Consider the following 135,822-nt stretch of genomic DNA (forward strand, 5'->3'; position numbering starts at 1 on the left):
GGTTGCTACAGACAGATGCTCAGGCACTACTTCTGAGGATTGTGCCTCAGTAGATCTTCTTTGAGCTAAGAAACCTGAATTTTTAACAAACATCCCAGATGGCTCTGAAGCAATTCTTCCACATTCCAATTAAGACTCGACTACACCTGCTTCCTCTTGTCTGCCTCTAAAAATGAAGCAAGAACATACATACACACAGTCTCATCTCTACCACCAATTATGTAGTATAAACCAGAGTAAACCACTTTTCCTGTTTGGATCCTCATTTATTTAGCCTGTTAAATGGGAATAATTATATTTTCTTTACCTCGAAGAATGGATACAAAGATCAAATGACATGGTAGATGCCACAATGTTTATAACAGTGGAAAGTGCTATTTAAAAGCAGAGTATTAAAGTGTATATTTCAATGACAAAAAACCCCATAAAACACAAAGCTTATTTGGATGCTTTGACATAGGGTTATCTAATCACAATATAGCAAAGAATAGTTGTACATTCAGTCCACATCCATAAGCACTTCAACCGACTTAGCCTTAACCAAAATGACTATGTAGTGTAGAAAATCCTTTATTAAAGTGCACACACGTGCATGTGGACCTGTGTGCACACACACACACACATACATGCATATACACACATTGTTGCCACTGCTAAGTTAGTGGGCAGATTTTCCACTGTCTCCTGTCTAGACATCACCAAACGATAAAAGATAACAACTCCTTTTAAAACAATGCAGATGGGTTAACACCCAAGTACCCATGACTGTTACTGACACTCCCACCAACCCACATGGGCATCCCCAGACCCCATGGTGGCTCCTTTCTCAGGTATATGGACTTCTACTACCCTCTTCAGAGGGAAAAAGTTTCTGAAACAATTGGTATGACAAAAGAGACTGGCACCAAACAGTCACAGCTTGACTTCATGGCACACCACATGGAGTTTTTCTAAAACTGAAGAAACTTTAGCATTTCCTTGTTATTTGAGGGTGTAATGCCATAAGCCTCCCACCTATCCTTTGTCGGCTTTGAAATGAGCAGACCGGCTGGAAAACAAGAGGCAATTTGCAGGTGAAAAATAAACAAACAGAAGTCTGTTGCATACCATGTAAAAAAAATTAACGTCTTTGTTTAGAAAAGAGGAGCAGCACAGTTTAAGAGAGGGAGATAGCAGGTTAGTAACACAGCATCTTTCCCTTTCTGCCTCCTAATACATATTTTAAATAGCCTGACTTGACCTCAATACATCTTCAGTAGCCTTCTCCCAGGCCTCCGTGATGCAAAGTTTTTCCCCACTCCAGTGCATCAGGCACACAGCTTCAACTTTCTTCAATAATGTTCTCACCATCACCCTGCACTCATTGATTAAATCGTTTTATAGTCGATAGCATTGAGTCTATATTCCTTGCCTGGTATACATTGCCTTCCATAAAACATTTTCCTCTGTCAAATTTCCAGTTATTCTTCCATTTGTATCTCACCTCCCCCTCATCCCCCAACCTACACGCATTCATACACATCCACCCATTTCAATGAGGTCAATATCTTCATTATCTCCCAATTCAGGTATTCTCATCTCTGCTTCCTTTTTTCCACTGATTTTCAGATCAGTCTAAAGATATTTAGCGAGACTGTGTGCTCAAGTGACTTACAAAGCCCAGTAGGGAAATTCTCAAAAATGTTAAGATTTAAAGAGGTGGTATCTAACACAGGTAACAAAACATTTATTCACACACACACACACACACACACACACAAATACATGCAGAAAAGACAGCCTATGTGATCGCTAAAATCTATTTTCTATTTCTCTTGAGAACACACTCATCTTCATGTCCCAGCCCTCCTTCAGAAAAGTGAGGTCACATGTCTCAGTTCTGGCCATGGGATTGGGACAGAAGTGATATATGTCTCTTGAAGGTCTGGCTCATAAAAGCTTACAAACATCTGCACTCTTTTTCTTCCTCTGTCTTTCACCAGCTACAGAAGATCAAAGGGAACTCTGGAACAGTGCAATCTAGTAGAAATGCAATATGGTTACATGTGAAATTTTAAATTTTCTAGTAATCATACACACACACAAAAGAAAAAGTAAAATTAATTTTAATACTGTATTTTATATAATCTAATACATACTAGATATTGTCATTTCCACATGTAATCAATTAAAAATTATTAATTTGATTTTTTACATTTTTTTATCACACTGTTTTCAAAATCCATGTGTATTCCACACTTGCAATCCATCTCAGTTTACGCGTAGATCACATTTCAAATGCTCGATAGCCACATGCAGGCTCGTGATGACAATTTTGGACAGCATGGCTCTAGGGGATGGTGGAGTCCCAAGATGGAAGGAGTGGGGACTCTGAATCACTACATGAAAGGCCACCTCCAAAGTACTCTCTATGAATTGCTACATGAGCAAGACCTAAACTTCTGCTTTGTAAAGCTACTGGGATTTTGAGGTTGCTTATTACAACCTTAATTAATACATTCCTATTATATAAATGCATGACAAAACACTTACAGATACTTTTACCATCAAATCATTGGTACAGACAGAGGGCACTATAGGAATCTAGAGGAGATAAGATCTCTGTAGGCTGGAGTAGCCCTGGGTGACTTCACAAAGGAAAATTGTATTGGAAAGAAGAAAAACTAAAATAAACAAAAAAGAACAAGGAAGACATTCCAGGGATGAGTCAAAGGCCAAAAAACTCTGTGTATATAGAATTTAATTTCACAACAAATTAGTCTATCATAGTAAACTGTTCTTTTAGGAGAAGGGTGAAATTATGGCAGAAGACATAATTTGAGACCTTATTGGGGCCATTTTAACTGACAGAGTGGATTTGAACTTTAAATTTTCTAAAGTACACCTCATAATATTACTTTTTTACTCAAGAAGTATTTTTTTAATCCTATACAGAATAGTCTAGTAGAACTGTTTAAATGAATTAAACTAGAATGACTTAAAACAGAGAAGTCAGTTTGGAGACAATTGCAGTAATTTTGGCAAAAGAAAATAAGGTCTGAAGTAGGGAGTCTGAAAAACGAAAGGGAGAATGAAGAAAGGAAAAAAGCATTTAGGTAGTACCTATTATTCACCAAGTTCATTCACATTTAATCCCCCTTAAAATGTTATGAGTAATATCACCATTTTTACTAAGTAAAAGTAAGCTTAGCGAAGTGAACTAACACATTCAAGTTTTCACACTAGTAGGTGCTAGACCTAGGATTTAAACTTAATTTCACTATTCTTTCCATCTTAGAAAGAGAGTCATTGTGGACTAATAAACTGGCTTTAAAGCGTATCCATTTGGCGGCACTTAGAAGAGTAGTACAAAGTCAAACGGGAGAAGGAACCATTAAAAGTTTAAGAATATAGGAGAGCAAAGCTCTCAAATTATGTCTTCTGCCATAATTTCACCATTCTCCTAAAAGAACAGTTTACTATGATAGACTACTTTGTTGTGAAATTAAATTCTATATGCACAGACATTTTTGGCCCTTGACTCATCCCTGGAATGTCATCCTTGTTCTTTTTTGTTTATTTTAGTTTTTCTTCTTTCCAATACAAGGGGAGAATGGAAGCAAAAAAAAATTATAAGACTTTAGTTAGTGGAGGCAAGAGGACAGAGCATAGTTTTCTTTGAATAGAGAGAAAATAGTGCTTATCTGTAGACCAAGGAGAATCAAGCAGAGATCTGGACTGATGATGTTCGGGAGAAGAGGGATAATCAAGGAAAACCTCTCTTGCCTTGTTTAGTTTTTATTGCTCTTGTTCTCCTGTAAACCCACAAAGTACTTCATAGTTTATTCCAGACTCAATATTCAACTATTGTATAGTGGAAAGAGCAGAGAGGGAACATAGACCTTTATATAAGACCAGGACTGCTGAGTGAGCTTGGTCACGTTTCTTAACTGTGACAGTTTTTAGGGCTTATCATAAATATACCAACTCTTTCTGGGTACAGGATAGGACTTTACTTTCCTGCTCCCTTTGAAGTGAGGCAAGCCCATGTGACATACTTTAACCAACGAGATCTGAGCAAAGATGACAAAAATGCTTTAAGGGACTGCGTGTGATTTACCACATTTCCTTCCTCTGACAAATAAATCCTAAAAGTGTGTGTTAAGATAAAGCTTCAATTAACTTTGGTTCTTGAGTAGCAATTTTTTTAAATTTATTTAATTAATTTATTTATGGCTGTGCTGGGTCTTTGTTTCTGTGTGAGGGCTTTCTCTAGTTGTGGCAAGCGGGGGCCACTCTTCATTGCCGTGCGTGGGCCTCTCACTATTTTGGCCCCTCTTGTGGCGGAGCACAGGCTCCAGACGCGCAGGCTCAGTAATTGTGGCTCACGGGCCCAGTTGCTCCGCGGCATGTGGGATCCTCCCAGACCAGGGCTCGAACCCGTGTCTCCTGCATTGGCAGGCAGATTCTCAACCACTGCGCCACCAGGGAAGCCCCTTGAGTAGCAATTTTTAAAATATCCTTCCTGCTAATCTAGGAGAGCAACAAGCATGAGCAAAAAACAAATCTTTACTCTGTTAAACCATTGAGATTGGGATTTGTTTGTTGTTACAGCATAACCAAAACTATACTGACTGATACAGTAAACATTCTCATGTTCCGTTTATGTTTTATCTGTAAGTGAGATGGTTGGATAAGTTCAGTTTTTGTTTTCTATTTGTAAAGCCAAGTGAGCCTTTTAAAATGAAATATTACTCACTATGTATGATATGTAATAGTAGAGGCACATTGTTTAAAGTAGAGGAGGGTGCACAATCTGTTTTTCTTCCATTTTTTTCTCTTTTTCTGGATTATGTGATTTTTTAAAAATAATTCTATTTTATCTTCTTTCTTGGTTTATTGACTACAATGTCTTTTTAATCATTTTATAGGTTACTTTAAGTATTTACATCGTTAACTTGTTGCATCTTTATAAATCTTTAATTTATCATAATCTACTCTCAGGTGAGAGTACACCATATGTAATATAAGAACTTTAGAATATCAAATTTCCATTTATCCACTCCCAACTCTTATGCTACTGCTGTCATAGCACGTTATATTCACAACATTGTGATTATTTAGCTTAAATAGCCAGTTATCTTTTAAAATGAGTTGAATAACAAGAGAAAAATGTATTTATCTGTATTGTTACCATTTCTTCATCCCTTTATGTAGATCCATGTTTCCATTTGATATCATTTCTCTTCTACCTAAAGAACTTGCTACAGGGACTTCACTGGCAGTCCAGTGGTTAGGACTCTGTGCTTCCACTGCAGTGGGCATGCATGAGTTCAATCCCTGGTCAGGGCACTGACATACCACATGCCACTCAGCCAAAAAAAAAAAAAAAAAAAAGAACTTGCTACAATATTGTGAGTATCTATTTGTGATGAATTGTTCAACTTTTGTGTGTTTGATATATTCAGATACTCTGAATAATACAGTACTCTCAAATGTAACTTTGTAAAAGTTCCTTCATGATTTTTTTGTCTATAATTCTAAGATTGATTGATGATTTTTCTATTATAAATATTGCTCTTACATATCAAATCATGATCCCCATTATCATCACAACCATTTACTGAGCACTTACTGTTTTCTAAGAGTTACATGAGTACTGTAACATACAGTGTCTCACTGCATTCTTGTAAATAGAAGGAAGTGTTATTATCCTCATTTTGCCTTCAGGGAAACTGAACTCAGGTAGGTTGTCATTGCACAAGGTTACTAAATCATCAAAACTCTTGATGACACAAAGAACAGTATTGTTTAGAAAAATACTGACATTGAAAAACCTAAGTTTAAGTGATCCCAAGTAGACTAGATTCTGAGCGTGATAAAAACTTTATAAATATCTTGAACAATTCATTTTATTTATATACTTTTATGTGCATATCCAAGTGTGATAAAATATAAAATTTATGTCTAAATAGATATCAAAACCTATCTTCCATATGTAGAAAATCAGAATTTTCTTTCTTTTAAAGTCACATAATATTTTTCTGTTATTTATTTGTTTATTTATTTAGTTAGTTTTGGCTGCGTTGGGTCTTCATTGCTGCATGGGGGGCTTTCTCTAGTTGCGGCAAGTGGGGCTACTCTTCATTGTGGTGTGCGGGCTTCTCATTGCAGTGGCTTCTCTTGTTGTGGAGCATGGGCTCTAGATGCACGGACTTCAGTAGTTGTGGCGCACAGGCTTAGTTGCTCTGTGGCATGTGGGATCTTCCCGGACCAGGGCTCGAACCCATGTCCCCTGCATTGGCAGGTGGATTCTTTACCATTGTGCCACCAGGGAAGTCCTGTCAGCATCTTAGTGATAAGAAACCATTGTATCATATATAATTCTCATCATTTTTTTCTTTCTTTACCAACAAGCCACTTAACCATGAAATTTTGGGGAAAAAAAAGAATGAGCCAAGGGGGTGGGGGGAGGAAACAGCTAAATGCAATTCCCTAAATAATATACATAACATGGAGAGCTATTGAGAGGTCTTTCTCTTCTTCTTATCAAAATAGTCATCTTCTCATTATGGAATTGACCTCCCAATGATATATTTCAATATCTCTTGAGAAATTCACTGTGTTAAGCTATCAGTAGCGTGTCAAGGAAGGGTAGGAAGTATGAGAGGTCCACCCTGGGTGCCAGCAATAAGAGATTATGTTGTCTATAGAAAATCTTATAACAATGATAAAACCAACTAAAAGTTGATCTGCTTTTTTTTGGTCACCATGTACAAGATTTTGAACAATGTCAGTCATTCTCCTCCCTGCCAGATTGGGCTACTCTCATGTATCATTTCCCCTTGGTTCCCAACTGGATCATCAGATGCAAAAAAGAAAATGAGGTTAATGTGGAGAAGTATGGGACAGTAAATGCTGTTTGGAGGAGAAGCTTGTCAATCATTCCAGGTGCAGCTACAGAAGGGTTAACTGATTCCCAGTATACAGAAATTCAAATATTCACAGGGTTAAGAGCTTCACACAGAAGGTTTCTTTAAAGGTTTTCCTACTCACTCCCAATACACAGATAAGAAAATTATAACATCAAGCATTTGTGTAATTAACAAATCAGATTAAAATTGGCAATAACACACTTCCTTCTTGTTCTTTTCTGTCATACACCACACCCTAAGGCAGAAGCAGATCTCACAGAACAGCTTTCTCTGCAGCCTGGAGGACTGCTTGGCACCTGGATAATGAGGCAAAAGCCTTAAACCCAAGGTTTTTGAAGCTATACAAATTGAAGAGTAGCAAAATCATTGGTCAGGAACCAAGAAAAGTGGAAAAATTGTGAGTTTTTTTTATACATAACATTTGTGTTCTTCTGGTCCCTGTGGTTACATTCACAGTAGACAATCCATGTTGACAAACTATCTTTTATAGACTTTGTGGACTAGTTGCATAGGGCTTTTTTTTTTTTTTTAATTTACCCCTCTGGAACCATGTGGGTAGACAGGTGTTAGGGTTAAAAATTCATATGGTATGTGATAGGATTTTGGTGAGGAAATGGAGCAGAAGGGATGGACATTTTAACAGCTTGTGAGGTTTTAGAAGTGAAAAGGGAAGGGGGAGAAGTATTTTGCCTATTGAAAAAATAACTGAAATATACAATTGTGCATGCTGAGGAATCAAAAGTTCTGGCTCTAAACTTAGAAAAGAAATAAGTCAAAGATATTCTGTAAGGACTAAGAGTCCATGTAAAATAGGGATTGTTTTTCTTCTCTAGAGATTTTTCTACTTAGCCCAAAGACACATTAATTCCATTATTAATCAATAAATCAACATGAGACACACAGAGAAAGAAGTAGGCAGACTCCTGCTGTAATTTTAGTTCTTAAGAGCCTGTCTGCATCTATTCATTTATTCAGCAAGCATTTGTTGTACTCTTAATATATGCAAAAATCCTACTAGCAACTTTGCAGGAGGTAAAGAGATTTTTTTAAAAATCAGTGATATTCCATTTAGTTTATAAATAGGAAACAATATAATACTAAAAATCGTTATAGTTTTTGCAAGCCTCTATATACATCTTTGGGAAGGTGTTTTACTTGAGTTATTTATAATACTAACAATAATGACACCGTAAGGCTGGCATTTTTTATTCCCATTTTATAGGAAATTGAGGCTCAGAGAGTCTCAAAGATCACAGAAATGGTACATAGAAGTAAATATTTCAACTCAAATCTTTCTGTACTTTGCTATATGAAGAACAATGAAAGCACATGTAGGAAGCAGCAGTATCACAGTACAAAATAATTCAAAGGAAAAAGAGAAGTGTAATTTTCAGCCCTCTTCTCTCTGCATCTTCATGAGTTTCAACATCATTAACAACAATTTCTATTTTTCCATTTATTCAGTAATTCATTTAACAAATATTGATTGAATCCCTAATGATATCTGGTGCTATTTTACTGTTGGGAGGCAGAGGTAAATAAAACAAAGTCCCTGGGGCTTCTCTGGTGGCTCAGTGGTTGAGAATCTGCCTGCTAATGCAGGGGACACGGGTTCGAGCCCTGGGCTGGGAGGATCCCACATGCTGTGGAGCAGCTAGGCCCATGAGCCACAACGACTGAGCCTGCGCGTCTGGAGCCTGTGCTCCGCAACAAGAGAGGCCGCGATAGTGAGAGGCCCGCACACTGCGATGAAGAGTGGCCCCCACTTGCCACAACTAGAGAAAACCCTCGCACAGAAACGAAGACCCAACACAGCAAAAATAAATTAATTAATTAATAAACTCCTACCCCCAACATCTTCTTTAAAAAAAAAAAACAAAAAACCAAAGTCCCTGCCCTTATGGAGTTTACCTTCTAATGTGGAAGTTGGACAGGCAATAAACAAATAAACAACTATAATGTCAGGTAGTGGGAATTCCCTGGTGGTCCAGTGGTTAGGACCAGGCACCTTCACTGCTGGGGGCCCGGGTTCAATCCCTGGTTGGGGAACAAAGATCCTGCAAGCCGCGTGGCATGAACAAAATATTAAAAAATAAAAATAAATACATAAAAAATTTTAAATAATAGTGTCAGGTAGTGAAATGTGCCATGAAGAAAAATAAAGCAGCATAGGAATAGAGAAATGGTTCTACTATAGACCATTGACAACAATCTTTCAAAAGAGGCCACTCTGGGGAAATGACATTGGAGGTACTGCAGTAGAGTGAGCTATGCAAATACCTAGAGATGGACACTCTGAGTAGAGGGAAACACTATTAAACTGGAACATAGTCAAAGAGGTCAAGGGACAGCAAGGCTCCAGTGTGTGTGGGGCTACAGCAGAACGGGTGATGGAAAGATTGGCGGAGCTTCAGGTCAAAGGTGGAGTCAGGTTATGTATAAACCAGATACTGTGGATTCTTCGGGGTCATGAGATTCTTTAATTTTATTTAAAGTGTGATAGGAAGCTATCAGAGAGTTTTGAGCATGGAAATCATATCGTACAATGCACAATTTTTAAGAAATCACCCTGATTGCTACCTGGAGAACAGACTCTAGAGGAAGCAAAACTGGAAGCAAGAAAACCAATTAGGAGATTGTTTCAGTTCTGTAAGGAAAGGATGATCTTTTAAATACATGGCACTGAGACGTGGGTATCTATATGGGAATGAAAAGTGAATCCTACCCACTCTCTCCTTTTTTTTTTTTTAATTTTTTGGCGATGCCACTTGGCATGTAGGATTTTACTTCCCCAACCAGAGATCAAACCCTCACCCCCTGAGGTGGAAACTCAGAGTCTGAACCAGTTAATGCCAGCTAAGTCCAAATCTTGATCTCTAATTCACATTATACACAAAACTTAGTCTGAGAAGGCCTATAAGCCTAAATGTAATTGATTGTGTACTTTTAATACTATTAACTACTAAATTTTGTCAAATGCCTTTTTTCTTATCAAATGATAATATATTTATTCTCCTTAGCTCTATTAATATTTTGAATTATATTAATGGTTTTCCTCTTGTTGAACTACCCATACAATCCTGAAGTAAACCCCACTGGGTCATAATGAATTTTTAAGTGTCCTTGTAATCTGTTTGCTAACATCTGATTTACAAGTTTGGCATTGATAAGCTATAGTTTTCTTTTTGGTATAATTTTTTCAGGTTTTTATACTATTTTATACTTGTTTCTTCATAAGAATTAGGAAGTTTTTCTTCTTTTACTATGCCCATAAAAAAGTATAATTAGCTTCATGATAGCCTTATCTTTACCTATTTTGTAGAATTTTGTATCTTGCAACTCATACCTAGACTGGAAATTTGAAAGATATGATAGAAAAATATCATAAAATTAGATTTTGCTGGCTATTCAGTGAGGGGTTACAAATATGTATTTGAAGGGAGGCTCTTCAGACTGATATATCCCTTGAAAAGAAAGAAGGTAACTTCAAGAGTTTTTGTTGCAAGAGATCTTATTTTGCCAGGAGCAAGAAACCTAAGAGTGCTAAGGGTTATATTAATCATGCATTTTTCAGAATTTGCAAAAGCCCATTAGGTAGCTTCGAGTCAAAGTATAAGCAAAAATTAGGTGTGGGAGGGTAGAACTTGGGGAAAATTGAGTTGTGATATGGGAAGAGCTAGAGAAAGGGGGAGCATGATCTGACCGGCCTCCCCAAAACCCCTCCTGCAATGTGCTCTAGCCTGACAAAATAGAGATGCAGACATAGAGAATGGACATATGGACATGTGGGTAGGGGAGGTAAGGGTGGAGGGAGAGTGGGACGAATTGTGAGATTAGGATAGACATATATGCACTACCATGTGTGAAAGAGATAGCTAGTGGGAACCTGCTGTATAGCACAGGGAGCTCATCTCAGTGCTCTGTGATGACCTAGATGGGTGGGATGGGGGTGGGGAGGTGGGAGGGAGGTCCAAGAGGGAGGGAATATATGTATACATATAGCTGATTCACTTCATTGTACAGCAGAAACTAACACAACATTGTAAAGCAACTATACTCCAATAAAAAAAAAAAACACACCCTATTAACCGTCAATAAATAAAATAATTTCACTACTGTGAGGTTTAAAAAAAAGTAATAATTATCTATATTATACACACCATCCACATGGACAAAAGAAAACTATTGCATGATATCACTTATATGTGGAATTCTAAAAAGCCAAATTCATAAAAACAGAGAGTAAAATAGTGGTTACCAGGGGTGAGGGTAGGGACAGGAGGCTAGGAATAGGAGAGATGTTGTTTAAGGGTACAAACTTGCAACTAGCGAAGCCAAGCAGGACACTGGGGGGCTCCTGGGCATGGAAGCCTTTCTGTGTTCCCCATTTCTTGTTTGAAAATGGGCTTCAGCCTCCACGACCTTCCCCGAGTTCCAAAGGGCAGGTTCAAACAGTGGCTAATCAGGGAAGGGAGGGGATGCAGAGACAAGGGAGGAGCAGCCAAGAAACAAGAGTGCAGCCGTGGGACAGGATCCTGGTTCTGCTTCAAGGGATACACATAACAATATCTTTGAGCTCTTCTGCAGAACTAAAACCCCCAACAAATGGAAGATGTTAACTACCTGATGAAGCATTCTTCATTCCAAAGAGAAGGTCACTGTTTGATAACCTCAAGAACCACAGAAGCTCATCAGGAGACCTCCTGAGGCCAGATTAAAGGAGTGCAGACCCTGCACACACCCTGGTCCCTATCAGCCATCCTGCCCTTGAACCATTGCTATAAAACTCCTCACCAAATCCCCCCCAGGTTGGGACACACAGTTTTGAGCTCATGAGCCTCCTGTGTCCTCCTTTGCCTGGTAAAGCAATAAAGCTATTCTTTTCTACTTCACCCAAAACTCTATGTCCAAGATCCAATTCAGCACCGGTACACAAAGCTGGAGTTTTTGGCATCACTAGAAGATAAGGAGGTCCTAGAGATCCAATGCACAGTATAGTGAATATAGACAACAGTATTCTGTGACAATAATCATCACACTTGCTAAGAGTCTAGATATTAATTTTTCCAACCACCATTATTTCCACAAAAAAGAAATGATCATTATGTGACATGATAGAGTTGCTATTGCTACAATGGCAATCATAGTACAACATATAAATGTATCAAATCAACACACTATACACCTTAAATTTACACAGTGTTATATTTTAAATATATTTCATTTTGATAGATAAATAGATAATAGATAGATAAATGATGGGTGATAGATGGATAGATAGATGATAGATGGATAGATCGATCGATAGATAGATCGATAGATAGCTAGATTAAACACCACCATCCACATACAACAAACCTGGGGGAAACTCGTCCTTTCCTGTTGATCTAAGGAGCAAGCAAAGACTAAAGCCAGTGTTAGGAGGATGAGAGAAATGGGCAGAGTTCTGAAGCCAATTGCTAAGGAGCGGGAATTACAAAGGGAGGCAAGGCTGAGGATTTTATAGCAGTCTGTATTCAAGGACCGTGACTACATAAGAACATCCTGAATAGCTGGCAATGTGGAAAAGAATTTCAATAAAGTAGCAACTGATTAGACTCTTACAGCATTTGCATTGCCAAAAAAAAAAAAAAAGTCCAAGGCTGACAAACAGAGGCTTGTCCTTCATTGCTTATTCCCTGGGCTTAGGTAACTCATGCTCTACCTGTCACCCCACCCCCCAACAAACAACTCCTGATAGAGCTGAGAGGCTAAAGTGGTGCAGCTCCTACAAGAGAAATCCCTCTCTATCTCCTTCCGCTGTGGTCCTGGGAAACAAGGAGCCAGGCAGAGTCTTCTGGTGAGCTAACCAAGTAGCCATCTCTCCTGCCAAGACAGAGATTCCTTGTTCTTCCTGCCCAAGAGAGTGCTAGGGACAGTTAAATGTGTAATTTATTCATTGTCAAACCATGTGGAGCCACACCTGGACCGAACCTCAAGGAAAACATATCATCTGGAATGGGCACTAGATGCAGTAGCTAGAAGTCAAAATGCATGTCTCCCACTGGCGAGGAGTGAGTGGTTTTCTAGTTGCAGCTGATACTGCTCTTAAAATCATCAACAGGAACAAAAACACACATGTGAGACTGTATGTGCGTCCCCACACGAGGGGTTAGGAAACCATAAGTCAAATACAGTAGACTGTTACGTTTTCTGTCTAGCAACTCTTACCTCCTGGAAAAATTCCTCTTGTCCAATGGATAATCTATTATGTATTGTTCAGACAGGGCCAACCTCACCTCCTCCCTGGCCTCTCTTCTATGTACTGCTCAGATACAGCAGTCAACAAAATAGACCAAATCCCTGGCCTCTAGGACTTCTCATTCTAGCCATTAGAGAAAGTCAGAAACACAAAAATTAATGCATATAAAATATGTCCAAAAATCATAAATGCTAAAAAAACCCAAGAAGTGGAAGGGGGATGAAAGTACATTATTTAATAAGTCCATAATTATTTTCAAAATAAGATTGATTAGATTTTTATGCACAATATGTTCCATAATTTTGGAATACAGAGAAACTCAGATAGAAAATAATAATCACCTATGAGTAACTTTTGAAAATTTGTTTCCTTCTTCTTTATCAAAAAAGTTATTAAAGTTTTCTCCTACATCTGAAGCTTATCTAGTCAATACTGAAAATATTTTCAAGCTGATGTAAAATAACCACCAAAATATACCTTTTCTTTCATTTTATGAGATGGTGAAGAAATCTGCAAATATTCCAAAATTCACTTTTCTTTGTGTAGAACTGTCAAAGCAGAATCAGTGACTTGTAAGTGTTTTAAATCCACCTGTACAGACTCTTTCTACTTTTTCAGAAATATACCATTCATGTGTAATCATTTGGCTTTAAACCATGTGCAGAGGAAACAATAGAAGGAAAGGTTAGTCACATAATCATTTTTAAAGAACATATATTAAGCCATATTCCCAGAAATTCATGAAGCTTTAAGAAGAAAAGATTGTATGCCATCAGCTTAGCCATACCGAATAAGAAAACTCATGCATTAAACATCGCAAAAGGAAGTAATACAGCTTTAGTTCAATCTGTAATTTGTGAGCTATCACAGAGATTCTGGCTTGGCACGACTCAGAAATGTTCACTGAATGTCATTGTAAAGGTTTGAGAGGACTCTCTAAGGACCAATTAAAGGATGGAGAACTAGGGAAGATTGTTCACCAGTAGGAAAAGCAAGACTAATGGTGCAAGATGGATGTGGTTTTCCAATTTTCTTGTTTTGTCTGTAACTAGGGAAATACAAACCTAAAATTAATAATAATAAAAATAATAGTAAACATCACATTCAGCTGTTTATGATCATTCAAAAGGGATTTTCATGTACTTCATTCTGGACTTGTCCCTTTAATTTTCAACAGCCTCCACCCCCAAACACCAGATGAAGTCATCGACTGCATTGTCACTACTCCTTTGCCATGTGTGTGTGTGTGTGTGTATACATCTATATATATATACACATATATATTTCCAACTTGAGTTCACCTTATTATGACTCAAAAATAGAAATCATATATTCTTATTTAAGTATAGAAACAGAAATTTTTTTTTTTTTTTTTTTTTTTTTTTTTTTTTTTTGTGGTACGCGGGCCTCTCACTGCTGTGGCCTCTCCAGTCGCAGAGCACAGGCTCCGGACGCGCAGGCTCAGCGGCCATGGCTCACGGGCCCAGCTGCTCCGCAGCATGTGGGATCTTCCCGGACCGGGCCACGAACCTGTGTCTCCTGCATCGGCAGGCAGACTTTCAACCACTGCGCCACCAGGGAAACCCAGAAACAGAAAATTTTAAGAAATATTCTTTATCAACTTAGACTCATTATCAACCATCAATTTTCATGTTTATATATTACACATTATGCATGGATAATTGATACATATCTTTTAGCTTCTAAAACAGTTGAGAGCATGTAATGGACACTCAAGTGTTGATTTAATTGTTAAACATATGTTGATTTAATTGTTTAATAATTAACAGAGTAATTGGGCTGGCTAGACTATGTGTCTTTACTATGACTTTTAGGTAAAAAAAAAAAGACTTTCCTCTCTTCTATGATGTATTGTTAACCTAAACCTAGCTGATATTTTTGGAGATTTAAGGAGAAAGTTACTGGGTTCACTACAGATAATGCTTCATTTCACTTAGGAGTGTCTGTAAGTCTGGACTATGAATGGAGGAGTCTACAAAAGGAAGGGGACGGAATGAAGGGATAAGCAGGTTTTCTCCCTGAGCCCATGGATTTTAATTTTCTCAAACGTGAGGATCTTCTTCTATATTTTTTATATGCTCACAATGCCTGATGATAAATAATAAATCCTCAAATAATATGTGTTATGGAAGATATGTGTAAGGAAGAACAGAAATTTAGAGAAAATTTAAATCCCTTGTAGTGACTCTGTCCTGAAGAGTTTCCTACTTTCTCTTTTGTCTCTTTTTCACTTCTGGGTTGCTTTCATGGTTTCAAGTTTAACTTCTGAAATAAACCAGAGCAATTTCTGTTCTCAAACTACGGAAGAGTGGAAAGCCTTACAAAATAGAAAAGTCCAGTACCAGGTCCAGTTAGAATAACAAGTAAAAACTATCTTAGAGTCTTGGGTTGAGTGAAGTCCTGGTCCAGAGGTAGTGGGTGGTGAAACAGGAAGAACTCTGGGTTGAGAGTCACCAGGCTTGTCCTTTTAACCAGTTTGCCTTCCCCTCTGAGACCCAGCTTCTTCATTTGCAGAAATAAGAGACTGAATCATATGTTGCATTCCAGCTCTGATTTTTTGTAATTCTAACAATTTCCCTAAAGCATGTATTTCACAACCATTTACAAATACCACAGGTACATTTCACACAGACATGCCAAATATCAAAGTGAATAAGTATTCCCTGAAGATTTTTTGTTATTCACTTTGCTGTGACCGATTGGTACATAAAAGGCCGAGTTCCATTCAGTGTAAAGTAAGTCATGAGCACATTTTGTACAACTACTATAGAAATTGTCACAATACTTTTTTTCTGCTATTAGTTTAAAGGTCCTTCAAATTCAGTAGACTGTGCGCTCCTCCAGGGCAGGTACTCTTCCCTAGTCATATTTATGTCACCACTGCATGACATATAGCATGAAAAAATATTAACATTTTTAATAATTGACCTGGACGGTTTATCCAGGCTGGAGAAAAGCATGCTGACTTGATCTCACTTCTAATGTATGACCATGAACCTCTAGAGGGTCCTCAAAGCTGCCTGGCAATCATACTGTATTTCCCTGGTTCGTTCAAGCAACACTTGTAGATGTTATTTCAGAATTCATGTTCTGTCCTCAATCTTCCAACACCCCCTGCTTCATACTTGCTTCAAAAGTAAACAGCCACAAGCTCCCATATGCTTCCTATCAGCACCTGTACCCATATGATATTTCTTCCTGCTACTATTAAGGATGAACTGTCCATGCTCCTGAGCAAGTCAACCCACCCATGTGTACAATAGATCCTATCCTCTCACACCAACGCAAGGATAATCATTCCTTCAGTAATTTTCCTCGTTCTCTATAGAATCATCATGTTCTCCGTCTCTACTGGATCTTTTCCATCAGTGTACAAACATGTTACTATATCTCTCATCCTGAAAAGAAAACTCTCACTTGACTCCACTTCTGCCTCTTCCTGCTGCTCTATTTCATTTTGGAATCCAATCAGACCTCTCACTTTTTTTTTTTTTTTAACTGACTCTACACTTATCAAAGTCAACCAATGACCTCCACCTGCTGTTAAGGTTGGCAATTCTCAGTATGCATCCTACTGAATCTCTCAGCAGCAAGGAGCTTCCTTAAAACACTTTTCTTATTTATCTTCCAAGACACATACTCCACTGGTTCTCCTAGAGGCTCACTGCATTCCTTCTCAACCTCTTTTGCTGGTTTCCCCTCATTTTCCAAAATGGTGGACACCAAGGCGCAAGCTTTGACCTTCTTTTTGTCTATCTTTGTATTTATCAGAGCCATGCCCATGGGTTTTAAAATTACTAAAATGTTGAGCACTCCAAAATTTATACCAAGTGTATACCTTGAGGACCAACTTACCTCCGAATAACAAAACTTGTATATCCAGTTGCCTCCTTAACACCTCCCCTCTGAAGTCTGATAGGCTTCTCAAACCCAGTCACTGCTCAAATCAAAGTCATAAACTTCTCCCTCAAACTGTTTCTCTCTCAAGCTTTCCGTCATAATTATCACTCAGCAATTCCAGTAGCTCAAGCCAAAAACTTTGGAGACATTCTTGATTTCTCTCTTTCTCTCATATTGCAATCTGTCATCAAATCCTGTGAGATACGGCTTTAAAATATGTCCTCAACTACATCATTTTTTACCACTTTCACCATTCTGGCTCAAGACACCATCATCACTCACCTGAATCATTACAATAGCTCACTTCTTTTCGTGTGCTTTCCTTGAGAAAATGCTCGGCACAGCAGCCAGAGTGATTCCACTATGTCAAAGAGGTCAGAATTCTGCAATCTTTTCATACCTCACTCAAAGTAAAAGCACAAGGGGGTGGGGGGGAGGGAGGACGTGGAGCCTCATCAAAATTATCAAAGCCCGGGCTTCCCTGGTGGCGCAGTGGTTGACAGTCCGCCTGCCGATGCAGGGGACACGGGATCGTGCCCCAGTCCGGGAAGATCCCACATGCCGTGGAGCGGCTGGTCCCGTGAGCCATGGCCACTGGGCCTGCGCGTCCGGAGCCTGTGCTCCGCAACAGGAGAGGCCACAGCAGTGAGAGGCCCGCGTACCGCAAAAAAAAAAAAAAAAAAATTATCAAGCCCCTGAAAACTTCTCTGATCTCCTCCATTCCCCCTTGCTATCTCCCCACCAGCCACAGTGGTCCCCTTACTGTCCCTTGGACACTCCAGGTACACTCCTATTCAGATCTTTTTCTTGCTTCCCTCTGCCCACAACATTCCTCTCCCAGGTGGCTTGCTCCCTCACTCCCTTCAGGTCTTACTCAAATGTCAACTCAATGAAATTGTCTCAGTCCTTCCTTTTTTTTTTGGCTGCATTTTTTGCGGGATCTTAGTTCCCCGAACAGGGATCGAACCCATGCCGCCTGCAGTGGAAGCACGGAGCCCTAACCACTGGACCACCAGGGGAGTCCTTCAGCCCTCCCTATCTAACATTTCAACCCTTTCTCACCAGCTTCAGTAGTCTCTAGCCCCCTTTTCTGCACTATTTTGGAACATAGTAAGAGCCTGTTAAATATATATTTAATGAGTGAACCAAAAGAAAGTGAGCAACAAAAAGTCTGTACTAGACACTTTTCCATTTTATCAAATGTCTCAGATTCATGAAGCATTGCCTAAGAAAGTCCTCTAAAGTCTTTCTAGAATTAATAGATAGGAGTTATTGGTAGTTAGCATATAAACCTTTTGGAAACAATTGTTTTCCAAAGGTAACACCTTACTTAAAATAGTTTGAAAGATAGTTTGAAGAAAATGCTCCTTGTGAATGAGAAATATTAACAGGTGAAAATTACCCAGAAGTAATTATAGTTCATCTTTGCTACAGACTTAAGCTGGATTCACTTTTTTTTCTCTAAGAAGACCTAGAAAGAGGACAAAATTTAAACGTAATTTGAATTAGATCTTCAACCACTAAAGAAAAAAAATTAGATAGGGCTTCCCTGGTGGTGCAGTGGTTGAGAGTCCGCCTGCCGATGCAGGGGACACAGGTTCGTGCCCCGGTCCAGGAAGATCCCACATGCCGCGGAGCGGCTGGGCCCGTGAGCCATGGCCGCTGAGCCTGCGCATCCGGAGCCTGTGCTCCGCAACGAGAGAGGCCACAGCAGTGAGAGGCCCGCGTACCGCAAAAAAAAAAAATTAGATTTCACACCAAAATATACAGTACCTACCTAGTACATACACAGTAGGGAAAGAACACATGGAAATTCCCTTCCTCTAGTACATTATATATATTATTATTTTGTAAAATATTTTCATAATTTACCATGGAAACCATTTGTCATATCATAACCACAGTATTTTACAAAGCAATTTAAAATATCTATCCCTGGGGAACTTCCCTGGTGGGGCAGTGGTTAGGAATCCGCCTGCCAATACAGGGGACACTGGTTCAAGCCCTGTTCCGGGAAGATCCCACATGCTGCGGAGCAACTAATCCTGCGCGCCACAACTACTGAGCCCGAGCTCTAGAGCTCATGTGCCACAACTACTGAGCCTGTGTGTCACAACTACTGAAGCCTGCACGCCCAGAGCCGGTGCTCCATAACAGGAGAAGCCACCCCAATGAGAAGCCTGCGCACTGCAACAAAGAGCAGCCCTCGCTCGCCACAACTAGAGAAAGCCCGTGCGAAGCAAGGAAGACCCAATGCAGCCAAAAATAAATAAACTAATTAATTAATTAAAAAATTCTATCCCTGGGACTTCACTGGTGGTCCAGGGGTTAAGAATCCGCCTTCCAATGCAGGGGATGTGGGTTCGGTCCCTGGTCGGGGAACTAGGATCCCGCATGCCACGGGGCAACTAAGACCATGTGCCACAACGAGAAAGCTCGCATGCTCTGGAGCCCTTGTGCCACAACTAGAGAGAAGCCTGTGCGCCACAACGAAAGATCCCACGTGCCACAACTAAGACCCAATGCACCCATAAATAAATAAATGTATATATTTTTAAAAATAGATCTATCCCAATTATATAGCTTTCTACAAGAAAGAGATTTGGTTACTAAGTAGAATAAAACTTAAGACTTTCTTTTTTGCTGATTTTACTATTTTTTTAAGGAAAGACATGACTACTTTGGCATTGCCTTCATGAATTACCTTATTTAATTACTATTGCAGATGTTTCAAATATTTACTATTGCAAATATTTCAGATATTGAAAAATAAAAGCCATGAACACAGTTGAATTTAAATTTTATATTTCATCCCGGATATTAAAGGGTAAAAGGGTGGTAACTTGGTTAGTAACTTCTTATCATATAATGTAAGTGAACATTAAATGAAAAGAAATACAATCATTATTTTTTTGAGGAAAGAAGATGTTTGGCCACCTTCTGATGATTTCTTAGCCTGGAGGGAAGCTTCTGAATATAAGCTGTTAGAATGACAGTGGAGAATTGAAGTTCAACAAAGTCTGGAGAGATTTAGGAAAACAAAGAAAGAGGGTTTAAAAAGAGAAGAAGAACTATGAAATTAGTTCTTAATCCGGAGGGCCACGCTCTCCTGGTTTCAAATGAGCTCTTGAACTGCAATCAAGCTGCTCAAAAACGGGGGTTGCTGATTGAAATTTTGAGGAAGTGACTTGCTACTTCTGTTTGTTAGTGATTTACCCTTCCTCCAGACATTCTATTACCTTCTTTCAAACCTGCTGCTGAGTCTATTGTTTAGTGGATGGTTTTCATTTACCCATCAAAGCACCCTCTGCCCTCCTTTTCAGAGTATTGTCCAGGGGTGCATACAGGAAGATGAAAGGAAGGATATAATGTCGATGGTCACAGGCAGAAATTAGCTACAGTTATAAAAATAAGTAGTAAATATCCAGTGGTTTTGACTTTCTTCTCTTTAAACATCTCCCTGGAGAGTTGGGGCAGGGAGAAGAATGTCCCTTCAGTTCCTACAGAGTTTTCCTCTCTAGTTAGCCATAAACCTGAGTGACAGAGAAAAGATGATCCAAGGCCCCTGCTGCTCCTAGAAAAAGAAACCTGTTTAAGAATGCTTTTACATAATCTTGTACAGAAACCATCATTATATGTGTGCAACTTCTAGCTCCACCCCAAACCACTGCCAATTACAATGACAACAGTCCTAAAAATCATGCTGAGGATCGTTTCTCCAACCTCTGCAGCCCTTCCTTTTTTGGATAGAAGGCATATAATTTCTCCTTTCTTTCTTTTGGTTATATCCCTGTGCATTTCCACTGGTGGATGAGGTAAAAACCTTGAACTCTTGTACCAGCCTCCATTCCATGGCAAATTGCCATATAATGGCAGTCGCATCCCCTGTATTTTCATATAAGGCCATCAGCCTTTCTTAAGATGATAAGATATTAAATGTAAACATTATATTAGCCATTAAGATGGATGAAAACTGATTTTTCAAACTTATTAGTCTGTTCTGCTTGTACTTGTGATAAGCCAAGAAAAGAGATGAAAGTAAAAGCTACCTAGAGTGATGATATTGCCACACGACTAGTCTTAAGCTCTCAGACCCCAAATCACAAGCTCGTGAAAAGTTAGCCAAAGGGAATAAACATCTATATTAGTAGTCTAGTTGGCAGGGAACACAAGCCAGGTATGTATATGCACATGTGTGAGTGTGTATGTGTCTTGCTACTTTCTACTGATACACTTTGGAAGGCCTACTTCATCCCTATGTAAACTATGCAATACATTCCCACTTGAAGCAATGGGAAACCAAATAAATCATAATTAACAGATTCTATCCTGAACCACATCCCAGCCTCAACCCAATCTCTATGCTGGATTTTGCTCTGCTGTAGACTGTACATAACTGCTTTAATTGGCCTGAGTAAACAGGAATCCCACCTGCCTACTGGCATGATATTTGTGTGTCTTCCCTTGTCTCTGTTGTGGCTGAAAGATCATAGCCAAGCAGAAACACAACACACTTTTCACTTTCACTCTACAGCTCACTGTCCCCACCAAACATATACTCTGGCGAGGACGTGCTTACGGTCCTCTTATGACATGGCATTTGTCAGAGGTGTTTCAAAAGTAGCTATAATATGTATGAATACTCCCACAATATTTGCATTATCCAGCCAACAAGCCATTCAATCTGGGCATCCTTACCAGAAAGAACCTCAAACTTGACTCACTATAACTTGACAGAAAACTTATTTGAGGAAAAGTAAAGTATCATTGGTGAAATGTGGCCCAAGTGCGGTTGAGTGTTCTGGAAGGTCTAAAAAGTACACATTCCTAGGGCTTCCCTGGTGGCGCAGTGGTTGAGAGTCCGCCTGCTGATGCAGGGGACACGGGTTCGGGCCCCGGTCCGGGAGGAGCCCACATGCCGCGGAGTGGCTGGGCCCGTGAGCCATGGCCGCTGAGCCTGCGGGTTTGGAGCCTGTGCTCCGCGACGGGAGAGGCCACAGCAGTGAGAGGCCCGCGTGCTGCAGGAAAAAAAAAAAAAAAAAAAAGTTTAAAAGTACACATTCCTAAAGACTAGAAGGCCAAGGCCTGAAGGTTTAGAATCATTCTGGAGATTTTCCAGAAGATAGTGGGAAACAAAAGTGAAAGTGGCAGTTAACGCTGGCGCAAAACAAGGACTACTCCCTGAAGAAAGGGTCTGGAGGAAATTTAATACAAGTAACTGAAGTAACTAGAGAGATGGGAGAATCTCAGGAAAGTAGAATTTGAAAAGTTGTCAAGGTTTGTAATTTATATAAAAGCTACGAATAGGGGCTTCCCTGGTGGCGCAGTGGTTGAGAGTCCGCCTGCTGATGCAGGGGACACAGGTTTGTGTCCCGGTCCGGGAGGATCCCACATGCCGCGGAGCGGCTGGGCCCATGAGCCATGGCCACTGAGCCTGTGTGTCCGGAGCCTGTGCTCCGCAATGGGAGAGGCCACAGCGGTGAGAGGCCTGCATGCTGCAAAAATAAATAAATAAATAAAACTACGAATAAGGTCAATTAGACTTTGTCACCAAATCAAAAAATTTCAAAACCAGGACCTAAGCCATGAAATTTGAAGGAGATGTTATTAGGATAAACCAATCACCTTTGTGAGTAGTAAATTTATGATACAGATTTCATCAAGGAGTGGCATAAACTAGAAGTTATATATGTTGGAAAGAGATCAAAATGATAAACCTATAGAGAAAGGAAATCAGGTTATATGTCTCTGAGGTTTTTTGTTTGCTTGCTTGCTTTGCTTTTGTTTGGTTCTAAGTAAAAGTAAATGAAGACCATGATGTTTTCACACAAAACACCATTTTATGTTCTTATTAGTCTGTCAGCACTGGACACAGTGGACTGTTTGTCTCATCTAAAGAGGTGTTTCCTTATTATGTCAATGTCAGGAGTATGGTCTTACGCCCACTTGCCGGTTTGAATCCTGGATCCACCACTTACCAGCTAATGATTGTGGTAAAGTTACTGAACCTCTCTATGCCTTCATTTCCTTCGTTCTAAAATAGTAATGACCTGGCCCACCTCTGAGAGTTATTGTGAAGATTAAATAAGATACTCCACGTAAAGCATCTAGCACAGTGCAGGATATATAGCAAGTGCTCAATTGGTTTTAAATATCATCCATAATAAATAAAATAAGCCATTTACTCTCAAAATAATAAAGTGACAGGCCCAGTGTCTTAACAATTCACCTATGCTCTGGGAATCCTTTCTCCTTGTCTTGATGTATCTATCACAAAATGTTAAATCAATGAATTTACCCATCTGTATAATCAGCTATTGCCACCAAAATACTGCATAACAAATAATCTCATACTCTTGGTGTCTTAGATCAACAAATACTTATTTTTCTTGTTCATGGGTGTTCAAGTTTTGCTGATCTCAGCCAGACTCAACTGGGCTTGGGTCTAGGGCAAGAGCTATTTCAGACCTGTTCCGTGGGTCTGATTCTGGGGTCAGACTGAGGGTCAGCAGCCACTGGGACAGATTCTCATGGCCATGGCAGAAGTGCAGGAGCAAAGCAAAACGGTGAACGTGTATTTTAGACTTCTAGAACACTCCATGGGCCAAAGCAAGTCACATGGCCAAAGCCGATATTAAACGGGGCAGTAAAGCATCCTCTACCCTCAGTGAGAGGAGAAGGGAGTGAATGTGTGCTGAACAATTATCCTATCGCCAACTGATAGAGAAGGTGGGAATTTTAAAAGAAGGAATAGCGTGGGGAGGAAATCCTGCCATCTGTGACAACACGGATGGACCTCGAGGGCGTTATGCTAAGGGAGATAAGTCAGACAAAGACAAACATTTATCCATGGAATCTGAAAAAGCCAAAGTTGAAAAAAAGGGTGGGTGGTGGTTACCAGAGGCTGTGGGGGGCAGGGGTTGGAGAATTAGGGAGCTGTTGTTTAAGGGTGCAAAGTGGCAACTAGTAGCTAAATAAGTTCTGAAGATCCAAAGCACAGCGCAGTGATTATAATCAACAATACTATTAGATACTTCAGAGTTGCTGAGAGACTAGACCTGAAGTGTCCTCACCACAAAAAGAGGATGATAATTAGGTGATGTGATAGGCGTGTTAGCTGCCACTATCGTGGTATCAAATTCCACTATATCGAAGTATCATACCAACAGATTGTGAAGCCGAATCCAGCCTCTGCACCCGGACATTGAACTACATCTCAGAGACAGGGTTTTGGGTGAAGTAGAAAAGAATAGCTTTATTGCTCTGCCAGGCAAAGAGGGCCACAGAGGGCTGATGACCTCAAAACTGTGTGTCCCAACCTGGAGGGGGTAGTGAGGAGTTTTATAGTGATGGTTCAAAGAGAGTGTGGACATTCTACTGATTGTCCAAGGTGAAGAGGTAAACGGGAGTCGGCATCATCAACCTTCTGGCTCCAGCCTGTAGGCAGCATACTGTTAATTTCTCCCACCTAGTAGAGGTTTCAGTAGCAGCAAAACAGCTGAGATATTGTTATGTATATCCCTTGAGGAGGAATCAGGACCCTGCCCAAGGCTGCACTATTGTTTCTTTCGACTGCTCCTCCCTTGCCTCTGCATCCCCTCCCTTCCCTAATCAGCAACTGTTTGAACCTGCTCATTGGAATTCAGGGAAGGTCACTGGAGGCTGAATGAAGCCTATTTCCTGTTATCAAGAAACAGGAGAGGGGACTTCCCTGGTGGTGCAGTGGTAAAGAATCTGCCTGTCAATGCAGGAGACATGGGTTCGAGCCCTGGTCCGGGAAGATCCCACATGCCTCGGAGCAACTAAGCGCGTGCGCCACAACTACAGAGCCTGCTCTCTAGAGCCCGCGAGCCACAACTACTGAAGTCCACATGCCTATAGAGCCCATGCTCCGCAACAAGAGAAGCCACGGCAATGAGAAGCCCACGTACCACAATGAAGAGTAGCCTCCACTTGCCGCAACTAAAGTCTGTGCACAGCAACGAAAACCCAACGCAGCCAAAAATTAATTAATTAATCAATTTAAAAAAAATGGGGACACAGGAAGGCGTTTGCTCCCAGGAGCCCCACAGGGTCCTGCTCAGTATCAATCGTACACCTTAAACTTAAACAATGTTATATTTCAGTTTTATCTCAATTAAAAATAAGAAGAGGGCTTCCCTGGTGGCGCAGTGGTTGGGAGTCTGCCTGCCGATGCAGGGGACACGGGTTCGTGCCCCGGTCGGGGAGGATCCCACATGCCGCGGAGCGGCTGGGCCCGTAGGACATGGCCGCTGAGCCTGCGCGTCCGGAGCCTGTGCTCCACAGTGGGAGAGGCCACAGCAGTGAGAGGCCCACATACCGTAAAAAAAAAAAAAAAAAAAAAAAAAAAAAAAAAAAAAGAAGAAAAGGAATGTGGGGAAAGATCCTCATTGTAAAGCAGATAGCCAGAAATCACACTCAGGATGTATTTTTCACTTTAAAATGAACAGAGTCAAATTTGACACATACAGAGGGAAAATATAATGGGAACATTAGGCTATTCCCTAGGAAATCCAATAGACCCCAGCACCCAGAGCTTCTAGAAGGAGAGCAGCATGATCTCAAAAGTACTCATTGCATTGACAACATGAAAATGGTAACATTATTACTCACTCAAGAAATATGCTCCATTCAACAGTGTGCTTATGTCTTTCAGTTAATATTTCTTAACGGAAGGATCTATGCTGTTCAAGAAATGTCATGGAGCCCGTGGAACCATGGTATGGCCTCATTTGTCTTAACTATAAAATACCTTGTTAGAATTTGCATATCAATAACAGCAGCAACACAAAACAACAATACATCTTTAGCCTTATGTTAGGAAAAAATATTAGAAAGAAGGAAAGTCCTGAAGGAGATAAAAAGATGCTGGGTCCGTATGTCCAGAAGCAAATGCACTGCGAGGGTTCTGGTCAAGGACATCAGTTACTTTTAAGTGAATTGGAAGTCCTCATTCTGCTGTAGCTTAGAAATCTGATTATCCCAGAGCTTGTAAGAAATCAGCTTTAATCCTCTTTTAAATGTCATTCAACACGTTCTCTGCTGCACATGGGATGCAAATGGATTTCCTTATCAGATCCTTTCTAATTCATTTTCTTTCCACAGGACATTCTCAGAAATTATTTAAGACTGGACTCTGAAAATTGTTCCAATCTTAAATAACATGTGTTTGAAGCATACTGTGTCTCCAACCAGCAAATCACTCTTGAGTCATTATTCAAAAGCAGAGTTTCTTGTTACTCCACATAAAAATTACACATGAAATTTTTCTGACATATCATGTCCACATCTAAGCTTCTCTCTGTATATTTCAGAGTTGGCTCAAAATAAAATTTAAAAATCTCAGCATTGTCTACCTTATTTGAAAGAAACCAGATTTTCTTAGTATTGTGAGATCATAGCCAAGATTGCAAGTTTTGCTTTCTTCAGATAGAAAAAAAATAGTACTGGTAATTTCCCCTCAAGCAGACCAAAAGGAAAATGAGCATCAAAATGGAGTCCAAGTCCTTGGTTTTTAAACAGGAGGGAAGGAGGCAGGGCACAACTTTTGAAAGAATGACAGAGCCCGAGGACACGACATAAATTGATTCGAACAAATGAGCCCAAGATGGCGGACAAGTCGACTTCCACTAGACCTTGAGCCTCAGTATACCCTCACTGTTAACACATCAGCAAGCTAAATGACACACCCACAGGTGCCATGACAGTTCAAAGACTGAAGGTAAGGATCAAAAGTGGGTGGTGACCCAATTCCTGGAAATCCCCGACCCTTCCTAAAATAGCTGAAATACTCCTCCCACTCATTAGACTATGAAATTACCCACTCCTACAAAAACTGACAACCCCATACCCTGGGGCCTTCTCACCTTCTGAGATGGCCCACAGTCTGTCTGTGGAGTATGTTTCTCTCTAAATAAATCCATTTCTTACCTATCACTTTGTCTCTCACTGAATTCTTTCTGTGATGAGACATCAAGAACCTGAGCTTCATTAAGTCCTGAAACCAGGTGTGTGATCTCAGTTGGAAGACTGTGAGTTTTGACCAGGTTCAAGTCCCGGCCACGTGGGTTCATGTCCCCATCTGAGGGGCACGGTTTCAGCTTCAATCCCAAATCCATAGGATAACATAGGGAAAACTACATTTTCATAAATTATTTTCAGTTGGGAAACAAAAATTTGCTGTTGTACTGATAATTAGGCCCTTTCAAGAGGCATAGCTGTCGAAATGTGCCTTTAAACAGTATAAGATACCTAGTGTGTATTATCTAAAACTAAAGCTACACAGTTAGTTAAATCCATGATTTGGAGATTTAAGATGAAATGTATAAAGCTTTATTAACCATGTGCGGACCACCTAAGGAAGACTTGGGATGCATGATTTATATTTCTCTTTTTGCTTGGATCTTGATGCTCGTGTAAGTATTAAGTGATTTCATTTACTCTACACCAGTATTATGTTTTTGGTCTTCTTAAAATTTATCTTGTTATTGAAGATCAGTATTAGGTTTAGAGCTGGGAGAACATCAGTCTGTAATTTCCCTAAGATACAGCATTTTTTTTCGTATCACCTGGACATTTTATATATATGATATAGATGAAAATGGATACCTATGTGAAGTTAACATGTATGACTCCCAGTATCTGAATCCCATTCCCATGTTTCTGAAACCGAGCAGGACCCTCGGGGTCCTGGGCACAAAAGCCTTTCAGTGTCCCCTTCTCTGAGTTCCAAAGGGCAAGTTCAAACAGCTGTTAATCAGAGAAGGGAGGGGTTGCAAAAACAAGGGAGGAGCGGTCAAGAAACAATAGTGCAGCCTTAGGGGCAGGGTCCTGGTTCTGCTTCAAGGGATACACAGAACAATATCTTTGAGCTCTTCTGCAGAACTAAAACCCCACCAAATGGAAGAGGTTAACTACTTGATGAAGCATTCTTCATTCCAGAGGTCACAGTTTGCCCATCATCACCTGACACCAGATGATCTCTGGATTCAAGGGATGCAGACCCTGCATGGCACCCTGATCCTTATCTGCAACACGCCCCTGGACTATAAGACTCCTCACAGGTACCCCCCCATCCCTCCCACACCCCACCGGGTTGGGACACACAGTTTGAGGGCATTAGCCCTCTGTTGTCCCCTTAGCCTGACAAAGCAATAAAGCTACTCTTTTCTACTTCACCCAAAACTCTGTCTCCGAGATTTAATTCGGTGTCGGAGCACAGAGGCCAGATTTGGCTTTATTTTGAGAATTCCTCACTGAATGGGTTTTGGTAGAAGGAAAAACCTGTCTCCCAGGGTGGGGAGCAGGGACAGGGTGGGGGAATTAAACATTTAGATACTTGTTTATTTGGCCTCTTTTACAGCTAAGCAGTACACATGAACTGGGATTGGTCAATCAGCCATAGCTGCTGCAGGTTTGATTCCCTGAGCTAACAGAACAAAACTCAAGAGTGTGGAGGATCCATGTTGGAGGTGGTAAAAAAGGTTCAAGATAGACTCCAGTGTTCCACAAGCAGAGGCAGTCTTGCCCTCACTGGGATGATAAGGGCTCCTGACCTGACGAATATGGGTCACCTTGGGCAAGTGACTTAACTTCTTTAAGCCAGTTTCCTCATCTGTAAATTGTGGACAACAATAATGAATACTTCCTAGAATTTTGGTGATGAATAGAAAAGACAATATACATAGTTAGCGTAGTATCTGGCACATAGTATGTGCCAAATCAATCGTTATTAAGAAATACAGGCTCTTCCCTTGTGGTCCCATGGTTAAGACTTCACTCTTCCACTGCAGGGGGTTCCAGTTGGATCCCTGGTTGGGGAACTAAGATCCCGCATGCCTCACGGCAGGTGCAGCCAAAATAATAATATTTTTAAAAAGAAAAGAAATACATTTCTGTGGGGTCTGAGTAAGGCAAAGATATGTCTATTTATTTCCCAAGCATGATGGTTGGAGTGGGACACCATGGTAGGCACCCACCATGGTCAGCCATTGGCCTGAGTCAGTTAAACTAGTATTTAACCTCATGGAGACAGCCATTTCTTTTGTTCACCTTCACCTAGACCAAGGGTGATATAAGGACCTTAATATATCTAGTGGAGGGTATTAAAGGAAAGGCAGAGATGAGAATTCCCTGGTGGTTAGGACTCCGTGTTTCCACCGCAAGGGGCACGGGTTCAATCCCTTGTCAGGGAACTAAGATCCCGCATGCCTTAAGGCACAGCCAAAAAAAAAAAAAAAAAAAAAAAAGGAAAGGCAGAGACACAAATATATAACAATAGGAAGAAACAGAAGAGAAATGATCGTCTTAAACCACTTTAGAATGTTGCCTGGAGAATATTACAAAATTCTAGCAATCATTCTTCCCAGCTTTAACATTTTGGGGATACAGTAGGAATTCTTGGTCTGAACAAGAAAATATTAATAAAAAGTCCCAAAACAAGTGTCCTAGCCCACAGAGTGAACGTTTTCCCAGTTTTGAAAGTCAGGCAGTATCACTCCCACAGCATTCTATTAGTTAAAAAGAATCACTAAAGTTAGCCTAGATTCAAAAATAAGCAAAACACACGCATACACACACACAAACACTTCTTGATGGAAAGAGTGTAAAAATTTTTGCAGACAAACTTTTAAAACTCCATATGATATATTATTATATTTATTATATTTTTGACTCAGGTTCTAGGTTTTTACATATGTATTCTGGGTCTGGGATACTGAACATACCACATATTTTGAGATCTAAGACTATAGCTCAAACATTATTTAAACAAAACTATTATACAGCATGTAGTAGGTTTTTTTTTTTTTTTTTTTTTTTTGCCGTACGTGGGTCCTCTCATTGTTGTGGCCTCTCCCGTTGCAGAGCACAGGCTCCGGACGCGCAGGCTCAGCGGCCATGGCTCACGGGCCCAGCCGCTCCGCGGCATGTGGGATCTTCCCGGACCGGGGCACGAACCCGTGCCTCCTGCATCAGCAGGCGGACTCTCAACCACTGCGCCACCAGGGAAGCCCGATATTTTTAATTAAGGAATCTTTTACCCTAAATTCGCTTTTCAGAGTTTGGAAATATGTAGCAAATATAACAGACAGAATATATTAGCAAAAAGTGTTTGTAATAGCGGGAACTTTCTCAAAATAATTGTTAAAAATACAAATTAGATGTAAATGCTATGTATTTTTGTAGGCAACAGATGATATTAAATAGTCTTGTAGATAAGGTTCCCACAAACTTCCCTCCCTAGAATTACCAGTGCATTAGAAATGACACATTTGATAAAAAGTGATGTCCTTAGCTTAAAAGTTTGTATAATCAATTCTATGGTTCACATATTTTGTCATTATTTTTTTAAATAAATTTATTTATTTTATTTATTTTTATTTTGGGCTGTGTTGTGTCTTCGTTGCTGCGCTCAGGCTTTCTCTAGTTGCAGTGAGCGGGGTCTACTCTTCGTTGCGATGCACAGGCTCCTCATTGCGGTGGCTTCTCTTGTTGCGGAGCATGAGTTCTAGACATGCGGGCTTCAATAGATGTGGCACGTGGGCTCAATAGTTGTGGCTTGCAGTCTCTAGAGTGCAGGCTCAGTAGTTGTGGCACAGAGGCTTAGTTGCTCCGTGGCATGTGGGATCTTCCTGGACCAGGGCTCAAACCCGTGTCCCCTGCATTGGCAAGTGGGTTCTTAACCACTGTGCGCCACCAGGGAAGCCCTTTTGTCATTATTTTAATTAGGAATTATTCATCGCAATTTGTTCCAGATCAAGTCTAATGTCTGAGTCTGTGACCCTCTGCTAGTTCATTACTTTAAAAGAAACTCAATTTAATATTCATTGACAAGTATATTATCCTTATTTAGGGAAGACAAATTGTAGAGCTGACCTAAAAATGATCAGATACAAACAAAATTCACTAAAATTGACTCTCACCTCATGCTTTTGGTTTGATATGGTATGACCTGCACTTCTGCCCTAATGTAATTCTCTTATCCAGTTATTATCCAAGCAGTCCCATGGGAAGTTCAGGTTTATGCTTTGAATGTGAGTATCATTTCCTTCCTCAGAGCAAAGAAAACATGAGAGTTTCTTGGGGGGAAAAAAGGCTTTATCTGAAGGACAAAATGATAGCCATGTTCTAATATAAAACTGGGAGAAAATTTTTATCTGTCAAAGAAGAGTTAGAGGTTGAAAATGTGAATAAATTATTATGATTCTGTAACTTGAGTTTTAATGCCATGAATCAAAGCCTGGGCTGTGACCATGTTGTTTAAGAATGCCCCTCTTCATCAAGTCCCAGAAAACTAACCTACACCATTCTCTGTCCCACTTCATGATGTCACATTTTGTTACCACATTTGCCTTTCTTTATATATGCTTTTGTACTCTTTTTTTTTTTTTTTTTTTTTTTTTTTGTGGTACGCGGGCCTCTCACTGTTGTGGCCTCTCCCGTTGCAGAGCACAGGCTCCGGACGTGCAGGCTTAGCAGCCATGGCTCACGGGCCCAGCCGCTCCGCGGCATGTGGGATCTTCCCGGACCGGGGCATGAACCCATGTCCCCTGCATCGGCAGGCGGACTCTCAACCACTGTGCCACCAGGGAAGCCCTGGTTTTGTATCCTTAATTAACTTTTTGATATGAATACTGTTTCCCCAACTAGATTGTAAATTCCCCAGACACTAAAAATTATTTGTATACACTTCTTAATGCCTTCCTCACTATTTAATAAAGTATTGGATATAAATATAATAGGCCCTTGCTAATTGTGTAATTGTTTTTTATTTGAATTTAATTAAATTATTGAGAAGTAGCATGTTAAACTTGCATCTAAATAGAGTCAAAAATAACAATGAATATCAGAATCAGTTTAATTTTGCATAACTAATCTCTTCAAAGTAAAACAAAACTTTGATGATAAAAACATCCAGTCATGACCAATAATTATCATTTATGTTTTGATAAACAATTAATTATTCAGCAATAATACAAGCTAAAAGAGTAAAACAATAACAAACAAACAGTAAATTGTCAGAGAAAATAAGTGAAAGCTGAAATAATTCTGGTGATTCAGCTTTGTTAATTAAAATCTCCATTTAGTTATCTCTTTATTAAAAACAAACTAAAAAGAGTGACTCGAAGACAATTTTTAACTTAGATAAGAATGTCACGATGGGACGTGGAATGAAAATTTCAGGAGTTGAAGATGTTCAGTTAGACTCATAGAAGGTCAGAGCATGAAGAAATCTTAAAAATGCCCAATATACCAGCCTGACATATCAGAGATTAAGAGAGTTGCTATACATGTAAAAATTGGTGACTAAACCAAGAATAGAAAAAACTCTCTGTAAGTGGTCTTTTTAGCACAGTATACAGATATTCACTCATCTATCATGAATAGTAATGCACATTGGCTTAATTGTAAATGCTGTTGTTTGGAATCACCTAAAAACTTCTTCTTTTCCAAGGAATGTCTCAAATTGTCCATTTATCATCTTTTTTCACCCCCTGTACAATATGTCAGTAGAGTATTTACTGCTAACCTTCCAAGTTGGTAGAGGAAACATACCTGTTTACATCATCTAGCACATCATGGACAAAGAAAAAACCTGGATTGAAATGGACCCTTTACCAGTCTGAGACTACTTATTGCCAATCGATAAAGTTTGGGCAATCAAGTGTTAACTTCATATTCAAATCTTTCACTATATTCTTAAAAATTAATTCCACTAAAAATTAATGTAAAATTTAATTATTAAATGCATATTTTAATAAATACATTAGCTTGTATTCCATGAGCATTCTGGCAAAAGAAAGCAAGCATTAACCCAAATGAAGGGCTTCTTTCATTAATTTAAGATATGTCCAAAATATGTAATCAAAAAATAAGTTTGGCAATGAATGCTGGAGAGGGTGTGGAGAAAAGGGAACCCTCTTGCACTATTGGTGAGAATGTAAATTGATACAGCCAGTGTGGAAAACAGTATGGAGGTTCCTTAAAAAGCTAAAAATAGAACTACCATATGACCCAGCAATCCCACTACTGGGCATATACCCTGAGAAAACCATAATTCAAAAAGAGTCATGTACCACAATGTTCACTGCAGCTCTATTTACAATAGCCAGGACATGGAAGCAACCTGAGAGTTCATCGACAGACGGATGGATAAAGAAGATGTGGGACATATATGCAATGGAATGTTACTCAGTCATAAAAAGAAACGAAATTGAGTTATCTGTAGTGAGGTGGATGGACCTAGAGTCTGTCATACAGAGTGAAGTAAGCCAGAGAAAAACAAATACCGTATGCTAACACATATACATGGAATCTATAAGAGAAAGAATGGTTCTGATGAACCTAGGGGCAGGACAGGAATAAAGACGCAGACATAGAGAAGGGACTTGAAGACACAGGGAGGTGGAAGGGTAAGCTGGGACAAAGTGAGAGAGTAGCATTGATGTATATACACTACCAAATGTAAAATAGATAGCTAGTGGGAAGCAGCTGCATCGCACTGGGAAATCAGTTCTGTGCTTTGTGACCAGCTAGAGGGAGGGTGGGAGGGAGACGCAAGAGGGAGGGGACATGGGGACATATGTATACATATAGCTGATTCACTTTGTTATACAGCAGAAACTAACACAATGTTTTGTAAAGCAATTATACTCCAATAAAGATGTGAAAAAATAAAAAATTTAATTTAATTTAGAAAATAATAAAATAAAAAAACGTTTGGAAAATATATCATAAGTAAAAATCATCAGAGTGCTCACACAGAGTAGGTAATCAATAAATATGCATTTAATAAATAAGACTATTTTCGTCTAGCTAGTGATAGAGCTTTATCCCTTTTTGCCTGTGGATTTACTGTCCAGAAAAATTATAAAAACCTTGTACAAAAATAAGTAAGAGCACCAAAAAGTAAATTATTAGGGCCAGATGTAGATGCATAAAACAGACAATACATGCTCCAGTAGTTCAGTGGAAGGAGAAATGCTTGGCGGGGGCGGGGGGTGGGAGGAAGGGATGACTCACATAACTGGACTGGATGTTGTTGTTACAACAGAAACTCCTCAGAAAAAAATAAGAATGATGCTGCAGTTAAATCCTTTGAAGAGTCGGTTCCCTGTTTCCATACAGACAGCTTTTGAACGCGTTATTGTAGGACAGCATACCCAACGGAAGTGCAAAACTCCTTTTCAAAAACCGCCTTTTCCTTATTACCTGAGGATCAAATAATAAATAATAATAATAAATGCAGCTTGAGGAGGAAAAGCCACACTCCCATTTATTCTTTTTTGTGTTTTACCTTAAAAGAAGCTTTGATATTTTTATACATCAGTCAGCATCCAGCTCATTTCCGTGCTGGTGTGTTAACCTTCTCCCTCTGGACACTTGGGATATTAATATTATCCTCTGTAACAATCAGCAGAAGAAATAAAGCATTTACACAAATACTGCAAATTAGATTAAACTGCAGTTCTGATGTAACCCTGTGACACACAGTTTCTTGTGAATTAAGCCAAATGTACAAGCATTTAATGACTAATCCTTTTAGGTATTTTAATGCCCAGATGAAGATTTATTGAGGAGAAAGGGAAAGCATATGCGGTTTTCCGTTAGAGCCTGCCTGCGGGCGGAGGATTGAGCAGATTGGCTTTTTTTAATTAATATTTCAGTTCTTTGTGTTTTGGCGGGCAGGTTGCACGTGGCCCTGGTACTGAACGGACAGCTCCTTTCTCTTAGGCTGTGTGCTGGGGGCTAGCAGTGTAGGAGGGCAGTGGCAGACCCAGGAGAGAGAAGAGGAGGAAGGGGCGGGAGAGTGAGATCGAGTGCTGACTCCCCCCCCCCACCCCGCCCACGCTCCACACAGCCATAGGCTTGCCTCCTCTAGAAATTAACCTACTGATGTATATTGGTAAAATCAGTCATACTAGAAGCCTGCTCAGTTCAGCCACAAAAGAGGAGGAGAAAGCTTGTTAGACCCTCCTCCCTCCCCTGGGCTTACTACAAACAACTTTTCTAATGCTGGGAGGAGACCTTTGAAGATAAGAAAGGCAAGTTCGCCTGCATTTTAGGAATCCCTCCTGCAGATGGGAAGATTCTAACTAATGAAATCTCCAGGATCACATTTGTTTTTAATGTTATGAAACCTTGTTGAATAAAGTAATACATGCGAGTGGAGTGTGTGTGTGAATACATGTGTATATACATGAGTGTGTGTGTATATATATCTGTAAGTATAGAGAGAGACAGGGAAATAGAGTAGATATAAATATAGATAGATACAGACACAGAGCCTAATCCATGAACTTAAAAATATCAATGATCTTGAAAAGCTTCTCCTTTTTAATTTAATTCAATTATACACTGCTTTCAAACAAAGTTCGAACTTTGTTTTAAGGTTCATTAAGAAAAAATATATATATAAGGCTCATCTCGGTATAAGAAAAAAGATGTAAGGGACTGTGAGCTATTGGTAACCACACGTTATGTTCATTTAAGGGCCTTGAAACATTAAAATGTTATCATAGAAATGTGAGTTGGACAATGTAAGGATTTTTCTGACTGTGTGTTCAACATCATTGCTGATGTCCTCTGAGTCTAGGTCTCCTAAATAAAATATTTTAAGTATATATCAAATATGTCACAAGTTTGTGTTAAACTAAGACCTAGAACTTGTATTTCTATTTACATTTCTCCCCTTATGGCAGATATTAATTACTATTGCTTCTCATTTTCAATTCTCCCCTTCTTCTGGGCAAATAGGAAGATTACACTCTCCCTGCCCTATAGTTAACCAGAGCCACATGACTAGATCTGGCCATGACTAGATCTGGCCAACATATTTCTGGAACAAAGGCTAATTTACCTGTGCCAGAACCTTGTGATAATGCAGAGATAAAGATCTCACTAGATCCCTGAGGCTATGGAAATGGAGGATAGCAGCCCTGGTGAGGTCTCCAAACCCACAATGGATTGTGTGCTTGAGAGGAATAAACTTTTGTTGTGTTAAACCACAGAGATTTTGGACTTGTTTGTTACCACAATGAAGCATGTTGTAATTTGACTAATAAACTCCTTTAAAAGAAAAAAAAAAACAGTAAGCTGCCCATGGTCAGAATTGTCCATGATTGACATTTCTTGGGACTTTATAAACCAACACTCTTCAAAAGAAATAAAATGCAAGCCACATGAGTAATTTTAAATATTTAGTAGACACATTTTAAAAAGAAAAAAGAAACAAGTAAAATTACTGTTAATAATGTATTTATCAATATATCCAAAATATTATCTTTATAATTAGTACAAAAATTGAGATATTTTACATTATCTTTTTCGTACTAAGTATTTGAAAATCAGGTGTGTATTTTACACTTACAGCACATCTCAATTTGGACTAGCTTCATTTCAAATTGCCAGTGCCTTCTAGTCAAAAACCACCAAACACATGTCTGTAGTTGAAGACACTGGGTTTATAACATGTAGTAAGGGAGGACACACATCATGAGGAATCACGGAACACCCAATAAAGTGTGTTAGAAAGAACTTATAGGATCTGGGTCTTGGTTGGGTGATTTCAGGGATGGTCCAAGGGAGCAAAGGTTCACACTAGATTAAGTGCTCTCAGAAAGAGGGAGAACTTTATGATTGGGTGTATCAATAAATTTTTATAGAGAGGAAAAACTGAAGATAAAGCTGTATTGGTGAAGAAGCAGCAGTCACTAATATTAACCAAGAGAGGTGTATGTAGAGTACTTTTGTGTTCTGTGTCTGGACATGCTTATAGAGTAGTCTTGTTTCTGTCTTGATCCATCATGGTCACAGAGTGGCCCTGTCTGATGTTGATGTTCTGTGAGATGGTTTGTGTTCATCCAAACACCAAGATCTGACTCTGAGTGTCAGGCCAGCCTGTAGCAACACCAGGGCCTAAGTGATAACACTAGTCCAACTCTTGGACATTGGGCGGGGGTGGGGAGGGTCATTTTGTTTTTTTGTTTTGTCTTGTTTTTTCTCAGAGTGCCTGTGTTAGTCTGCAAAGTCTGCCACAACAAAATGTCAGTGACTGAGTGGCTTAAAGAACAGAAATTAATTTTCTTACAGTTCTGGAGGCTGGAAGTCCAAGATCAAGGTGTCAGCAGGTTTGGTTTCTCCAGGAGCCTCTCTCCTTGGCATACAGATGGTTGAGTTCTTATCATGTCCTTACAAGGCCTTTTCTTTGCAGGTATACATTTCTGGTGTCTCTCCCTCTTCTTATAAGGACATGAGTCATATTGGATTAGGGCTCCATTCTTATGACCTCATTTAACCTTTTTTTTTTTTTTGTAATATTTATTTACTTACTTGGCTGTGCCGGGTCTTAGTTGCGGTATGTGGGATCTAGTTCCCTGAGCAGGGATTGAACCCCGGGCCCCCAGCAGCAGAAACTCAGAGTCTTAACCACTGGAGCACCAGGGAAATCCCAACCTTAATTACTTCCTTAAAGGCGCCATCTTCAAATATAGTCACGTTGGGGGTTAAGTCTTCAATATATGAATTTTGGGGACACAATTCAGTCCATAACAGTGCACAATAGCCACATGTGCCTAGTTATTACTGCATAAGACAGCACAATTATTTCAGACAATCTGAAATTGATTGTGTCTATTTGCTAGAGTCACACTGACTGGAAATATTTTCCAGTAGAATCAAAAAGATTTTGCAAATTTCACTCCTAGTAAAGGAGCTCTGGATTTTCTTTGGCCTTTCTTTTTCTTTATGTTTTTTTCGCCTATAATGTAATGTACTGACTTCATGGTAAAGAGCTCTGTAATCAGGTGTGAAGATGGCCCAATTTTCTGCATTAGTGTGGAGCTGCATGAGCAGTTAAATAAAATGGGTGAAACATCTTTCTGCTTTTTAGCATTTCTTAATGCCCAGTCAATGAATCACTTCTTAAAAATAGATTTTACGGTGTCATAAAACCCTAACTCTGTCATTTCAAGTCACCCTACTGACATTCTTTCCAACCAAGTAAGAGTCATAACACAGCCTCTGTCTCATGTATGATATACCATCTTGGGAAGAGATAAGATTACCTTTCTACACTTATTTCCTACTAAGCCAGTAGTCTTATTTATCTGTGGAAGTAGGAGTTAGGTTCCATGTTCTCTGGAAAAAACACAGATTTTGGAGTTATCTTTGGTTTGCTAGTTTTCTAAAGGGAGAAAAAAATGTTAGCGTGAATAATTTGAAATCCTAGACTTCTTTAAAGCTTGGGTTATTTTGGTCACCATAATCTATACAACAGTGGTAAACAAGCATATGGTCAAGGTATACAATTTCTTCATTTCAAGAATTTTGAATTTTGCTGCCAGCTGTATCTGAGATACACTTGACCTCGTCAATGAAAAGTCCATTAAAATGATGTCTCTCTAACATCCTGTGTTACTACACCTCCTCTACCACCAGAGCCCAGATAATTAATGGAAGAGCTTCTTCCTCTAAGTCAAAACTGAATGTACCAAAGCAGAGAAACTACATGTGCTTAGTTTTGTCACCATCTAAATCTTAGCATTCAAGTTGGAACACACTCCTAAAAGACTAATGCTGTTTCAACGTATTTAACTAGGGAAAGAAACCTGTTCTCTTTAACTACTGGCACATAAATATATGAGAAGTAGATAGTGTTCAATCATACAAAGAACTGTACACTGTATTATTTATCAGAATGTCTGCATTCATTACAGATATTTCTAATATATGGCACATATTTAATACATCACAGTCTATACGTGTTTCCAGGGTCTTGTACCAGAGAGAAATCTCAATGCTAAGTTTAATCTCTAATTCCTCCAAAAGGGAAGCCTTGAGAGGTGTCATTTTCACATCTGAAGATCACAAAACATTAACCCATACTGTCCCACTTCACTGAACTTCTTAAAATGGACATTCCGTGACACGATCTACTCCCAGCCAGGTTAGCAGGATACCCCTCAGGGGAAAAAGCTCCAAGTGGGTTGTCTTCTTTTCTGTGCTTATTTCTTCCTTCAGTTAAGACTCTCTACCTGAAGACGGAGAGAGAGGAAAGGAGTGAGTGGTTGAGAGAAGGAAAGGAAATTGATGGAGAGAGGATTACCAAAGGGTAGGAATGGCGATAGGCTGTTTCTGGGATGGCAATCTCCATCCTTTGCAGGAATCATTAAGAGACAGAGGAGATTTAGAGTGTGTCTATAGGTTCCCTCAAGGCTTTCTGTGAATCCAGAATGGAGAAGTGTCCCCTTCTGATTCTAGACTTCTAGAACACAGTCTTCTGACATGGAAATTAGTAGCAACGTAGACATTTCTGCGAAGACAGACAAACCAGAATTTAGTGTTGGAAAGGACGGGTCATGGAAGAGAAACAGTACTCCTCATCACAATTAGGGCTGATACAAACCTAATGAGGCAACTTGACCTACCAGCAAGAAGGTTATTTGCAGAAATAAATCATAACCAATCATTTTAAAGCACACTATCATTTACAATGTTGTTTCATATACATGTACCCGCATTTAATATAACCTGGTTGTGAGAGAGAGCTAAATGGTTAAGTAACTTTTCTGAAGTCACAGAGCTAACCAGTGGCACGATCTATGTATTCTTCATCATCCTCTACTTGCTCAAAGGGAAATCAAAAGAGAGAAATTTATCTTAACAATTGTCTAAGGACCACATGAACCCTGTAACCAGAAATGGCTTTGGAGGAAGAGGCATTACCACAGCCCACCAAAAATGGCAGGGCCAAAGTAGAAAAAAAAATTTTTTAACGGAATGTCTTGTTGGGTAAGGTGTGCAATAAAGCAGAACTGGTACAAATTTCTGGACAATATCCCTGGGCATTCCAGGCAGCAGACAGATAGTTGGAAAAAAAGGAATACGGTAAATATGGGTGGACCAGGAGTTTCAAAACAAAACTATTCAAGGGTAAGTAAAAGACAGACATGAGGTTTAAACAGCATGCACAGAGCGTGGAGATTCGGCAAGATTACATAATGAAGTCGAGAAAGTGCAAAGGCAAACACTAGCGCAGCCAAGTTGAAGAATAAAAGGGCGATTGCACCAGAGATTAAGATAAATAAAATAATAAGGCATTGTTCCAGTACATAAGGAAGAAAAGGTCAATGGAAAAATAAATGGGACCTCTGAGAGGCTGCTGGGGTAATTGACAGAAGAGGAAGACAAAGCTCTTTTAGTTTAAAAAAAAAAAAAAAAAAAAAAAAGAGGAGGCCTTGGTTGCCTGGTTGCCTCAAAGCTCCCCAAGGCTACTAGGAGGGAGAAGAAGCAGAGGCAGGGGCTTGGGGTCAGCAACCAGGCAGACCCACAGGGGTTGGTTAGAAGGTAGGTGATGTGATATGTGCTAGGGTGACCAGGACTCAAAGTATTGCAGATGGAGAAGCACACACGCTCCCCTCCCCCAACCATGTCACTGAGAAAATGCCCAGGATATTGAGCCAAAGGTGAGACAGAAGCCTTTGAAGATTAGAAGATAGGGAGGTAAAACAGCAGAATCCCAGGAAGGCATGGGATGGGGACCCTGGGGCAAAAGTGGGGGGAGAGGAGGAGGAAGAGGAGGATGAAGAGGGGGGAGAGAGAAAGTGAGAAGAGAAGAAACAAAATTCAAAAACATTTAAAGACCAAAATGTTAATTAAGTCAGGAGGAAATACAAATTAGCCATAAAAGAAGCGGGAGGGTGAGGGTAGCGGGTGGTCCATTCCCTGGATCTTGAATGAGAGGCTTTGGACTGAGTGGATGCAAGTGTCTGAGTTCTAGCTCTGGCTCTGGCCTTGTCGCTCGCTTAGTTGTGTGACTTTATACATCATATGTCAGCCAAGGGTAGGATCCTGTGACCTCTGAAGTCCCTCCCAGCCGGGTTTTCTTTGGTGCCATCTGTCCAAGGCCTGCAAAAATGGACCCTAGGGAAGCAAGGATGTCCTACTAATAAAGGCTCCCTTCTGGGGCCTTCTTAACAATACCCCCTTCCAAGTAATAATACCCCACATTTATTAAATGCTCCCCTCAGTCCAGGCTAATCAAAGAGATGATAGATAGATAGATAGATAATAGATGGGCAATTTTTCCACTTAAGCCTCACAAGAGCCAGAGGAGCTAAGTGCTAGTAACTTTTTTTTTTTCCATTTTACAAGTGAGAAAATTAAGTAACTTGCTCAGGTAGAATCCGGGATTGAAGCTCAGGTTCTGTGGTTCCAAATCCAACAGTCCTGTTACTGCACAATTAGCCATCTCGGTTATGAGGGGGTCCCGGAGGCCAGCAGTGGATCCACAAAGCCACAGCCGCCGCGGCACTGGGAAACGCGTTTAAGAGGGGCCTGGCGGGTACCGCTGGCCGCCCCTGTGGCCTGGCTCCGGGTGCGCGCCGCAGCCTCAGAGCATCCATGCGGAGCCGGCCGGCCTATGCCACTGCCTACCGGGGACAGAGCCAGAACCCGACCTGCCTGGGTAGGGCGGGCAGACTCTGGAAGCCCCTGCACGCAGTCCGTCACCAGGAAACGGAGGGGTCAGATCAGGGAGCCTGGATTTGTGGCCAGAGGCGTCAAGATGACCCTCCCTTACTGCAAAAGAAACCTGGGCCGGGCCTCCATGTGGGTACAATGTGGGTATGTTCTGTTAGGCATCTAGAAAGGAATGGAGATGTGGGATAAGAGGAGGAAATTAAAACCTGGAAAAGTTTAGATGCAGTAGAAGCCAGAAGATGTAGTAGGGGGGAAAAAAGATCTGGATTTGAGGCCCAAAGTCACTGAGTTAAAAGCTCGTGTGACCTAGGCTATCACTGAAACCTCTTTGACCCTCACGTTCACCGCTTGCCTACCTGCTGGGCGAGGGAGGGTCCAGGGCTTCAGGGTCCCCGTTTGCACTCATACTACCTCATCCTGACACTAATACACACTCTACCTACCCCAGAATACTTAACTCCTAGGCATGCTGTAAGGATGCCATGACACCATGCTCGTAAAGAGCTCGGAACGGAGCTGACACGTTGACCTGCTCAGTGTTAGCTGCTGCCGTCATTTTCCTGTTATTCTTTGCTCTATAAAAAGAAAGTAATGGGGAGAGGGAGTGTTCTCGACATCAGAGGAGCCAACACTTGTAAAAGTGCTTAGTAAACGAAGGCTCCATTTACTGAAACGGCGGCCGGCCGACTTCCCAAAACCCCTACTGCGCTGCAAGGTTAAACCACCGAGGGAGGCTAGAGCACGCAGCGCGGGCCTTTCCGAACTCATGCATTTCTTAGCTACAAGAGGCAAGTCTCCCTCGGGAGAGCTAGGCCTCAGCTTCCTGTCACAAAGAGCACAGCCAGCCCAGAGGTCTCCAGGCGCCGCGCCCTCCCGGGCTCGCCCCGCTGCCTGGGGGTGAGCGCCCCCCAGACCACGCGGGGACGACAAGGCAGGCGCTGCAGGCGCCCCGGCGGCGCTGCGGGGAGAGGGTGGGAGCCCCGGTCCGACTAGGCAGCTGCTGCAGAAGGGCGAGGAGTCCGCCCTCTCGGACGAGGGCCTCCGCTCCAAGTTTCACTGTTATCAAAGGGAAGACTTCAGACGACAGAGTTCTTCTGTTTAATTTTCGACTAATACGTTCGCGAGGCTTTTTAATTGCTTGCAAATGCATTTTCTCTGTACGATTACGGAATCCATGTTGCCTGTGGGCTGCAAGGCTAAGGCGGAATACAGATCCGCGTTAGGCTTTTGACAATCAGCCCAGAGGGCGGGGCGGTAGGGTCCTGCCGGAGGAGGTTTTACCGAGGGAAAAAAAAAGAAAAAAAAAACAAGAAAGAAAGAAAAAGAAAACGGAGTTTAAAAAAATCAATGACAACCCTTAAACTGAAATGACTGGGGAGTCTATCAGAAATGTTAATTTCCCCTAAATATCCCACAGCTCTTTTTTTTAAAGAATGGTCTGCCATTTCTCGTTTGCAATTAAGGTAACGTTTTTCAAAAAGTGACCCTTCTGTTGTTGAAGGAAGAATGGGGATGCGGGTGGGGAATACCAAGAGGAAGAAGAGTTAGCAAATCCTAACTGGAAAGGAAAGGGGAGGGACCTTTAGGAAGACACCCAGAGTTGGCACCAGCTGAGGCTAACTGAAGTAAGAAAGGCAAGCTATTCATTTTTGGCTGGGGTGGGGGGAGGCGGAGTCTGACCCCGAGCACCTACATACCCACATTGCCATGACTTTTCTCCCTTAATATCCTGGTCCTGTAACTGGGTCAAGTTTTCGATGTCTGCCTCCTGCCCAGAATTTGCCTGATTTGGAGCACTCTTCTCTGTCCACCTTGGCTAATCAGGAAAACTGAATGAACCAGGGATTAGGATACTGCCTGGTGGACCCAACATGTTTCCCTTTCCACCACCTGAAGGATTGACACCACCCACCCACCCTCCCACGGTTACTACTGGTAGATGCTAGGAGAACCACACCAGAGTAGGTCCTTGAATAAGAAGACGTTGCTAGGTCATTAAAAGCTTGAGTAACTGTGAAACTGGAGCTTCTTGAGAGAGGGCCCCGAGGGCTCCCTGTGTGGTTGGTTCTTGGAAACCCCAGGCTGAGTTTGTCTTAGAAGACTATTCAGGGTGGAAGTGCTCAGAAGGCAGGAGATTCACAAAGAAGTGAGGGCAGATAGAATCAGAATAAACACCACTAAGATAGGACACAGATGTTGTTTACTTTTTTTTTTTTGAATCTCTAAAGTCACCTCTGCTCTTTATATGCATCCAGAATAAGGAGTGAAAGGGGCTTGGAGGCTTGGAAGGTTAGGAGAAGTACTGATGAACAGATCTACACCTCTTGGTCACTTTGTGAAAAGAACATAGTGGATTTTTCAGTGTTCCACTGTCCTCCTGTACAAGTACCCTTCCAGGGTCTTCATGATCATGAAAATTGTCTCCTGTTGTGCCAGCTCATGTCTGGGCTCTGGAACTGTGTGCCCCACTGGAGCAGAACACACTCGATTTCATGCTTAGACAATGTACATACATGTTCTCTTAAGGCATAAGTTTAATGGATTCAATCTCATCTCTACCTTCCTCTAAAGAGGAAGAAATGAGGAAAAACAGAGGGAGGAAAGAAGATACTATGGTTGATGTATGTGTATATCCAAGGAAGTATTTTTGGTTGAAAATGCCCAAATAACTACAGTCCTTAACCACTCTATGTCACTTAGAATTATGCAAGCAATTTTGTAGGAAAAGTCTGTTCATGCAACAGGAGAACAAAGTCCATATAAAATCCACTTGGAGGAGCAAAAGAAATCCCAAGTAGGAATAAGAAGAAAGAGGAGGAGGAGAAACACATGTTTAATAAAACTAGGGATAGGCACTTGCTTGTTGCTACTTGTCCACAAAACTCAAACACGCACCGAGTGGCAGACCCTTTCCATGGAGATGCTTGGGATTGGATGAAAACTGGGGTGACCAGTACGGTACCAGCCTAGAAGCCCAGGAAGGGACCTGAGCTTTCTACACCAGAGTCTGAACTGTAGGAAACCATTCAGAAACTCTCTTCTCTAGCTCTGGATCCTAACCAAAACAAACACGTTAGATATAAAGATTTCTCTGCTGATTCCTAAAGGGACTGCGGTGGAACAATCCCTCCTGGAGTGGAGCGTGGACTCAGAAGGCAGAGCAGAAGCGCTGGGTGCTAAGAGAGACCCTCTCCAGCTTCTAGGGTGCCGGGTTGGCAGGGTTGCTCTGTGCTTTTATGAGCTATCTTGAGTGCGCGGGAGTGGGCCCTGCTTCGGGCTCAGGCTGGGATGCTCACTACCGGTTTCCCCAGGGAGGGAGCTCCAGGCGATTGTCACTGTGTCTCCAACTCACCGTGGCCAGTTAATTCAATTACACCTCCCGCTGGAGAATGTGTGGCCAGTCGCTCTCCCGGAAAGGGCCAAAGCAGAGAAAGGGGAATTAGCTTTGCTGAAAAGCCCAGCCTTTGGGTCAAGCAGGATGGCACTTATTAATTGCTCAAGACTATTAATTGGATGGGAAGGGAAGATGGTGGGGGGGACTGTCTGACAGAAACAAATCCCGCGCGCGCGCTCATCACACACACACAGACACCAAGCACAGCACACACCTGCCTCAATGAGTTTCTTTAGAAAAGGGGCGCGCCGAGCAACCCCAGAGCAGATGGAAGGGAGCTGCTGACCAGTATGTGCATATGGCGCTGATGATTTCCCCAACTTCTCTTTCACGGACAAACAGCTTTTTTTTCTTTTTCTTTCTTTTTTTTTTTTTTTTTTTAAGTTGGGATGAGGCGAGAGGGAGCAGTTGGCCAAATGGGGTTTCCCTACAGTTTAGACGCTGGTGTGGGAAGCTGGGGCACTGGGATGGAAGGAGAGCTTTCCAAAGAAGCCATAGGCCCTGGCAAAGTAGACTCCTAAGCTAAAGGAGATGCTCTTTACCCTCCCCGCTTCATCTCCTTTAAATACAAGTTTTTTTTCTCATCCCTCGTGATCTTTACTTTCCCCTAATACCACGGGGTGCGGGGGCGGTCAAGAAGCACAGTAAATGAAGCCTGGACGCCTTTTGTCTTGGTACCTAGAAGTCACTCGGGAAAACCGGGTGGGGTTAGGGAATGGAAGGGAGAGGTACGTTTGCCAGTTCTTCGGTGATGTCCAGAAGGGTTCAGACGGCCGGGACAAATGGAGGTCATTCTGTGGATGTACTCAGCTCCAGGCCAGAGCTCATTATCGGGAGTACCAGAAGTGCGGGGGCCGCATGTGGACCTTTGCCCCGACAGGGCCAAACGCAGAGGCCAAACGCACTGGGACAGCAGTCAGAGCAGGCGGCCAAGACGTCCTGAGCCTCCTGGTCGTTCCCGAGGGAGAGGGTTTTGCGTCTGCTGCCTGGACCCAAGCCGGGGAAAGAAGGTCCCTTCGCCTTCAATGAAGATGTATCTGACAGTAGGGGAGTTGAGGGAGGGGTTTGCGGCTTGTCTGAGAAGGGGCCGTCCTTTCCCATTTGAGCTGGGATTTACTGGGAAACCAACAAGAGCCACCAGGAAAAGCGCGTCTGGCCATTCCCCAGATAACCTGCGGGCCCTGTAGATTCTTCTGGGGGGAGCTTTGTACCTCCGCAGGGGAGGGCGTTCCTGGGGCAAGGTGTTGGGGGCAGGCCCCGGCTGCCACGGACGCGTATTTTGTCTGTGGGTGGAATATAGAGGCCTCTCTCAGTTCTGGCAAACAAAAGATTCCACTGCAAGCATTTTGGGAGTCAGCCTCTCAGTGGCAATGGCCTTCATCTTACCCTCCTACTTAAAGATCAAGTTGGTCATTCTTCCTTTTCATCTTCGTTGGGCTGACTTCATTAGACCAAAATATGGAATTTCAAGAAGTTGGGAGGGGGGCACTTGCGCACCCTGAAAAGGGGAGCAAGTGTTGGCAGCTGATCCTTGCGCAGGACTGAGGCATCACGGATCTCCATTTCAGACAGTGCATTTCAATTCTTGTCGTGTGCCTTTGTCCATTTATATAAAGCAAAGAGCGCTGAGTGACAGCCCCAGTTAGCCTGCATGAGCAGATCCTAATAAACCCTCCCAAACCCCGACCTAAAAAAAAAGAAAAAAAAAAGCCACATGCCTGCCTGTTTGCCTGCGGCTTATTATTAAGACACCACCTTCTCAGCTTAAACACTCAAAAGCTAACCAAATGAAATGGCAATTAAGACGAAATTACCCCTTCTATCTCTGAGATGAGTCTGGGGCCAGCCGGTTCTTAGGAGGTAGGCAGGGCTGGTGTGAGGACTCAGCAGAGCCTCAGTATTGCGGGCCTGTAGCCACTGCTACCCGCTCGAGGCGCTAGACCACTTGATGCGGGAAGATGAATTTTGAATGAAGTAAAACTCAAATACTGTTTGGAAGTCGAGAAATCCACCGAGGAGACAGAGATAAGTGTGCACTGCCTCCTTCATGCCCTCTCGTTGTAAAATATTACTTTCAAACATTTAAGGGTTTTGGGGGGTAATGGTATTCAAATACCTGGTGCCCCTGCTAAATGGTCCATACAACACAGACCCCCCCCCCCGCATTCAGCAGTCTTTTCGAAAAGGAAGTAGGAAAACACAAAAAGAGGGGGAAAATGGGTTGGGTTGAGGAGTGGAAGACAACGTTTCACCTAAATGTAGAATCTTGTCACAAGTCTTTATTCTCTTATATTTTTCTTAAATAGATTGCCAGTTACACTATTTCTTTATGATGGAAACTTGGGACTGTCCATCATGGTTATTTGTTTTAAAGCTGCTGAAAGTGTAAGCTACTGCCAGGTGTTGCCTTTCAAAAAAGGGAAAAGAACCCAAATTCATGTAAATATGGAAAGAGGAGTATTGTTCCCACTTGGGCAAAGGCAGATACCCCAAGTCTGGGTGAAATTGATTTGGGTACTCGTTGGAAAAAGCAGCTTTCAGCATCCAGGGAGTGGAACCAATAGGCATGAACACTTACTTGTGTAAAAGGAAGCTTTAATTAATATATATTTCTATCTCTAATATATACACATCGGGGCTAGATCTCTATCTTCACAATAAAATGTATACAAATGCTCTCTGCAGAGATGAGTCCCCCCCTCAGTCGGTATAGAAAAGCATGATAAAGGTTGGAAAAAATGGATAAAAATGTTGAAAGAACCTCCAGTTCCTTATTAGGCGAAGATACAATATTTATTCCTTGTCTCCTGGGATAAATCTCTTCTGCCTATTGTCCTCCCAGTTCTCAGTGCTGATGCTTAATTTTCAAAACTTCTATATTACCAAGGGACCTACGACATCAGCCAAAGAAATACTCAGCAAGTACAAAATCTGTTCCAGGGAGCTGCTTTTGTGCAGAGGGAAAATTTTGTTCCTACAGGTTTTTAAGTGGGTACGAGGCAAGGAGCTATCTGATCCGGGCAAAGCCATTACAATTTAGATCTCTATCTATAGAACATTTTTTTTCCTTAAAAAAAATTGGAAAATACAAGAAGTTTGGATTTTTTTCCCGATTCTTTTTTTGGAGGGGGAAATTGCATCGTAAGCTTTCGGAGAAACCCAACATGTCAACTACCTTTCCGGGACTAGTCCACGATGCCGAGGTATTATTACTTTTTTTTTTTTTTTGAGCGCGCGTGTGTGTGGCGGCGGCGGCGTGGCGGCGGCGGTGGCAGCTTCGCCTGTCTCTAATTTATATCGGACCGTTACGTTTAATTATAATCTGGCTTTTGGGGGGAAGTTAAGGAAGGAAAAGGGAGAAAGTTCGTTATGACATCTGTCGCCAGGAAGGGCAACTCTCTGCCACGTTAAGAAACATTTGGCATAATTAGGGGGAAAAACATAATCCTAATGATAAAGAAAGGGAGGAGGGGTGAGGAGAGAGAGATAGAGCTGGGAAAAAGATACTCAGGAAGGCAAAGAGACTGATGGGGTGGGGGGCGGTAGGTGGACAGGGGGTGGGGAACACGCACCCCTTTTGGAATGGGCTTATTCTAGGAGACTAAAGCAGAAAGGGGGGGGGGTCGGATTCCCTGCCCCAAATGGTTAAGAAAATGAGCACGTTGGGCGATTTGCACAGACTGGATTTTTTTTTTTAATATATCGATAAAGATTTTGAGCAGCTCTGGCAGAATATCCCAGCGTGGACAGCCGCGGCATCTTGTCGTTGGCAGCGGGTTGGAGTGGCGAGGCGCTGCGCCCGTGGACGCTCTCGGTCTGCTGCCCGCAGCCCCGGAGTCAGTGGCAAACCTGGCTCCCGGGGCCGGCTCCCTGCGCAAGTTGGGCAGGGGCTGTGTGTGCGTGTGTGTGTGTGTGCGCGCGCGCGTGTGTGTATGTGTGTGTGTGTCACCCGCACCTATATAGGGTGGGGGATTTTTTTCCGAGCTCTCGACTGTGAGGACGAGGCCGCCCACCCCCAGTCCGCCCGCTCGCACAGGCTCCCTGGCGAAGGCGCGCAGCCCGGCTGCGGCTCGGCACGAGCCCTGCGCGCTCGCGCCCCTCAGAGAAAGCTCCCGGCTCCGGGAGAGCCGCGCCTCGGTTGCAAAATGACAAACCTCAAGTTTTTCTGCTCTCCCTTTTCCCCCTCTTCCTTCCAGATACGTCACGACGGATCAAACAGCTACCGTTTGATGCAGCTTGGCTGTCTGGAGTCCGTAGCCAATTCCACTGTCGCCTATTCCTCCTCCTCCCCTCTAACTTACTCCACCACCGGCACCGAGTTTGCGTCCCCCTACTTCTCCACTAACCACCAGTACACCCCGCTCCACCACCAGTCCTTCCATTACGAGTTCCAGCACAGCCACCCGGCCGTCACCCCCGACGCCTACTCTCTGAACTCGCTCCACCACTCGCAACAGTACTACCAGCAGATCCACCACGGGGAGCCCACCGACTTTATTAACCTGCACAATGCGCGGGCGCTCAAGTCGTCCTGCCTGGACGAGCAGAGGCGGGAGCTGGGCTGCCTCGATGCCTACCGCCGCCACGACCTGTCCCTCATGAGCCATGGCTCTCAGTATGGAATGCACCCAGATCAAAGACTCCTGCCAGGGCCCAGCCTGGGGCTGGCCGCCGCGGGAGCCGACGACTTGCAGGTAAATAAGCATGCGGCGAATTGGCGCCCTCCCCTCCTCTCCTCCCCCTCCCGCGCCGTTAATAATCTGACTGTAAGCCGTCTCCCCGCGCCACCACCTCTCTCTCTCTCTCTCTCTCTCTCTCTCTCTCTCTCTCTCTCTCTCTCTCACACACACACACACACACACACACGCACACACACCACTTAGGGAAAGTTATCAAAACAATTAAAGGAGGCGTGTGCCACTCTGTCCCTCTCATTGGAGCAGGCATTTCACCTGGACGCTCGGGAGTCCAGCTAGCTGCGGGCCCCCCCCACTTTCCGGCGGTCTGCACTGAGGTCTTTTGTGAATCCACGTTTCTGTCCCTGAGGCATGGGGTGGGGGAGATCACGTAGCCTGGGGTTGAGCCAACTGGACTCAGAGTAAGACCCGATGAGTTGATGACCAATCGCACCCTCAGTCTCGGCGCTTTGCTGCGTCTACCCTCGTGTTCCAGGCATTTGTCCTAGACTGAGCTTGTGGGGCGCTTACTATGAATTGGGGGGCTGGTTTGTTCTCAGAACATTTGGGGGACCCTGAGCGCCAGCGAAAATTCCACCAAATATCCTAGATTGTTGTGGACAGTAAAGAATCGCAAATGTAAGCCTCAAAAATTTACCCCAATGAAAGGCTGTGCACAATGCACTTGACCGGGGTGTGGGCTTGCGCCTGATGCTCGCCGCCTGAGCAGCACCCAATCCCGTCACCTGGCTGAACGATTCACAACTTTGTTTTTACTCTCCAAGCCATTAATTTTGAGAAAAGATGCAACTCCTTAGAAAGAAGGAAAGGAAACAAGGGAAGAGAGACGGGGAGAGAAAATGAATAGGAAGGGAAGAAGAAAGGAGAAAAGGGAGGGAGGGAGCTAGGGAGAAAGTAATAAAGGGAGAAAGAGAGGAAGGAAGAAGGAATTCAGATATGGTGAAGGCCATGACTCAATCAAATGATCTCTCCTACTTTCTCTCTTAATGTATTTTTGCACATTGTTTGCCAACAATAGAATATATGATTATGCAGACATACTGTCACAGCCACATTTCAAACAAATAAGTCCACACATGTCCCAAACAGAATCCAGGAGACACGAATTTGTGCATTCTTTTGGCTGAAAGTACAGCTCTGCCTGCGAGTTCACACGAAGGTGGCCACTTTCTCCAAGGTCCCCAAAATGAAAGGAGAGACACTGGAAGAGCACGAGTCGGAGACATAAGAGATCCCTCGTTGCGCACAGAAAATCTTTCCCCCTCACTTACCTCTGAGCAAGGGATTATTTAAAAATTAAAGTGAAAGCCCTTACAGTCCCAACAAAGAGCCCAAGCCACAAAATCGGTGCACGAGAAAAAAGATTTGGCTCCATAAACCTTGCTTTCTACATTTACATTCACAAAATAATTTTATACGCTCGGGGCATTTTTACATTTTTCACAAGGATCTCCTTATGTCTCAAGAGGAAAAAAATCTGCCATTCAATGCTTAGCTCAACTAAAACCTATTTACTCCTTTTAATAGCCACGTCTGCCGCTGATTTTTTTGTATCTGTACAAATTTTTTTCCTGTGCTAGGCACAAAGCCGGGCATTTTTCAAAAGAGGGGATTAGAACATTTGCAAGCACGAGACAAAGAGCGAATCCCGTGCAAAAGAGCACCATAGTTTATCCAATTTTCGACTTAGTGCCATTCAACTGGTCATTTATGCAATGTCATCCGACCAAACAACATGTTTTACTTATGAGGGGGAAAAGTTTGTTAAGTGAAGAGACAAAGATTCATTTCCTCTAAGGAAATAAACATCTTAACGGTGCGCCAGAGACTGGGAGGGAAAGTGATTCACTTCCTTGGAGAACTTCTGGCCTCTACCTTTCCCATTTCAGATATTTTGAACACTTTACTTTCATCCTATGTCTTTTAACATTCTTAACCTCCTTTTTGCCATTTTTTGCTCATACCGAGGGAAAATTCATCATGAGAGAAACACTCCAAGACACTAGAAGAAATAGAGGAGAATGGTATATGATATATTTATGTATCTATGTCTACAGAAGTGTGTATATACATTTTTGATATAGCTATAGAGGCAAGTTGTAAGTCTGGCAAGTTATTTTCTTCCACTCCCCCTGGACTTAGTTGTCAGAATGAAAAAGAAAAAGAAAAAAAGTCATAGCTACTTTTAAAAAGAGAAATGGGGAGGGGGTGTGTGGGAGAAACCCGTCTCTCTCCTTTTATTCCTTCCTTTTTAAAACATTCATCAGCATATGCCTCATTTCAAATGCAACAAATGTAAATATACTTTTCCCTGCACAGAATTTTAAGTGAAAGTCCAATGGTTTGGAGGGCGGTCTAAGTCTGCCTAACAGATGCAAACAGTCTTGTGGCTTCAGTTCCATCTTTGAGTCCCCTAAAAAGATTTGCTATGGCCAACAAAGGAAACTGTCACACCTTTTCCCATCACCGCTTTAATTTATGCTCAGTCTCCAACTTTTTTTTTTCATATTGATTTGATAATCACTTTAAGGCAGAACAGTTAAAATAAGAAAGAACTCGTGAGTAGGTTGAAAAGGGGGGTCTTACAGGCCTGCCTCAATATGGTGAAAATGGAGAAGCGAAAGGGAGCCAGGGCTGTAAAGGTTGTTTTGTAAAGTGGGTTTTTATTATGCACCGACTCTCTCCGCATTTACTTAACTCTTCACGGGCTGTTGGGTAGGTTAACACCCTTCAAGGCCTCTTTCAAGTCCAATACCTCGTTTGTTTGTAAAGGAAAATGAGCCTTTAACACATTTCGACTCAGAAAAAAAGAAAGAAGACAGAGAGAGAGAAATTTTTATTTTTCTTAATCAAAAATCAGCAGACCTTTTCCTCCTTCCCAGCTCAAATGATCCCTCAATCCATTAGGAGGCTGAAGGTCTCCAGTGAGTGACACTGAAGGTGTTTCCTCCATAAGACACACTTTGGGTAGCATGATAGGATGCTCCTGCATCTGGGGTAAAACAGAACCCTCATAAGATATCTTGAATCCTGCGCTTGAAATAGCTCCTATGAGCTCCCAAGAAACCCACAGTGCCAGACTTGACACTTCTGGTGTAATTTGCTCCACGCAGAAAGTGCCGTGGAAACTGTCTATATATATGCTATGTGCCTTGATGGGGACTCAAAGGGTTTCTCATTCTCTTATGCCAAGATAAAAGGCACTCCTGTGCTTTGAAGTGTAATATTGTATGGTGCCGTAAAATGCATACCTTAAAATTTATACAACTTTTAGATTGTGGTTTTTCTGGCACTTTTCCCCCTTAAAATTGTGTGTGCTGCCAAACTTGCTTCAGCTCAATGGTTGCATTTAAATGTCTACCATGGGGTTATGGGGAGACGGGGTTCGGGGTGGGACAGGTTGAAAGACTTAACTAACGTGTCTAGTAGTATCTATATGAGTGACTTTCTTTCTTTTTCTTTTATTAAGGGCTCTGTGGAAGCCCAGTGCGGTCTCGTTCTCAATGGCCAAGGTGGAGTGATAAGAAGAGGTAAGTAACAACTTATTACAACTAAACATTCTTCTCCCATCTGTCACTTTGTCTTGAAAGTCCAGCGATGCTTTTAAACATCAGATCCCCATCTGATGATAAAGGAAACAATGACTCTTGGTCAATCACTCTTGTCCCACACAGGCATACCCACATTAGAAAGCTTCCCTTCCTCCACTGAGGCTTGAACCAGCCTGTGTCCAAAAGGCTGTGATAGAAGAGATTTGCTGCTCCTCAATGGAGCAGTGACAGAACCAAAGTTAGAGGCAAAAAAAAAAAAAAAAAAAAAAAAGGGGGGGAAAAATCCTTCTCACACTCCCTTTCCCCATCACCACATCCTCGAGCAGAATTTCTGGTCTCTTTTAGCCCTAAATGTGCCAGCCACAGCCTGGGTGTTTGAGGTAATGGTGTTAGCTTGAGGCTTTGAAAGGTTAAATTCATTGGGCTTCAGGGAAGGCTAATGAAACACCAATATTGTAGCTGCCCTCGTTTTTCTAAGTGTCCAGAACATTTCTTTCTTTAAGGGAGGGTGAGAGGAGGAGGTGGTGTTAACTGTACCGGATAAAGCTCTCTTGTTCCCATCTGTTGAGGGAAACATCTGAATCCAGAGTTACCCATGGAATTGGAAGGTGGGGGGAAGGCAAGGGTGGAGAGCTGTTGATTTTGGCTCAGACACTGATGGGGGCTGCATCTCAAATATTCCATTCTGACAAAAGGTTTTGAACTATGACATTTTAAGGGCCTCAAGGCAGTGCCAATTTTGCTGGCTTCCCCACTTCACTGTACCCAGAGCCTCTGAAGCTTATTTTCCTAGCAAGCTGAGTAACCCGAGGAGCACACAAGGCAAGGCGGACCAGCTGTTATCCCAACTTCATACGAATTAATAAGATGTGGCCTATTCACTAGGACTAATTCCAGCTCCAGGGCCGCAGTTGTCTCTAGTAACCGAACCACTAAAAACTGAGTCACTTCTGATGGCACCAAATAATTGTCCTTCAGTCCCTCTCTATCCCTTTCAAAGCTTGTTAAAAGACTCCAGTGCTTTTCCAAAGAAAAATATGCATCTATAGGAAGCAATGGATTATTTCATGTTTAAACTGCAGGTTTTACAACCCAGTGTCCAATGTGAAACTCCATTTAAATTGAGGTGGGAAGAAAACAGAGTTTTCCTTTGGGAAACTGACTATTGTCAGAGTGGATACTTGGAACTTCCATTACATGGAAAATGGCTATTTAAATCTGTTGCTTCACCCTATGGCGATTTGAAAATTATTATTTTTTAAACTGCCAGTGTTGCTCCACAGAGATTTTTTAAAATGGGCCGTATTAAGCTTGTCAGCCAGGCCAATACTCAGTCATTTTGAAATGACATGAAATAGGCCCAGACTAGTGAAAATTGAAATAAAATATACATATTATTGGAGAGAGGGATTAAAATACACAATGAAAGAGGGACCAGGTGACGTGCTGATCCGGGTCCGTTGGGGTGTTCACACTAAAGGTGAGGCCAAGCACTCAGGGCGCACGGAGATGTCGGTGGTGCTGAAGGACAGCGCCACTAATTAGAGCCCGGAGCTGCCTCCTCCCAGAGCCCGGCTTGCGCTACTGCGTTTTTGCGTTCAGTTCCGCACTTGCTCCAACATCACCTTCTCAAATGCTTGGCAATTACATCCGATCGTACAATAGCTGGCAGGGGGTGAGAATTATTTGAGGCCGAGGCGGAGAGCTGGAAGGGAGGAGGCTGTGCAATCAGTTGAATTTTCAGAAAGAGATTTAGGGGATAGCCCTCACCACCCGCCCAAGAAAGGACAAAGCTCTCCCGTCACTACAAGATGGAAACTACATTCCTATCCTCTCAGGGCCATGGAAATGGTCTTCCTTAGGTGATGTTTGATTGTTCTTGTAGAATTCGGTGTCATTCACCTAAAACTAGGAGCCGAATTTATTTTAAACCAAACATTGATCTTTTAGAAGAACAGCGTGGCTCCAAGGAGAGAGGGGAGGTAACTTGGGGTTTACGTCTGTATTGTTTGACTAAAGCCTAATCCTTCCCCCCTCCATGCAAAGGAATTCAGAATTTAGATGCTGAGTTTTTTCCATTTCCACATGTCTTAGAGAAAGGCCAATTAATTTAGTTGAGCCTCAGAGACCGGGGTGTGTGTCTCTGTGTGTCTGTTTACTCTGAAAGGATCAATGTTCATGACAATTTGCAAATGGATAGCAAGGAAGTCTTGCATTAAAAGGTGATGTTTGTCCTGCCGCCTGCCCAGCTCCGTCATCTCAGGACTCCCCGTTTTTGAAGAAACGCTAAGGAAGTCCCTTCTCTCTATTGTCACTGGTAGCACACAGGATTCTAACATCAACAGCTCGAGTCACCTTTGTTCATCAAAAATCGGGAGGGCTTTAACTCAAGCGCTCTGCTCTGTCGCCATATTGTGCAATAGCTCAGATGGAAAAGTCTGTTTCTCTTCTAATCCATGCTTTACAGGTGACTCGCCATATGAAACATGATTTCTTGAAAAGCAAAACTTTTTGCCATTTTTTCCTCTCCTGCTGAGCCCTCGGATGCACTTACATTTCTAATGATTTCCAGAATTTACTGTGGGAGGAAAAAAATAGATTTCACTTCTCAAGACCCCTGGATGCTCTTTTAGAAAAAAAAGACAGTGCCCTAAATGCCCTACACGAATTCACCAGGGAGAGGCTGTCCTGTTTGCAGTGTGGTATGTGTGCTTGTCGGGGGGGAGGTGTGTGTCTCAGTTCTTTAAATTTGGCCACTTCTGTTTGCAAAGAACAAAATACCATTTCCCTGACTCACTCTGGTAAGTGGCAGTTACACTGTTCTTGCCTATAATGAAGCCCTATAGCCAAAGAACGCGGAAGAGGGGCAGCGGCGAGGTAATTACCACCTAGATAAAATATTTGCTGCCGCGTCGGAGGTGCAGCTCCCCGAGCGCTCACTCTCGGTTAATGGCGTGCGCGATTTTGCCCGCAGCTCCGCCACTCCAACCATCAGAACCAATAATCTTTACTTTACCCTGTGCTCGCGTATCGATAGCTTCTCTTGCCTCCGGCACTGGCTTTGATATGTTAATATTTCTGAGTAGCAAATTCTGCAGAGATCATATTAATGTTGTACGTACAGAGTGGAGCTTTGCCTTCGTTGAATATTCAGATACTGGGTTTCAAAAGGCATCTCTTGAAGAAATGAGGCTTCTATTTACAGGAGTCGTCTGTGTTTTTAATCATTAAAAAAAAAAAAGGAGAAGAAGAAGAAAAAGAAAGGAAAACCCACTCTTCTTTTCCCCTTGAATCTTCTGAGGCTCCCTTATGGCCCCTTCCCCTTTTTCAGATGCTCATCCCTTTCATTTCTCGCTCTGAGAATTTAATAGTAGGAGAACAATGTTGATGACGACGATGATGATGATGAAACTAATAATGAGAGGATCCAGATTGGAAATGCAGGGGTAGGGGTTCAGTTGGCCCATGGCTTTCAGAAGAGGATGGAGATGAGATGAGAAGACCCAGCTTTTTCATATTTGGGTGGAAAGTGACATTTTGGCCCTGGTCTTTTTTTGTGAAATCGGGATGGCAAACTCAAAAAAAAAAAAAAAAAGGAAGAAAAAAAAGAAAAAAGTGAAGAGGGGAAGCGCCCTTGTTTCGCTTTGTGATCACTCTGCCTTGCAGCCCCAGGCTAATTTCAGAAGCTTAAATACCGCCATAGCCTCTGGGCCACGCGGAGAGGGAGCGGACCCGGCCACGGGCAGGAAGGAGCGCTTACTGGATTGCCCGTGGCTACACAAAATACAAACTACTTTGAATCAAAACATTTTGGGGGAATTAATGTGATCTGAACTCTGCACGTTTTAAGAGAGCTGGAGCGCGTCAGATCGCTTAGAGGTGACTGGCACGCCAGCGGAGGCATTTACGCTGCGCTGCAAACACTGTCAGATCTGATTTAATTTCAAAAAAAAAAAAAAAAGCTTCCGTGAAAGGGGGCTTACCATCAGTCGCCCAGTCTGCCATTAGCCGGGTGGATGGACCCGACCACTCTTCCCGTCTGCAACCTTCACGGCTGTCCACAGGCGGCTTGAGCAGAAGGATGAGATTTCCTTTGTTTTTTCGGGTTTCGCGAGGGCCCTGGGCTTTGGAATTGGAGTTAAAGAGAGACTTTGAGTCTTTCAGCAGCTCCTGGAAGGAGTAAGATTAAAGGGGTGTGTGTGTGGGGGGGTGAGAAGCCCTGTTCCTCTTCTTTTGTCAGAACCCCTGGAATCTCTCTTTACTCAGATCACCAAAACTCATCTCTGTGGCTCATCCACTGTGAAAATATTGTCAGAAATACACCTGGGGCTTCGTTTGCTGTCTTAGTCCCCAAACACAGATGCTGCAGATGCAGAATTCAGTCTCCTTTATATGAAGTATAAAATTCATGTACCAAAGGATCTAGAGGCATGGTTTGTTGGAAATCTATTTTAGGGGGAGGGGAGCTACTTTTCCATAGCCTACTGGTGTCTCTCTAATTTCTTTATTGCTTTGAACATCACCAAAAGCCAAAGCAGGCTCTGCACACACGTTACACACCCACCACTACCTTAAACCAGTAGGTCTCTCCGTGCAGACCTCCCTTTCTTTTGTTCTGCGTGGAATCTCGACCTGGATAAGCGCATTCAGACTTGGTAACCCAGTAATACCTGTAACGACATATCCTTCCCCCAGACAGTGCAACTAGCTGCGGATACGGCATCCGAGGCCTATTTGATTGCAGTTAGGCCCCTTATCCCTTTACTGTTTGATTACAATTAACATCTGCTTTGCGTGGAGGGAGGGGATTACGTGGGGCTGGGGGGCGGGTAATTGGGGCTGAGAAGGGCGAGAGGCTAGAGAGAAAGCAGCCGAGAATGCTCCTACCCCACCCCGTTTACACGCGCACCTCACAGAAATGCAGCCGCAGAACAAACGGACAGGAAACTCCTGTAATCACTTACACATTTTTTAATGTGTCAGAAAAAAACGAGCGATCACTGGAGATGAAGAAGGGAGATAAAAAAAATCCCTGCCATTTGTATTTCTTTCATTTGAATTGTAAACATCTGTTTGGCTGTAAGGCGAACAGAACATTTATTTTGCTCTCCAGATTTGGTCTAATGATGTCGACGCCGAGGCGGCGGCGAGTGGGGCGGCGCTGCGGCTTTGGAGAGGCTGCGCGCACGGGCCCGCGCCCGGAAGCCCGCCGGGAAGTATTGATAGCACCTGCGGAGCGCGCGGGGCCTCTAGCCGTCCTCAGCTCTGCTCCGAGGCGGGAAGGCACCCAGAGGGAAAGAGTAGCTTAGAGGCAGCTTTAGGGGTTCCAGGGGGGCCGCAGTTCCTGGGAGAGGGCCCGGACTCTTTCCTCTGCCCTAATTGCCTGGAAGAAGAAGAGGAAAAGCGGACCCAGGCATTGGCGCCTGGCTTTCCGATTCCGTAGCTGCGTAAAAAGTGGGCGGGTCTTGTCGCGCTCTGCAGCTTGCATCCAGCGCCGCGGCAGTTGCTCAACACAATGGTAAGGTTGAGTGGCCTTAACTCGGGTGAACGAGCACGCGTGCGTCCGTTTTCCGTTGTACCTCCTCACAATAAATAAGGGAAATAACTGGAGCAGGTGTGAGCATCCCCATTTTTGAGATGGGCAGACTGAGGCCCAGAATTCCTCGCCTAAGGTCGTATGGGTCACTTGTTGGCCAACCTTTTACCTCTTTCCCTCCCCCACATCGTCCCCAGCACGCCAAGGCGGGTGCAGCCCCATCCCCGTGCTTTTTTGGCCCCACGGGATCTGACAAAGTCTGGCCGCTGGAAGATCTGCATCTCTGTTTTGTGCTGGTTTTGTTCCCCACACAGGCTTTGGTTGACTTTTCACTGTAGTTTTGGCAAAGTTATCCCTTTTATGATAGCCACGTCCTAACAAGTGACCTTGAGTAGATGATTTCTTATGCTGTTACTATAGCTACCCATCTGAGTTTGCAGCATCACTGGAAGTAGGAAGCTCTATCTCCAAATGTCGATTTTTAAATTAGTAAATCCCATGGAAGTATTGTGTCTGTGCACTATGAATGGAGAAGGGATGTACTCTAGAGAAGTTCGGCATGAGGACCCTAGCTATGGCACCAGAGACACCCCTAATTGGAGTGCTGGGTCTAGAATGAATATTGCGTAATTTTAATAAGAGCTGACATTCGACACAGACACCAAGAGGAACTTCAGCTAGTGACACTGGGGAGGAACACTCTAAATGGCTTGACGTAGTTGACCCTTCGTGACTTTCCTTCTTTGAAATCTCATCGTTGCCGTCTGTAGTCTGGAGCCCCTTAGAGATGTCCCACCTTCATTCCAAATGCAAAACTCTGGTTATGTTGACCTATTACTCTTTTCTTTCTCCTTAAAAAATAAACCACTGGGAGGAAAGATATCAGGTTCCCCACATGCTGCTGTAAGCTCTACAAGTTGCCAAATCTTTAACCAGGACAAGAGAGCTCCCCAAGGCTGCAGCAATGCCAAGTATCAAAGTAACAGAAATTCCCTTTAAAGATGCTGTGACATAAAAAATAAAAGACTCTGGAGTTGATGGCTAATCCTGAATACAAAATAAATCCTCCAGGCAATTTGTGTGTGCATAAAGCATATTCTTAATATGCAGCCTGTGTGACTTACCTAATAAATACTTATTTGAGCATAAGCCAGAAGGCTAACCTGGATGCAGGAGAGAAGACCCAGGGCCCAGAGAGTTCTCTCTTGGCTAGCTGGCAGACTCAGTGACTTCCCTGAGAGCAGCTGGCTTTCAGGGGGTTCACTTTGCCCAAAGGGGGCAGTTTCCCAGTTGGAGAAAGCCCAATATAACTCCTTCTTTTACAAAAATTATAATCTTCTGCAACTCCCTAAATTTGATTTTTAACCTACCGCAGATTAACAAAGATAGGAAAGTTCTAAAATTGTGCCCTTTCCTTTCCTGGAAAACAACACGTACGTTCATAATAAACTTGAGACCGGTTGGGTGAGATTCTTGTGTTCTCCACTGTGTGTGTACTGGCTAGCATGCAAGAGAGGAAGATTTATGTAAGAATATAAATTTGCTGATGATTCATAGTGACCATGGTTGAAAGCCCATTTTCAGGAGAAAATGTGTGAATTTTGAGTAAAAACATTATTATTTATTTACTTTCTTTTTCTTTTCTTTTTTTTTTTTGGCTGTGCATGCAGCTTGTAGGAACTTAGTTCCCTGACCAGGAGTTGAAGCCGGGCCCCCAGCAGTGGAAGCTCGGAGTCCTAACCACTGGACCACCAGGGAACTCCCTTATTTTCTTAATATTTTTGCTTCAGATGACCTTACTATTGCCTAAGTCCTAAAGCTAACGGGGTCATGATTCTTACAACATGACAATAAAACCCAGATTCACTGATATCTAGCTTACTTTCCTGTTCATCTCAACTTTTGACAGGTCACTTGAGTTTACTTTTAAAATACATTTTGCATCTAGAGGTAAAAAGTGAGAGTATCAGTGAAAGTATAGTGGTAGTTTCTAGACCAGAAATCTGCAGAAATTATTATTATTATTATTATTTGTTTAAAAATTCTCTGTGAGAATGTGCGGTGGGGAAGCACAGTTGAATTTGGTTTTCCAGCTCCTGAGGCAGGCATCTGTACGTTTTTTCACTATGTTGGCCACAAGTTTAACTGCCAAGAAGAAGATTTCATTTCGATCATTGAGACTATGACCTTTCAGGCTTCAAACTGAGGGCAGGTTTCCAGACACTAGCATTGGGAATTTAGCCAAGTATACAGGACTCGTCTTCCAGCCTGTAGAGAGCTGGCTGCTTGGATGTTCTCAATATCCGGTCTCATGTTTTGGAGTAGGGGGCATTCAGGGTGATCTCCAGCCTCGGAATGCTTAGGGAGAAAGACCCGGGTCCTAGCACTTTCAGGGGAATCTTGGATAACTGTAGGACAGCAGGAGGAATTCCAGAAAGCACAGGGGTAGAAACACTTTAAGAGTGGGGCAAAGTTAGCCTGTTCTCTGTACCCAGGTCCAGGGCCCCTTTGCCCTTTTAAACATCCTCTCAGATTCCTTAGCCCCTGTGCCTAGAAAACACACCTGAATCTGAATGCCACAGAGCTGATCGACATGACATTCCATCTGAGCTGCTTAGTCAAGGAAGGGAAGGCAGGTGGTGAGTCCTAGACCAGTGCTTCTCAAAACATAATGAGCAACATTGTTAATCGGCTATACTCCAATATAAAATAAAAAGTAAAAAAAAAAAAAAAAAAAAAAAAAAACATAATGAGCACATGAGTCACCTGAGGGACTCGTTCAAATGCAGATTCTGACTCAGAAGGTCTGCGGTTGGGCCTGAGATTCTGCATTTCTAACAAGCTGCCAAGGAGATGCCAATGCTGCCAGCTGAGAACTACCCTTTGAGTAAAAATATTGGACAACACTCTCCTGCCCATTTTTCTCCCTCCACCTACTTTTTTTTTCATTTCCCTCATGGAACTTGACCATTTTCTGGAGATGGGTCTTAAGATTACCCATAACTGAAGAAATACAATGTATGCTCAGAAAAGCAACCTTTGAATTTGAACTTGCCACTGAGCTTCCAAAGCTCTGCCCTCAGATTGTTCAGTGCACAGGGAGGAGCCTTGGATCCTGAGGCTGTACAGCCACTGCATTAGCAGCGTGGACACTGGCTCAGGATTATTTGCTTTAAGGGAGGATCTGGCGGTAGGAAACCCTCCCCACTGATGATCGCTTTGGGTCCTCGAGTCTACTCCAGCTGCCTGAGGTTAGGGGATGTTCTCTGTTATTCCTGGAGGAGAGAAAAGCTCCAGGGGGCTTTCTGGACCTTGGAGACGGAAGGCTTCTGCTCCAGGAGCCCCAGCAGGGCGAAATAGCTTTAGTGATTGTTTTGTTTGGTTTTGTTTTGTTTTTGCGGTACGCGGGCCTCTCACTGTTGTGGCCTCTCCCGTTGCGGAGCACAGGCTCCGGACGCGCAGGCTCAGCGGCCATGGCTCCCGGACCCAGCTGCTCTGCAGCATGTGGGATCTTCCTGGACCGGGGCACGAACCCGTGTCCCCTGTATCAGCAGGCGGACTCTCAACCACTACGCCACCAGGGAAGCCCCAGCTTTAGTGATTTTGCTAACAGCAGTTAACTTTGCTTTGTTCTCTACTAGTAATAAAGATAATAACAAATACAGTAATATTATTGGCCATTAACATTTAATGTGTTACTGTTACTATGTTCTAAGTCTGGTGCTGTGTTTGATTGTGTGTGCTGATCCTGAAAGCTGACATATGTAGAGAAATTTGACCAATTATCCACTCACATGGGTTGAGAGTTTCTGGCAATGGGCACATGATTTTTAGTGGTACCTGAGGATTGAATGACTCTGGTGCCTATAGTTGTTAGTTGGACGAGGGGAGAGAGATGGCACTTCTCAAACATTTTAGAAATGAGCTTCATAAGTTTTGTCTATATAGTTAAGTCATGGATTAAAAAAAATCTATCTATTGTGTATATGCGTGCACATACAAAAACATACACACACAGAGCCATGGATATATAATACCTACCCTTTGTGGGTATTTACCTAATTGAAGTGTTTCTCGATGTGGATGATGTCAAAATTAACTTTGGTGGGCCACCCAACACTCCACAGGATGCTAATTTTGGCTAAAATAGTTTAATTTTTATACCCTCACAAATATTTTCTGTGTGATATTTGAAAGGAAAACCTTGAGTGTTATTTGAAAGGACATCTTCAGAGCAGCTTTCTGAGATGATCCAGGTGATAGATGTATAAGGAAAATTGTGCCATGTGTTTCCAAATCCTATGTAGTGTTGTGATAGTAAGTTTATCGCATGTGTTTCATGTTGTTATCTGCTCATACAGTCACTAATATATAATATACTTTTCCCTCCAAAGGTGGCACCTGCGTGGTCAACCCCACAGACTTGTTTTGCTCTGTCCCCGGTCGTTTGTCCCTTCTCAGTTCTACTTCCAAATACAAGGTGACCATTGCTGAGGTGAAGAGACGCCTCTCACCACCTGAATGCCTCAATGCTTCACTCTTGGGAGGCATTTTGAGAAGGTAAGAAAAAGGTGTTTTCTGGCACTGCGGTCTTCTAACTGTACTGGCACCATGCTCCCCAACCCTCAGCCCTTACGTTTTCTGTCCCATGTTGAATACCCCATGTGGTCAAGTCTTCTCGTCATTTTACTCCGAATGTCAACTTTCAAAACCTAGCTTTTGTTGGTTTTCGGACAGAGCAAAATCCAAGAATGGGGGTCGCTGCCTGAGGGAGAAGCTGGATAGGCTTGGCCTGAACTTGCCAGCCGGAAGACGGAAAGCAGCCAATGTTACCCTCCTCACTTCCTTAGTTGAAGGTATGACTTTTTAGCTCCGCAAGTTAATGATGGAAGGTTAGCAATTCTTTGAAATTCAGGTTTGTTTGATTACGCTGTGTCATTTTTGTCTATACTGTTAAGGTAGTTACAGGTGACTTTCCCAACTAATCATGATAATGAAGATTAAATTCGACTTAATATAAGGCTTAGACATTGATGCATAAACTATCATCTGATTTACTAATCTTGGCAGTAATAGGAAAGAAGATAACAATAGAAGATTTAGGTACTTAGACAAGTATTCCCCACATAACAGCAACAAAAAAACTCTGCAATTGTCATTTTTATTATTGTTTATTTTAGCGTTCAGATAAATCTGGTTTAACTCATTGTTATTCAGTGCAACATGATCTACAGGATAAATAATAATCCTTTATAGAGAGTTCACAGGAGTCAAGGCATGGCACCAAGCCTGAGAGCACATTGTATTAATCCGATAGACATCTCTTAAAGTACAGTGAAGTTCCACGGCTTTATGTGTGGGTAAGCTGACTCACAGAAAGGTTAAGGTTAGTCAGTGGGGTAGATGCAGACGTGGAAACAAACTCCCAGAAGTTTTGTTTTTTTTTTTCCAATTTACCTTTTCCCTTGTGTTTCTTCTGTAAGAACTAAACTTTACATATTCTCATTCAGTCTTCTAAGAAGAGGTATTATTGGAGACCTTTTAAACTTTGTGGAAGAGCTTTTGAATTCAAAGGAGAGTTCTTCCATAACCTAGAATGCTATTGTTTTAAATATGAACGAAGAAGCCTTTTTGCCAAGCCTTATCTGAACACACCTATGACACTTTTCTTGCATTGGTTTCTCACTTGACCATAAGACACTGTAGGAAGTAAAAGGTAAGTGAAACATACAAACAAACATCTTGCCTTTTTCCAGATTATCAACACACACTATTTACTGAACAACTCTGTGAAATAGTGTGTTCTTGACCTTGGTCTTGGCAAAATTGCTTTGGTGATTTTGGTATTTTTTTTAAAAAATTTTATTTATTTATTTATTTAGGCTGTGCCAGGTCTTAGTTGTGACACATGGGATCTTTAGTTGCAGCATGTATGTGGGACCTAGTTCCCTGACCAGGGATCAAACTCGGGCCCTCTGCATTGGGAGCGCAGAGTTTTACCCACTGGGCAACCAGGGAAGTCCCTGATTTTGCTATTAACAGGTATCTTTGCTTTACTTCCTAATTGTAATAATGATAACAACCACAATAATATTATTGGTCATGAACATTTAATAAGTGTTAACTGTTACTATGGTATATATCTTGTGCTGTTTGCCTGTGTGCGCTAATACTAAGAGCTGGCATATGGTAAAGGGAGTTGACCCATAATCCATCCATGGGGGTTGGGCGTACTAAAGGAAGAGCAAAGCAGAAAAAAATGACTAATGGATTGATTCTAAAGAGAGACAGATTCCTGCTTAATATAAGTGAAAACATCATGAAAATTATAGCTATCTAACAAAAGAACAAAATATGTTCAAAATATAAGAGTGGGTTCAAGAATCATATGAATCATAGAACATGATTGGTTCTCAAGCCCAGTTCCACAGTAAAATCATGGGCCTGGGCCCCATTCCCAAACCACTTGAAATGCAATCTCTGGGGGTATGGCACAGCTATCTACATTCTTAAAAACACCCCCTGATGTATAATGAGGTTTAAGGATCATTGACTTAAATGTTCCTTGAGATACTTTTCATGTAACTGGTGTGAAAAGTAAAGGCCCTAAGAGAGGCCTTTATCCAAGGTGTCTGTGAATGTCCATCCAGTAAAACCTGAAGAACCCTAAAAGGGTATAGTCAAAATTCTTCTTATTGATTTTTATGTTAGCCCAAAACACCAGAGCACCCTGTGTGGGAATCATTGATGGATGCTCACAGAAAGGATACAGGTTAAAACGTGAAATCCTAGGACCATCTCGTGGTCTTGCCAGCTACTCTTCCAGCAAAACTCTCCTATCACAAAAGTGCTTGGCTTGTGTTCACCTCTGCTCACAGAGGTGTCACATCAGCCTTGGCTGATGGAACTTAAGATTTTATCCTTCTCAGATGCATCTCACTTTAACTGGATGCTTTTGAAATCCCCCAAATATTCATGGTGTAGAGAAATAAATATTTTATTGTTGAACTCCAGGCATTCTGATGGAACTGAGGAAATGAGATTTAGGGGCAAAGGGACCTTTTGCATTCCTCAACTCCCCACATGTTACATTATGACCCTCAAATGTGTGCATTCTCTCTCTCACACACACACACGCATGCGTCTTAAGTTTCACTACTATGTATTATGTTCTATGGTATTTTTATTCTATTCCATATTTTTGTATTCTTTTAAAATGCTGATTGTAAACCCACTACTTTTAAATGCTGAATGTAAGCCCACTAAATTTATTTCAAGACTCACTGTTGAGTCATGGGTCATGACCCATGGTTTAAAAAAGTACAAGTGGTCTTAGGACAAGAGGAGAACCTAATATTTTGTGGCCTTCGTCCTCTTTGTGCTAACATGGATTTGATTCAGTTATTTCAAGTTTGTTTTGCTTATACCATTTTAGCTGGTAAATTAAAACTTTATCATGGTTACTGGTTGGTATTCATAGACCTTGAATTGACCATGTCTTTGGTAATATTTTTGCCCCTCAATCAAACATTTTTGCGGAAGCCAGTGACATTTTAGATTAATTTTTTCCAGAAATTCTAAAATGAGATTTCTAATTGTCAGAAATGGTCCATCAGCTTTCTTATAAACCTAAGGCTCTGTAGGAGAGAATACTAATCTTTTTCATCATTTAGAAACTCTTTATCTCCCTGATGGCCCAAGACATTGCTGGGGTTCAATCCAGCAATGGTTCAGTCCTTCCCCATTTTGGTACAGCACTTGAGACCAAGATAATTCTGACTGGCTTTATTCCTCATTGACCACACTTGGAAATAAATCTCCTTAAGGTCGACCTTCTGTGACTTTTTAGTACTTGTCTCGGCCCCTTTGTGGGGATGCTTTGAATACAGCCTTGCCATTGATGCTATTATGATAAAAATCCCAAAGAAAGAGTAGTGTATGGGGACACTGCTAGACTCTCCATGCAGACATGATTTACCCTTTGTCAAGATTCAATCAGTGAACAGTAAGGTACCTTATAACAGGGAATGAAATTAGCAAATGAAGGTATGGTTTTCAAAAACTACCCTTGTCACTAACCTCACAGTGGTTTCATTGTGATATTCCTGGGTTTCCACATTTGCCTTGGGTTTCCAATCATTTTGTTTTTAATTATTTTATAATCATTTCCCCCTGTATTTCTTTTAAATGGAGTCACTCTACTAATAGTGCCATTCTAGCATCGTTGTCAAATCAACATATTAGAGTCATTATTTTAGGGAATATTTTAGGAATTTATGAGAGGGCTATTTCATGCAAATTTATAATATTTAAATTATCCACAACATTTCTGTTACAAATAGCATTGCGCCTAATAACCAGTGGGATGAAGAACTCATGACTAACTTTTTTCACCAGATAAAGTTGTTTGAAAAGTGAACATTTTAGTAAGGCATGTATTTAGAGTGGGGATTTTTTTTTGGTCCACATAGCACAGATATATTTGACCTACAATGAGATATGAGTATTTGAATTCAGAGTCCACTGAATGTAATACTAGAAAATATTCCTTTTTTACCCATATGTCTTCAGTTAATGGGGTTTAAATATATAACTAATGGTTGGTACACCTTCTTGTACCCACTTTATCATAAGCCTGGAGTTCTTCTTATTTTCCCTTGTTAATCACATTGCTATGACTTCTCCTTTGTCCACTCTGGTATCTATAACATTAGAGAGTTGTCATTTTCTGGAAAATTCAGTGGATTAGAATTGCTTAACCCGATTCGCTGATCTTCCTGAGATCTTGGGATAATCCCAGACTCTTCCAGAGTGGGAGAAATTCTATATCTGGAGAACATTCAAAGAGTTTGACCAATATTATTGTTCTAGTTCTAATACTCTTGCTATGTATTTGTTATTTATGAATCACCAATTAGCTGCTTCCTCTATATTTTATTCCAGAACAATCTTTGCAGTGTTGGCGGTTGTTAAAACAAGTATAAGGAGTCGATTATGGCAGGAATGAGGAGTCATTCCTGTGTATCACTCCCACCTCACTTGAGGTTTTCCAAGATGGCCAAAGTTACGGAGTGTTGCTGGAGGGAAGTTTTGTTCACTTGAGTGGGGTGCTCTCCTGGGACAGTTCTGCTCAATTTACAGAGGCTCATATAGCATTCTCAGGCAACACCAGGAGTTCCACAAGCATAGTTAAGTCCTTAAACGTAAATACCTTGGCTTTCAGTTTGTCATGACCAGGTATCAAATTCTGTTTATATATATATTAAAAAACAGTATGGGGCAGTGAAGGGTATAAATATGCATCAGCAAAAGAAAGGGGACCATTTACAAATATTGTGTGTGATATCTATTCACTCTTTTCAAATCTAAACCTTTTGTCCCTTTTGCCTCTTTCTTTAGTTTTCCCTCCCTCCTTCCTTCCTTTCTTCCCTCCTTTCTTGCCTCCCTCCCTCCCTCCCGTCTTCCTTCCTTCCTTCCTTAATTCTTTCTTTCCTTTTTTTAAAAAATAAATTTATTTATTTATTTATTTTTGGCTGCATTGGGTCTTTGTTGCTGCGCACGGGCTTTCTCTAGTTGAGGCGAGTGGGGGCTACTCTTCGTTGTGGTGCACAAGCTTCTCTTTGCAGTGGCTTCTCTTGTTGCGGAGCACAGGCTCTAGGCGCGCGGGCTTCAGCAGTTGTGGCACACGGGCTCAGTAGTTGTGGCTCACGGGCTCTAGAGCGCAGGCTCAGTAGTTGTGGTGCACGGGCTTAGTTGCTCCGTGGCATGTGGGATCTTCCCGGACCAGGGCTCGAACCCATGTCCCCTGCGTTGGCAGGCAGATTCTTAACCACTGTGCCACCAGGGAAGCCCTCTTTCCTTTCTTTTTAAAGTAAGCTCCCAGCCCCTGTCCTGCACTTCTCACCTCATGCCTTGGACTAGTACCTCCACCTCTGCCCCCAGTAATAACACTTTTGACATTTGGCTGACTTTGGGCAGGTTGCTTAACCTGACTGAGCTTCATTTTCCTAATTTACAGATAAGGATCACACTATCTGTGATGTTTAGGGTAATGCTAGCTGTTATAACAGTTAATTTCCAAATTTTCAGTGGCTTAACACGATAGAAGCTTCTTTGTCACTCTTCACAGATGACGTGGGTGTTCCTCCCCCGGGCCCTTCCTTCCTCTTAGTCTCATTCAGGGACCAGAGTACTTCCACCTCTAGCTATGCCCTCCTCTAGGTCCTGGGAGCCCTATGCATTCAGCTCACAATAAGGAAAGACACGATGGTGAAAGGACACAGCTTCCAACCCACTTGGCCAGGAATTGGCCTACGTTGCTACCGTCTACATTCCATGACAACTAGTCCCATGGCTATGCCTAATTCCAGAGGCATGAGATATGCCAGAAAATGTAGTGCCTAGCTGGGCAGAATCTTGTCAGCAACAACTCTATAGTATAAAAGAAAGGACAAATCTTGGATGGTCCAGCTCCCATTTCTGCCACATCTGCTTTGTGTGTCTTTTGTAGAATTAAATGCATTCGCTACATTAAACACTTGACACGGTGGGGCAAAGAGGCACTTAATAAAAATTAGTACCTGTTCTCTTGTCTCTTTCTCCCTAAACAATAGTGTTACTTAGTAGCAGAATTTACTCAGGATCATAAAACTTTAACCCTGGAGGGAAATGGAAGATTGAGTAGTCTAAGGCAGTGGGACATAGCACACATGGTTAAAGAGTGTGCTTCCGGAGCCAAATAGCCTTGTTTGAACCCGCTTCTACCACTTACTAGCTGTGTGCTATAGGGAAAGACTCACAACCTCTCTGAGCATCAGTGTCCTTACCTATAAAGGGGTGTTAATAATAAGGTTGTTGTCGGAGTGAAATCAGAATGTTTATAAAGCAGTTCACAGGGTGCCCAGCGAAAAGTTTGTGTCGATAAATTTTAGTTATCTTTATTCTCAAATGAGAAAACTAAGGGACAGTGAGATTAACCATTTTGCACAGGATCAGGGGAGCAGCAAGGAGGAGAACCCAGTTCTTCTGCTTTGCAACATCACCATGTGTTTTCCACTCGGATTTATGTTAGTGGCATGGATTCTGAACAGTTGCATTGCTGAACTACTTCTGAATTTAACTATATATTTATAGTTAGAGTTACAACAGTTATAACAATATAACTAAGGAATAGAAAGAAGTTATCAATTCCTGAGCCTGTTTTTCACCATGGATTGGACATCCGTGCTGCTAGGAATCCTGGGCAAGCTTGTTGGGCTTTTCTGCATCCAACAGGACAAGCTGATTTTAACATCCTGATGCACCATCTGCTGCCACTTAATCCTCCAAAGTTAGGATGACATTAAATCTTGCTTCTTTCTGTTTTTCTGGAATAAAATTATCAATAGTGTCTCTTGTACTTTCAAAAGGGTGCCAGTCTACTTAGTTAGTTAGTTAGGAGACTATCCTACAAAACCTTTTCCTTCCACTTCAGCCAAATCAACCTAAGGTAGGAGACAGGAATGCAATCACTTGGTGCTATTTCCCCCTTTGTCTTTAATCCTGAGCCTATATGATTGCATTTCCAAGAAACCAGGGAAAAGAACGATCAACTTGACAATGAACGCTTTCCTATAAATGAGCTATTAGGGAGCAATTTTCTTCGTACGATTAGTCCATGGCTTTTTAATTTAGGAAGAGGTATTGTTCACTGCTTGAGGCTTGTAGGATTCAAATGCCAAAATCCTTTTGCCAAGCATCAGTGATAATACACGCACAGGGCACACTCAGCATTATTTGCTCTTCTCACGGAATTTAGAACAGAGGTGCTATTCCCCTTGTCTTCACACAGGTACCAGAGTGGGTTTCTCTGGGTGTGTGGAGCTTAGGGCTAATCTCCAAGGACGCACAGCATGGCTGTAGGTCTGAAAGGACCATCATCCCAACATAACTCCTTCACCAGCCATTCCAGACATCACATTTCCACCTAAGTCCCTCCTCTGGGATAAAGGTTTCCAGCTTTCTTCTAAAAATGTATGTGATATTAAAAGGGTCTTACATTGACCCCTTGTTATATTGTTACAATAGTTCTAATTGGTGCTCACTTTAGTCACACGATGACCTGGAAGAGCCTAATCACTAGGGGACCCTGGTGTCCCCTTTTGCACACAAACACTCTGGCATTGACAATGTCTTCTTGGGCACAGCTTTGCATTTCAGAGCTGCCAGTGGAATTGGACTCAATAAGTAAATGCTAGTGCAGTCTATGTTAGTCAGTCATCTTAAGGTCTTTCTTGGAAAATGGCTTTTTTTTTTCAGACTTATAGGTATTATCTGTAAATATCTTATTCTTTTTTTTTTTTTTTTTTTGCGGTATGCGGGCCTCTCACTGCTGTGGCCTCTCCCGTTGCGGAGCACAGGCTCCGGACGCGCAGGCTCAGCGGCCATGGCTCACAGGCCCAGCCGCTCCGCGGCATATGGGATCTTCCCAGACCGGGCACAAACCTGTGTCCCCTGCATTGGCAGATGGACTCTCAACCAGTGCGCCACCAGGGAAGCCCCTGTAAATTTCTTATTCTAAGTCATGGAATAGTTTCTATCGAGAGACCCTGCTTTGATAATTGATCATTAGGTAGCAATTCGATATTGTTGTCTAATATCTGAGAACTCATGTCTATCAGAATTTTCAATAATTGATCTCAGTATCTTACAATATTATGGATTAATACACATCATCTCAGAGGAATCTTCTTAAATCATTTGCTTACTTCCTAAGAGTGCTCCCCTGACCTGCATCTTATGGTTTCATTCATTTTCAGGGAGAAAGGTGTTTACATGTAGGGGGTAGAGGAAATAGGCTATTGCACATATGCCCTTGTGTCTGTCTGTGTGCTTGTGGCGTGCTTAGATTCCTACTCCTGTTCTGGCACAAAAAAACAGATGTATCCAAGCCTGTTTGGCTCAGTCCTGCCTTTGCCCCTTTGGTCCAGCATACTACTCACTCTTGCAAATCACAAAGCTTCCTTAGAAGCACGTCTCTGCATGACTTTCCTAGGTTTTTTCTTTTTTCTACTATTCTCTCTTTCAAAGTTCATGCCAACTAATGTGCTTTTCAAAACTCAGTGTCTGCTTTTTTCCATTGTTTACCTTTGTCAAAATTCGTCAGTGTTCTAATAAAATTGTAGATTATAATTATTCCTAATGATGTCTAACTCCTACTGAATAGTAATGAAAGTTTTGGAATTGCTTAGGTTTCCATTTACAACAAGTATTTGAGTTTAGATGAAATCTTTCTAAGAACTGAGTCAGAGGGTAGTTTTGCTTTTTAATTAATATAATTTTAAGTAGGTCATTCGTTAGATGGTAAAAATTCAAAAGTTACAAAGGGTATATAGTGAAATGTCTCCTTTTCACTCTATTCCCCATTTAGACCCTCTCCTGGAGGAAACAAATGTTACTGGTTTCTCTATTTCCTTCCAAGGATATATATGTGTATGCATAGTTTTGGTTTTTATTTTAAAAATTATAGCATTCTATACACACTGTTCTACACATTTTTTCACACATTATCTTAGCTTTATTTGCAGTTTTTACAAGTTGTTCATTCTTTTAAACACGCACAGTATTCCGTTGTTTGAGTGCATCATAACTTATTTAACCAGTGACCTACTAAATCTCATATAGGTGTTTTTAATCTTTGGCTATTACTAATAGTGCTACAATAAGCAACCTCACACTTACATAAATAATTCTTCAGATATGCAAGTATATCTATTCAATGAATTCCTAAGAATGTGTTGCAGGGTCAAAAGATATTTGCATTTGTAATTTTTTTTTTTTTTTTTTTTTTTTTTTTTGCGGTACGTGGGCGTCACACTGTTGTGGCCTCTCCCATTGCGGAGCACAGGCTCCAGACGCGCAGGCTCAGCGGCCATGGCTCACGGGCCCGGCCGCTCTGCGGCATGTGGGATCTTCCTGGACCGGGGCACGAACCCGTGTCCCCTGCATTGGCAGGCGGACTCTCAACCACTGCGCCACCAGGGAAGCCCTGCATTTGTAATTTTAAAAGATTATTGGAAGATTGCTCTGTACAGTGGTTGTAAAGTTATGATTCTATCAGTGATGGGGGTAGGAAGCTTTGACATGCTAGTACTCCCCTATACTCTAGCCCAAGCACGGCGCTATCAATTTTTTGATCTTTGCTAATTTGAGTGGAAAAAAAAATAGACTACCTCTATTATGAAGGAGGTTGAGTATATTCTTAGGAGAATTTTATGAGCTTTTTTGTCTGTTCACTTGCTTTGTACCAATAGGGTAATTTTTTACATTTTTCTCATTCATTTGTAAGTGCTCATCGTATATAAGGAAAACGGGCTGTGTGCCTCTGATATGAGTTGCTAAGCGTCTCCACCCCTGGCTCTGGTTTGTCTGTTTGCTATTATAAGTTTTTTGTTTAGTTGCTTATTTGTTCAGATCTATGTCATGCAGAACTTTTTTATATTGATATAATCATATTTCTCATATATTTTATTCCATGGCCTTTCATTTTTATTGTAATATTTTGAAAGTCCTTTTTCATCCCAAGATTATAAAATATTTCTCCCATGTTGCCTTCTAATTACTTTGTGGATCTATATTTTATGTTTAAATCTTTGATCCATCTGGACTTTTTGTTGTTGTTGGATGTATGATATAGATCTAATTTTACTTGTTTTTTTTTTCCCAGATGGCCAGCCAGTTGTCCCAACATCTTTTATTGATAATCCATTTTCCCCTACTGTTATGAAAAGCAAGTTTCATCTTACACTAAATCTCCTTAAACAAATATACTTTTTAAATTGACTGATGACTTTGTTCCCCTAACAATATCTCTCCTTTACCCCACCACATAGCCATTTTTGTTTCTAGAGTGTGTATTATATCAGCCAAATAAGGCAGAACTCAGTATGCAAGAACCCAGATAGACAGAGGTCTTTACAGTTTAATATTAACTCCATAGTAACTGTTTTCTTTTTTACTGATATAAGCCACAGAATCCGTGTTTTGGGGGAAGGTGTATATTTCATCCCCACATAATGCTTTCCCTTCACCTTAGGACAACCGTGGCTTGAGATGAGGTCAGGAGCTTTCAAAAAATGCAGATGCCCTGGCTCCAGAGATTGAATGACAGGGGGTAAAACCCTGGTGTGTGTGTGTGTGTGTGTGTGTGAGTGTGTGTGTGTGTGTGTATGCACACATGCTTGTATACACACATATTAAACAAACTCCCAGGCTATGGGAATAGCAAGGATTGAAAAACACTGTCTTCAAGCATAATCTATTTTATTAAATGGCTCCACTGATACAATGATATACTCAACGGGTATTTTATATGTTTCATTCTTTCTAGCAATTTTCTTTTGCTCTAGTTTTTCACTTATATTCTTTGGAAGGGGTGCCCCGCAAGATTATTGTTATAATTAACCAATAAAATATTTGAAAGCTTTTCCACTTTACAAATGTTTACTAAGTACCTATTATGAGTCGGGTACTGTACTAAGCACAGAGTATGGAATGGGGAACAAAACTATCACTCTGAGGAACAAAGTGTTGGTATTTAAACAAAGTCCTCGTTAAATAGGGAAACTACCACATTATAAGACACTTACCTATAGTGTAGATTATATGATATATAGTGTCACAGAGTGCACTCCTTTTAGAATCGTTCTGGAAGCCTGTAACAGGTACATTAAACCTGTCCTTCAGCTCTAGGGTTTACGGAAGCTTGATATTTTTTTTTATAACTTTTTAAATATCTCATCCAGATTTGAAAATATTCTCAAATTTGCTATCTAATAGATGCTTCTCAGAATAATCCCAGAGATAGATTTGAATGTGCTATTTTCCATACATGTAATTAAAATTGAAATCACAGATATGTGACTGGAACTTAACACATATGAATTGTTGCTTTCATTTAATAATATAGGGTATTACAATAAGAAGTTAAACCTAAGTTCTTTCTAAGGCAATGAATTTAGTGACAGTTGGTGAGAATTGTCTAGTGAATAACAATGTACAAGTATCCTTTAGTACAAATTAGTTTTAGATATTGATTTACAGTTGTCTAAAGTACATTTTCTTCTAAAATACAATAATTCTAAAAGGAGAAAAAATCCTTAATGACTGGATAAAATGTTGAAATGAGGTGTGTTCATTTCTATTTTAAAAATGCATTTAGACCTGCTTCAGGTAAAATAATGTGGGAACCCAGAATCTCAGTAAAACGATCAATCCACTTTCCTCAGAAAGCATTTTTCCCATTAACTTTCCATTTCTGGGCTTCAACAATAATTGCCATATAAGTGTTTCCTAATATTTACCCTTAGTTTTTTACTTTTTGCTTTTGAGTGTGAAAAATGAATGCCCTGAAAAAGAGCAAATTCTCTTTTTATGCTCTTCCCGTATTCTGTAACTTTACTTGTGTTGGTTTTTTGAGAGAGAGGTCCTCAGCATGAGTCATTAACTGCTGCTGTTACTATTGAAAAATGGTTTCCCCTTTTTTGGAAGGAGGGGTCTCACTACTTGGCGTAGAGAGCCTAAAGCCTTGCACTTAGAATATCCTGTCCAAGCTCTCAAACTATCCCCCATGTATCCTACTTCTAAAACAGTAATTTTTGGAATGGCATGAAGTACAGTGGACGTATTTGCCAAAGTTACTGTGTTGCTTCAGTGGTGTAAAGAAGCAGGGGTGGGTTGGTACTGGTTTGTCAGGTGGCACATTGCATTGAAATAAAGGAAGAGCTTAAATCCTCTCTGGAAAACAGCCACCACGGGGCATCCCATCTCATCGTGCACAGAAATGAGACAACAGCCGCCATGTTTGCTATATGGGATCTAGCCCTCCAGGGATCACACTGTCACCCCAGGTTACTGCACCTACTTGTTCACGTGGGTACTTCATCTCCCCACAGAGACAGAGAAGCTCATAGTTCTTTATTTTCACAAATCAGTCAAATCCCCTAGAGTCTTATTCACATGCTTTTCTGCTCCAAAAATTTCTATTTTTCTTAAACCTGTTGACTCTAAGGTATCTGTGGTACAGGATTGAACTGTAGATTTGTCATTTTTCCTGAATATCATGTGTCTTTTAATTCGTGGATCCATTAATTCGTTCATTCTTGGGTCCTCACGCACAAAGCTTTTGTGGCATGGTCTACACATTTTAACTACACATCAGAGTGTCTTCACTTGCCACTTCTTTTGATGTAGCATCGCTATACATCCAGTAACAATGTTACGTCGCAAGCAGGAGAAAGCAGTAAACAGAGCTAAGGGAAGGAAGGATCTGGCTGTCAGTGTAAATGTAAATAGCAGCTGTTCCATTCAAACTGTTTTTAAAACTACCACACGGTGAGAGGTTTGCATAAAATGGGCCAGATCCTCAAGAATCAGGTTTTAACAAAAAATTTAAGAGGCATGCTGCCATCCTCCTGTTTGCACTGTTTCACTTCTCTTACTATTGCACAAACAGTAGAGGGGGAAAAAATATATATACACACATATATGCATATGTGTGTATGTGTGTGTGTGTGTATATATATATATATATATATATATAATAGTCTTATATATATAATAGTCTCTATATAGAGAGACTTGTATATATTGTATGTATATATAGAGAGAGACTTGTATATATTGTATATATGTAAAATAATCTCTTAAGTTTTTATTTAAATATCTATTTCTGTGTCAATATTGCAATATGAAGATATATCAGTTCACATAACTCGATTTGCTGTACAAGGATGACGTTATGAACAGTGCTATTGGGTTAGGTGCAAAATTCTTCTGAGTCCTAAGGTCACATGAGCTTATCTTCTGGTCAGGTGCTGTAGCCATTCTTTGATGGGTCAAGCTTTATGACTTTTTACCTCAGATTTGAAACTTATTGAATTATCTCCCTTCTGTCATTTTCTTAGCAAAAATCACCATCCTACATGGCATTACAATGTCTCTTTTTAAAAAATCTTCATGCCTTTTCTTCTGCCAAATAAGCACACATTTTCTTTCCTATTTGGTTAGGGTGATAAACTGCTGGTAATAAGTGCTTTAAAAATATTGTTAGGGCTTCCCTGGTGGCGCAGTGGTTGAGAGTCCGCCTGCCGATGCAGGGGACATGGGTTCTGTGCCCCGGTCCGGGAAGATCCCACATGCCGCGGAGCGGCTGGACCCGTGAGCCGTGGCCGCTGAGCCTGCGCGTCCGGAGCCTGTGCTCCGCAACGGGAGAGGCCCGCGTACCGCAAAAAAAAAAAAAAATATATATATATATATATATATATATATATTGTTTGTACATTGCAGTTTATCCAAAAATGTGACCCCCCTCAATAATTAGCACTACCTAGACTAGTCAATATAGAGACACTTTTCATCCACTTTTGTCATCTTTCTGCTTAAAATGGAGGAAAAACGATGTTTTCTACCACAGGAATATAAAAATCTTAACTAAAGACCTGCTGCTGCTTTGAAACAGACTGAGGGGGAAATCATGATTGGATAGTTCACAAAACATTATCTGATCTAATACGTTTACCACATAGTCATATTTTTTTTTTTTTTTTTTTTTTTTTTTTTCTGTATGCGGGCCTCTCACTGTTGTGGCCTCTCCCGTTGCGGAGCACAGGCTCCGGACGCGCAGGCCCAACGGCCATGGCTCACGGGCCCAACCGCTCCGCGGCATGTGGGATCTTCCCAGACCGGGGCACGAACCCGTGTCCCCTGCATCGGCAGGCGGACCCTCAACCACTGCGCCACCAGGGAAGCCCCATAGTCATATTTTTATTGGACTCTTCCAAGGCTTAGAACAGGGCTTCTCACATTTTGTGAATGAAAAAAAGTTGTTAAAGACTCAGGGAATGCATGAAAAGGATGAATTACAATGTTCGTGTCTCACAGTAACATAAATAAAAATTAAACACACTTGTATAAACTCGAGTCTAATTTTAATGTGTGGTTAATATTTGCACACACTGAAACTTCAAATCAGGGTATTAACTAATATCTGCATAGTCACAGTGGAGATTTCCATAGCCTAAATGTGCCTTTCTGTCAAACAAACAAGGGTGAGAACCCCACCCGTTCCTATTAGCTCTGTGGGCATAAATCACATAAATAAACCATCATTGAAGAGCCCTTAGTCTTGTTCCTTCTTCGCCTTAATACACATAAGGGAAAATTTTTGAGATAGAAGATTTTAGGGAAAAAGAAAAACTCACAAACAAATATTGAACGTCATTATTTACATTTTTTACAATTAAAAATCCTAAGAGGAAAACATATATCCAAGAAAAATTTAAGGGACAAACACTCTTAGGATTATATTTTTTCAGCTCTATACTGTTCTAAAATGTTTTCCTGTTTTCCATTGTTGGTAATTTTTTAGTCATTTTTATAAATATGAGTTTCCCAATCTGAAAGATTAATATTTCTTTGTTTTTAGAGAAAAAAATAGTATCTTTACTAAGGAATGTTTCATTGATATTAACTAGCCTATTGTGTATATCTATAAACTTTTCCTCCTTTTCTATAGTAATATTAATCATTTTTACTTCTTGCTGATATTAATTCATCGACTACTTTGTTATTCTATGAATATAAAGCAGGATCAAATCCATTACTTTGGCCAGTCACCAAACAAGTGTCATGAGGTTTGGTTATCAAACCTGACTAGTTTTTAATTTCTTCATGGCAAAATTTGATTGACTACGTAGCTGTTGGATCACCTCTCCATGAGTACCACCTTCTCCTCTTTTGAACTTGTGTCAAACGTTTTATCTCTAACATTTATTTGATACTTGTAATACAATAGCTTGTATTATATATAATATCAATATAATGTCAATGAACACGTACAGACTATAGATAATGCTTATGTAGATGCAATATAACTTATAAAGTGCTACTAAGGTGTTTCTGGATTTGTTGTTGCTGTGACTACTATCATTGATATGATCGTCATCTTCCTAGAAACAGGGACAATCTTTGGTGCCCTTTTATATCTGCCTTTACTCCTCCCTAGCACTTTGCCTTGAATGAAGTAGGTGCTCAATATATATGTAGTGAGAGCTTGCTTTTTTAAAGTTTTAATGGTCAAGTAAGTACTGGCTTGATTGAGCTTTAAAAATACTGTTGTTTGGGCTTCCCTGGTGGTGCAGTGGTTGAGAGTCCGCCTGCCGATGCAGGGGACACGGGTTTGTGCCCCGGTCCGGGAAGATCCCACATGCCGCGGAGCGGCTGGGCCCGTGAGCCATGGCCGCTGAGCCTGCGCGTCTGGAGCCTGTGCTCCGCAACGGGAGAGGCCACAGCAGTGAGAGGCCCGCGTACTGCAAAAAAAAACAAAAACAGGGCCTCCCTGGTGGCGCAGTGGTTGAGAGTCCGCCTGCCGATGCAGGGGATGCGGGTTCGTGCCCCGGTCTGGGAGGATCCCATGTGCCGCGGAGCGGCTGGGCCCGTGAGCCATGGCCGCTGGGCCTGCGCGTCCGGAGCCTGTGCTCCGCAGCGGGAGAGGCCACAACAGTGAGAGGCCCGCATACCGCAAAAAAAGAAAAAAAAAAAAACAAAAAAACAAAAACAAAAAACTGTTGTTTTCCAAACTGGAGTCCATGGCCAAATCTTACCTTGCCAATAAGTCATTTTTACCCCATTTCTTTCAGATTTTGTGAAAGCACAAAAGTTATTTATCATTATACTGTACTTAAGAAGCACTGTATTTTTTATAAGGTACTGAAGAAGTACTATACATAGTACTAAAAGGTACTGAGGCTCACCATAAAGCCGGATAATGCTAGTACCATAACTAGGCAGTATAATCTCTTTAGCAACATAATGTGGTGAAATTGATATAATTCAATTATTTCCCTTTCCAAAGTGTTCCCACTTCTTTGAAAATTTATGTGGACCTTTTGCCAGTGCTTTGATAGGTCTCATGGAAAAGATATCTGAATATTTAGGATACATTGAGAATAGGTTGTAGGTTGGGCAGCAACAAAATGACATGCCCGTAGAGCTTTTCCCCCAGGGCATTCATGTGTAAGATCTCAGATGTCCATCTGGTCTAATGGTCAGAGCCTCGAGGGGAATCAAAACTCCTAGACTGTGCTTCTGATTTTCCCCCTCAATTTCCCACATACCCCTGCCGGGTAAGTAGCTTCTGTTTCTCCATGTTTCTTAACCCCACCCCACCCCCAAAGCTCCTTTCCCTTGGATTATTTAGAATGAATAGGAAAAATGATCCACATGACCACAACCAGGAATGAGGCTTGAGGAAAGAGAAAGTGTTCCTCTTGTTGAATTTGGCCATTAGTGAGAAACGGACTTTTATTGTCTTCCAACGAAATTAGTGAGAAACTGACTTTTATTGTCTGCCAACAGGGGAGGCATTACACTTGGCTCGAGATTTTGGCTACACTTGTGAAACAGAGTTTCCAGCCAAAGCAGTAGGAGAACATCTTGCCAGACAACACATGGAACAGAAAGAACAGACAGCAAGAAAAAAGATGATCCTAGCGACCAAGTAAGCAGAATGGGGAAGACTGTGTGCGTTCATCCTATTTTTTTTTTTTTTTCGTTTTCTTTGAATGAGGGAAACAGTTTAGAAAGCACCTGGTCTCTAAGGGGGGTCTCACACACCAGCAGCTAGATGTATTAAACAAGGACTTCCCCAACATTGCACCCATAGCAAGATTTGCAAACAGTATAGTGATGGAGCTACCACTGACACTGACAAAAGTTCTTAGAAAACCTCTTCAGAATAGTAGGAATGCCTAACATGTTTAAGAGATGTAGATTCCAGGCAAATATGCTGGTTGGTTGCTATGCAATTCGGTCTAAGCCACTCACTGTGCCTTAATAAATGAGGAGAAAGATCTTAAAACACTATAAGTTCTCGGAGAATGTGAAAAATTGAGGACCCAGATGCATGAGAGGTAACAGAGAGACCTCTGGGATCAAGGATTGGCATCAAGGATTGGCATCAGTGCCCCATTTTTTCTTGTATATAATTAAGCAAATAATCTCTGAACTGCCCCAGCCCCTGTAGTGATATTGTCAAAAAAAAAAGATAGAATGTGTGAGAAAGCTCCTGAAAATTGTAAAAAGTTCAATTAAAATGTGAATTAAAATAATGAGGGAAATGATGTGGAAAAGGGGAAGCTTTCATAAGATAACTTCAAACTCCCTCAAACTTGAAAGTTCTTTGATAATTAATGAAAGAACTACTATTTACTGTGTGAAAACCCAGCAGAACCTTAAGTACTACTCAAATCACGTTCAAATTTTTAGAGGACTTCTAAAAACAGTGCATGTTGGGACTCCATGCTTCTACTGCAGGGGTTGCAGGTTCGATCCCCGGTCGGGAAACTAAGATCCAGCATGCTGCACTGCATGGACAAAAAAAAATTTAGATGAAAATCTTTCAAGTGGTAGCTAATTCTTGCTCTCTTCTCTTTACTAAAACAAGTTATTGCCACAGATAAACCATTAATAATCTTATTTAATTTCCTAACTCTATATTCAGATTTTAGAACTAAGAGTCCCAGGTGGTTAAATTATCATTTATAAATTAGTTTCTTATTTGGGGAAAACTTTTAAAGAGAAAGTGTGTGGTAGATAGTGTTAGAAACATTGCTTCTTAGAAACTGATTTTTTAAAATGACTTTACGATATGTTGGCTAAAATGTAAATGTCTCAGAATGCACAAAACCAAAAATAAATATTCCTCCTTCTACTACATCTAAAGTAACATAGATCTTCTTATAAATTTAAGGTTTTGTATGGCATACCTACCACTCAACAGGCTTGCCCAAGAAACGTTAAGTCCATTATTTGGGGTTTGTGCTATTTGTGGCTGCCACTGTTTGGGTTTCAGATATATTTATTCATTGCTCTTATGAGAGTACTAGATAATTCTCTCATCTTGCCCCAAAGAAAAGGGCAATGAAAGGTGGTGGCAAAAGAAGAGAAAAGACAAAACAAGGAGATAAAGGGGAAAGGAATAGCAGAAAGACAGAAGTAAGACTAAGAGTTAGAGAAAGAACATTATAAGGGATATAACACTTGGATTTAAAATTTTGAGAGGAGCTCTGTGCTAGGGAAGCTGCTGAACACTTGCTAGTAGAAAGACCTAAACCTAGATTTTTTGTGCAGTTTATCTCCCTGGGGGGGGGGTGGGGGGGTGTCTTCACTTCTACTTTGCTTCTACTTTTTCCCTCTTCCAAACAGTTTTTGACCCAGAGGGGTCTTCATCCTCCATATTTCAGTTTTTCCAGAAGGAACTGAAAGTACATTTAGTTCGTTAGTTTGTATCCTTAATGTAAATCTCAGGAGACTATAACAAATTGTTACAGATCAGGAGAAACAGACAGTGCTAGAAGTTAGGTAGTATCTCCTAGGTGTTCCCAAAGCATATCATTCTAGCTGGTAGGATTTTACAAATTTCCCAACATGCATACCCATGTGATACCTCTGAACGATACTATTAACCCCAAATACTAATTATCCAAGAGAAAACACCTTCATGTTTCCTACCTCAAAATTACTCGATTGTGGTTTTATCGTGCATTTTCTAAGACTTTCACCCCCGATCCAGAGAAATCCTTCTTGTCTTCCTTCCTCCAGATTTTCAAACTGTTCACTCCCACCATCCACAGCAAGGCCACCATTAAATTTCCAGACATAAGTTCCCATTTTTTTGGGAATTCCCATCACTCTGTTTAAGTGTTTGGGAGTCAGTGCATTCAAACTGATGTTGAGATTTTGTTTTCACAGAAGTAAATGTTAGAAGAACTTGGGAGAAGTAAGAGAAGTACTTTCATATTTGTCAAAGTTGTATGGAGACATCTATTTTATAGTAGTGGATTCAACTAGGGAGTAGAATTTCCCTTTTACATGGGATCTAAGTAATGTATATTATTTTAGGTGATATTTTGAACTTTGATTTCATGAAATATTTCAAGAACATGTAATTCTCTTTGACCCTCTGCCCATAGCTGGACATTTGCAGACCATTAAATGTCAAGCAAGAATTGAATTCACTAATTCCAATTACCTTACTTTAAGTAAGAGTAAATAGGCTATAAACATCTAGAAATTAGGAGACAGACTAAATGTTTTGTTTTTGTGGTTATTTATAGCCATTCCATCTCCTTATTAGATCATGTGAAACAAGAATTGAAGAATTGGAGACTCTGCAGTCATAGCAAACATACTCAATACAAGTAGTCATCAATATAAGTAGATAAATTAAGGGGTGTGTGGGAATAAATGCCTTTCTGCAACATATTAATGGATCCAACATGTGTTCTGAGTAGTTTCTAAATTTTCCAATGGTAAAGCATTGGCTGTTTTCAATTAAAATGCTCAGTGTTGAAATTAAATAATCTACATGGATATTCATTACATTCTAATCAGTTCACCTTTGCTCACAAGACTATGACAATTGTATCAAAAATATATACAAAATTCAAAATCCTTTAGATGAGAGATCCAATTGCTGCTCCACATGGGCACAATGGCTTACATATTTCTTTTTTACCTCTATGAATAACAGATTCTATTGTATTTAATTATATTGCCAAGTATACAACTATAAGAAAGACTCATTGATTAAGTGCCGTTACCCTCCTAATTCCTCTTTATTCCCAGTGCTTTGTTGATTAACCAAATATTTTCGTGTAATTAGATAATTATTTAAGGGAGTAATAGAAACTGAGTTAGACAGTTTTTGAAATCTAAAAATGTACTGGACAAAACATTTATTTGATTTATGAAAAACACATTTAAACCTCTTCATTGAATTTAGAACTAAATATGATGAACACTTGATCTGCATTAGGGTAAAGCGGAATAGTTAGCGAGTTTTAATTTTTACCATAACATTAATAGTCAAAAGGAGAAACAGAACTTTAAATTCAGACATCAGCTAAAAAATTATATCCTTAAGAACAATGACATAAGTGATAAAGTTAGAATTTATGATTCATCGAAGATCACCTTGTGTTACGTAATTCATAATGTGACATTTTGTTTGGAGAAATAAGAGTATTTCTTACTGTAGCTTCATAAATAATAATTTAAATAAGAATAAAACTAAGCATAAAAATAATAACTCTGTAACTGTCATAATGTGATGATGATAATTGCCTAAAGGAAATCTACAAAATTGTCATCTGTTTTTAAGTCTGGAGGCTGTCCGAAGTCAGTGAGTTAAGCAGAAGAATCAAATATCAAGGTTGAAAATTCTGAAACTTCTCCTGATACAGCTTCATGTGTGGAGTAGTTGACTTGCTTAGCATAAGTTACATTTTTCCACACTTGCCTTTTCCTCATTTCTTCCTCAACTTTAAGTTTATTGTAACTTGCTCTGTTGTTTAAACAGTAAAGAAGTTGATTTGCCAACTTATACATTAGTTTATTCAATTATCTGAGAAATTCCCATATCATAACACACAAAGTAAAGCAATGTTTTAACCTCCATTTAAATTTTTAATACATTTTAATTTGATAGAAAATTAAGAGACCAGTCGTTAAACAACTCCAATATTCCTTTGTAATAATGCATCATACTGATGACCTACCATGTAGTAATTCACATTGCTAGTCTGAAAAATGATAGCAAGAGTCTGTATTTTAAAATTTAGTAAGACATCTTCTAAAAACAAAGATAACAATACATCTAACTCTATTAAATAACATAAAGCGCAACAGAAAACGATGCCCCACCAAATGTCATCATTTGATGCCAACAAATAACTTCAACATTTAATTTAAGTTGCTACTCGTTAATTAAAAATAGGCAATACACCTGAAAGTCAGCCAACTGAGTCTAACTCAGAACAGAAAAAGTGAGAAGTTCAGATCAAATATTTTCAGTGGAAGTACACACATGCACTGTTAAAACATGCGTTTAGATGCTACATCTGAGACTCAACCAAACATTAGCAGGGGGGTATGGAGGATCCTGTTTGATTTAGAGCAGGTAAGGACTTATCTGTTTGTTTGTTGTTTGGCTTTTCCTTTCCCTATGACCCTCTTTTACTTTCACCTCTGTTCAAAATGAGTAAGGCAAATTCTGTGAAATGATGATATTTGAACACTGGCATTAAAACTGAGACTCATTGCTTGTAAAAAAAAAAAGTCTCAAATGATCTCCAGAAGAATTCGATAAATATGGGATACCTTATAATAAACACGGCTCCTCTGATTTTAACTCAATGGTACGTTATTTGGGCTTCAAGACATTTTGTCCCTTTGTAGTAGTTTTTTGCTTAATGACACAAATGCTTTGGAGAGGACTTAGTGGCTGGGCCCATGGAGTGACTTTCACTTGGAATAATTTGACCCTTCTGTACTTGATTTTGGCTCCATAGGTAATTATAGTCAGGGCTACATTATGACATTTTGTGACTGCCCATTGTAAATCCAGACAAAAAACCTAATCACTATCATATTATGCCTTGAATATGGAGTGGTTTCGCTTAGTTGATGGATTCTTTTGAGCAATTCCTCAGCAGTCTTTTACTTCACTCTTCAGCTTCTGCATTAATCTAGTGTTTTGTTGTTAAAAACACACACACACACACGGTTCCTTCATATGTTTTCTTCTTCAGACATATCTTTTGGACTATGTATCACAAGGGCTTTACTGTTATTGAACAATCATGGTAATATGGTAATTAAAACTGAAACCAATGATCAGAAATCATAATCATTTTAATTAAGAAAAGCAGCAGAAAAATGCCCTTGCTGATACTTTTTTGCAAGAAACTATCTTACATGGAGCACAATGTAATCATTTTTCTGAGACAAAATGAGGCTAGTAGACTAAATTTGGGTGATTGTCTACTTCAAATATTAAAACTACAAATTTAGTCCAGAAGAGTCTGAATTATAATGAAATATTGGGGAAAGGGATTTCCCAAAGTCTACTTGAATCATGGCTCTGAAATAAGCCTATAGCCTGATTTAAGCTTGTTTACAAACATGATACCCCACCCCCAGAATCACATTTTAATTTTTTTAAAAGGAATTATTAATTGTGATCCTGTTGTATAGATTTTTCCCTTATACTGATGTTAATCTATGAATATTCACCTTAAAAATGAACATTGGTTTTGTCAATGTTCATGGACTGTTACTCACTTGAAAGGTTTCATGATCATCTTGAGAGCATGATCAACTTGAGAGCATAGTTGCTATTGTAACCTCATCTGTATGTTGTAGATGGTACTTCAGAGGTTGCTTTATGATATTTATCTAGTCCTCTTTTAAAAGAGAAAACAAGCCTTTGAAAAAATATCATGGGATGAAATTAAAGCCCCATTTCAAGAGTCCAACTTTAATTTTGAATCTTTTATTTTAGACAAATTTGTAAAGAATTTCAAGACCTCTTGAGCCAAGATAGATCACCGCTGGGATCCTCCAGACCCACTCCAATTCTAGACCTTGACATCCAGAGACACTTAACACATTTCAGGTAAGACTGGTTTTTCAATTTGTTAAGACTCTCTTTCAAATTGTTAAAGCCATCTTTATTAACCCAGACATGTTTGTAGTCCTATCACAGTTCCATTTAGAGATAAAACATATGTATATATATGGTGACTGCCTGAAATTTTTGAAATTCCAAGCACCTAAGAACAAATTGTAAAAATAGCTCAAGCATGAAGCACTTTGGATCAGAAAATTTATATCTTTGTGTGATTTCAAAGAACCTGTGACTGTGAGCACTATTATTTCAAACAATAGCACTTTTAGATCAGGATCCTGAAATCCTTTACACAGTTCTTTACCTTGATTAGGTGAATCGTTGAATAGGCAGACGATGTGACAGAAACTAATGGGACATCCTAGACTGATTTTCCAGGAGTACGCTAATGATTTCTCTGCAGTTAGAAACAGCGCATGGTTCTTAAGTTAGACCACACAAGCATATTTTAAAGAACCCAGGATGTATTATTGAAAGTATATCTTAAATTTCATTTTCTGAAATTCTTTGGAAGAGAATAGACTATTTTTCTTGGTTAATTTATGCCCTGGTTGCAATGTGGAAACGAACATGATAATTTTTCAGGTGCCTTCCAAATGTTAAACTCTAGAATTCTAATGCCTACATGACATTTCTCATTAATAAAAATGTTTATTTATCCTCTTTTTATTATTATCATTTAGTTTAAAAAAACAATGGTAAGGAAAGACCAACATAATTAAATTTCAAAATGCTTTCAATACCTCTCAATGTTTCTAATGCTTTTGAGGAAGATATTCCGTTATACAAAATAATGGATATTTAAGGAAGTTGGAATTTTATCTGCAACATCAGAGACTTTTAAATAAAATACCTAAGTTTTCATAATGTCACAATACTCCTCAAGGTGTAATAGACACATCTCTGAAGACTAAAGGATTTGTTTTCTAAAAATGCACCAGATGTAGGATAAGTTCCCAGGACTTTTCTTCTACCATTCAATTGGGTTAGTGAAGGTGAGTGTACTAAAACTGGGAGAAAGCATAGTGCTCAAAAGTTAAGAGCAAAAAAAGACTTTGGAGTCAAGAGAACGGTCTTCTGGGGCTTCCCTGGTGGCGCAGTGGTTGAGAGTCCGCCTGCCGATGCAGGGGACACGGGTTCGTGCCCCTATCCCGGAAGATCCCACATGCCGCGCAGCGGCTGGGCCCGCGAGCCATGGCCGCGGAGCCTGTGTGTCCGGAGCCTGTGCTCCGCAACGGGAGAGGCCACAGCAGTGAGAGGCCCGCGTACAGCAAAAAAAAAAAAAAAAAAAAAAAAGAGAACGGTCTTCAAATCCAGACCCTTAATACATTTGAGCTGGGTTATTTGGGGTAATGTATGTACTCTTCTCAAGCTTTTCTTTCCCTAGCTTTTAATGGAATAAGAATCACTCCATTACATGATGGTAGTGAGCTAAAATGAGAAAATGAATACAGAGTAAGCATCCAATAAATGATATACTGTTTACTGCACCACTGATCCAAGTTTAAAAAGTACAATATCTAAATATTGTACTTTTTGCCATATCTATTTAAAATCCTTGCCATATCTATTTAAAAAGTATCATATCTGTACAAATGTTTTCCACATTTTTATTTGTATACATACTTAAGAGATTAATAGTTTTTACAGAAGTTCAATTCACAGCTTAATAATTTTTACACAAGTTCAATTCTGGATTTAAGAAAGTTTGTTGAGTTACAGATTTACTCCAAGAAGGAACTTACTGTTGGAATACAGAGAACTGGGGCTCTGTGTCATGTCTGCTAGGTCATTTCCAATCACAGAGGTCACAGCCTTTATTGGACAGTGAGCTGTCCTTTTTCAGGCTCAAAACAGACTATGGCATCAATGGGTAAATTGGATATCAGCTACAGTGTAAAATAAATAGGCAAACTATTTGTCTGTTTAGCGTACACACAATCTGCTAATTTGTTGATACCTGAGTCATTTGCCAACTTAATGCCACAGAACTCTTTAGAGAAAACTTTCATTTCTAAACTTGAGCTGAATGTTTCCTACATGTGCTTTATATGCTCTTTGGTTCCTCCCCATGCAAAATATAGTAACAAGCTAGTCTAGAATTACCCGGAGAAACTAGTCTGATGTTTCCCAGAGAAAAGCTAAATATATGGTAAATTGCTCCTCCTCATTCTCTGTAAAAAAGAGAGATTACATTTTGGGTATAAAACTCTCAAGAAGATATATGGCTGCAGATTCTCAGTCACAACAATTTGAAATGTACAGCCATATCTTAACACATTTAACATTACATGGTATATCTACTTATAAATGTATCACCTATAAAACTTTGGTATTATTATTGATATGTTGAGTAGTTTGCTATCAGAAAGTTATGACTCCCATTTATTATGCTTTTGTAATGTTGGTCAGATTTTTTCATATATTTTGCTTTAACTACATTCTGATTATTTATTTAGATGAAATCTTCTGGATTTCACAATGGCGGGTAGTATGACATTAAAAATCACTTAACCAAAATTCACTTTACAGCAAATTTCCTTAATTATATCTTTTTTTAAAATTGTGATTAAAAAAACACAACACAGCATTTACCATCTTAATCATTTCTAAGTGTACAGTTCAGTAATGTTAAGTATATTCACATTGTTGGGCAACCAGTCTCCAGGATTTTTTTCATTTTGCAAATCTGAAACTCTATAGCCATTAAACAACAAATTTCCCCTTCCCCCCAGCTCTTGGCAACCACCATTCTACTTTCTGTCCCTATGAATTTGGCTAAATACTTCAAATAAGTAAACTCATACAGTATTTGTCTTTTTGTGATTGACTTATTTCACTTAGCATAATGTTTTCAAGGTTCATCTATGTTGTAGCACATGTTAAATTTCCTTTCCTCTAAGACTGAATAATATTCTATTGTACATGTGTACCACATTTCGCTTACCCAGTCCTCCATTAGTGGATACTTGGGTTGCTTCTACCTCTTGGCTATTGTGAATAGTGCTGCTCTGAACATGGGTGTGCAAATATCTTTTGAAGATCCTGCTTTCAATTTTTTTGGATATATGTCCATAAGTAGAATCACTATGTCCATGGTCATTCTATTTTTAATTTTTGAGAAAATGTCATATTGTTTTCCAATGTGCCTGCACCATTTTACATTCCCACCAACAGGGCACAGTGTTCTAATACCTCTACCTCTTGTTATTTACTGTTGTGATTTTATTTGCAGGGTAGATAGTAGCTATCCTAATGAGTGTGAGGTGATATCTCATTGAAGTTTTGATTTGCATTTCCTTAATGATTATGTTGCTAAGCATCTTTTAATATGCTTGTTGGCCATTTCTATGGCATCTTTGAAGAGCTCTTTATTCACATCCTTTGCCCATTTGTAAATCTGGTTATTTGCTTTTTGTTGTTGAGTTGTAGGAGTTCTTTATATATTCTGGATATTAACCCCGTATTAGATATACAATTTGTAAATATTTTCTCCCACTCTGCAGGTTGCCTTTTTATTCTGTTGTGTTCTTTGATGCACAGGGGTTTTTGATGTAGTTCAATTTGCCTATTTTTATTTTTGTTGCCTGTGTTTTTGGTGTTATATCCGGGAAATCCTTGCCATATCTAGTGTCATGAAGCTTTCCCCCAACTGTGTCTTCTTCTAAGAGTTTTAGAGTTTTAGGTCTTATGCTTAGATCTTTGATCCATTTTGAGTTAATTTTTGTATATGGTGTAAGATGTGTCCAACTTTATTTTTTTGCATGTCTTAAACAATATTCTTTTAAACAAAAGTTTTAAACATGGTTGACATTTCCAATTAAAATCCAAATTTAATTCTCCTGATGTAAACCAAATTTAAATGTGTGGGGGTTTTTTGTATTTACATTGTGCATTTATTAAAAGTAGCCTCAATAAAATATCTTAATAGGACTGTAAAATCAGCTTGTTGCCTGACCTTGGAAAAATACCTCACACTTTAAAAGTGTAGCTCTTAAACCTGGGTTCATAGTGGAATTTCCCTTAGAGCTTTTTAAAAGTCTTGAGGCCAAAAAAAAAAAAAAAAAAAGCCAAAAAAAGAAGACAAAAATTCCCTGACTGTCCAGTGGCTAGAATTCTATGATTTCACTGCCGAGGGCACGGGTTCGATCCCTGGTTGGGGAACTAAGATCCTGCAAGCTGCATGGCGTTGCCAAAAAAAAAAAAATCTTGAGTCCTGAAGTACACTTTTAAAGATCTGATTCAATAGGTCAAGTCTAGGATTGGACTCAGGCATCTGTATAATTTGCAAAACCTGAAGTTGATTCTGATAATTAGACAGCTTTAAGAACCACAGTCCTAGGATATTCCTAGACTATTAGCTTCTTTTCCCTTGACATTTCTAATTCTTTTTTTTTTTTTTTTTTTTTGCGGTACGTGGGCCTCTCACTATTGTGGCCTCTCCCGTTGCGGAGCACAGGCTCTGGACGCACAGGCTCAGCGGCCATGGCTCACGGGCCCAGCCGCTCTGTGACATGTGGGATCTTCCCGGACCGGGGCACGAACCCGTGTCCCCTGTATTGGCAGGCGGACTCTCAACCACTGCGCCACCAGGGAAGCCCTCTAATTCATTTTTAAAGTGACATTGAGAATTATGTAAAGTTCTGTCTTATACTCTAATGAATTAAAGAGATTCTACATCTATTATCCTGCTAATAATCTGGGTAACAATGTGTTAGCATGGAAGGTGTCTCTTTCATAATTTCCTACTGACGGTGGTAACTTTAATTTGAAAGAAGCATCAGCTCAAGAGAAAAATGTGTTAGAAAGGAAACATATCACATCTGGCGTTGAAAACAGTCCATTAGCAGAGTCTGATTTTCCACTGTTTTTGCTGAGTGCTGGCTGGGAAAGAGGTAAGGAGAGAGTGTGACTGGATAAGCATAGAGACGAATCTAATTAGTAGCATCAACTAATGCTACTATTTTATTTCGTCAGAATCTCCTTCCCAGTGCAAACCACTTGAATTACATCTTCCAGGGTGGCTGATTTGGTACCTGGAGAACCATGGCTTACTTTCAGCAGATTGAATATGTCTAGGTAGAGCTATGGAATGATCTGGCCTTGTAAAGCCCAGATAACTACTTCCAGTTTTCTGTGGTAGCTGACATATCAGGGTGCTCTGGGAAACTGTGGGGAGAGTAGTGACCCTTCTTGTGATTGACTCACAGCCTGGAAAGCTGCTTGTTTCTATCAAAATGACAGGAGGCAGGTTTATCCATTATTTATAATTTACTGAGTACCATCCAAAGTGTATATTGCTTTAGAGAACAGAGCAGACACCACAGCATCTACTGGAAAGGGGAAGACGATTGATTGAAATCTGCAGAAGTCCCCACAGACACAGTTCCCTGGAATGGTGATGGCAGTTAGACCAAGGTGGCGTGGGGCTTCATGGACAGAACAGACTCAGCTCAGATGAAACCAGAGCCCTAATTTTCTGAAATGTTAGGAGTTCCCTTCTCTGAGATCTCAAGAAATCTTAATAACTTTGCCCTTCTTTGTGTCTTATGTTCTTATAATATCCTTGAATCTAAAGTCAAGCAAAAGCACACTGAACAACGTAAATAAGGGGAGGAAGCGAGACTATTTTTAATGCTCAGTTCAGAGAAAACAACCTGTTGGAAAAATGAGGTTGTTTTCTTTCTCAACACCCACCTTGGGAGCCTGATATTTTACTGTTTCTTGTATTTTACTGTGCTAATGGCAGGTGGTGCAAAGATGGCTAAAGGATTCTCCCATCTTTAAGTACTTCTGAAGTGGAAGACAGTTACATACAAAGACTTAAAATATAACATAGAGAGATTATAAGAGTGTTAAGTAGAGTGCAGGTAATTACCTGGGATAATTGGGAAAGGATTTCCTCCCTTTTTTTTTTTACTGTAAATATTTTTTATTGAAATATAGTTGATTTACAATACCGTGTCAGTTTCAGGTGTACAGTTTTACATACATACGTTTTTTTTTTCAGATTCTTTTCCCTTATAGGTTATTGCAAAATATTGAGTATAGTTCCCTGTGTTATACAGTAGGTCCTTGTAGGATTTCCTCTGTCTATCCACAGTACTTAGTACATAGTATGTGCCCAATACCTATATGTTACTAAATGTAGAATATGATACTAACTCTGTTATGTCTTGGATATATTCTCCTCTGGTTCATTCCCAGGGCCTTGGTGTTTTAATTGGACCATGGGCTGGGGAACTGAAATGTTCAATGTGCTTAAATTCTTCTATTTGAGTCACAAAGTATACTGACATCACATCTTCTTAGAAATAGACCCTCCTACAACTCCCGTAACACTTCGGAAATAAGAAATGCACAGGCTGTCCCAGATGTCTTTGTTTGCTGGAGATTAAATTTTCATCATTGATTCTCAGTGTTGGAAGGCCCCTTAAGTTTCCCACTCTCCTCCAACATTTGGATCTTCCCTCCAACATCCCTGTCAAGCTGTCACCCATCCCAGGCTTGATAACTTCCAATGATAGGCTGCTCTTTTTGTGCCTCAGCATCCCTTCTATCTCTGACAACTCTATTAGAAATGCCTTCCCTCCGTTGGGGCAAGATCTGTCTCCCTAACATCCCACTACTTGGGGGCCCTATAGAGTCAGTTTAATCCTGTTTCCCTCCCAGTTTCTAGAGGCAGCGCTCATGTCTCTCTGAATTTTCTCTTCCCGGGCTGTTCATCCCCCTTCTCTTTGTGTTCTACATATGACATGCATTCCAGCCAACTCAACTAGAATCTTCTGAGTGCTATGTGCTTGGCAACACACTGAAGATAGGATGTGTGTCTCTACTTAAATGTGAGCACGTCTTCTCCAAGGAGCCTAAGATGTGTATAGTTTCTGTTTTTTGTTTTTATTTTTTCATTTTCTTGGGATGGGAAAATGGTGGGGAAGGTAATCAGGAGTGGATGATTTTATTAATCTTGTGAAAGCATTTTTAGTGTCAGAAGAGAAATAAAGAAATTTCAATTAAATCTCTAATCCCAAAAGAAAACATCATAAAATAAATTACATGCCTAGGCTTAGATTTAAGAAACAGAATTATTGACTCCTTCAGGATGTTCTGCCAGTTCAAGGGGACTTCGAAGACCATTTTATTTAAGAATGTTGGAAATAATAGGCCTGAATTGTGAAGGAAAAAAAATCCTATGTTTTCCAAACTTAAGCTCCTTTAGGTAAGGCTGAAATTAAACTTTAAAACTTTAACCTAGACTCCAAAAGTGCACTTACATTCTCAACTGCAAAGAAAAACATACCTGTAAGTGGTCTTATTCACTACTTAAATAAAAAAGGACAGCCTGTATTTACATAAGAGAAAAAAACCTCTTTCCCTTGAAGTAAAACTTTCAATAGAAAAAAATGTAGACTATAAAATAAAACAGGCAACAGTTTTCAATTCCTTAGCAGATATGTAGAACCATGGTGCTCTTCTTGCATAAATCTACATTAAATTACTTACCTTTATTTAACATTAAGCAGGAAATTAAAGTGTAAATCTGTTGCCAGTATTTATTGTACTTCACAAAGTGCGTGGCCCCAAACCAAATGCTGCAGGAGATATGAACATAAAAACATCTATTGCAAGTCATTTGATGACATTTTAATGGATTTTTAGGTTCAGCACATAGGAGACTAGTAATTCAAACAAGAGAAACCAGAAGCAACTGTTTCTAATAAAAATTTGCAAACATTGTCCCCTAACAATTACATGTGAATAATTTGGTAAATTTGTATTTAAATAATTTCTATCTTTGTTGATCTGTGGGTTGGGGGAGAGACAGCACGAAGTCATGGGAAATACTCAGAATGGATGTCAGGGCGTCTAGCTCAGTCTCCTCTCGGTTTCCAGCTGGAAGTGTGGATTTAGAGCAGACATTTACTAGTCTGGCCTCTGCAGGTTCATCTGTAAATTGACAACAGTTAAGCTGGATGATCTGGAAGGCTCCTTCTAAGCTTCTTTATTCCATTCTCCATTTACTGCTCAATCATTTATGCTGTGTTTCCATGTGATCTCACTTCCTCTCTTTATGTTTTAGCAACTTGTTCATTTAAAAAAGTCAACAGTTGATGGAAACTATATATTTGGTAGTGAGCATACTGTTGTATATACAGAAGTAGAAATATAATGTGCACATGAAACTCACATAATGTTATAAACCAAGGTTACTTCAATAAAAAAATTTCCCCAGAAGTCAACAGTTGACTAAATTCATCTAAGAGAGCACAAGTCCTCAGCTTAGCATTTTCCTTCCCGTATTCTACAAAGAAAATATGAATTGTCTGATAGGGAGGAATATAAGGACATGGTTAATTTATCCCAAAAAGCTCTATTTCCATATGTAAAAAATAGGGTGGAGATATAAAAAAAATGTCTTTACCTTCAAAAAATTGACTTGGATGTGATTGACTTTGGTCTCTCCTAATGTGTGTGCAATGATTATACCCTTAGCTTCCTTTGCTAATGAGATGGAGTGAAGTAAAATGGAATCACAAGGACTCAATCCCTTTGGGACCTCAGAGTAAGTGGCTGAGAAAAACAGGAGAAATGTGACCTTAGAGTGGTGGATAGGCAATCACGTCTCCCAACCTGGCAGAGGTTCAGGACAGTCATAAATGCACTTCTCCAAAGTGAGTTTCATAGTCCCATGAGCTGCTCCTTGAAAGTGTGTCATGGTCAAGTGTTTTTTTTTGGCTCAAGAAACCCTGACTACCATACTCCTCTAGAGGTACGCCAATGCAGTTGGCATATTATAAGCTCCCAAAAATGTTTTTGAATGGAAGGAATGCTTAGCTTCCTGTCTCCAAAACTTGATCACAGAAACTGTTTTTTTCTCAGAATACCTATTAACATTCCATGGAACTAAGGTTCTGCAGAAGTTCTTGGGGGAAATGCTGGAAAAGTTCATCTTCCTCTTTTACCCAGGGAGGATAACCAACCCGGTATTTAGGTGTCATTTCTTGGCTCTAAGGGAACACGCCTAACTCCCTAGCTACCTTTAAACTATTCAGTACTGTTTCTAAAATACTGATGTTTTGGATCCATCTCAAACCAGCTAAATCAGGATCTGTGGGGTGGGACCCGCACGTTGGCATTTTTTAAAATAAATTCCCTGGGTGATTCTTGCATGTATCTAGGGTTGAGAACCACCAGCTAAAGAAACCATAGAACATTTGTGGGTGCTGACAAGGCCTTGCTAACAAGTGGGTTGCTACTCACTACCAGAGAACCATATACCTTAATTATGCACCTCAATTAAACTCCATTTTAAAAGCCCCGGGGTCTAGGGGATAATACAATTTATGTAGAAAATAAACACAATCAGTCAGTTTCCTTTTTCTCTGCTTCCTCAACCAGTTTGGCTACAAAGGATAGATGCCATCAAGTTCTGGGTGCATAAGACCCAGCTGCTTTCCTCAGGCTGAGGTCTCTTCCCATGACCTATATTCAGGAGTTGTGCCACTTCAGAGAGATGAAGCATCTTCCCCTCATGATTCTGAAAAGAACTAAGGTTTTGCAGAGAAGCCCCACAATCCTTTGCTGGTGTTCTCCAGGGTCTGTCTCCCAGCCTCCTGCCCTCATGGCTGTTCTCATGAGTGGAAGAAGGCATTTTTCCATCTGCCACGTAAGAGAGTAGTGAGGAGTACAGACTGAGCCTCAGGCTACAGCTGGACCTAAACCTGCAGTCTCTGAATAATCCAGGAGAGAAGGAAAAGGAGGCTTGTCTTCCCTTTAAATCTTGCTGCCTGCATGCCTCCCAGAGGCCGGAAAGCAGAATTGAGGTTGATAACAGTGGCATCTCTATGCTATTCAGAAAATCAAAGGTACATGAGACCAAACACCCCCTGGAATGATGCAACATAACAAAATAATAGGAACGATAGCCCAAACTATTTCAACCTTTACACACACCAAAAACTTTTCCAGATAGAAAGTTGAAATTTGACACAAAAAAATCAGCTTTTGCTTTAATTATCCAAATGATGATGGTAGAGTATTTTCTCTTGATTTTCAGTCTTCTAGCTTGTAGTATAATAGTATCTACTACTTCCAGCTTTTTGTATCCCAAAAGCTAGACGAATTTGTCCTTGGTTGTCAGACACAACTGAGTGAGGCAGTCCTCAGTGGCGAATAGGAATGAGACTTTTATTTTCCTTTTAATCCTGTTAAATCAGTGTTCCCTTAGTAGGTGGAAAGGATGTGTTTGAGCCCAGGCCCAACTCTTTTTTTTTAATTCAAGTATAGTTGACTTACAATATTATATTAGTTTCACGTGTACAGCACAGTGATTCAGTATTTTTACAGAGTATACTTTATTAAATGTTATAAGATAATAACTGTAATTCCCTGTGCTCTACAGTATATCCTTGTTGCTTATCTATTTTATACAAAGTAGTTTTAGCTCTTAATCCTATAACCCTAACTTGCCCCTCCCCCCTTCCCTGTACCCTCTGGTAACCACTAGTTTGTTTTCTATATCTATGAGTCTGTTTCTGTTTTGCTATAGTCATTCGTTTGTGTTATTTTTTAGATTCCACATATAAGTGATTTCATACAGTATTTGTCTTTCTCTGTCTGACTTATTTCACTAAGCATGATATTCTCTAGGTTCATCCACATTGCTGCAAATGGGAGGCTTTAATTTTATGTGTGTGGCTAATACATACCACATCTTCTTTGTCTATTTATCTGTTGATGGACAGTTGGGTTGCTTCCATATGTTGGCAATTGTAAATAATGATGCTCTCTGAACATTGGGGTACATGTATCTTTTTGCACTAGTGCTCTCCTTTTTTTTTCTGGATATATACCCAGGAGTGGAATTGTTGGATCGTATCGATAGCTCTCTTTTTAGTTTTTTGAGAACCCTCCATATGGTTTTCCCCCAATTTACATTCCCATCAATAGTGTATAAGGGTTTCCTTTTCTCCACATCATCACCAGCCTTTGTTATTTGCAGACTTTTTGATGATAGCCATTCTGACAGGTGTGGGGTGATGTCTCATTGTTGTTTTGATTTGAATTGCTCTAATAATTAGCAATGTTGTGCATCTTTTCATGTGCCAGGCCCAACTCTTGCCAAGATAGGAAGAATTCAAGGGAAGATTCCATAGGAATTTGCTTTAGGCTATGTTTTAGAAAATTGCCTGAGTGGTTTAATTTGAATTCGTTTAGACAAATCAATTGAAGTGATGATAAAACATTTCTGAAGGACAATTAGAGCAATATGGAAACAGCTTTGCACCATGTCTCTAGCGGACAAGAAAGCTGGTGAAATGTAAACCATATTTACTTAGATTAAGGAAAGTTAAGCAGCTCTTGTTCCTCTGGTATATGTTCATTCAGAATCCTATATTAACCTATATTCCAAGTAAGCACTGAAGCTTTGGAGAGTCTAAAGATAAATACGTAAGGCCTTGTCCACAAGCAAAAGAAATTCATTTAGCCAGAGATCATAGGGAGTTTGTGAAATTTCTATTATATGGAAGTCTCCTGATAACTCCTCATCATTAACGTCAAATAGTTTGTAAGTATAAATACTGTTGGAGTTAAAGATGGGTTGTTAATAACACCTTATTAGCAAAATTACATGGGGAAAAAGGAGAAAGGATTATAATTTATTCTTTTTCAAATAGCAATCTCTTTTCTACCATCCTCTATTTTCTCTTTCATTTCTGTCTCAATTTCTTCATTTTTAATCCCACTGATAGAGAATACATTTTGAGCTGTTGCAATATATTTTCCTTTAAAAAGTTAAAATCTGGGCTTCCCTGGTGGCGCAGTGGTTGAGAGTCCGCCTGCTGATGCAGGGGACACGGGTTTGTGCCCTGGTCTGGGAAGATCCCACGTGCCGCGGAGCGGCTGGGCCCGTGGGCCGTGGCCGCCGGGCCTGCTCGTCCGGAGCCTGTGCTCCGCAGCGGGAGAGGCCCCAACAGTGAGAGGCCCGCGTAACGCAAAAAAACAACAACAAAAAAAAAAAAGTTAAAATCTATATCTATAGGATGTATTCAGGTTAATAAAAACAGTGTAAGTCAACAACATGTACATGTGCACGCACACTCAAACAAACACCGTCTCCCTAGAAAGGGTGGTTCTACCCTGTGGTATCTCTCCAGTTGCTGAGATGTGAACACACTTTAACACTTAGGGGGAAAGTCAAAAGTAGAGCTTCACCTCTGGATCCAGCAAACAGCCAATTTGAAGAGATGGTTTATGTGGAAGAAAGATGCTCTAAAGAATGTTAATTAGGAAGTCTAGCAAAATAGGAGTTTTTAAAACCATGGATAAAATTAAGAAGATGACTTAAATATAAGTTACATTTTCTAGAACATCAGGTGCGTAAACTTCAACAGTCTGGATTTTCTCAGCAGGTGTCTGTCAGAACCTTCCTGCTCCTCAGGGTGAAATTAGTAATAGGAAAATTAAATCAATGAGCTGGAATCTGCTTAGACAGAGAGAGAATAGTTCAAGGTAAATGGAGTTCTAAGCCTGACTAGCTATGATCCGAAGCTCACATTTTGATCCTCCCTTCATGGTTTAGACTTACTGACTTGGTGTGCCTTTTCCCTAAGAATTGCTTGAGTCAACTCTCTCCCTCTTTCAACATACTGCAAACAGATATGTTTTCCTTAATCTTTCCTAAATTTCACATCATTGATTTAGCCCACCAACTAAGCTTTTTACCACATGAAGGTATTTCAACACTTTGGTTCTGCTAACCAGTGCAGGAATTTTTCTCTCTGTTTTAATAATAGCCATTAAGTTACAAATCCATGACACTGTCAGTCACATTGTCAATTAAGATGTGGAGCAGAGTGGGATTAATGGGAAAGTCTTGCAGCACTCCACTGGAAACTGAGAAACCTTTAGCCCTTGTTAACTCAATTATTACTGAAGCCATGCAGCACTTCAGCGATCACTTCTATTTCTTAAATATTAGCCCTTAAATTAGTAATAACCCATTACATGAACAAATTGCAATAATCCCATTCAATGGAATACCTACCAGCAATAAAAAGAAATAATCTATTGATAGAGGTAAGGAAGGCCATCAGTCAAGAAGGGATGCCAGCCTGAGAAGTTTTCATCATGGCAACCACTCTTCTCAACATGGAAAAGTAAAACATTTATACAGACCCATCTACTTTGTATCTGGCCTTTTAGAACCTTGGTCTTAGACAGGAAAGTGAGTAAGAATGATCTTCCAGGTCTACGAGCCTGCCCATAGAACAAAGTTAAGTTAGAGAAGCTGAGCTAAAACTGCCAACAGAATGTGATTTCTCACAGTGAAGATGTAAAATGCACCCACAGCCTGAGAGGAACATAAATAAGCACAGAGGCAATACGGAATTTCTCAGGCAGATTATTTAACATTTCTGGATATCAGTTTCTTCACCTGTAAAATGGAAATAATAATACTTACTTCTTACAGTTGTTGACAGGATTATGTGAGGGGGTACAGAATAAAGCATTTAGAACAGGGCCTGGCATATGGTCAGGACTCAAATATTGACTATTAACCTTAATATTTACCCAAGTGGAACTAAATTCTGTATATTCAGCCTAGATGAAAAGGGGAGTCACAACTAAGAGGACATGGTAATAGAGAGGAAAAACAAATTATCTAATGGTACAAGGAGCCCTGAACAGGAATAAAACAAGAGAAAAGAAGCAGTTTGTGCCCAGGGCCAAGCATCTAGACACTAATAAATGGCTTTATTTGGTTCTTTTTTGGGGGTGTCGCCATGATTAGTTCTTCTATCACTTCAGTTAATTCCATTTATGTCCTTCCTCCCTGATTAAGTCCTAAAACATTTGGATTCCCCTCTACTTATATCATTGTAGAAATAGAGCTGTTTTCCTGCTCAGCAATGCAACATCTGCATATGCTTGAACTATGATGATGCCTTACATTACAAACTTTGGTATACATAGTTGGCAAAACATTGACCAGTCTTGTTTTCTAAATAATTGGAGACTGAAATCTTTTTTTCTTTTTAACATATGTTAATTATGACTTAGGCATAGGACAGGCTTTGTAAAATGACTGGATGAAAGATGGTGGCGGGCTTCCCTGGTGGCACAGTGGTTGAGAGTCCGCCTGCCGATGCAGGGGACACGGGTTCGTGCCCCGGTCTGGGAAGATCCCACATGCCGCGGAGTGGCTGGGCCCGTGAGCCATGGCCACTGAGCCTGTGCACCCGGAGCCTGTGCTCTGCAACGGGAGAGGCCACAACAGTGAGAGGCCTGGATACCGAAAAAAAAAAAAAAAAAAAAGATGGTGGCAACCTATAAAATATAAAGGACATGGAGAAAAATTTACTCTCACCATGAACATCCCACAGCCAACAATAGCTACCATTTATTGGAGCACTTCCTGAAAGTCTGGCATCATCTTGAGTCTTATGTGTGTATTAACAGAGCAACAACTCCATGTGCTAATATTATTATTATCGCCACTGAGGCATATCAATAGGCTGCCTGATGGGCTTCCCTGGTGGCGCAGTGGTTGAGAGTCCGCCTGCCGATGCAGGGGACATGGGTTCGTGCCCTGGTCCGGGAAGATCCCACATGCCACGGAGCGGCTGGGCCCGTGAGCCATGGCCGCTGAGTCTGCGCGTCCGGAGCCTGTGCTCCGCAACGGGAGAGGCCACAACAGTGAGAGGCCCGCGTGCCGCAAAAAAAAAAAAAAAAAAAGGCTGCCTGAGATCCTAAATCCCTCATCTGAAATATTTTAAGATCTTGTGATTTTTGCCCCTAAAGATTACATACCCTAAGAAGGATAACTAGCTAGTTAACAGATTGTGAAGGATGGTACTATCTGATTTTAAAACTGCTAATGGGACTTCCCTGGTGGCGCAGTGGTCAAGAATCCGCCTGCCAATGCAGGGGACACAGGTTTGATCCCCGGTCTGGGAAGATCCCACATGCCGCAGAGCAACTGTGAGCCACAACTACTGAGCCCACTCCCCCTAGAACCCAAGTGCCACAACTACTGAAGCCTGCTTGCCTAGAGCCCGTGATCCACAACAAGAGAAGCCACCACAATGAGAAGCCCATGCACCGCAACAAAGAGTAGCCCCCACTCGCCACAGCTAGAGAAAGCCCACATACAGCAACAAAGACTCAACGCAGCCAAAATAAATAAATTAAAATTAATTAATTAATTAATTTAAAAAACTGCTAATATCACACTAACTGTAACAACCTAGGACTTGTAAGCAATTAATGGCTTCATATATTGAATATACAATATATATGCCATGTTATTTATAGATAGATATATGCATGGTATATGTCAGTCATGTTTTTCTATATTTTACAAGATATGAGTTATGGGGAGAACCTGGCAGTGTCACTTCAGAAACAGTGGACGCAGATGAACCATCTGGGTGGGTTTTGTTCACAGAAAGAGTGAATCTACACTTATATATTTGTTCAGCTAGAGATGATATTTGTTGTGGTTGGAAGGGCTACCGATGCTGAAGTTGCTACAACCCTCCCTATGCTGGCTCACTAGTTATGATTATTAATGAATTAGTTAGCTGCTGAAACCCCCCAAAAGAGTGGCTTCCATTAGATAGAATTTTATTTTTCTCTCATTTAGGAGACTGAAGGTGAGTAGGTTCATGCCATCTTGTTTTGTCCTCAGCTGCACAGCTCCATAGCTATTTTGAGAGGAAATAGAAGGCACACCCTTTCCTTTTAAGCAGATGGGAATTGCAAACATCACTTTCTCTGTGGTCTATAGTGGAAGGATTAGTTCCGTGTCTAAACTTAGCGGCAAGGGAAGCTTGGGAATGTTGTCTCCAGCGGGATGGCCTTGTGCCCAGATAAGACTCCATAACCTTGAAGAAGAGAAGAATGAAGTTAGAGGAGCAGCTAAACATCAGGCACACTCAGCCAATTTTGATCTCTTCTTGTGTGATATATGCTTATATAAGCATATGTGCCATTCTTAAAAACGAGATGATTCCCACACCATAGAAAGTTGTATTTTCTGGCTTTCTGAATGAGATAGAGACTCAGAGTCAAGTCGTGTGTTAAACACTCAGACCTGCTAATAATCAGTGCCTATCAAGTCTGTCAGTGATGTTTTCTTCCAGATAGTCCCTGAATTTCTTATTGTTCAGAGCAATACACTGACTTGCGTCTACCTTCCACAATGCTTGGTGCCGTTTAGGATCACAATAAATGCCTGTTTAATGGAGTGTTCTGGATTAAATGGGGGGGATTTGTTGCCCCATATCATACTGCAAATTGCTCATCTCTTTTTCCTACCGCTTCTCATTTCCAGTTTGATCACTCATGGCTTTGGGACCCCAGCAATATGCGCAGCCCTAAGCACTTTCCAAACAGTCCTCAGTGAAATGCTAAACTACTTGGAAAAACACACTACTCACAAAAATGGCGGAGCGGCGGATTCTGGCCAAGGACATGGCACCTCGGAGAAAGCCCCCCTGCGGAAAACTTCAGAGGCTGCTGTGAAAGAGGGCAAAACAGAAAAGACAGACTAGCTACATCAAACAGAATCTATTTCCAGAGAGTCTTGCTGCTGATATTTTTTCTAATATATATATCATTGAGGGTGATTAATCTTCAGTGGACCAAATCTCTGCCCTCCCCCAACCCTCCATAAAAAACAAAAATGGAAATGAAAAATGAAACAAAAAAGGACAAAACCAAAAAAAAAAGACAAAAAAAAAAGGAAAAGAGCAGTGTAACTGTGTGATGAAATTGTCACTTTTTCATTTTATGTTATGATAAACTTCTTTTGTGCACGTAATTTATTGTTCCGAATTATATACATCACAGTTTTTAAGCACTTCTGGACTTTGGAGAGGCAGCACATGCTTTTTCACATCTAACTGATGCACTTTCTTATCCAACTCTGTAGTTAGGGATCAGGAAGCATGACCAAACTGGACTCCACCAGAGACCAGTGACTCCACCACCAGCGCAGACAGCGCCAGGCTTTCTTGACTTAATTCCCTATAACAAAACAGTGCCTCCTTCCATTAAATAGACCAATCTGGCAATCAATCCATCAATAAATGCTTTGGGAACTGAAAAGGGCAGTCATGAATCTTTGTCCTGTGAATTGACAGCAAGTTAAAAATTTCGGTCACCGCTAACCCACTTAACTACCAGTGCCTTGGTGGTATTTAAAAATTCCAGAAAAATCTGTCCCCTCTTTGTGTGACTATTCCCACCCCACCCTACGTCCATTTTTTTAAAGAAGAGACTCAGCAGAATATTGAAGAGAAAAGAGATGGCCTCGCCTATCCATTCTCCTCACTTCCCCAACCTAACAGTTCAAGGAAACAGACTGCAAATAGTGGGTCAGGACAGGCTGGATATAGGAAAGGGTAGCTTTGCCCCTTGGGGTCCTGACAGAAAGCTGTGGTATTGTCTTGCCTGGAAAAGCAAGGGAATAGGAACAGCGATCTTTCCAGGAAGCCCTGCCCCTCAGAGACAGAAGAGGAGCCCAGGGAACTAGTGGAGGCCCCTCAAAGTGTTAGCAGCCAATGATTGTATGGTTAAAATGACAGCCGTTATTCTTTTTCTACTTTTGTGATTCTGCTACCTGCCCGATAGCTGTGTTCTAAACCTTTAGAGGCACAGAAGCATTCAGGTCTGTGTTCAATAAAGAAAACAAAAACAGAATGATCAGAGAAGGCTTTTGCTTTTAAGATGCTTCCTTTTTTCATAGCTTGTTCTTAAGCTTTATTGTCCTGTAGTTAAAATACTGACAACAAGAGGTTCCTGGCTGCAAAGGCCAAGGGCTAATTGAATGAAAGTTCAGACCATTAAAATCTGAATGTGAAAAACAAACAAACAAACAAACAAAAAACCTGAATGTGTCAAGAAACCTGATTGGTACCACATAGTACTAACCTTTCTACTGTTAACAGTTTTCGAAGTTCTAAGCAAATAAAGATGTAGGTCATCGTCTATGATAAAAATCATTTAAAAAATATGTGGACTCCAGACATTTTTTAGCATGAAAATATTCTCCTCTCATTAACATATATCAATTACTTTCAGAATGTCTCTGCCACATTATAACCCCATGAGGAATATTATTATTATTTTTAATTGAGAGAAAACTGCTTAAGAGTTTTCATCAAGAGATCACAAAAAATGTTTTTATCTAACAATACTTAAAATCATTCAACTTTTATCTTCAATCTTATACAGAAAAGAGGAACATAATCAATGAATATCTAAATTTTCTAGACTAAATTCAATTAACAAAACACACTAGTAAGGAATTCTATAATAAAGGGGTTTTACAGTTACACAGTAGAAGAATTTAAAATAAAGAAAATGTAAAAGTAATGAATTGTGACTTCATGAGTTTATCTAGTTCCATTTTTTAAATTTTACCGTTATTCATGGCTTTAAATTTTTTGAAATAGAATAAAGCTGAGATTCTGCTGCAGTTCCAAATTTCATCACAAAATAGTTTCCATTTACATGAAAATTCTCATACTGTAAAATATACATGTGAAACAAAAATGATGAATATTTCAGTTTAATAAGTAGTAGAAAGCTATATGCATATAATGTGGGCTACTAATATTTCCTTAATGAAATTTCCACATTGACTTTTATTCCTTTTATTATTAACAATACATATGTATTTAATATGGCATTTTCATATGCATATATGTGAAGTACTTAATGTAGTTATATACCATGTCAAATGTTTACCCATAATCAGATAAAAAATTAGATCTGGCTTATAGTACCAGCTTACTTCTCAACCCATAGTTGTGACTAGTTGGGGTTCTTAACACCTCAATGGGGTGTTATTATTTATTAGCCTTGGAAACAGAAGTATAACTATAACTACAGTGCATATTATTTACCAGGATTTTGGGTGTCTTCAGAGCCTTAAATGGACAGCACCCATCATTTAACTTAACCAGCCATTAGGACATAAATGAATTAATGGACTGGTCATGTTTAGAATAATTATTTATTATCATATTTAATAGACATTGTTAACATACCTACTTTTACCTTGTATATAAGGTACTCAACACTTTTTAAATAAATGAGTAAATGAATGTGTGTGTGTTCTTTGTCCAAAGTGGGCCAAAGGACTTTTTACTTTTGATTTTTTTTTCTTTGATACCCATTGCTTCAATCTGGTTGGCTTCTTCCATGGTAATTTATGGATAACACATTTTAATGAATAGGGAAATATTTCCACTCTATCACATTAGTTGCACCTAGATGCATTTAATATAGAACAATAAAAACAAGTAGGTAAGTATCATAATTTCAACAAAAGTAAAGTTATAATTGTTATCAGTATCATAGTTTATAGTTAAGGAAGGTAGGTCACCAAAATCTGATTTTCAGTGTTGCAGTCAATAATAAAGCAATGAGGGGCTTCCCTGGTGGCGCAGTGGTTGAGAGTCTGCCTGCCGATGCAGGGGACACAGGTTCGTGCCCCGGTCCAGGAAGGTCCCACATGCCACGGAGCGGCTGGGCCCGTGAGCCATGGCCGCTGAGCCTGCGCGTCCAGAGCCTGTGCTCCGCAACGGGAGAGGCCGCAACAGTGAGAGGCCCGCGTACCACAAAAAAATAAAATAAAATAAAATAAATAATAATAATAATAATAATAAAGCAATGAAAAAGCTTTCCAGATTAACTATCACTGGCCAAGACAATTTGTCCAAACCTCTCATACTTACTCAAAATTAATATACTTAAACTTATGAAAAATTGAGTCAAACTCCTATAAAAAGAAATGTTCATTTTAATGCTGTTTCAATAACCAATTTAAGTGTCACTTCTATGGCTATTTCACTAGAGTTACCATTTGACTTAAGTTTGGTGGTTCTCGAAAAATAACGGAAAACTCTGAATTATTCTATATCTTCTCTGGAAAGATCAGATTACTGGGAAGATGCCTAGTCTATTCTCCTGCACCCTTCTTTTCAGATGCTTTAAAAATGGGCAATTCTTTCTGGCTTTGCAGTTCCTTTTTCCTTTCCCTTCTTTGAGGGTGTGTTTTCTTCACTGTCTAAGACACAACATGACCCTCTAGCACCTATGAGCATCCTGAGCCTAGTGTGACAGTGATAAGAATTTGACCGTTTGTCACTTGGCACTTTTAAAGTAAATATGTCAATGAATTATCCTTGTTAAAATGAGTAAAACAATATAATTTCATTACCCTATATTTTCTTCCTTTTGGGCTTCTTTGGAGGCATTTTTGACCAGTGCAATTTTTAAAATGTATCAGCATCCTTTACACAATGAATATGCCATCTCCCTACAAAGGCCAAGTCAATATATGAGAGATGACCTGACATAGAGACTAAGAGCATAGACTCTAAAGCCAAATAACCTGGGTTCAAATCATGGATCTTTCGTTTGCTTCTGTGTGGCCTTGGGCAAATAGCTGAACCTCTCTGGGTCTCCATTTCCCCATCTGTAAAATAAGGATAATAATAGATACCTACTCACAGAACTACTGTCAGAATCAGAGTTAATATATATAAATTGCTAAGAGCAGAATAGGGGCATGGTTAGTGCTATGTGAGTGTTAGCTATTGTCATTAATACTTAGAGTTGGGACAAACCATATTTTTAATCTAGATATCAGTTTCTCCTCAGTTTATTGAATCCTTCCTATATGTCAGGCTCTGTCTTAGAGACTGAAGATAAAGTGAGGAATAAAGCATTTTTCTTATGAGTTTCTCGCAGTCTCCTATGAAGATCCCAGCCATTATAATATGGTAAGTGCCCTGATGTAAATGTGCACAAGTTATCCCAACACAAACCAGACCCAGGTCCTGGGAACTGAGGGGAGGAGAGGGAGAGGGAGAAATCAAAGGAGGGTTTGTAAAGGTGGAAGGGAAGGGAAAGGTGGGAACCAGGAAGAGGAGACTTTACAGTTCTGGGTGAATTAAAAATATTTGGGGCAGGATGCGATTTTGAAAACTAACCAATGCCATTTGTATTTCTGGTTATTCCTATACCTCCGCTCCATTTTCGACGGCACCTAACATTTTGTCCATACTGCCTCAGAGAATGAACGTGACCCAAGGGAATGCAGGCAACAAAGGAATTGAACTTTTATACAAGTTTTCAGTTTCAAAATCCTAGGCCTTAAGGAGGACTTGAGGTTTAAAAGTATATCAGTCCGAACCTTCTTCCTTCCTCCCCCCCACCCCACACACACACGGAGACAGACCCAGACACATTGGAGCCCATAAAACAGTTCCCAGTTTGGTGAAAGAAGGAGAGGATTAAAGAAGAATTGAAGAAAGGGTAGCTATCGTTGCATCTCTCTGAGAAGGGGCCACATCCAGGGGGTGTGTTTAGTGATAGAGGGAACCATGTCTTTACCCCAGAGGAAGGTCCAGGGAGGAAGACCACCCAGCATCATGCAGAAGCAGAGGTGCTGTCTATGTGGGGTGTGTCTAGGCAGATGGTTCTCAGACAACCTCACAGGGTTTCTCCCAAGGAGATTCTCTCAACATGGCCTGGAGAGACCAGGATGATGTGTGTGGGAGCTGAAAACAAAGAAGCAGCTATTCCTGCAACCCATAGAGATGCAGCAAAAAAATGGATATTTCAGGCACAGCCAGAAGCAACCCAGGTAGCGGGCAAGCAATGCAGGTTGGACCCACGTACACACAGGAGGAACATGACACATGTCAATCAAAGACCAGATGGGATATTCAGTTGTACCACTTGGAGTCCAGTCAGGAGAACAAAAACCTTTTTAGGGATTTCAAAGAGAGAGGATTTTTTTTTTTTTTTTTTTTTGTGGTACGCGGGCCTCTCACTGTTGCGGCCTCTCCCGTTGCGGAGCACAGGCTCCGGACGCGCAGGCTCAGCGGCCATGGCTCACGGGCCCAGCCGCTCCGTGACATGTGGGATCTTCCCGGACCGGGGCACGAACCCGTGTCCCCTGCATCGGCAAGCGGACTCTCAACCACTGCACCACCAGGGAAGTCCCATACATACTACTTTTAAAAACTGTATCTCAGCTACTTCCCATGTGCATCGCAGAGGATTGAAAAGGACCAAGACACTTAAGAAAATTTGAAATAACCCCCCATACAAGGCAGAAAAATATAAAAATAAATAAACATGGAATATGGACATGTGAGTGAGTTATTCCCAGTTAAAGTCTAATGTAAGTTTTCAAAGCTATTTTTCTTTAACATTGTATTTCCCTAATTATTTCTTTCATGTCAAGAGCTATTTGGAGAAAGAGCACTAAGATGATATTTAAGTTTGTGTTTAGTCTTCCTTCCAAGTTCAATCATGATGTTGTAGTCAATAAAAGCTAAATGTATGTATAAATATTAGTATCATTTATCTTCCTACCACATCCATTCTCCCTGGGCAATATCTTCTTGTATAATTTCAACTATCATGTCTTTTCTTGTGGCAAAGACCAGTAGCCATCTGATGAAAGTCCATTGGACATTTGTCCTGGGTGTTTACCTATGTCAAGGGTTGGCAAACTTTCTCTGTAAAGGGCCAGATAGTAAATATTCTAGGCTACACAGGCCATATGATCTCTGTTGCAACTACTCTGCCATTGTAGCATGAAAGTAGCCATTGACAATATGTAAGCAAATGGCCATGACTGTTCCAATAAATCTTTATTTACAAAAATAGGCATTGGGATGGATTAGAGCATGCATGCCTGTAGTTTGCTAACTTCTAACCTAGATTAAATTTCTCAGCATTTCCTACTGTTTGTAGCTGTATGATTAAGTTCTCTCCATTAGAGGAATAGAAGTGATATTTGCCATGTCCAGATTTTACCAATAAAAACCAGCCCTGTACTTACTTTCCTTCATGTTATGTCCTTTTCTTCCTGCTGCATGAGATGACAATGAGGCCCTAGGGCAAGAATTCTCAACCTTGGCTCTCTACTGGGCCTTCATTGTGAGGGGCTGTCCTGTGTGTTGTAGGATGTTTAACAGATCCTTGGCTTCTATGTACTAGATGCCAGTAACATCTCTCCTAATTGTGACAATCAAAATTGTCTCCAGACATTGTTAAATGTCTCCAGGGGGAGAAAATCACTCCTAGCTAGGAACCACTGTCTTAGAGATGCTAGAAACACAAGATGGAAAGTACCTGGATCCCTGAATGACCATATGGAAGAGAAGTGCACATTACTCCAAGCTAAACTTCTACTACATTAAACCACTGAAATTGGAGGTGGGCGTGGAGGGCAGGAGGGTCTATTTGTTAGCCTACCCTAACACAGTACTGATGAATTCCAAATCCATATCTCCACTGGTTTTCCAGCCTCTGGCCTTGCTCTTTTTTATTCCATTCTCCACACCGCAGAGAATCATTCTGAAAAGCAAATCTGATTTGCACATCGCAAATAAAACACTTCATGGCTTACTGTTGCCCTTACAATAAAGTCAAACTCTTCTAGAAGATCTACAACATCCTTCTGACCTGGCGTTTGCACTCTTCTCCAGCCTCCTCCAGCTTTATCTAGTATCTCTGTTTCCCCCATCACATTCCCTCCTCCTCCCAACCACACACACACTCCATGGTCCAGACACATAAGCCTTTTTTAAATTCCTGAAACTCTCCATGATCTAAGATTTAGCTTATTAGTCCTCTTAGCTTGAAACATTATGTTCTACCTAACCTCCTTCACAAGCCAGCTCCTGTTTATCTTTGGCATATCAACTTTGAATTCACTAATTTGGTGCAACTTTTATGAGTTTTCTATTGCTACATAATATTTTGCCACAAACTTAGTGGCTTAAAACAGCATCCATTTATTTGCACACATTTCTATAGATCACAAGCCAGCCAGGCTTAACTGGATCCTCCGCTTAGACTCTCAGAAGGCTGAATTCAAGAAAGCAGCCAGGCTGGGAAGAATCCACTTCCAAGCTCATTCAGATGGTTGGCCAAATTCATTTCCTTGTGGTTGTAGTATACTGAGGTCCCCATCTCTTTGCTGGCTGTCATCCGGGGTCACTCAGAGCTCCCAGGTCTTTATCACATGCCTCCCTCCATGTTCAAAGCCAGTGACAGCACATCAAATCACAAGTATCTCTGTGACTTTTCCTTCTGCTACCAGCTGGAGAAAACTGCTTTCAAAGGGCTCACATGATTAGATTATGCCCACCCAGGTGATCTTCCTTTTGATTAACTCAGCATCAACTGAGTAGTGGCATTAATTACTTCTGCAAAATTCCTTGATCACCCAAGTTAATATGCTTATGAATGTGATATCACATTATATTCAGAATCCCCGGGGATTAGGGTGGGAAATCATGGGAGTTCATCTTTAGAAATGGTCCTACCACAGAGGCCTTTTCTGATTCCCTAAACCAAGTTGCTTTTCTCTCCTTTGTGCCCTCATACCATCAGTTATCCCTATCATGTCACTTATTAAAGACGTTTTAATAATAATTTGCTCAATTATCTTTCCTATCAGACAGATAATCCCCAGTTTCCATAACTGTAAAATGAAGATAATTATAGCATTCACATCAGTAGGTTGTTATAAGGATTAAATGAAAATGTCCACGTAAAACAATAACTGAGCCTGAGACATAGTAAGGGCCCAAATGATGTTAGCTGTTAATATTATTGCAAATATTGGAATTGTTAGTATTAAACATCAGTAGGTTTTGAAGTGGGAATCCATGTATCTTGCCTATTACTGTGCTGTCAGCAACTAGCCCAGCGCCTACCTGGCATACGACTGGTAAGACACGAATGATGGGCAAATGAGGCAAATTCAAGGACTTGTCCAAGGTCTACAGAGAAAATATGTAAGGTTCTTTCTAAGAAAAGAGACAATCGTAAATTACTGGGAGCCCCAGAAGCGTTTTCAGATTCACAGTGCTAGAAAGAAAAGTGATAGGTGCAAAATATCTCCTGCATTAACCCAGAAAGTCATTGTCATATTCAGTCTCCAATGTATAAACCCTGTAAGCATGTTGCTAAAACCAAGATTTTGAATAAAAGAGCAATGCAAAATAAAACTGACAACTTGGGCTTCCCTGGTGGCGCAGTGGTTGAGAGTCCGCCTGCCGATGCAGGGGACACGGGTTCGTGCCCCGGTCCGGGAAGATCCCACATGCCGCGGAGCGGCTGGGCCCGTGAGCCACGGCCGCTGAGCCTGCGCGTCCGGAGCCTGTGCTCCGCAATGGGAGAGACCACAACAGTGAGAGGCCCGCGTACTGCAAAAAAAAAAAAAAAAAAAAAAAAAAAAAAAAAAAAAACCAGGGATGCTAAAGCCCTCAGTGAAGACACCCAAATAAAGATCATGTCAGAGCCACTTTCTTTGATGTCGAGGTTTCAAATTCCCTGGAAGGAGCTTGCTGATAGTGGATCTGGCAGTCAATTGATATTTGGGTATTTGCCACATCATGTTTTATCTTTAGTATATGGCTTCCTTAGGAAGTGAACTTGACATTTTATATGTATTCCAACCATTTTTGTGAAGTATAGTCAAGTGTGTTTCTGTTTTGTTTTTCATTGAGATATAATTGACAAATAGCATTATATTGCTCTTTCCCCGTTATCACAGCCCGAGGCACCGTGAGCAGCAAAGTCTCAGCGACTCCCTCTACGAGGTGGTGCGGGAAGTGCTGCAGGGGAATCAGCTCGAGCGCTGGAAGTTTTTGGAGACAGTGTAGCTTCAGATCTGCCTGAAGAACTATGACCCTCAGAAGGACAAATGCCTCTCAGGCACTGTCCGGCTTAAATCCACTCCCACCCCAAGTTCTCCGTATGTGTTCTGGGGGACCAGCAACATAGTGATGTGACAAAGGCTGTGAGTATTCCGTATATGGACATTGAGGCACTGAAGAAACTCAACAAGAATAGCAACTGGTCAAGAAGCTGGCCAAGAAGGATGATGCCTTTTTGTCTTAAGAGTCGCTGATCAAGCAGATCCCATGAATCCTGGACCCAGGCCTGAATAAGGCTGGCAAGTTCCCTTCCTTGCTGATCCACAATGAGAACATGGTGGCCAAAGTTGATGAGGTGAAGTCCACAATCAAGTTCCATGTGAAGAAGGTGCTGTGTCTGGCAGTGGCTGTTGGCCACCTGAAGATGACACACGATGAGCTTGTGTTCAACATCCACTTAGCTGTCAACTTCCTGGTGTCATTGCTCAAGAAGAACTGGCAGAATGTCCAGGCTTTGTACATTAAGAGGACCATGGGCAAGACCCAGTGCCTGTACTAAAGGCACAGCTTAATAAACCATACTCCCACCATTAAAAACAAAAACCAAAAAACATTATCTTGGTTTCAGGTGTACAATATAATGATTGAATAGTCGTATGTATTGTGAAATGAGCACCACAATAAACCTAGTTAACATTCATCACCATCTACAGTCAAGTGTTTTGAACATGTCTGTGAACTAAACTTAATTTTCCATGTAAACAAGGTTGACAGTTTCCTTGCAGAGAGGTGAAAAGAACAGTATTGGAGACTAAACATGTGTTAAATAAAAACTAATCTGGGGGCTTCCCTGGTGGCACAGTGGTTGAGAGTCCGCCTGCCGATGCAGGGGACATGGGTTCGCACCCCGGTCCGGGAAGATCCCACATGCCACGGAGCGGCTGGGCCCGTGAGCCATGGCCGCTGAGCCTGCGTGTCCGGAGCCTGTGCTCTGCAACGGGAGAAGCCACAACAGTGAGAGGCCCGCGTACCGCAAAAAAAAAGAAAAAAACAAAAAACAAAAAACTAATCTGGGCTTAGTTAAGGAGAAGCTTCATTCAAATGGGTCATTCAAAGGGGTCAGGAAGGGAAGAGGGCCTCTTGTAGTAGAGAGAACCCCCCAACTGGAAGATCTGCGGGATCTCAACGGTCCAGCAGAAAAGGATTTTTCTTTAATACAGGGTGGGGAGTAAACAAGGCTAGAAGGAATCTGGTGTGGGGAAATAAGTGGAGTGGAAGGACAGTTAATCCAGGAATGGCTTTCCTTTGGGTCAGCTGATTCTCAGAAGGGTGGTTAAGGAAGGCTTGTACACTGGCTCAGAATGAGAGTAACTCAGAGTTCAAGGGCTTGGGGGAAAGAGACCAGCTTCACTCTAGTTTGATCAAATCAGGTATTTTGTTCAGATTAGTCAGTGGGTACAAACAGTTCAACCCATCATTTATGAGACAAGGAATGAGAATGTGGAGGGTATGTGTCTGGCATTGCCAAAGGTCAGCAAGGGGACATCTGGCTCTTATCTAAGTCATATGGGGAAGAATGTTTCTTGGCAGTAAGGCATTTCCCTGAACATAGAAGAGTGGGAGGATTTCTTAACCATTGCTGTTTCCCAAGAACACAGGGCTCGCGTAAAGTTTAACATTGTCACATGAATGAGATTGTTCCCAAAACTGATGCACAAAATAAGCAAAAAACACTGAGACTAGCCTAAAGAACTCCAGTTCATGCTGTGTTAATTTTTTTTTTTTCACAGTATGCGGGCCTCTCACTGTTGTGGCCTCTCCCGTTGCGGAGCACAGGCTCTGGATGCGCAGGCTCAGTGGCCATGGCTCACGGGCCCAGCCGCTCCGTGGCATGTGGGATCTTCCCGGACCGGGGCACAAACCCACGTCCCCTGCATTGGCAGGCGGACTCTCAACCACTGCGCCACCAGGGAATCCCCTATTTCTGGGTATATTTTATCCTACCTTGTTCTTATCTTTTTATATAAACACATAAATGGCCACATAAACAGAAAATGCTGCCTTGAAGTTTGCTAAAATGTGTAACAAACTTCCAGCAATAATAAAAGGGAGTATATAAAACCCAAACCTCCCAGCCCCTCAGAACATGTCTGTAGGCAGGACTAAACTCTGCACATCTAATGTACAGAGACCAGCTAGTCACAAAAGCTCACCTGTACAGACCCACTAAGGATAGGTCTAGATATACTGTTTCTAATAAAAGGAGCCGATGAACTTCAGTCTTAGTTTGGCCATGTAATAATATTGGGGCCCAGGTTTTAAGTTGACTAAAACAAAGACAAATCTGTTGGAAGACTGTTCTCCATGAGTGTCCTGTGTTTCTCTCTTTTGCACTGACTACTCTGGTCTGCACTAGCTCTTCGAGGTTGTTTGTATTGTAAACATTCGTGGGAGATAAAATAGTGTCTCCTTCTGGGGCAGGGGATAATCATGCTTCTGTTTACTGCCCTTTATAAAAGATGTGTTCCAGGGGCTTCCCTGGTGGCGCAGTGGTTGAGAGTCCGCCTGCCGATGCAGGGGACACAGGTTCGTGCCCCGGTCCGGGAAGATCCCACATGCCGCGGAGCGGCTGGGCCCGTGAGCCATGGTCCCTGAGCCTGCACGTCCAGAGCCTGTGCTCCGCAACGGGAGAGGCCACAACAGTGAGAGGCCCGCGTACCGCAAAAAAAAATAAATAAATAAATAAAAAAAAGACGTGTTCCATAAGCTGAGGTTTCCTCTCTTATAACACAACTCACGGCATGTACAGGTATCAATGGACCCTCTTCACACTGACCTGTAGGAACTGGTACAAATGCTTACATTCTAGTTCCTGCTATTACCATGAGTAATAAAGTCCTTTGTCTCTGACCCAGAAGTCTCATGTCTTCCGCCAGCTTATATGAAATCAAGCCAAGCTAACTTGTTGGCTTGCAAGTAGGGTAAAATCTCAGACTCTACACAGTACTTAACGAAACCATTCTCTGTGAAATTTTCTTCTAATTTATTCCTTCAAATGAACTTCCATGTGTGGGAAAATTTAATGTTTTTTTCACTGATGTAAGTGTTCACTCAAATATTGATGAATAAATGAAATGAAAAGTAATCTTTGGAAAATACACATTTGAAACAGGGTCCTTACAAAAAACTGTTTCTGCCATCCCCTAAGTAAGAATTCACGAAGTAGAAAATGGCACCCAATACCAAAGTGCATCCAGAAAATACTTCTTAAAACTTTAAGCAATTCTATTGAAGTGAATATTAGTTTTCCTCTACTCTGTGGCAAAGTCCGAATACCTTGACTAGCCATAGGGACCCTTCAATTATTTTGCTCTGTCAACCTCTCCAATTCCACCACCCACCACACTCACTCAGAGATCCTGGGAAGATTCTGAACATTTTCAACAATCTGAAAGAGCAAGTCATACCATCTAGATCCTGAACATGCTGGAACACTCTCCATCCACCACCTTCCCCTTTACCTTTCACACCTGTGAACCCTTTGGGTCTTCATTTACATATTATATCCTTTGGGAAGCATTCTCTGATGTCCCTCACCACCACCAAAACTACCACCCAAATCAAGGTTGAATGCGATCAGAGCATACGCTTCTCCCATCCACTCCATATTGTATTACTCTGATTACTTTTTTCATAGCACTTATCTTTGAAAGTATCTTATCTATTTGTTTAGTAATTTGTTTCATGTCTCCATGGGAGTGGGGTCCCTGACACAGAGTAGGTCATCGATACATGTTAGTCAAATAAATAAACAAAGGCTAAATGAAGGGGCAACACTATAATCCTTGATTAGATTTATCTATTCACTTGTGAGCTCTGATGAGCTGTAATGTCCACGGGAGAGCAGGGTCTTCATCTGTCTTATTCCTACACTGCCTAGGACAGCAGGAAAAGTTGTTGGAAATATTGCATCAAACAACTCAGACAAACTCTTAGGTAAGAGCAGCTAATTAAAGAATATGGAGTTGGAATGAACCATACGTGTAATACAATTCAGTCTCTTAGTCCTAAAAATAAGAATGAATACAGTATTTGAGGTGATACAGACTTTAAATCTTAGCGAGAACAGCTACTAAAAACTGTGTCACTTTGTGACTTTGCTCAGCAAACCCTCCGTCTCTTCTATGGTGGCCCATCCTCCTTTCCTCCACATTGGTTCCCCAAATTCTAGTTTCACCTTCATCACGGCTAAGAAGCAGCTGAGTGTCTCCAGCACCAGGAGACCCCAAGGAGCTGTGATCTGGGGGAACAGTTCCATTTTCTTAACTCCTTGCACTTTGTCTTCCTAATCGAAACTTGGCACCGACAGTGATCACTGCAGTGGAAGAAGGCATGAGGGCGGTGGGGATATTTGTGGATGGTGGAGATGTGTACATGCAGGTGACAGGGAACGAAAATATGATCAAACAGGCAGTGAGATCAAACACTGAGGGAACTTCCTGCATATCTTCACACACTTACAGGAGTGGCATAAATACACAAGGTTTGGGATAAAATCATCTATAGAGGCGGGGCTCTGGGAGAGGATCTCTGCCCCCAAAACTTTTATTTAAAAGTTATTTTAAAATGTTTCTTGAATAACTAGTAAACAAACAAGTAATTATAGGGCACAGGTTTATCTGACTACTAAATATTTTAGGAACCATAAGGCACAGATTTACCTTGCTAAATAAACTAGTAACCGTAGGGGTTATATTTATTTTCCCTATAACTCATTTCACAAGGAAATACAAAATGGATGAAATATTATTCAGATATAGAAGATAATTCACAAAGATACAGGAAAAGTACAGGGTTATGTCATGATGAATGTTTTTGAGTCATGTACCAATTCCCTGAAGAAGAAAAAGTTACAATAAAAAATAATTTTTCACTCTCATAACAGGAATGAATGTAACCCTTACTGTTCCTCTAAATTTTTGCACCCAGAATTTTCACATTACTCTGTCTTCAGACGTATACTTCTTTTCCAAATATCAGCAATAGCTCCCAAGGCCTTGATAAGCAAGAGAGCATATTCTACTGCCCTCTGCTGGGAGATGGAGTTATCACCCATCAACTGGAGAGGAAATGGCTGCTCTCTCCATAATCCCTTCAACTACTAGTTATCACCAGACAGCTAATGTATCATCTAATGTAGATGATGGATATAGATATAGATAGACAGAAGATAGATGAATAGATCGATGGATAGCTAGATAGATAGATACTAGATGAATGATAGATAGATGATGGATAATAGATGATAGATAGATAGAGATGATAGATAATTGATAGGTGTATAGATAGATAGATAGACTATTATTCAGAGACAAGACTGAGTATATTCTGCCACTATATTAGATCTATTTTCCGATCTAAGTCAAACTTCTATAAACCTGCAAAATAAATCTAGGATAACACTTTTTAATTGGTAAGCACTTGACAAGTAAGGAATGTGGAAGGAGATGCTCCTAACCAATGTACAGATAACTGATAAGCTGCAGATGCACAGGAGAGGGGAAAGATCTAGGTTAGACACAGGAAAATTGTTGTCAAATCTCCATTTACTTATGTGAAGTCCATGAGAGCACTTAATACAGCATTTAATAAATAGCTGCATTGCTTTGTGCCTTAGCTCACCTACCTTTAAAGTTTTTACTCCAACATTCTGAGCACACTGAGGGTGACAAATAAACTGTGTGTGCTTCTGTGTAAATTTTCTTAAAATATGGATGCTATATTTAATGTCATAGTATTATCAGAAGCATAGATTTAACTCAAAGTTTCCAGAAGGGTTATGTGAAATATAATGGCTTACAAATTTGATAGGTCTTCGTTTGGGAACATGCTGTATCCCTCCTTGACAGGTACTGCTGACACTCCCTTCTGAATGATGCCTCCATTCATGACTCATTGCGGTTGTGTTTGGGCTAGAACACTGGCTCAAGGATGTTATCCTATCATCAGGCAGGGAACAGGCATGGGTTTTAGACTCAAATAAACTTGGAATTTGATCTCGGCTCTAACAAAACACTGAATAACTGTTAGAGCAAACACTTGTGTAGTATGCGCGTGTGTAAGAGCCCCGGGAGAGAGGTGTCAATTTTACCAGTGAAGAAACTAAGGCACAGGAAGTGTTAAGTAACTTTCACATACTTAAGCCCCAGAGTTAGTAAGTCATGCAGTCTCTTCCCTGAATTATATTATCCTCATTTATAAAATGAGAGTAAAGAGACCCAGCTTGCTGGATTTGGGGCAGGATGAGGGAAAATGTATACAGAGTGTGGAGCACAGATCCTTGTACCTAGTAGGTGCTGAAAAAAATTGTAGCTGGTATTTTTGTCCCTTAACGACTTGGTCCTTATGGACTACCTGACATTTATCCAGTTTCTAACAGCAGTAAATCACTCAATAAAGCCACTGCAGAGTCTTTCTGCAGAATTCAGGGCTAGAAGAAAACCAAAAAACGACCTTTCCTAGACCCTCCATTTGGAGGGTGGAGACCCAAGAGCATGTGACCAGCTAGGAGAAACTGGAGCCCCTGTAGAGAATCGGAAGAGAGAGAGAAATACCCTTCTTTTTACATGTGCTATTGCTTCCCCAGCTCTTTCCCCCTTATTTATTCGTGACCAGCTTGGTTAGACGCAGCCATGAGACGGTTTCCCTTTCTCTGACCTAGCTGAGATGGTGTTCGCAACCAGAGCGGCTATGAAGGTGAGGTTTTCCTACTTCCAGCACTCACATCTTAACTAATGGTGTAATCCCATGACTTACCGCGACCTGGACCAGCCCACCCTATTTGAACTTGATATTTATTATAAGAATCTACATGTCCCAAATGCATAGAACAAGTGAAAATCAATCCATTCTCATGAGTCATTATTTAGAAGCAACGTGAGATCCGGGGACCACAGTAGAGATGTATTAGGTTGTCATTCTTGACTCACAGAGTCTCTTGGGCAATGAGGTGTCCTCCCTGCAGGTTCAATGGCTTTAGGAAAGATGTGTTTTGTTTCCTTTCAGCAGGCATGTCTTCAGCCCAGATTACTCCATTAATCATTCCATAATGTCCTCCCCTGTACAGAATGTTTACACTCCTTGGTTGCCTTAACCAGCTGAAGTGGTTACTCCAAAGGATCAAAATGTTATCCTTCAAATCTTTCCTCATGTGTCTGAAGCTCCAACCTGCATAAGTATGTAACAGACGGGTCGGTGCCATGACTACACCTTACTTGTGAGCCATGAAATTATATGCTTCATTCATAAACCCTCTGGTGAAACAGGCTTTTATGACTCTAAGTTGGAAAATTTGAGGGGATTTCCACGGTACTAAATATTAGTTTCCATAGTACTAATCAATACATTCCAACTGCATGTGGTGTCTTTATTTCTTAAAAAATACTCTAAATTACTACCCCTGTAAATATAATACAAATTTATATGGCAATAAAGTCACATTTAAGAATTCTTCACTTCTCAAAATATATTATCAGTTTCCTTTTTTGTAAATGATCTTTTAGTGTCTTAAAAATATGCTTTGTTTTGTAAACACAAAAAATAGCAATTTTACTAACCTGGTTTTTGAAGTCTCATTTTATTAGGTAATTAAGAACGTGAGAGAAATAGGTGCTTCATATATATTTATGCATATTTTTCTTTGTTTTAAACATACCTTGTATTTTTATTTGCTTCCTGCCATTAAATTGACGGAACTTCTTCTGACACCTTCTTGAATATATGGGAAAATAGCTTATATGTCCACGGTCTTTTTTTTTTTTTTTTGAAGTACAAATGTTATATTAGTTTCAGGTGTACAACATAGTGATTTGACATTTATACACATTATGAGATGGTTACCACCATAAGTCTAGGTACCATAATTTAAAATTATTACAATATTTCCTATCTTGTACCTTATACCCCCATGACTTATTTTATAACTGGAAGTTTGTGCTTCTTAATCCTCTTCACCTATTTCACCCTCCCCCCTCCATCTGCTGCGCTTTGGCAACCACCTGTTTTCTCTATGCATCTGTAAGTCTGTTTCTGTTTTGTTTATTTATTTATTTAATTAATTTTTTTCTCTTTTATTATTACTATATTTATTCTTATATTGGTAGCCTTCATAACTTTATTAATTTATTTACTTTATTTTTGCTGTGTTGGGTCTTCATTTCTGTACGAGGGCCTCCTCCAGTTGTGGCAAGCGGGGGCCACTCTTCATCGCGGTGTGCGGGCCTCTCACTATTGCGGCCCCTCCTGTTGTGGAGCACTGGCTCCAGACGCACAGGCTCAGTAGTTATGGCTCACGGGCCTAGTTGCTCCGCGGCATGTGGGATCTTCCCAGACCAGGGCCCGAACCCGTGTCCCCCGCATCGGCAGGCAGACTCTCAACCACTGCGCCACCAGGGAAGCCCTATTTATTTATTTTAGATTCCACATTAAAACGAAATCATACAGTATTTTTCTTTCTCATCTGACTTTTTTCATAACACCCTCTAGGTCCATCCATGTTGTCACAAATGGCAAGATTTCATTCTTTTTTATGGCTGAATAATATTCAATTGTGTACATATATACATACATATATACAAACTACATCTTCTTTATTCATTCGTCTGTTGATGAGCACTTAGGTTTCTTCCATAGCTTGGCTATTGTAAATAATGCTATAATGAACATGGGGGTGCATATGTGTTTTCGAATTAGTATTTTTATTTTCTTCATGTAAATACTCAGAAGTGGAATTGCTGGATCATATGATATTTCTATTTTTAATTTTTGGAGGAAACCGTTTTCCATAGTGGCTGCCCCAATTTGCATTCCCACCAGTAGTGCAGGAGGGTTCCCTTTCCTCAACATCCTCACCAACACTTATTTGCCCATATAGTCTTTTTAAATAAAGAGCAAATTATTATCTAGGCTCAAAAGCTCCCATCAGTTAATCAGTAAATGTTTACTGAGGACCTACTGTGTTCCAGACACTCTTCTAGGCACTGGGGATATATCAGCAAATAAAACAAACTGATGTCCCTGCCCTCATGGAGCTTGCATTCTAATTTGTGTTACCTAATGGAAGATCTAGGAAACAAGATTTGAGTTCGAATCTTTCTTGTCCAATTTATTCTCCATTGATCATTTCACTTCTCTTAGCCTTATGGCTTTCCTTCCTATTAAATAATTGTTTTTTTGGGTTTTTTTTGCCGTAGGCGGGCCTCTCACCGCTGCAGCCCCTCCCACCGCAGAGCACAGGCCCTGGACGCGCAGGCCCAGCGGCCATGGCCCACGGGCCCAGCTGCTCCGCAGCATGCGGGATCCTCCCAGACCGGGGCACGAACCCGCGTCCCCTGCATCGGCAGGCGGGCTCCCAACCACTGCGCCACCAGGGAAGCCCTAAATAATTGTTTTTTAAGATACCTTTTATCCACCTCATTTGAGTGTTTTGAAATTTAAAATAGCAAGGGTACAGAAAGCCACGTACACAAAAGAATAGAGGAGGCATTTATGGGATAGACTAGGGATAAGCTGTATTGTCTACCCTCAAGGAAGTGTTAATCTTGTGCAAGGAGATGGCTATGCCATGAGATGGATAATGATTAATCACTGAACTGCGTACTGCTGGCTTTAACTGCAGTTGGAGAAATCAAGGAGCACTAACTACTGGGGGATGATTCAAGGAGAAGGTAAAACTTGGACTGTTCCTAAATAATATTGAAATTGGGAAGAGAGTAACAAAAGTCACTAATGGGGATTGGAATGATGTAACAATTATGAAATGTACAATGATGTAATGATGTACAATTATGAAAATTGCTTGATAAGGACTGAGAGAAACAATAAGCCCTACGAAGGGCATGGAGAAACATTTTGGAGGCCTTAAAGACCAGATAGAGAGTTTGATGCAATAGAGTGGAAGTCTCAAGCATGTAGGGGAGACGCCAACAGTGCTGTCTTAGGAGGATCTAAGCTAGATACTGAGTCTGCTGTAAGTTTCCCTCAAAAATAGGCATGTCCTGACATTGTCAGCCTCTCCCAGGGATCAGAAGCCTTCCTTTTCCAGACCTAGTGAACTTCTGAAGTCTTGGAAGAAGAGGAGAAATATATGTACCCCTTGTGCACTAGAAGAAACCTGTCATCACTATACCTCTAGGTCCTCCACCTGCAGCTATTTGGGAAGATCCAAAGGTGAAGCAAAAGTCTTGACTCAGCCTCCCTCTGTAAACCTAAAGAAGAACAAATATTAACATTGTACCTCATTTGCTTTTTTTTTTTTTTTTTTTTGCGGTACGCGGGCCTCTCACTGTTGTGGCCTCTCCCGTTGCGGAGCACAGGCTCCGGACGCACAGGCTCAGCGGCCGTGGCTCACGGGCCCAGCCGCTCCGCGGCATATGGGATCTTCCCGGACCAGGGCACGAACCCACGTCCCCTGCATCAGCAGGCGGACTCTCAACTACTGCGCCACCAGGGAGGCCCTCATTTGCTTTTTATATATCCATTTGAGAACAAACTGCAGACGTAATGCTGCTTCATCCTGGAATACTTCAGTGTATGTTTCCTAAGTGTAAAGGTATTCTCTCTTTTTTTTTAAATTAATTTTTATTGGAGTATTGTTGATTTACAATGTTGTGTTAGTTTCTGCTGTACAGCAAAGCGAATCAGTTATACATATACATATATCCGCTCTTTTTTAGATTCTATTCCCATATAGGTCATTACAGAGTACTGAGTAGAGTTCCCTGTGCTATACAGTAAGTTCTTATTAGGCTATCTATTTTATATATAGTGGGTGAAAGTATTCTCTTATATAGCCACAACACAACTTTCAAAGTCAGGAACTTAGTATTGATAGGATACTATTTATAATCTACAACCTTATTTAGATTTTGCTAATTATACCAATAAGGTCTTTTAAAGAAAAAGAAAATATCAAATTATGCACTGCATTCGGTTGTCCTATCTCTTTAATCTCCTTTAATATGGAACAGTTTCTCCATCTTTCTTTTATTATATGAGCAATTATTTTGTCATATATTTCTCAAATTGCATGTGCCCCATGTTCCCTCCGCATAAGGGAAAAGGAGTAATTTTTACAGTAGAGACACGTGGCAGACACCACTGGAGCCAAGCAATCAGAGTTAATAGCACCAACCATGGCACAGGCTGAACATCATTTGCCTCCTGATAGGATGCAATGAGAACACATAATTCCTGTGCTATTCCTACCCAAAATTCATAACATGAATCTAATTTTGTTCTTTTGTGTCTAGTAATATGCCCAAAACATTCAAGCAAAATGTCTCTACTTGCATTCTACCCTTGTCTAAGTGTCATAATTGCAGGATGAACCATGTGTCATTAGTTCACAAGGACTGAGTTCTACCACCTTATTTACTTCATGATCTAGAGAGCAAGGAAAGGGTGAGTGCTACAAAGACAACTCCAAGTATATTTTTTTCACTTGTAATCACACCTGGGTTTCAAGGCTCCCATCATTTCCTCTACCCTTTATATCTAACCAATTATGTTCTCACTATTTCTCTGTATGTAACTATGTACACCCATAATCTGGAAAGTTGAAGTGAAAATTTAGTTGCTATCCAATGTTCCAGAATTTGGAAAAAAAAAAGATTGCTTATTATGTTATTTTTTATCTGATTCCTTGAAGCTGGTGTAGACTTTCTCACTTGGATTAAAAGGCCCAAAATATTTTTAAAATATTTGTTAAAATAAAATTTCTTTCTCTTTTCCCATGAATGCTCGAAGTATAATATTGCTATTATTTGCATAGAAATTGAAAGCTATATTTTTCCCATTGTCTAATAGCAAACTATGCCAAAGTTCAAATTTTCAGAGCCATATGAAGTTTCATTCCTTATGAAACCCAAGCTACATGCTAGTGAAAAGAAATATTTTCTTTATCAGCATTTGCTATTTATCTTCCTTCACCATATTTCATTCATTTTATTTATTTCATTTTGTATCAGGGATTAATCTGAAATGTCTGATTTTAATTACAAATCCCCTTTATACAAAACTTTTTAAATATGATTTTTTTTTTTTGGCCACGCCATGTGACATGTGGGATCTTAATTCCCCAATCAGGAATCAAACCTGTGCTCCCTGCAGTGGAAGCGTGGAGTCTTAACCACTGGACTGCCTAAATATGATTTTTAATATAATTTATTCCTAACCTGAGATCTTGTGGATAGGGAATGTCAAAGGCTTATAACAACTTTCTTTTAAAGATTTCAAAAGTAAAGATCCAGGGAATAGACATGTGAGAATTGCTGGGAAAAAAATCAAAGAGGTAAAAGCAAACATAAATCAGTAAGTAAAAGTAGAGCCAGATTTGCTTTACAAACAGAACGGTCTACTCCCTAATGATACAAGTCACTGCATGGACCCAGGAGTGTCCCTGAACCTTGCCATTCCTCCTGATTTCCTTACATAACAAAAAAGATAACCAGGCCTCTCTTGCATTAGTTCAACTAGAGGTAGCTCCCCAAAAAATATTATAGTAAATTAGTAGACTATATTTTTTAACCAAAACCATTCTTTTTAAACATATTTTAAATAAACCACGTAATGAAATTTCACACCTAAGCTTTAGGATTTTGTTACAATGTCTCTAAAATAATTTTAAAGTAATTAAGTAGTGTTATTAAACCAAAGGTGGTATTATTTCTGCTTTTTAAAAATCAACTCATATATATAAGGTTTGAATGAGTTACACCACTGAACAAAAATATTTGACTACATCAGTAAGCCAATTATCCACCATCCTATGCACATTTCTGGTCAACCAGGAAAATAGATAATTTTTTTTTCTTTTTTCCTCCCACTGAGTAAGATTGTTAGCTGGATGAAGAAACAAACTACTGAATGCACTTTGGAGGCATGGACATCCATTTCTGCATCCAAGAAGAGAGCGCAGTCCCCCTGCTGGAGCCCCACCCAGCTCTGGCTGCCTCTGGCTTACACACAAAGGCTTCATTCAGGTCCCAAATTCAGGAGTGTCGAGTTGAATTAGATTCATCTTGAATTCATCTTGAATCATTTCATTAGCTTTAGAACTCCACCTTCAGATATAACCATGGAAAAAGATCAATCAAGGGCACGTTCTAGTATCATTCACAGGATTTCTCAGTTGCCATTGGGAGGGGGTGTCTTTATATTTTCACAATGCCTGGCACCCATTTCTCCTGCGCCTCTCTTTGTGTTTTTCCTTCTCCTCTGCTTCCCTTAAGTTGTTTTTTGTTCATGTTTGTTTGTTTGTTTTGTTTTGTTTCTTGCTTCCCTTAAGTTTTAGCTGCACATCTACATTCTCCTAGAAATTCTTTATGAATACAATCATGTTCTGACTAGTACTAGCTTTCCCTCCTACCCGTTTCCCTGGGTCAGGCATTTACATATATAAGTGGGTTTCAGTCTCGTATGCATTGCTTCTCTAATTAAATACATATTCCCAAAGGACAAAGGAATCCTACTTCTATTTCTTCTCATTTCCAGATCATCCAGTGGTTAGTGCAGTACATGGGATAACACCTATACACTTAGAGCTTTGTCTGACACAGAGAAGCACCTAATAAGTGTTAGCCATCCTTATCATCACCTTAAGTGCTGACAAGTAATAGGCATCTCACAAATGTTTACATATTAATGCACAGTTCATTCATGTATTTGATTTTAATTGTTGAGCTCATTCTTCTGTGGTTAAATTACACTGATACGGAAGTCAGACACATTTGAAAACTGCATTCAATGAAGAGAAACATTCAATTAGTATTTTCATCCGTTACTGTGAGTTATAAAAGTTCATGAACTACAGTCATGGCAAAACTGTAATCTGGTTCTATCAACTGCAGTACTTCATTATTCTTATATTTCTCTCCACAGAAGAAAGAGCAAATATTGTATCCATCATCACAAAGCTTTTAAGAGAGTGTGCCAATGTTAATGTGTGTGTTAGGGGACATGCTTGTGTCTTTAGATGCTTTTAATCAGTAGACCCGTGGAATTAAAGAGAAAGATGCTTAAAAAGTCATTTCCACGTGAGGGTTAGTAATGAACTACAGAAGCAAATTAGGTGAAGGTGAAAAACTAAGAATTAGAAGGTGGAAGAACTGGAGTTTAGTCCCAGCCCAGCACCTGTGATCTCAGGCAGGGCATTTCATCTTTCTGAGCCCTAACTTGCTCCTCTGTAAAATGAAGGGCCTGGCATAATGATTCCTTATGTTCCTCCCAGCTCCAATACTGGCCTCCCAAAGTCCTCACACACAACAGTTAGAACTAATTGTTCAACCCAGGGCTGCTTCCTTAGAGCTGGCTGGATTTAGTTGAATTGAAATTTACATGGAATAATACATTTTTTCAATTTATATTAAAAATATAAACTGTATCACTCTAAAACTACACTATAGAATTGTTTTTCTTTCAAATCCTGTAGGAAAAAAAAAAGAGAGATTGACAGTACTAAGGCTTCTTTCTTTTATGTGCCCTAGACTTATTTGAGGATTATGCTTTAAAATCTCTTAGAAAATTACAAAGTTATTCCAAAATGTCCCATCTTAATGGTTGGACCAGCAAACCCTAGACTAGTGTTTCTCAACCTCAGCACTTTTTTTTTTTTTTTGCTATGCGGGCCTCTCACTGTTGTGGCCACTCCCATTGCAGAGCATAGGCTCCGGACGCGCAGGTTCAGTGGCCATGGCTCACGGGCCCAGCCGCTCCGCAGCATGTGGGATCTTCCCGGACCGGGACACGAACCCGTGTCCCCTGCATCGGCAGGCGAACTCTCAACCACTGCGCCACCAGGGAAGCCAACCTCAGCACTTTTTACCTTTTGATGATTCTTTGCTGTGGAAGCTGTCTTATGCATTGTTTAATGTTTAGCAGCATTCCTGGTCTCTACTCACTAGATGCCAGTATCACCCCCTACATGCCAAATCGTGACAATTAAAAAATGTTTCCAGACATTTCCAAATGTCTTTGGGGAATTAAGATCATCTCCATGTCGAGGACCACTTCCTAGACAGAAAGTCAACAGCCCACCACTGGCTGTATCTGTTTACCTCCCTTTCTGTCCATTTTCTAACTTTCTTTCCCTATTCATCTTTGTTCCCTTTCCTCCATTTGATTTCTTTTTTTTCTCTTCCTTTTATTCTTCTCTGTTTCTTTTTTCTGTCTCTACTGCATCTGATTTAGCTTTTCCATTGCCCAAACCACTGGCACTAGGACGTGAGAGAGAAGCTGACTCTGGGCCTTGATGGGCACCCATAGAATGGGTATAAGGCTAAGGGGACAGCTTTGAAGTCAAGGTTGGGCTCAAATCCTTTTTGTGCAACATTTACTTGTTCTGTGAAAATTTGGCAAAGTTGCTTAATCTCTTTGGGCCTTGGTTTCCTCATCTGAAATGCCTTTTTCATAGACCTTGTGAAGATTAAATTAAGTGAGCTAAACTATTTAATGTCCTTAGCTGAGGGCATGGAACATGGGGAGGTCTCAATAGGCAGCAGCTATTACTAATAACATTGTGTTACTAGAAATGAGGAAGCTATACCTCAGTCACAGTGAAGAGATTTTAAGAATATAAGAACTCACAATAGAAATTAAAGCATTATCACTATATATGTATATACTGTATATAGTATATACTACAGTATATATGTATACTGTATGTATATATATATAGGTTGATGTAAAAAAAACCCTTTCAGTTAAAAGTTGAAGAAGTTCCAGTGATCTAATGTATGGTGTGGTGAAATTATAGTTGCATTATGGTTGTATTATATTATTATATTATATTATATTATAGACTTGAAAGTTGCTGTGAGTAGAGCTTTAATGTTCCCACCATAACAACAACAAAATGAGAATTACATTAAATGAAGGATGTAACTAACCTTACTGTGGTAAACATTCCACAATATACATATATGTGTATCGAATTCACATTGTTTGCCTTAAAATTATACATTGTCATACGTCCATTGTATATTGATAAAGCTGGAAAAAAATCAGTACAGTTTCAACTTCAAAATAAAAAAAATTAAAGCATTATTATTATTAGTTGTCAAAAGAGGTACAATCTAATTAGCCTAAGAAAATAAAGGGCAAAGTTAATGATGGTCATCCTTTCAGTCTTTCTGCCGAGTTACATAAAAAAATTGCTAATTCTGTCAAAGTGTCTGTAATGTGACCGTTTCACAGGAACAACTGCATTTATTCTCAAATGTAAGTCGGTGGTACTAGAAGATATATTAATATAATAATCATTCCAAAAGTAATTGCTCCCTTCTTCTATTGAAGAAAAAAATGTTAGCTGGAAACAATAATTAAACTCACTAAATAATGTTTGGAGAAAAATTTTGAAACACCCTGATTTCCAAAGGCTTGAGCTGATATGCTGCTTCCCATCAGGTTGAGTGTGACTTGGAAGGCCTCTTTTTGTAGCCAAAGTCATTTTTGTTGTTGTTGGAATCACTTGGGTAATAGGTCTCTTTGCGGCCAACATTAGAACATGCTTTAAAGTTGTATTCCTCATTTTCTAGTACTGTCGCCATACTAGAACCGAAATGAAAAGTATTTGCAAAAATAACATCAAGCCCACTGATTAAAAAAAAGAGCCATTGTCCCAAGAAACCAAGTTAAGAATGATCTAAGGTCAGGCCTGCATTCAAGATTTGTGAAAATCAGAAAAGCTGGTAAAGCTGTTAAGTCCTGGAACAGATCCTTTTTAGCATCTCCAATAACTGACTCATTGTTGCGTTACTGCCGGAGCCAGCTCTCTCCATGATCTGTCATTCAGCAGGCAGGCACAGTGAGTCACAGAATCCTGGTCTTGGATTCTGAGACCCAGGGAGGTCAAAAGACCAGATAGTAGGTACACTGGTGTCAAGGCCAGGAGTAGCCTCCTCTTTGGTTTACAGTCCAATGCTGTTTTTTTTCCTTGGGCCAAGGATGATAAGAGATGTGGCCCTGAAGGTAGGCTTCCACTAGTGAGTGTGTAAATCAAGATCTGGGGATGCTCAGGGTGAGACTTTATGGGACACAGTCACCAGTGGCAGAATAGGGAACAGTTTCTCCTATTAAGAAATGAAGGGCTGGGCTTCCCTGGTGGCGCAGTGGTTGAGAGTCTGCCTGCCGATGCAGGGGACACGGGTTTGTGCCCCGGTCCGGGAAGGTCCCACATGCTGCAGAGCGGCTCAGCCCGTGAGCCATGGCTGCTGAGCCTGTGCGTCCGGAGCCTGTGCTCCGCAATGGAGAGGCCACAACAGTGAGAGGCCCGCGTACCGCACCCCCCACCCCACGCCAAAAAAAGAAATGAAAACTCTGGGATCGTAGAGCCTGATAAAGAACAAATAGACCCTCCCCCTTACACATACACACACACATGCATTTCATTTACTAATCACTAATCATGATTTCTATTTGAAATAAAACAAAACTCCTAGGCAAAAAAGTAATTTGTCTGAACTAGGGCATTTAAACTCTAGATAGAAAGTGATAAGTTACTTAAGGCTTTACATTAGAATATAAAATACCATTTAATCTAGTTTCATAGTCGAAATCACGAACTCTTCTCATCCTATAATATTTCACTTCCTTTGATAAGACAGTAAAATCTTTCCAAGCAACTTCCTTCTCTGATTTGCCTTTACATCTGCATAATGTGCTGCAAAAAAAAAAAATAGGCTCTTGGTAAATATTTATTGAAAGAATGAGCCCCATAAAAGCATCAGCTTCAGAAGTTGCAAATATGACCTAATGCAAATTTCCATTTCAATTCCCTGGAAGCTTTCAGAGAGTTTTCATGCCCAAAACTCCATATTTCATATATTGACCAAAATTCTGAAGGAAACTGGTGAGAGAGAGAGAGATGATTAAAAACTGACTGTCCATGCTTAGTTGGGTCTTAAAATACTTTTTCACTCTTTGTTTAGGTTGTGATGGTGGAGTTAATAAAAATATTTTACAATACAACAGGAAAAGAACACACTTCATAATTTCTTTAGAAACAATAGTGAAAGCAATTAAGGAAAGATTTAGAAAGAATGACTTTTCTATTATTGTGTGCTCATTAAATTGTCTAAAGATTTTGTTGTTGTCATTGTTTAAAATCATTTATATATATCTTTCTGTGAGTTAAATTGACACAGTATTACTGTAGTATGGGGAGCAAAAAGATTTGATTACACAAAAGAATCCAGAAATAAACGTTACTGTTCATTGTTTAAAGCAACAAAGCTCTAATAGCTTAAAGAGTTTTGAAACTGGCTCCAAACTTGTTTGGAGTGTGATCAGTGGATAAATCCTCTGCAAAGGGTTTATTACTTTTCTGGATCAAACAAATGTCCCTCAAAAATGATGACAAATGAAAGCCTAAGTGCCCTTCATCCATAACCTAAATAAATAAATTTCCTTTTTTAATTCTATAAAGCTACCTACAGAAATCCAATTAAATATAGAAAAAAAGTGATAATGACAGAAGCAAAACAATCAGAGACTGACAGACCAATAAGGCTATTGAGTATAATTACTGTGATGTTATTTCTACTAATAGAAATCAGATAACATGTGCAGTACATGGAAACATGGGCTCAGTAAATGTGTATAATTCCCCAATCAGATAATACTTATACAGATGCAGAAATAATGGGATCTTCCACATATTCCTCTCAATGCCAGTTCTTTACAATTAGTAACCTGCTAAACTTGCAACAGAATGTCAAGCTAAGCTCATGGAGTAGAATCCCAATACCTTGGCCTCATTAAGGACCTCCCACCCAGCTCTATACAGGCTGTGTTACACCACCCCTGACAGAGGTCGCCCAGGCTCTGCTTGTATTTTGCAGGGATGGTCAGTTCACAATCAAAGCTGCCTTTCCCAGCACTTTAAATTTTTAGAAAAAAAATTTTCTCACGTTGAGTTTAATCGGCCTCCTGGTAACATGTCTGTACTGATCTTTATCCTGTATCTTTACAGGAAAAGAGCATTATTTCACCTAAAATGCTTTGAGCACATCTGGGCCAGCCACTTTGCTATATGCTGGCAATGTAAAATTAAATTGACAAATGCCAACTTCTCCCCCAGTCTATACCTTCTTCCCCAAAACCAGCCCCAAATATTAGAAGACAGGGTTCACATCCCTAAGTTTTCTCTATTCTAGGATGACTATCCCAGTCTCCTCAACTCCTTCTCCCTTGACATGGTGTCCAGGATTTTCTTTAATCTGGTTGCTTTCTTTTAGGGATATTTGTATTTATCAATGAGGTCTTAAGCAGGTCACCCCTGAAATTTACTAATGTAACCTGGGATTTCACTCACTCTCTGGGTTTGTCAGTCTCAGTAAGTTGTTGGGTATGATGCTGATGTGATCATTGTGTTCCAGAAACCACAAGGACCTTCTGCAGGGGAAAACTGTACATATTTTCTTTTGTGCTGCTCTGCGCGGTTTGCAGGATCTTAGTTCCACCACCAGAAACTGAACTCGTGCCCTCGGCAGTGAAAGCACAGAGTCCTAACCACTGGACCGCCAGGGAATTCCCAAACTGTACATATGTTCATGTCTTCCTCTATCAGTCTCTGATCCTCCCCTTCACACTTAATGTTTTTGCTACTTTTACCTTTGTTAAATTATAGCTTTGGGGATTTGTTCCAGAGTATTAGCCTGTTAAAATATTTTTGAATCCTCATCCTGTAATCCAAGGAACTAACTCTTCTCCCCAATGTTTAGCACCTGAAAAATAATGAACACATATTCTAATTCTTCTTCTGAGTCACCATTTTTCTTTAATATTAGAAAGAATAAGACTAAGAACGAGCCCCATAGAAAACTACTGAAACAATTGCCTCAAATTGGTTTCCATTAATCAATCAACCTCTTTGGGAGAGAATTATTCAAATAGCTGCAAATCTGTGGTTGTAACAGTAACTACAACATACTGAGTGCTTTCCTTATGCTGGAGGTCATAAGCATTTCTTATGTATTATCTCATTTAATCATCATGAACACACCCATGCAATGATTATTGCTATGCACATGTTTCATATAATGAATGTGTCTCTTATATGGAAATATATTTCAAGTGTTTCTTTCTTTTTTTTTTTAATTTTAATTTTTTGGCTGCGTGGCATGCAGGATCTTAGTTCCCAGACCAGGGATTCAACCCACACCCCTTGCAGTGGAAGCGCTGAGTCTTAACCACTGGACGGCAAGGGAAGTCCCTCAAGTGTCTCACACAGGAAAATTGTGGCTCAGGAGGTTAAGTAATTTTTTACTATCCAAGAGAGTAAGGGGTGGATCTGCAATCACACATGTCTGTCCCACTCCAAAGCCCATGTCCTGAGTCAGAAGGCAGGCCGTCTCCATATACCATGGCATCGCTCAGCTCAGACTGGGGAGCCAATGAGAAAGTTTTGAAATGTCTCCGTGAGCTCCAGATACATTATGGGACTGATACTCAGTCTAGGAAATCTATAGCCAAGGACATGAGGATACATGGAATGATCTCTTCTTCCTGAAGCCATGCTGGTGCCTCGGGATATCCCCTCTTTCCCTCCCAGAGTGCATGACTAACCACTTTGACAACCGAAACTATCATTTTTCTGAGGAAACAATAGCGTAATTCCCCAGCTGTAACTTCTAGAACTCCTCTTCTTCCCTCTTTCTGAAAAATGAAGTTCTTTTCCAGCCTCAGCTATTACACATTGCTTCCCTTTTGCATGTGTTATCAAAGGTTACTGATCATAATTTCAAGATCAAAACTTCAAACTCTTGACTATATTAAGATGTCACTCATCTAGACTTGATGCTCCATCTCTTTCAAAGCGTTAGTTAGGTACTAACTATTAAAATGATAGCCTCTTCCCTCAAGCTGTATTCTTTTTTTCTTTACATCCTTATTGGAGTATAATTGCTTTACAACGTTGTGCTAGTTTCTGCTGTATAACAAAGTGAATCGGCTGTACATATACACATATCCCCATATCCCCTCCCTCTTGCGTCTCCCTCCCTCCCACCCTCCCTATTCCACCCCTCTAGGTGGTCACAAAGCACTGAGCTGATCTCCCTGTGCTATGTGGCTGCTTCCCACTAGCTATCTATTTTACATTTGGTAGTGTGTATATGTCCATGCCACTCTCTGACTTCCTCCCAGCTTACCTTTCCCCCACACCCCACATCCTCAAGTCCATTCACTACACCTGCGTCTTTATTCCTGTCCTGCCCCTAGGTTCATTAGAACCATTTTTTTTTGTTTTTTTTTAGATTCCATCTATGTGTGTTAGCATACGGTATTTGTTTTTCTCTTTCTGACTTACTTCACTCTGTATGAAGTAATGTCCATCCACCGCACCACAAATAACTCAATTTTGTTTCTTTTTATGGCCGAGTTATATTCCATTGTATATATGTGCTACATCTACTTTATTCATTCATCTGTCGATGGACACTTGGGTTGCTTCCATGTCCTGGGTATTGTAAATAGTGCTGTAATGAACATTGTGGTACATGTCTCTTTTTGTATTATGGTTTTCTTAGGATATATGTCCAGTAGTGGGATTGCTAGGTCATATGGTAGTTCTATTTTTAGTTTTTTAAGGAACTTCCATACTGTTCTCCATAGTGGCTTTATCAATTTACATTCCCACCAACAGTGCAAAAGGGTTCCCTTTTTTCCACACCCTCTCCAGCATTTATCGTTTGTAGATTTTTTGATGATGGCCCTTCTGACCTGTGTGAGGTGATACCTCATTGTGGTTTTGATTTGCATTTCTCTAATGATTAGTGATGTTGAGCATTCTTTCATGTGTTTCTTGGCAATCTGTATATCTTTGGAGAAATGTCTATTTAGGTCTTCTGCCTATTTTTGGATTGGGTTGTTTGGTTTTTTGCTGTTGGGCTACATGAGCTGCTCAAGCTGTATTCTTATCCTTTCTTTGTTTTCTTCTAAGATGATATTCCTAAAAATGTGTGCGTGTATGTGTGTGTATGTGCATGTGATTAGTATTTATCAAAAGATCAGGGTCAGTTCTCTTAAACTCTACCCTAGAGGGTCCCAGAGAGCTGAGATTTTGCTGCAACATGTTCAGAAAGAAATACTTTCATTTTAAACTTTTTATTCATTACTATTTGCTGCTTTTAAATCTCATTAAGTCTGTTTCTAAGAAAAAAAAACCTTAGATATCATCCAGTAAATTCGCCTCATTTTATAGATGAGAAGACTGAGACATGGAAAGGTCAAAGGACTTGCCCAAGATAACATAGCTGGTAAGTGAAAGAATCTTCTTATGTTAAAGAAATAAAGAGAGTCATAGAATACATATCATTCTCTATTTTTCTCAAAATGCATGAATGTGAGTTTTAGGAAGTAGTTCCAATGTAATGCTAATTTCTCCTAAATGTTCCTTGTGCTTAAGAGACATTTCAGCTCTGATGTTATGCATTGTTTTGTGTTTATTCATGCTTTAAAAGTTAGATTTCTGCTCTACATCTTTCCATGTCTTTATTTGCAAATTTTTCCTCTCCGATGGGTATTGGTCTATTGGTTGCATTTTGAAACCAAATTGTTTAGTGTTCTCACCCTTTGAGATTGCCCCTTCTTAAATCAATAATATGGAAAATATCCACAATGATGGAAATACCTGTCCTCCTGCACTGGTCACGCCAAGGAAGATGAGCACCTCTCACACTGTGTATGTGAAGTATCCATTGGTATTGGAAACAATTGTTCTCTGGCTGTTTGCACCATTTACTCCAAGCCCACCCCCCGCCCCCTGCCCCCATCTTCCATTCCTTAACCTCTTTATCTCCAGGAGATAGAAATTTGAAACCTGTCCCTTTGGCAACTTCACAGCCCACAAGTAAACAGAAAAGCCTGAGGACTTCAGAACATCTAAAATATGCAATAAAATTACTGCTCCTCCTCAAAGTTCAAGACCAAGTAGAAGTTTCCATAGTCACACTGCTTTTCATTCTCACAAGGGATTTCAATTTAAACACCACTTTAAAAATTCACAATGTGCCCTTGATTAAATATTGTGGTTAAAGTAAGAAATGCTATTTCCTTTTCAATGTTTGCCTCAATCTGTAAAATCACGAAGAATCGTTCTGGAGATCATTCTACCCCCGTTTAATTTTTTTAAAACCCCCTTATGCAAACATTAGTCCCTCTTATTTTGTTCTCTCACCCAGATCGCGGACACTTATGTGGTAGCAAAGCCCTATAAATCTAAGGGCAGGGGTTCGAATTGTAGTTTCACACATTCAACAGTAATTTTTCCAAATTGATGTTAAAAATACATAAGATTCCCCCAAAATATGATCATGAGAAAGCTTCCAGATAGAAACATGCTAGAAAACTAGAGTTAGACTACCACAATGAAACGTACTCCTGTCACGTCTTATTAATCGACTTGGTGGACGATCATGCTTCTTGAGGAGTAAGAGGTGGAGGTAGTATCTTGGTATGTCACAGGTCGGTGCTCCCTTGTCTCTCTTCCTTTGCCTGTTTATGAATCCAGGACAAAAATAACTCTGGAAAAAAGTAATTGTCCAAAAAGACTGTCTTCTTCATTTCGGAAGGAAGGAAGCAAGGAGGGAAGGGAAGGAGCAAGGAAATAAGGAAGGGAGGGAGAGAGGGAGGAAGGACAGAAGAAAGAAAGACAGCATCACAGCGCTGTGGGCAAACTGCTCAGTCTGTACACAGTCGGGAGATCTAGGCTGGGGCTCCCACCGGCACTTTCTAAACAGGAAATTATGCACGTCCCTAGCTGATGGAAGTCTTCACTTTCTTGACACCCAGCTCGTGTCT

General features: G+C 40.5%; 1 protein-coding gene and 1 pseudogene across 3 annotated transcripts; both read left to right on the forward strand.

Moving 5' to 3' along the window:
* Nucleotides 1–47,979: 47,979 nt before the first annotated feature.
* TFAP2D (transcription factor AP-2 delta) lies at nucleotides 47,980–102,931 on the forward strand (the record flags this gene model as incomplete). Of its 2 annotated transcripts, XM_081246443.1 has the most annotated exons (8): nucleotides 47,980–48,174; nucleotides 49,168–49,665; nucleotides 53,138–53,198; nucleotides 63,150–63,315; nucleotides 63,493–63,611; nucleotides 80,149–80,290; nucleotides 86,135–86,248; nucleotides 102,600–102,931. In XM_081246443.1, the coding sequence occupies 8 exons, from the start codon at nucleotides 48,136–48,138 to the stop codon at nucleotides 102,817–102,819; spliced, it is 1,359 nt and encodes a 452-aa protein (XP_081102569.1). In that variant the 3' UTR covers nucleotides 102,820–102,931. The 2 variants fall into 2 exon arrangements, with proteins under 2 accessions (XP_081102569.1, XP_081102568.1); XM_081246442.1 differs by lacking the exon at nucleotides 47,980–48,174 and having other exon boundaries at nucleotides 49,117–49,665.
* A 9,193-nt stretch (nucleotides 102,932–112,124) lies between these two features.
* On the forward strand, nucleotides 112,125–112,525 carry LOC308623967 (large ribosomal subunit protein uL1-like; annotated as a pseudogene). The gene has a single exon. The product of its transcript is annotated as a large ribosomal subunit protein uL1-like (transcript).
* Nucleotides 112,526–135,822: the final 23,297 nt, after the last annotated feature.

Source organism: Mesoplodon bidens, assembly GCF_964165515.1.
Source record: "Mesoplodon bidens genome assembly, chromosome: 10".
NCBI lineage: Eukaryota > Metazoa > Chordata > Mammalia > Artiodactyla > Ziphiidae > Mesoplodon > Mesoplodon bidens.